We start from the raw sequence: 113,537 nt of genomic DNA on the forward strand, positions 1-113,537 counted from the left end.
ATCACTTCCCCTTCCGCCCAACAGCATGTGCTGAAATGATTACCCAAAATGTCGAGGAGTAGTTGAAGTTGGTACAGTTTTTAGTACGAAATCTCGTGGAATGTCACAGTCTTCGTTATTTCCTACTTATTCAATTTTCAGATGTTGCAAATAAAAAAACAGAATAGACAATCAAATTTTTATCCTTGGCTAATATTATTCTGCAACCACAACAAAACTGATTAACTTGTAAGAAATAGGTCACTGTAGCAAGAATCCCCTTTACAATCCGATTCCAAAAGCTACACAACGAATAAAGCAGCATTCCAAAAAAAAGCACACATTTATTGGCATGAAAATCGAACTAGAACACTGCTCGGTTGTAAACAAGTGGGCATCAGATTGCCTGCTATCCTTGGCCCAACAAATACGACATGGAACATTACAGACACATGTAGGAATATGCATTAAAAAAATGAAAACAAAATGAATACACACACAACTAACACAGTTATGAGAATCTAGTTAAATGCCCCACAAAAATGAAGTTACAATGTGGCCACACAGACTTGCACATCAGTTTTGAAAATGCAGTATTAAAATTCATTTTGTAAAACATGACAATGAATAAAAAGCATTATAAAAATAAAATCACTCACTTGTGCAAAAATACTGTTAGCATGTTCTACTACCTTATGAACCAGTTCATATATCACAGCTTGATACACCCAAGCCATGAGATATTGAACCCAGATATAACAAAATATGGGTTATAACAAAGTAAATGAAAAGCAGTCTTGCAATAGACTAGTGCTAAGAATAAAACTTTTAAAAATTTACGTTATAGTGAACTTATTTTTACAGAAGATGCAAGTTTGTTAAAAGGAGGTTTGACTGTATTTATTGTGTGTACTCTTTTGGCACAACAAAAGTGACATGTGAATTACAGCAGCATGCAATAAGTGAACTTGAACAAGAAATGAATATGAAATGAACTCATTTATAATAGATATAGCGATGACAATGAAGCTATAAAAAACAAATACAAAATGAGGCTGCATTGTCACTTCTACGATGTTCATATCCAGTAACTCGATCACGGAGTGGTTCCCGAGCGCTGATGGAATAGCAGGGAGGAGATGGCTTTTCGCAAATCGCATTTGTTGGCGTCAAATTGCGATAATGTGTAGTCTGCAAAGAATAAAAACCCATCAAATCACCAAGAAAATTAGTAAGCCACAATGGCGTTATACCAGAACGTCACCTTTAACTCTTCACAAGCTGTAATATCATACAGCTGCACAACAAAGTGATTGCTCAACCACTCTACACATTTTGAGTTGAAACAATATAAAGTTGTTCTAGACTCGCAACGTGCATATCTTCACGAATAGAACAACATATTCAGCGTTAGCAAACAAGGATGTAACGGAGATACCACAATGCGCTAACATGTGTGTGAAAACAGTAATAGAGAAACGTGTGCGAGTGCATCATCAATGGACCTCTCAGACAGGGAGACGGCCTTTCTGGTCAGCTAGTGAGTAGACCGACGGCAACACTATGAATGAATAAATAGTTTGTTGTTTCCCAAAAATGAAATTGCCGAAGTTAGTTCATTGTGGTGTCGTCTCCCTTACGACTTTGTTTGGTAGCGCTGAATATGCTTGCGAGTTTCGTTTACTAACATGCCCAAAAATGGAAATGCTTTTGAAATCATTATAATAAATAATTCAGGGGGCTTACACACCAAAACTGCAATATTATCATGAAACTATAGAACATTGTTCAATGGGAAAGGTTGCAGGAGCCAATTAACGTCTCCGTTAAGGGTACGACAATAAAAATGTCGACCTTTGAAATGCCATTCAAGAAATGTTACAGTGCCTGTTTTGTGACATGCAAATTTTTTTTAAATCTTGTTCTAGTAGTCCATATACTGTTAGCACAATTGAACCAGGCTGCTTTTGAACGACTTGTGACGTAGTCGCACACTAAAGCCGTCTTTAGCAGGTACTAGGCCAGCACCTTCCATTACCTGGGAGCACTGTCTCTCCACCGGAAACACATACAATAATACTTTCTATTATGCTAGTTTTGGTGTACCTTTCTGGCCACTGCAGCTTGCATTGTAACATAAAGTTTTGCACTGATGGATTACTTAAAATGAAGTGCTTGAAACTCTGAAAGTGCTGTGCTGTCTCGTGATGCTGCATGCCATCCGGAAGCCTGTGCGGGAGTATAGCAGGCGCGTGTGCGTGTGTATACTCAAACCTCGCTATGTATAACGAAACCAGATATAATTAAGTAAATTAAATGTAGTCCTGCAACAAATATAGCATTAGAAAAAAATGGGTAAATCTCACGTACAGTGGGAACGATGATATGCGAAGCACGAATGAGGAAGGCTCAATTGTCAAATTCAAATGTGCTCAACGTTACGAGGCAGACGTAAATTATGCCGTACATGACTTCCATGTCATGATTATCATGTTTACGCCAGTAATTTGTGCTCGTCGTCCATTCACGTCACGTAATACCAAATTTGTTATATGTAAAGCTAGTGAAACGGCCGCGAGCACATCATGAATGTGGTATGTAGTCATGTTCTTACATGACATGCATATCATGATTATCACGTTTGTACCAGTCATATACCTTCGTCATCCACTCACGTCATGCTACGCCAAATTTGGTATATGTGACGCTACAAAATGGGCGCGAGAGCACTATTGGCGTTGCATGTACTCATGATTTACATGACACGTATGTCATGATTATCATGTTTGGACGTGTCATTTACCTTGGTCGTTCGTTCGAGTCACATAAGACCAATTTGGTATAGATGAAGCTAGCAAAATGACCACGAGCACATCATGAGCATGGCAGGTAGTCATGTTCTTACATGACATGCATGTCATGATTTCAACTTGAGGGCCTGTCACTTATGTTTGCCATGCAGTCCATGTCATACGACACCAGTTTTGCTACATGTCATGTAAACGAATCCACCGCAGGAGCACCAAGACCATGACATTTAAATCGTGAAATTCATGACATGCATGCAATGAATTTTATGTTATGATTAGTCACTTATGCTCGTCATACAGTCATGTTGTGCCATACAAATTCTGGTATAGATCCTATAATGCAAATGGCCAGGATAACTAGAAGTCGTAAGCGGATAGATAGATAGATATGGTCAAATTTGCTGAAGTTTGCTAAAAATGCTTTGCATTTAATAAACCTTTATAACAAGTTTTTGGATATAACAAACTTATTTTCGCGTAAGGTACAACTTTGCTACAATGAGGTATGAGTTTACATGTGCAGGCAGCTTATGATGAGCATGTTTATGCAGCAATTGTGACGTGCCACCAAAGTGTGTCATTAGGAACCCATGTATACCATGAAAATCTGTGTGCCCAGCCCTCACTTGTATGCTCCAAAGAGCACCAATGATCATCCTTTCCATGGAATCATGCAGCAGTTTCCTAACGACTCATTTGGCTTCAAGGCACAGGGAAAGTCCACGAAAAACAGTATTGATAGTAATATGTAGCCATTCGTACTTATAGTCTCTTTATTTGAATAATTGAAACTATTTTTTAATTCTCCCATTTCCTTTACATGGCATGCAGCATCCTGACAAGATTAACAAAACAACACTGCTGAGAAGCATACTTTGAAGAGTATCATTGTGACTAGCTTACATTGTGGTTGGTTTTGTCATACTCCACAGAAAATGAAACAAGTCTACAAGTACACAAAAAGTCCAGCATAGCAGCACCAAAGGAGAGTGGAGCTCCGCAGTTCTGCACTGCAGAACTACAAGCTCTCACGTTAAGTGTGGGGTGTCCAAAGAGTGCATAAAATGGCATTGAGGCTTGGCCTTTCGGTGCTAATGTCAAGGCGGCCCACAGTTTCATCACCTTCCTGAAACGGGGGCACGGGAGCCCCTCAGGACTACCAAACTTGCCTGTTTGTCACAGACTAGCAAGGAACTTGTCCCACTATTGCAGAAGAGCCTTATTTCAAGTGTAGGAGGCATCACCTTCTTGTAGAAAATGCACACACAACTACCCCACTGTAATACAAGTTCCTTAAGGACAGAGACGGCACCAGAATTTGTTTACTGGGTCAGCACCCATGACAAGCGAGTTCTTCCAGGGGTGCAGCAAGCAGCATTGCTAACTGTGGGGTAATTGCCCTACTCGTAGGGTATTTTTTGAATTTTTTGGCCAGTATAGGGTAATATTAGGGCAGTAACATTGGGTTATTTTGGCATTTCGCTCATCATTGATCAGGGAATATTGCAGGTCTACACGACATATCAAAAGGTAACATTCCTGGAGAAATTTGAATCGGAACTGTCTTAATTCCAATGTCCCCAGCACAAAGGATAATACATCAGACATTGCTGTGCTAGGTTTATTGTTTCTTTTCTAGGAATTTTTTTTTTCCTTTTTGTCATTTTCCACCTGTTTGTTGTGTGGTGAGGCTTTTAAATTTTGCTACCCTGGTCAGCTTCAGTGACTAAAGGGGCAGTGCCATAATATTTATGGCTTGCACGTACTTTGCTGCAAGCATTTCTTATAGTAGCTGCAACCAGCATGATGCACGCACCAAGATTCATTTATTCTCACAGCTAAATAATTTGATGTCGCCTCGTTTATGAGAGCAAATTTCAATTTGGGTTTCCGGGCACTGGGTTGGTCACTGACGTGATAGTGTAAGTGGCTTGGTCACGCGAAAACACAAGGCTGCGATGCACGTCTCACTGATTACCGTCTGCTCTCGCACACACGTGGCCCCGCCGCGGTGGTCTAGTGGCTAAGGTACTCGGCTGCTGACCCGCAGGTCGCGGGTTCGATTCCCGGCTGCGGCGGCTGCATTTCCGATGGAGGCGGAAATGTTGTAGGCCCGTGTGCTCAGATTTGGGTGCACGTTAAAGAACCCCAGGTGGTCGAAATTTCCGGAGCCCTCCACTACGGCGTCTCTCATAATCATATGGTGGTTTTGGGACGTTAAACCCCACAAATCAAATCAAATCAATCGCACACACGTGTGGCACAAGCACTTACTTACCCCTGTAAGTGAGTGCCAAGCAATGTGCAGTTATACTAAGTGTTTATAGGTCGTAAAAGGTGTCTTGCGTTGATTCGTGAATTTTGTTTTGCATTCATTATTACTGCTTTTTGGTATCGGATCCAACCCGAAGTCGGCAAAGACGAGGTCTGTGCACGTTCCCTTGTTGGTGGTTGGTCGTTTCGAGTCGTGCGAAATGAATCATAGAACATTTCGAGACATCATACACTGCACAAGCCAGTGGTTGTGCGCAATCATCATCAGCGTCATCGTCATGGCTTATAGTGGGTACCTTGCATGTGCTGTGTCGTGAAGGCAGAAAGAGAATCTGTGGTCTGGAATGTGCTTGTTCTTGGTCATCAGAGTCACTGTTAGCGGCGGCTACGGTGCACAACGTTGATGCCGATACCAACAGACAAGCCTCTACCAAAAGGAGCTTTGCCCCTCCTATAGAGTTGTGTAGGGTAAGGTAGGGTAACTTTTATCTTGGCGTAGGGTACTTTCCAAAAATTGGTTGGCAACACTGGCAGGAAGGTGGGTAACTCATGCATTCTGTACCCTCTGGACGGGATCTAGCCTCCTGTGCCAACCATTTTTATGTAGGCTCTCTACCACCTATCACTATGCATGCACAGCTGCTTTCTTTTTTTTGTGCCTCAGATGAGCATTTCAAAAAGATAAGCTGAAGCAGCGGACGTCAGGCAGTGAAGGAGGCTAGTGGAGAGAACCTTCCCTTTGATGGTGCTGTTTACATGTGCAACGCAGTTTCGCCAACCCATTTTTGGAAAATTTCCTACGACACAGTAAAGATTACCCATGCAAAGATCAGACAATTTTTTATATTGCCCTACATTTAACTTCAAGTCTAAAAACAGAGCAGTCTAATAATAAGGTACAGACTATACTTGTGCAAATGTGTGGTAGCCCTGAAGTCAGTATTGACTTCATCAATTGGAAAATTACTTTCTAGAGGATACTACCATAGAACGTCAAGCAAGCGCCCCCCTACAGTGAAGGATAATCCAAACAGGTTTGGGAGAGGTCACTTTCTCAATCGCGGACCAGTCATTGGCGCTTATTTGGCGCTCATTTCAGATCTGGGGGTGCTTGCACGGCGCTTTAAGTGGTTTTCACATGAGGGAGAAATTCCCGGCGGAAAGGCGAGGATGGTGCATCACGTGATGACAGCGTTACAGGTTAGTGTGCCGACGCGACCTCTTCGCGGGAGGCGGGAATTATTTCTCCGACCAGTGAAACAATCCCCGTGCTGTGGGGAATAGATTGGAATTTCGGGTGGGTGTCTTGCCACGTTGTAGCCCTCTCTCCAGCAGAACGCAGCGGCGGCAGCCTTTCCAAATTGCGTTCCGGACTTGCGGGCACAGTGATGGCGAAAATGAACAATGAAGCAACATTTTTTTTCTTTTCACTCATGGAAGAATATCCTTGCTTGTGGGACATCCCTTCGATTGACTAGAGTAAAACTAACTGAAAGAATGGTGTGTGGGAGATAACCAAGCAGATTATGGAGCACTACCCTCTTTATGGAGTGATATTTAGTTTTGTTTTAAAGTGGTTATTCTGATATGAATTGTGACATCACCTGCTCTTGTTGTTATTGTTTTTGCTACTGCTGCTACAATTCTGCTTAATCAGCCTGATGGAGATGTCTTACTTTTTAAAGAGTTTGTTTTAATGGGCCTCTTTATTTAAGATTAGACGCTTAAAATATAGACAGTCATGGAATCCAAGGGGTTGTTTTTTATATTTAGAAACATGACGTACCTCACATTTTACTTTATCGGCTGCATAGGCTGAATTCGCGAAGTGAAGACAAAAGTGGCCTTCTATTACCTTGTGTTTCGAGATTATAATGAAATGCATGAACAGATATGTGTCAAATATCAATTGGCTAGATCACTTCAACCCTCGGTTGTTCTCATGAGAGAAACTTTATGATAGAATAATTGCTTAATTCACAGAAAGCCAACCTACATTGAAAGATACTTTATTGAAATTTCTATCTTTCTTTCTTTGTCTTTGACAAGTCAGAGAGGCTGCGAGCAATTTCACAGCTGAAAAAAAAAAAAAGACCGTTGTCAACGACGCTGCCAGGAAAGTCACTTTGGGCGGTCTTTACAAAAAATGAAACTTGTGGTGGCGAGTCAAGCCAAGGCCAATGCCGCGTCTGCATTGCATAAAAAAAAACGTGTAAACAAGAAAGTTCAAAAGAAGGAAATGGCAGGGGGGGGGGTGAAAAGGGGGCACAAACCACACCAGCACTTTCCTTACTTAAGGTACACCAGCGCTTTTCTCCTCCTCCAGTCGAAACACAACGCGACTTTGACCCCCCCCCCCCCCTCCAAGACGAAAGCTTTCGGACATCTATGGCTGGGGGTAAACCGATTCTTCAGTGTTCCCGCTCCATTGCATGGCGGACGCTCTGGCCACACTGATCTCCCCCACCATTCGTTTCGTCCATGTGAGTGAGGGACATTAGGAGGTACTTCTCCTCGCCTGTTGACGTCACTAGGCTCCGCCTTCATCCCTGGTAGATTTCTCCCTCGTGTGAATACCTTTTTACAGTAGTGGACATAGCAGACTGCAAGAGAAAGTGTTCTGGCAGAGTACGTTTTAACTGAATGGGAAAATATCTACTCAGGTATATCTTGCGACCCTAGCCTAAGTGGAAGCCTTGGGTTTTAGGCACAACATTGGAACAGTAGAAGGTCAACGAGAGAAATAAGTAAAAGACAACCGGAGGATTAGTCTCAGAAAAGTAAGCAGAAAGATTAGTTGTGGAAAGTTGGGCTGCGAATTAACAAGTATTTTTATACAGGAAGAAAAGCTTAACCGAGCTTGACAATGTAATGATGGTAATAATAATATTATTAACAATGACAATAATAATAATGACAGTAATAATAACAATAATAACAATAATAAAAATTTTAGCTTGGTGCAAGACAGGTCCCAATCTCGCTGTAAAGGGGTCACACTTACCATCCATTAATCCACTATTATAAAAAAAACTAGCATTTAAACGAGCACTGACACGAAATTTCGAAAGCAAGATAGATTTATGTGGAGACATACACAAAACTTACAAGATATCAAAGATAAATATAGTCTAGAACATAAATAAAAACAATTTTGAAGAGCGCACCACGTGACTGAGCGAGATGCGGAGTCCCTCATGACATTGACGTCGACACAGCGCCACCATACACAAACCGAGCGATTTCCTCCTCTGTGCCTGCAGCTTCGTGTGTGCTGGTTGGAAGTCGCGGTTTCGCACGGTCACTTGGCCAGCTGTGTTTAACTGCCTAGCTCCGTGCTCTTTGAAACCGAAACTGAGACTGAGGGCTCTAAAAACATCTCTGAATAAATACCCATCGCGCACTCGCGCAGACGAGGTTTCCAGCCGTGATAAGTGGGTCATAAGCAACATTGCAACGAAAAAGAGACAAGGCGCCGAATCTTTGAGCCACTGCTCTTTTAACTATTCACCTCAGGTGACTTTAATGCAAAAGCCATCCTAATAATTACTTGTCCTAGGGCAAGTTGGTGATTACATAACATTGTGATCTAAGCACTACACGAGAAGTACACATGTCAGAGACAAAGGACAGGCTCTCAAATGAGTCTCTCCCATATGTACGTCTCTTGTAGTGCTAAAATTACCATGTTATAAAAGCCAACTTCTTTTTCCTTCTAAGTTGAATGTATCGATCATCCGCCATTCAAGGATTTTTTTTTGCTCCTAGTGTCATTTTGCACTGGCTCCTCGATCCGAGGCATTTCAAACAATCTCCACCTCATGTGCCTGCTATATCGGCCCCTAGCGACGCCATCGTTTAACGCAACGTTAAGCGCTGTCATAGAGGCAACATTCCGACGGCACACATTCTAGCAATCTGTGACGTCATGACGTGATGTCGTTATGTGACGATTATTTTACCCACACTCGGTCGGTCTTGCAGAGTTCTTGTCTTGAATAAATAACCAGAGTTCTTATCTTGAATAAATAAACCCGTGTTTCTTGACGACCTGCCTCGAGTGCCATCTCTGCACCGTGCCGGAGAGTCGATGAACCCGGCCGCAGCATCCTTGTGCGTGACAGCACCGAAGTACGTCGCGTCCCTTTGCAGTTGCTTCATAAGATAAACCTCCTCAGTGGGAAAAAACAACAATCTTTACCCAACATCTTCTAAAAGAACTATATTATGGCTCGCGCGTTGAGTTACACCTCAACGCCACCTCCTCCAGTGCATTAGTATAATGCACCTTCCAAACGGGTTACCTTGTTTACATGGATACATTGTGCTAGAAATTGATGCAATGTGCGAGATGTCGCATTCTTTGTTAATTGCATGTTTTGACACGAAATGATTCAACAATCTTTGGTACTTGTAATTCATAATTCTGGCAACCCCTCATGAAATAGTGATAGCCTACAGTGCCCTAAAATTTCAAAATTTTTTCAAGTTTGTGCCAGAGCGAATTTGACTACGATAACATTCATTTGACTATTCAAACTGTTTGAAAATTCACACAGGCTCCATAAAATGCTACATTTTCTCCGATGAGGTGTGTTTTTCGTGTTTCCATGTGTGGTCCCCAAAAAACTCAATGAACTCTAGTCGACGTAAACTCACCAATAATGGTTTTCAGCCGAACCGGATCCAAGATTTCTTTGTTTCTGTTCCCACCCTTTCTTTTTAGGCATTTTCCCTCAAGGCCCGCAGGTGTGAACACAGTCAGGCACAGGCTGCGAACAAACTTGGTTGCATTGAGGTTAGGCGTCTGCCAGAGTTTTTCCAGCTCCTCCTTCGTCAATGTCACACCTTCACCAATTGACACCTGAAGGGGACAAAGAAATGAAAAAAAATCAATCCACAACGTGAACACCGACAAACACTCGGCAAGAACGAGAAGTTCAGATTGGCTAATCAAATGCGGAGTTTTGCCACGTTTGAGTGTATAACTTTTGTTGCATTAGAGGAGTGTTGCCCAATACTTATGCCACGAAAGTGGTGCGGCATATGTGTTGGGCAACACTCCTCTAATGCAACAAAAGTTATACACTCAAACGTCCCTATAAAAGTCGTACCTGCGTGAAAATATTGCGTTCTATCCTGAAATTCGTAATAAACGATCATTATTGCGTTATATACTGAAATTTGTGATAAATGATCATTTGTAACACTATTGCTGATAAAGCTAAAAATCAATTCGTTGTAACCAGTAATTCAATAAAACTGAACTAATTATATCCGGGTTTTAGTGTACTACATCAGTCAAACTGGTAAGTGCACAAAGATTACCAGAGCACAAAATGAGATGTGAAAACGATGATCGATTATCGAACGTGGTAACTGATTGCATACAGCATCAACGCAAGCCACTGTTTAACAAGATGAAAGTGTTAGATACGCCCAGTAACGCGAACTAGAAACTTATCCCGAAGAAGTGGCATATTAACAAATTTTGAGAGACGTCTTTAAGATTAGGTGATAAAGAAGTTGAATTCCTGTAAGTCATGCATACACGGTAAACAGATTGAGGTACTTCTTGTCTTTGCTTCGTTTGCTCACGATTAGTTTTTTTGTGCATATGCTGTATGCACTAAACCTCAGTTGAGAGTCAGCGCTGTCCCTGTCTGCTTCTTCAAGTTTTTCGTCCTGTATTCTGTGCTGTGCGATTCTATATGTTAGGAACCACTATATATTTAGGCACTATTGTGGGGTCTTTGGATTAATTTTGATCATGCGGTGTTTTGTAACAAAAACCTGAATTTAAGTGCATAGGCCTGTTTAGATTCCAGTGTCATCAAAATGCAGTCACTGTGGCTGAGAATGAATCAAAGCGTCTTGACTTTTTTCTACCTGCTAGTGAATCAACCAGAGTGTTTTGACTTTTTTCTAGCAGCTAGTGTATGAGGAGGTGGGCGGAAAGGTAAGACACGTGGATGCAATAAAGTGCAAATTCAAGTGACACGTACAAATAGTGTAAATAGAAATGGAAACGACGACCTGCCACAGACAATTGAACGAATGCCGCCTGCATTACAAATCCCAGCCATAACTGTTGGCGTCATCTGACTCTTTTCAACTGCCTCTGAGTATGAACACATGCACTATTTTTTTTATGAATGTTTACCGAATACCTATGCTTTACGCCATTGAAAGCTCCAAAAGGCGACAAAAAATTCGTGGCCTGTTTTGGTGAAACTTGGCGACTTCACAAATGACACCCACACAATACAATCGTGGCTGTTACAAATGTAAATGCAATACAACTTTGTAATATATCCCAACTGAAATGCATTTGCCTGCTAGAGATGAGGGAATATCCAGAATATTGAATATAAAGTGGATATTTTCCTTATTCAAAGGGTATTCGATTAGAAAAATGCATATTTGACTTTTCTACTCGGTCATAGCCAAATGTGATTAAAAAGGCAAATATTTAATCAGACAAATTCAAATATTTGAGCAAGTAATGTATGACAAGTTTGGGCGAGTATTCGAGCACTTCAAATATTCTAATGAATACTGCAGTATTTGTATATGCCTTGACGAGAACTTGAAAGATCGCTAGTGGTGCAAGGCTAGAACCATTAGCTGAGCTAAAGTTCGCCGAAGCCAAGTTTAGTTAGTAATTCCAAGCTTTTGGTAAAGATGCTAAGTTTTTGCTAATAGCACCATATATAGCTAGACTTGGCTATTCTTCTGTTTCCGTCAGTTCCCCACATTATGCACTAGACACGTCACTAATTATGGGATGTTATGTCGTTTCAGTCGAATGACTAGGTTTATGTGATGTTACATGACTTGAGTCACCTGGCTATCTGTTCGATGATTCGTAGTCATGTGAGTATTGTACCGTGATGATAGATGACACGACTGGCAGAATAACTGAAATATTGGCTGAATTAAAAAAGAATTCGCAGTAAGACGGCCACCCCCGTCTTATACACCAGTTATCAGCTGAAAAACTTCAGAAGTTTGGCCGCTATGGACAACTGAAGTAACCCACCTTCATTTCCAACGTAGTTATCTGTGTCACTTTGTTTACCCACGGCTTTGTGCTATGGACGGCCTCATTTTGCATTTTGTACTTGTCTAGAGAACCTATCTGGGCTCTGAACTACATTTTGTCTCACTCTCGACCAGTCACGGACAACAGTTCACTGTAGCGTTCAAGAAAAGAGCAATCGAGTCCATGAAGGCACGTGAAAATCTGGTAGTTAGCACACTGCAATGCTGAAGTGTGTGAGGATACGTTATGATGCTTACGCAGGCAAATGCCAGAGCTGCGAGTAGCAAACTATGACCGAAATTTTGTCTCTGCGAGGGTCGTTCTTGCTGCTCTATCTCGCTGTACTCTTTCTTCTGTTGGTTCCAACAATGCTGGCAGCTCTGGTTTCAGTGACACACACGGCTATAATCACCTCGCTGGGCAGGTGAAGTGCACCACAGAAGCAGTCACTAGTGGCGGGCACTAAAGGATAACATCATGGCTTGCAGAAACCAGAAGGAAATGTTTTTGTGCCAGACCACAGAGTATCTAGAGCTGAAGATGAAGCTTGCAAAGACTGCGTTCGTGTCATGATTGCTACTACTTAACTTGAGTGATTCTAAATTAGAACTGTCCAAGTGATTGTGGCATTTTGCAAAGATGATGCTGAAGCCCATATTTTGGCTTTCTGCAACATTAAACTTGATGTATCCGTGACGTTACACCAACCGAAGTCACCGTTATCACCACTGCTTCTTCTCCTTCCCTTCCCATAACCCCTCTCGCACAATGCTACATTAACCCGCGCCATGGCAATAAACGTTTATCTTGGCCCAGCCACGGTCCCGGCGTGTTTGTTTCAGTGGCCACGAAGATGGAATGAAAGAGGTGCATCAATTTTGTCCGTCATGACCGCCACACCCACGGGAGAATATGCCAGCCTGCCGCAGTTCGACGAGACGAGCGACAAGTAGCCCGCGTACCAGGTTCGGCTAGAAGCCTTCTTTGAGGCAAATGGCATCACGGATGATTGATTGATTTGTGGGGTTTAACGTCCCAAAACCACCATTTGATTATGAGAGACGCCGTAGTGGAGGGCTCCGGAAATTTTGACCACCTGGGGCTCTTTAACGTGCACCCAAATCTGAGTACACGGGCCTACAACATTTCCGCCTCCATCGGAAATGCAGCCGCCGCAGCCGGAAATTGACCCCGCGACCTGCGGGTCAGCAGCTGAGTACCTTAGCCACAAGACAAATGGCATCACGGAAGACAACAAGAAGCGGGCCCTGCTGGTTACGGCACTGTTTACCCACACCGTCGAGGTACTGAGCAGACGTTGTGCTCTAGATAAGGTGAATGAGCTTTTGTACCCACTAATGATAGTCTTGCTTAAGCAGCACTTCTTGCCGCAACGGAACGAGATAGCACAGTCCCATAAGTTCTTCACCCGCAATCAGCTGCCCGGCAAACCGGTCACAGATTTTATCGTGGCGATTCGACAGATAGTGGACAGCTTCAATTTTGGTGCTTCGTTAGACAGAATGCTACGAGATCGCATCGCGTGTGTTCTTCACAACGTCGGAGTGCGTCCGCAGCTACTCGCGAAATCACAGCTGACGAGGAGCAAAGCAAAGAAATTGCGATACCTACTGAAATGGCCGAGGCTAACGTGCAAGAGATAGTAAGCCCCACCGCTGAGGCAAGTGTGCATGCGCTGGGAGGCCAGTTCTATCGCCCACGAGGCCAGCCACAGATTGTTGTGTGTTACGGCTGCGGATAAAAAGGGCACAGACCCGAGGATTGCTGCTTCCGCTTGGTGTCATGCTTCAAGTGTAAACAACAAAGTCATATTGCTCGAGCCTGTTGCCGCCGTGAGAGTGGGTTCGGGGCGGTACCACCAGAATGCCAAGTACACGCCTTGTCGCGGGAGGAAGACACTGGCACGGACGGTATCAGGCAGTGGACAGTCACATCGGCCACGTCGGCATTATGCAAATGTCGTGCGCACCTCGGACTGCGGCGGGGTTCCAGTGAACATGTAGGTCGACACAGGCTCGCCGGTTTCGGTCGTCACGTGGTCCACATATGAGTGGAGCAAAACAGTGTGGCCGAAGCTGCGTGGTTCTCCATTGAAACTAACCTGCTTCCTGGGACGGCTTGCAGTGCGGGGACAACTTCAGCTCAAGGTTTCGTGCGGAAACAGGTCGACGGCTGAATCTTTGGAAGTCCTTGGTTGTTCCGGCCCAAACCTCTGCGGACGCAACCTGCTTCAAGCGTTCCACATGCTCGAGGCACCGGTAATAAACGTGAACACGTCAGGTGAGCAACTGCGGTTACTCGGTGCTGACGACATTAACGTGGACCGGTTGCAAGCGGAATTCGCTGATGTGTTCGCGTCAGGTTTAGGGCTCATAAAAGGGCCACCGATACATTTCGAGACGCGAGAAAACTGGGTGCCGAAATTTTGGAAAGTACGCGAAGTTCCGTATGCTTTTCGGCGAAACGTCGACGTGGAACTAGACCGTCTTTCAGACGCGGGTATTATTGTACCAGTGCCTCATGCGGAGCGGGCAGCGCCAGTGGTACCAGTAGTGAAACGAAATGGCTGCATCCGCCTTTGCGGCAATTTTAAGCTAACGGTCAACAAAGCCTCTAGCACTGAGCAATATCCGTTGCCACGGGTGGAGGATATCCTGGCTACATTAAATGGCGGTGAAGTTTTTACCACGATAGACTTGCGGGAGGCACACAACCAGCTTCCGTTGGATGAGGAAGCCATACAACTCACGACCATAAACACGCATAAGGGACTGTTCAGCTTTACTCGCCAGCCTCTTGGAGTGGCGTCCGTGCCGGCCAAGTTCCAACGGCGAATGAAGACCACTTTGCAGGGACTTCCGGGTCTACTGGTAGAACTCAAAGAATCGAGGACAGACTGATGGCAATAGAAACTATACTGGGATGGGTACTGCAAGGGCCATCGGAGCAAAGCGAGACAAAACATGAACTCAAAGAATCGAGGACAGACTGATGGCAATAGAAACTATACTGGGATGGGTACTGCAAGGGCCATCGGAGCAAAGCAAGACAAAAGATTATTAAGACACTCGAGACCAGGGACTGCTTCGAAGGAATACGGTTTATTAGAAGAAGCGAAGTAGCACGCGCTCGCTCCAAGCAGCAGTCTTCTTTCTTCTTCTTCCGGCGTTTGATGATGATATTTCATAGGCTCCCGCCCGGCCAAGTTGAAATGTGATAAGCTCTCGCGGGCTATTTGAAACAACCTTCCACAGGGTATATGTGATTCACTGATCTTCTTAGAAGCTCTTTTTTGCCTGTGGGAAGGAGACAAGCTATTCCGTCTCGCCCAGGGTAGAGTTTTTCAATCTGCCACATTTTCCAAAATGTTCTTGGAGCCTTGTCCTCAACCAACACGATGTCACCCAGTGAGAGTGGTTTTGCTTGCCGCATTTTGGCTTTGACCGTAGCTCCTATTTCCTTGATGTATTCTTGATGCCATCTTTTCCACCAAGCGCGCACGAGTTTGCATCTGCTTCGCCATGCATCTTCAATGTCACCGTTGTACAGTCTTGTTTGTCCGTCTTGAAGCTGTCGCCGTCCACCTATGTATGATATCTGCCGGCGTTAGTGGCATTGGCTCGTCAGGTTCTCCATATACGTAAATGAATGGTCGATTGTTGAGTGTTCCTTCAACTTCTGCTACAATAGTTCGTAGCTCCTCTACCGAAGCTGTGCTTTTCGATATTATTTTTCGCATTGACGTCTTCAAGCTTCTTATGAGGCGCTCGTAAAATCCTCCTCACCATGGCGCGCACTCTGCTATCGTTTTCCAGTGAATTTGTTGGCCACTGCAGTAATTCTTTAAGACCTCGTTTTTAATTGTTTCGAGCATTTTGTTGATTTCCTTTCCAGCTTTTATAAATGTTTTGGCATTGTCCGAGTAGATTACTGCTGGCATTCCCCGTCGAGCTGTAAATCGTCGGAATGCTTGCAGAAAACTTGACGATGACAAATCGTTGGTAACTTCCAAGTGTACTCCTCTCGTTACCGCACAGGTGAATATCAGTACATATTGCTTCACAATCTGGTACTTGTCCTTTGCGTAAAGAGGTCCTGTGAAGTCAACTCCCGTAACTTTGAATGGCTCTGTTTCAGTGGCTCTGTCTGCCGGAAGTGGAGGTATGCCTTGAGTCGCCGGTCTGAAGCTATGCCTCTTGCAGACGACACATTTGTTCAGAACTCTTTTCACTGCTTGTCTACCCTGCAAAAGTTGCGCTAGCGTAACTTGAACTCCTCTGTGTAATACCATTTTATGCACGTGACGAATTAGCAGTTCCGTGAAATGCTCATCCTCTGGAATTACTATATCGTGCTTGTTGAATTCTTGGCTGCACTGCAATCATCCCTTATGTCTGATGATTCCATCGTCATCAAGGTAGACTTCGTGTCCATTAATTTCAAATGATTGAGTGTTTGAAAAGGCCTCACCCTTTTTTTGTCTCAGTGATATTTGGGTCTGTCTTATCCAGTATTTCTCAGCATTTGTTACCTCTTTTCCTGTCAACGGCGCTTTGTGATTTTCCTTTCTTGTGTTGTCGAATCTCAACACCCATGCTGTCACTCTTGTAAGCCATCTGTATGATGAATACCTTTTGTTTTTTAAGATTGGCTCAATTTCAGCTCTTCCCATGCATTGGTGACGTTGTGTTTTATGCTGGTCTTCCACGTCTGTAATCGTGCCAATTATGCTTGCCGAGTTATTTTCCAGTGATGCTATCCATTCGGGACCGTTCCACCATAACTTTGGCGTTATCAATGCCTTTGCGCTTATTTCTCATGTAAGTAGGTCAGCAGCGTTGTCGTCACTTTGAACGAATGACCAGTTAAGTGTTTTTTCTCTGACTTCTGCGATCTTGTTGGCAACAAACGAATCCCTTTTCCTTGTTTCCTTGTTCCCTTGATCCAGTGAAGCACAATCATCGAGTCCGTCCAGCAGTGTATTACCTGAAACCTATCGTTGAAGTGACCTTTGATGTAGTCGCATAATATTGATGCTACCACTGCTGCCATCAGTTCAAGTAGTGCCAATGTCAGCTCTTTATTTGGAGCTACGCAGCTTTTTGCTGTTACCAGCCTTGATTCTTTGCTTCCATCGCGATATACTGCTATCAAGTATGCTGCCACTCCGTATGCTAATGGGCTCGCGTCGGCAAATACACGCAGCTTGTATGCTTGTACTGGTTGATTCTTGCTTGCGTAGCATCGGGGGATTTCTAGAACTCGAAAGTCCTCTGGTTCAGACATAAGGTTCTTCCATTTGTCACATTCATCTTTAGGGAGCTGGTCGTCCCACGTGACGTTCGTTTTCCACAGTTTCTGCAGTCCTATTTTCGCGCATACTGTGAATGGCGACAACAAACCGAGCGGGTCAAATATCTTCGCTGTGGCTTGTAACATGGCCCTTTTTGTCAAGTACGTTGTATCTGTTCATAAATTCCACTTTTCCATAGGGAAGCAAATTATGTCCTTTGAGTGTTTCCATATCAAGCCCAGAAGCATTGTAAATCCTCTAGATAGAATATCTATGTGAGAATCGTCCCTTTCGTTTTCATCTATTATTTTGTTATATCGCTCTTCATTGGATGTCCATTTTCTCAAATTCATCACTGCTTCTCTGAACACTTGCTTAACCTCTTTGTGCAACTTGACTGCTTCATCAAGCGTTGCTCCTCCCAGAATGACATCATCCACGTAGACCGCTTTCTGCAGTTTCCTTGTCAGATCAGAAAACCGGTCTTCCACTTGTTTCAAATGGTGTTTAATTGTAGCTGCCAGTATAAACGTGCTCGGTGTTGTTCCGAAGTTACTCTTGTTATGCGCCATGTTTGCACTTCATTCATTACCTTCCTTCAGCATCATGCTTCCACCACAGAAATCTCATTGCATCTCTATCCTCTTCGTATATAGAGATTTGTAGAAATGCCTTTTCAACATCTCCTACTAATGCCACCTTTTCTTTTTGGAAATTAATGAGCAGCGATAGCATGTCCTCATTCAAATTGGGTCCTGCCTCTAGGTTCTCGTTTAAAGACATGCCTTTTTGAGAATGTGATGAGGCGTCAAACACTACTCGAACCTTTGTTGTGGCTCGGTGCTTTCTAATGATCGCATCATGTGGCATGTAGTAGCAAAGTGCATTTGGCTATTCTGATGGCTCTTGGACCTCCTCTGGGACTCCTAATGCTATATACTTTGATATAGCTTTGTTGTAGCGATACAGTACGTCTGATTTCTCTGCAGCCTTTTAGCCAGTTGCTGTAGTCTTTTTATTGCATTTTCCTTGTTGCTTTCCAAGTTTACGTCCTGTTTCCATGGCAAGCTGACTTGATAGCGACCGTTTTGTTGTGCAATCTTGCGCTCGAATTCTTCGACCACTTCATTTCCGGTGCTATCCAAACTATTTCTTGTAATCCCCATTGACTCCAGGCTCCAGAACTTCTGCAGCTCTTGCTGGCGTTCTGTCTCCGCAGCTTCGACCTTCAGAACCATGACTGCTTGATTATGTGTTAGTTTTGTCTTGCTTTGCTCCGGCGGCCCTTGCAGTACCCATCCCAGTATAGTTTCTACTGCCATCAGTCTGTCCTCGATTCTTTGAGTTCTACCAGTAAAAAATTCCCAATAATAGTCTAAGCCGATCAGTAGTTCTACAGAATCTGTTGCAGTCGTCTCGGTCCTGTGATCAGCCACTTGCATCTTTAGCTGTTTCATTTTCTCGCTGAGTTTCTTAGTTGGTTTGGGTATACAACTGTGCGAGATAACGTCGACTTGTAACGCTTCAATCACTGTTGTCGTGCTTGTTTCTCGTGATCCTATAGTCACTTGCACCACGTTCATTAGTTTGACCTTTTTGTCTTCTCCAAATGAACCAATCATCAGCCTTTCCTGTCGCAACACCTTCGCACCTATTTCTTTCGCTAATCCCGCTTCAATAAATGAATGTTGACTTCCGCTGTCTAACAACAAACGGCAATGTCGGCCACATGTTTCTCCTTCTACGCATGCTACAGCCATCTGCAAAAGCACAAACTTATGCTTGATATTTTCGGTTGCGTGTAGAGTAGACGTCCTCGCTTCGGCTTGCGCTGTTGAGACCAGTTCTGCTCTTGTTTTCTGCATCACCGTTCTACTCACTGATGTGGCATGTCATCCCTTACATTGCTTGCATTTTACTTGTGCCTTGCAAATGCGTGCAGTGTGGTTTGGTCGCGTGCATCTGAAGCATGCTCTATTTTCGGTAAGCATAGCTTTCTTTTCATCCATTGGAATGCTCCTACGACAGTTTTCGGTTGCGTGGGTTTTTTGCTTGCAGATTAAGCATATTCTGTCCGCTGAACTATAGACGCTTAAAGTTGTGCTTATCTGTCCGCGGTTCTCCCTTGGTTTTGCAGTTATCCTCTCTTGTTCACGTTGTGTTTCTTCACGAAAAGCCGCTTGCTCTTTTAAGAATAACATAAGCCTGTCAAGCTTTTCCTCGCACGCTTTTCCCGTTGCGTTGTTTTGCTCGCCGTTTTCTGAAGCTGAGCTGTTTCTCATAGTCTCTTTTGACTTGAACTGCACTGATAATTCTGGTGGAATCGCTCTTTTCAATACCGGTAACAACATCAGTGCATAGCTCTCGGTTTCCACTTTTAGTGACTTGAGTGCCAATATGTTAACTTGCACTCTCTGTACTAGCCTATTTAAGTCATCGGTATTTTGAACAGACCTCACTTTCTCCAAACTCAATAGCTCATTCATGTGCATTTCAATGAAATGTTCTCGATTGCCGAACGTTTTTTGCAGTATTTTGATTGCGTCATCATAATTTTCCTCTGCCGAGTACTGAAGTCCTTCAATAGCAGCCGCCGCTTTTCCGGTTAGTGATACTAACAAGTAATTGAACTTTCGGCCTTTGCTCATGTTCGGTCTCAGGTGAACTGATGACTCGTACTGAGACCAAAAGCGGTTCCACTCCAAAGCTTTTTCCCCAAACTTCGTCATTTCAAGTGGTATCTTAACTAGTTCCGTTGCTTCTTGTCCTGTACTTGACGGTGTCACCTGCCTTGTCCTATCGTTTGAATCCGATTGTGCAGGCTTTCGAAGTCTGAATTCCATTGCAGACAAGGTCGTCGTTAATTTCATGTCGTGCTCTATAAACCTTTCGAATTCAGCTTCGGCATTGTCTTCTGTCAGAAACTTTTCCATTTGCTCGTTCGCGCTCTTGAGACTGTCGCTTATTCCTTCAATCTGCGCCTGCGTTGTAAGCAGCTGCTCCCGGTTAGCTCCATCATTAATTTCCTGCTCGGCTGCGTTAATCAGTCGTGTGATCTGGGAGCGAAGCGCTTTCCTTTTCTTCGTTATCACTTCCTTGCTCATATTGAGGCGGTTAACAATGACTCCTTACTTGTCAATCGTTTGTTCTGATGCTCGTACTGTCCACCGTGGTCTCGTCGCTCGATCCAGGTCGATCCTCTGCTCCTCCGCCGTTTTCTTCTCTGCTGCTCTGTGGCAGGTTGACCTTTCTTGCCGGCGAGGAGGTAGTATCCTGGTTCACGGCACCATTACTAAGACGATCGAGACCAGGGACTACTTCGAACGAATACGGTTTATTACAAGAAGCGAAGTAGCACGCGCTCGCTCCAGGCAGCAGTCTTCTTTCTTCTTCTTCCGGCGTTTGATGATGATATTTTATATCCGGGTGTTCAGGTCAACCTAGACGACGTCATCGTGGCAGAGAAACCCAACGCCTGTACCACCCTGCACGAAGTATTCAAGCGTTTCCGGGAATACGGCGTGCGCCTGAACGCAGACAAGCACAAGTTCCGCTAACCAAAGGTGGATTTTTTGGGGCATCGAATCAACGCTCGAGGTGTTCAACCAAAGACAGAAAACATAGACGCCATCCTTAAGGTTCAGGCACCACAGGACCCTGCAGAATCAAGGTCCTACCTCGGCATGGTAACATACTACCACAAGTTTCTTCCCAATGCATCGACCGCCATGGCAACCCTATATCAACTACTCCGGAAGGAAACTAAGTGGGAGTGGGGTACCGCTCAACAACAGTCATTCAGCAGTGCGAAAGACTTCTGAAATCCACGAACTTTCTGGCGCATTTTGACCCACACAAGCCCCGAGTCCTGGAATGCGATGCCTCCCCGGACGGAATCGGTGCAGTGCTTGCAAACGATGTCGGGGGCGGGGTACTTCGGGCCATAGGGTTCCGCTCACGGTTATTGACTGAAGCTGAGAAAAATTACTCGCAGCTTGAGCATGAACTCTTGGCACTTACGTTTGGTGCGTCGAAGCTTGGACAATACTTGCTCGGCAATACTTTCACATTGATGACGGACGATACGCCGCTTGTTGAACTTTTTCACCCGATGGACCCTCCTGCTCAGCGCATACGATTACGTCATCAAACACCAGCCCGGGAAAGACAACATTCCAGCCGATGCCCTCAGACGACTCCCACGTCAGCAACTTCCCAGCCAGAGACGCAAGAAGAAACTGTGGACAGTGAGTATGCCCTGCTCACGGAGAACCTCAATGATGGTGTCATGTCTGCAAAGCAACTGGGCACTCTCACAGAGCTTGACGACGATTTAGCAAAGGTGCAAAAATGGGTGCAGGAGGGATGGCCAAAAAATTTGGGGCCTAAGGACCAGCACTTGATGTCATACTTCAACCAAAAAGCTGAGATAACGGGGAGTTATGGGCTTCTCTACTGGGGCCATCGAGTGATCGTCCCTAAGAGTGCCCGAGCAGTAATGTTACATCTGCTGCATGATACTCATCAAGGAATTTGCTCAGTGAAGCGGCTAGGGCGCTTCTTGATGTGGTACCCCGGATCGATAATGACATTGAGCACATGGTTAAGTACTGTACCAGCTGCATCCAAGCTGCCCCTATGCCCCCGAAGAAACCCCCTGTTGCATGGCCGGAAATGGATAAGCGGTGGTCAAGGCTGCATATCGATTTTGCGGGGCGGATCGATCGTCATATGCTACTGATTGTGGTGGATTCACATAGTAAGTAGATAGAAGCGATACCCATAAAGAGTTCCACCACACACGCCACCATAGAGGCTCTGCGCACCTTGTTCTGAACATTCAGGTTGCCCCGGACGCTGGTATTCGATAATGGCCCACAGTTTACGAGTTGGAATTTAAAACCTTCATGAAGCTGAATAACATAGTACACCTCCGAACAGCACTGTATCGCACCCAGTCCAATGGGCTCGCGGAGCGGGCTGTTCGTACTGTCAAGTATTCATTGAAAAAGAATGTACAAGGGTCACTGAAAACCCGCCTGGCTAGGATTTTTCACAGGTACCGCAGGACGCCGCAGGCCGGGGGCCGGACACCAGCGCAACTCCTAAAGGGCTACGATCTTAGCTCCAGGCTGGACAACGCAGTGTCCATTCCGCCCTCACCAGTTGACCATCCCCCCCTCGATGATTGGCAGCCCGGGGAGCGAGTCTGGGTGAGGAACTTTGGGCGAGGCGAGCCGTGGACTCCAGCCAGCATTACATGGACAGAAGGAGCCCGCGTGGTGAATGCCGATGGTCCGGAGGGGGAAACCATTCGGCGCCACAGCGACCAGGTGAAGCCACGGGAGTTGGAGCATGACCAGGGGGAAGGCGGTGACTCTCGGTGCCTCGAAACTGCAGACGGGGCCCTAGCAGAAGGAACACCGAGGCGAGCGCCAACAAGGAGCGAGATTGCCGGGAGCCCCTCAACTCCCACGTTGCGTCGCTCGGACCGGCAACGCAAACCCCCAGACCGTTACTCACCGTAGGGGGGGGCGGAATTATGTATCCGTGACGTCACGCCAGCCGAAGCCGCCGTTATCACCACTCCTTCTTCTTCCCTTCCCCATAACCCCCCTCGCACAACGCTACATTAACCCGCGCCATGTCAATAAACGTTGGTCTTGGCCCAGCCACGATCCCGGCGTGTTCGTTTCAAAACTTGAGGGCAAACACATGTGTAGAAAAGTACCGTTGTCATTACATGCAGCATTTGAAATCACATTTGTTTCACGGTAAAGGCGCCTTTTGATACTTTGACTGTTCCATATACTTTTGCCCAGATTTTTTCGTGGATTGAAGTTGGGGGGTTGACCTATATACCATTTTTTATGGTAGTTGCATGATAAAGTATCTTACAATGGTACAGCTAGTTATGTGGTTTTTAGTGCAATACCTGTTCATGTGACTTTTTATTCATTTGTGACTTTTTTTATCAATTTAGTGCCATAACTACTAGTTATTACATGATGTTTTATGCAATATTTAGTCTCGTAACCAGAGATGCAATATTTCTGAAAATTTTTTGGACATTTTTTTTTTCGAAATTTAGGAAAAATGAAAAAGAACAAATTTTCTTCAGCATGAGGAATTTTTCATTGCCAAGTGTCAAAAGCAATAACTTTCATCATGTAAACAACAGAAATTAAATGCTTTTTCCCTTTTAACGAACAAATACAGCATTTAACAGATCAAAGGCAGGCCAGAATGTTCACCGCAACCTCATTCAGCTCTCTGTGAATGGTTGCCGCTTCCTAGAATTGTTATGGCAGTTAGAGCAAGCAATACAAAAATGTATATTTTGATGTGGCTTCGACAATGAAAATATTAATCAAGATCATAACAAACTGAAGTTCGAACTCATATTCAGAATCAGTATTACTAGCATCATCTCTAGCTTTTTTTCATCATGTTAAAGATGTTAGATTGGGAAAAGCATAGCTGCTGTTGCAGTGCTTACAGACAGCAATCCCCGTTTCCCGCTAACGCTCTCCTTGACCGTAAAGTGCATCCACATGCCAAAGAAACTTCACTCGGAGAACTCTAACGCCATATGCTCCACAATCGTAAGTTCATTATTAGTGGAGGAATTCAAGGTTGAAGTTTCAGTTTTTATATTTCAGCCGAAATCTTCATGAGTGGCATTGAAAATTTCAAAATGTATTACCTGTATTTTCGTAACATTTGCTCGAAATTTTCTGCAGCTTCATATGGTAAGCCTATGGCACCCCCAGATGACAATGTATTTTGCTTAATACTAATCAGAAGCCACGGAAGACCTAGTAAGCGCTTTCAAAATGTATGCCATCGCTGTGTTTGCTGTGGGAATTTCAGCGTGGCGTCTCCAACTGTATATATATTTTTTTCGACCGTTTTCTCTTTTACAATGCGCTGGGTCGCAATAAGAGTGGTGTTTTCGGGATTGTAAAATTGTGCTTAATTAATATGCAAAAAATTGTTTTGCTCTTTAGTGTCCCTTTTAGTTCGAATGCATGTTATTTGGGCCTTTGTGTCCTATTCGCAACTCGCAGACTCTGTTGAGATGATTGAAGTTTTGGACCTGCTTCAAACAGCAGTTGTTGCTGCTTGTTTTTCCGGTGTTTGTGATCATTTTGCAACGTTGTGAACGACCTCAATATTGCCAGAACCATTTGAGTTGCTCAAGTTAAAGGGAAAGTAGAAAGCAAAAGAAAAAGTCCGAGTAATTTCTGTCGACAAAAGTTGACTGATTTTGAAAAGCCTTGATGCTCACAGCCTGTACACACCATGGAGAAAAGCAAGCCTTCCATTCAAATTAGCGCCCCAAAAAGCCATGAGTGATTAAGAGGGCTTAAGATTCACAGGCAAATAACCAAAGCCCGTAAATATGTACAGCACCCATTTTGTGTACGAGTACAGCAACGAAGGTGGTACAGGTTTACGTGCCTACATCCAGCCATGATGACGCTTCAGATGAAAGCTTCTATGAAGACGTGGAATCGGAAATGAGTAAGGTAAAAACCCAGTATACAATATTGATGGGAGACTTTAATGCAAAGGTAGAGAAGAAGCAGGCTGGAGACCAGGCGGTAGGAGATTATGGCATCGGTACTAGAAACGCCAGAGAAGAGCTATTAGTAGAATTCCCAGAACGCAATAATTTACGGATTTTGAATACCTTCTACGGAAGAAGAGGAACCGCAAGTGAACATGAAGGAACCCTAATGGCGAAAATAAGAACGAAATAGACTTTATATCATCTTTAGCATCTATCATCTTTAACAGCTATCATAGCCGAGCTTCTCCATCGCTTCTCATGGAAAACAACAATATAATGACCCTGGAACACAGGAGGCAGGTTGCGCGTCTAAGATTTCTGTTTTTGCTTAATTCCCAACAATTCAATATTAATCCAAGACTTTATATTCAGCCCCGCTTATCTCGTTCAACTCGAAGCACCCATGAGCACAATCTAACTCCAATTTTTGCACGTACTAATCTTTTTAAGCACTCCTTCTTTCCCCGCACAATCGAGCAGTGGAATAGATTGCCTGTTGATGTGTTTTCAGCGCGTGATGTGTCGGGTTTTGAAATTCGTGTACTTTCTGCAATATTTTAAACATTCACTGTGCCGCTATGTTTCTTTGTGTATTGCTATCTTTTTTTTCACACTTGTTGGACTGTTTTCAGAATTGTGTACCAATTTACCATGCGGATTGATGCTTTCTATGTAATTAATCCCTGCCCACCTGCTTGGTCTTCGGACTGCAGTATGTCTTAAATAATAAATAAATGAGTGCACACCCAGGCATCGTGCAAAATGTGGAAGTGGTTGCAAGGTACGATGCAGTGACCGTAGAATGGTACGGTCTCCAATTCGCCTAGACTTGAGAAAGGAACGACAGAAACTGATACACAAGAAGCCAATCAGTGAGCTAGCACTGAGAGGGAAAGTACAGGAAGTCAGAGTCTCGCTTTAGAACAGGTACTCGGCTCTTAGTGAGGAAACCAACCTTAGCATAGATACAATGAATGATAATCTGACGAGTACCATTACGGAGTGTGCAGTGGAAGTTGGAGGCAGGGTAGTTAGACAGGACATTGGCAAGCTTACCCAGGAAATGAAGAATCTCATTAAGAAGCGTCAAATCATGAAAGTCTCAAGTACAACAGACATAATAGAACTAGCAGAGCTTTCGAAGTTGATTAATATACGTAAGGTATCCGATGTAAGAAGGTATAACATGGAGAGAATTGAACACGCTCTGAAAAACGGAGGAAGCGTCAAAGCAGTGAAGAGGAAACTTGGGATAGGCGAAAATCCGATGTATGCACTAAGGTACAAAGAAGGCAAAATAACTACCAATATGGATAGGATAGTTAAAATAGAGGAGGAGTTTTACAGAGATCTGTACAGTAGCTGGGACAACCACGACTTTAATACTATAAGAACTAGCAATAATCCATATGACACCCCACCAGTAATGATAGAAGAAGTCAGAAAAGCTTTGGAGAGCATGCAAAGAGGCAACGCTACTGGTGAGGATCAGGTAACATTAGATCTGCTGAAAGATGGAGGACAGATTGTATTAGAAAAACTAGCCACCTTGTTTACGAGGTGTCTCCTGATGGGAAGAGTACCAGAGTCTTGGAAGAACGCTAACATCATCTTAATACATAAAAAAGGAGATGACAAGGACTTGAAGAACTACAGGCCGATTAGCTTGCTCTTTGTAGTATACAAGCTATTTACAAAGGTAATTGCTAACAGAGTAAAGAAAACATTAGAATTCAATCAACCAAAGAAACAAGCAGGATTTCGAACAGGCTACTCAACAATCGACCACATTCATACTATCAATCAGCTAACAGAGAAATGCTCAGAATATAACCAACCACTATACATAGCCTTCATAGACTACGAGAAGGCGTTTGATTCAGTAGAAATATCAGCCGTCATGCAGACACTGCGGAATCAGGGCGTCGATGAACTATAATATAAACACCCTGGAAGAAATCTACAGGGGATCAACTGCTACCATAGTGCTTCATAAAGAAAGCAACACAATCCAATCAATAAGGGTGTAAGGCAGGGGGACACAATCTCCCCAATGCTATTTACCGCGTGCTTACAGGAGGTTTTCAGAAGCCTATAATGGGAACAGTTAGGGGTAAGAGTTAATGGAGAGTACCTTAGTAACCTGCGCTTCGCCGATGACATTGTATTGCTGAGTAACTCAGGGGACGAATTGCAACTCATGATTACGGAGTTAGACAAGGAGAGCAGAAAGGTGGGTCTTCAAATGAGTCTGCAGAAAACGAAAGTAATGTACAACAACCTCGGAAAAGAGCAGCGCTTCGAGATAGGTAATAGTGCACTTCCAGTTGTAAAAGACTATGTCTACTTAGGGCAGGTAATAACCGCGCAGCCGAACCACGAGATTGAAGTAACTAGAAGAATAAGAATGGGGTGGAGCACATTTGGCAAGCACTCTCAAATTATGACAGGTAGATTGCCACTACCCCTCAAGAGAAAGGTATATAACAGCTGTATCTTGCCGGTACTTAGCTACGGTGCAGAAACCTGGAGGCTCACAAAGAGGGTTCAGCTTAAGTTGAGGACGATGCAGAGAGCAATGGAAAGAAAAATGGTAGGTGTAACCTTAAGAGACAAGAAGAGAGCAGAGTGGATTAGGGAACAAACGGGGGTTAAGGATATCATAGCTGAAATCAAGAAGAAGAAATGGACATGGGCCGGGCGTGTAGCGCATAGACAGGATAACCGCTGGTCGTTAAGGGTAACTAACTGGATTCCCAAAAAAGGCAAGCGGGTTAGGGGGAGACAGAAGGTTAGGTGGGCAGATGAGATTAAGAAGTTTGCGGGTATAAATTGACAGCAGCAAGCACAGAACCGGGTTAACTGGCGGAACATGGGAGAAGCCTTTGTCTTGCAGTGGACGTAGTCAGGCTGATGATGATGATGATGATGATGATGATGATGATGATGACAGCAACTTCCAGGCTTTCAGTTTTCGCGCTTAGATTGTCTGTTCGACACACGATCACCGTGTAAACAGTAGCGGAAATAAATTGGGGATGCGTTTCGCCTCTAGAATAGAATGAAAGGACCGGTGTCAAAATGTTCATTGCATCATTACACATCTGAGGCGTCTGCAAAATGCCTCCATGACCTTTAGATCTCCAGCAATTTGTGTTCGCTCTTACTTGCTGATGGCGCTTTTTCTTTCGTCGTTTCTGCCCCGTACCATGCTATATTTTGTACTTCTCAAACACCGAAACATAGAATAGTAATGGGAACGTCCCCTCTTAAACGTGAAAATTGTATATTACCACTGGTCCCGTTCGTGCAGCTTGCCGAATTCATTCTCTTGATATTCTGTTGTTATTTTAGTCAGGGTGCTTGTGCTTTGGCATTAAAGAATTTTTTTTTTGTCAGCTTACTCTGCTTCGTGCTTTTATGTGAGCTGAACAAGCATTGTGCAGAATACAATGCAAGCGAAACTGTAAGACAAAGCGCGTCTCCGAAAATGTTTCTGACATTGCCGACAAACTTGTACCGAGACTCCCATTATAATTGATTTGTGGGGTTTAACGTCCCAAAACCACCATTTGATTATGAAAGACGCCGTAGTGGAGGGCTCCGGAAATTTTGACCACCTGGGGTTCTTTAACGTGCACCCAAATCTGAGTACACGGGCCTACAACATTTCTGCCTCCATCAGAAATGCAGCCGCCGCAGCCGGGAATCGAACCCGCGACCTGCGGGTCAGCAGCCGAGTACCTTAGCCACTAGACCACCGCGGCGGGGCTAGACTCCCATTATAATACATTACAATATGACATCAGGCATTGCGTGCGATTACGCACAACGACTGGTGAAGAGCGTACGTGTACACCTTATTTAGAATTTCGCACATAATTATCTATACCCAGTGTGCTACCCAGCATTTATTTACTTAATATATTATGCTAGCACTCCCCTACTTTCTCAAAAACATAAATCGAAGGGCCACCAAAGCACGAAAAATTGCACTCTTCACCAAAAGTGTACTTTCCAGTACCGTCTATTTCGAGGCCATAGAAGACCTACACGTCTGGGGCGATCATCTCAACGACAAACATGTTGGATGTACAGTTCCGCCACCTATAGCAACGTTGCTAGATACTTTTCCAGTTGTCAAACTCCGCCGCGGCATGTGACGCTTTTCCATTGAGCGCCGCGTGGGGGCGCGCGCGACACGATTGGCCCGGTTCGGTGAGAGGTGCAACCGCGAAGGAACCGGCCTGCGAGCGCAGAAGGCGACCGCATCGTTCTGCTCGAGTTGTTGTGCGCGTTTTCTTTTGTTTCCCGTGTATAGACGTAAAATGTCGATGACTGCTGTGACTGTGTAGTGAGAAGCAATGCCCCGTTGCTTTGTGACCGGCTGCAAAAGCGGCTACGACTCTGCGAAGAGCGCAGCTGAGAAGAGACACTTTTTCAAACCGCCCAACGAAACTTCGAGGCTTCAATAATGGCAACACGCGATCCCAAGGAGCGACAGGGAGCTCACGAGCTCTTGTGTTGTGTGCGACCTTCACTTTCAGGAAGCAGACCTTGTGAAAAACTTCGTGCACAACATCCGCGGTGACGTCGTCGTCATACCGCGAGACAAGTGGAGCCTCAAAGATGATGCCGTACCCCGCTTGTTTCCCAACTGTCTGAAATATCTTTCGAAGCCTTTGCGGAAACGCAAAGCTCCTGCCGTGAGGTCACCCCTCCAACCGAAGCGTCGGAATGTTCAGGACGACGCCGAACAAGAAAACACAGCGCCGAACACCTTCGACTATGGGGAGAGAGACGGCTCTGTGTCAGGCAGCGTCACACTCGATAGTACCCAGTCCTTGTTCGAGGAGCTATCGACAATGGCGCATGAGGGACGGCGGCTGCAAGGCTGGTCGACTGAACTCGTTGATTCTGTTGTCGTCCAAGGACGCCCACCAAAAAGAGAAAGTCCGCCTGCATGACATAGTGGAAGCCAAAATGATGGAAATTACAACTGCTTCTGCTGACACATCTGAGCAAGGGCCAAGCGACCACGCCTATTTCAAGGATGAGGTGGAGGACAGTGTTGTGTACTACCTGTGTGGCTATGTCATACACAAGTTCACCAAGCATGCAACATGCCATCTCTGCATAGAGGACATCAGCTCTGCATAGAGGACATCAGAGGACATGTTGACGTTTTTTAAAATAGTCAGCAAAGTAGTTTCAGCTTGTCTGGACAAGGAGGATCTCTGCGGGGACATATTTTGGAAAGTGTTGGAAGAGTTGAAGAAGCACCACCTTTTTCGACTCGGCTGTGACCAGCACAATTCAGCATTCACGTGCCAACTGCTGAACTTTTTTTATCATCACCCGCATGCATTTCTTCTCGCGGGATGTGAACCGCCGCCTCGGAAGCAGCCAAAAAGTGGCAATAGCGAACAAAAAGGCCCGCCTGCTGTGAGCAATCACGCAGCAGCCGAATAAGGTTCTTTGAATGTGTGTACGTTTGTGTTTTAAGTGCGTGCTGGCGCGTTACTTTGGCTCTTTGGATATGTGAAGCACTCCTGCTTGTGCGTAAAATAAATGTTTGTCAGGGCGTGCATACATTTCGTCGGCGTCCGCTGCTGAGCTAGGAGCCGGGCTGCTGCAAAGGTGAGTACGAGCGCTTTGAGTTGACGTTTTTCTCTTGTCCTCGCCGGTAGTTCGCGCTTTCAAGAAGCAACTTGTTATACCAACTGCCACAAGTAACCACGCGTGCGAGTGGGCGTGATAGTGTGCGAAAATAATCTAGCTGTTACGAACCAACGTGCTGACGCACGTTCGCGATACGTGGTGCTTTCTTTATCGAAAGTTCGCGAGCAATACAAGCCGCCCAGTCTGCGTTTTCCGGTTTTCTGTATAATAGCAGGCAACTTGCCTCAAATAGAAGGAAAATGTTAGCCGAAAAAGCATGCAGAACCTATGAACAGCACCCGCTACTGCGCTGAACTGCAGGGGAAAGTTGCCCGTTCAGCTGCGCGCCGACGCGCTCGATCGGGCCGACCGTGGCGCGAGCGCCCCTGGCGGCAGTAAACAGAGAGGGGTCAAGTTTGTGCGGCGGTCCAGGCGGAGTTTGACAACTGGAAAAGTATCTAGTAACATTGACCTATAGGTCGTGAAAGTTGCAAATAGCAAATTTATAATGTAAACTATTTTGTCATATCTAACTTCCTCTCGGTGGGTATTGAAATCCTGCTACGCTATTCAATGTTGCTTCCACTTTCATTTCAAACCCCAAAAAAGTGGTATTTACACCAGCCCACTTGTAATTCTTAAAAACATCATGCAAGTTAGTTGGGTCAAGACAAAAATTTTCATTTCTTTTGATGTGGTGTAAATGTCCACAAAAGCAGGGCACCTTTAAGTGTTTATTGAGGTCACCATCTTCCCATTTTCCTCCATTTGTGTTCTTACAGTCCTCTTCATATTTGTCATCATTTGGTCACGGCGGGGTCAAGTGTGGCGAACACTTTATTACGTCACAAATACTATTTGAACTATTCGACTTGAAATGATTCTGCCAAACCAGTATTCACTTTAAAATTCAAGTTTGCCAGCTGCCCATCCCTACGTTCAGTGCACATGCTGTATTCCTGTCAAATCACAACATTTCACTCTAATCGCCGAGAAATACCTGTGATGCCTGCATGGCCTTCAGCTTTGATCTCTTCACAAAAAAAAAGCGCGGAGGGGAGAGTGGCTTTATCCACAGATATATAATCTTTGTTTGCAATTCCGTTGGCATCAAGTGTTCTAGGCACTAAACAACTGAGCACTGTTTTGACCGGCCCCTGCAGGTTCCAGCGACTCTGGAGGAAGATGGAGAGGCTAGAAGACGGCAAATTTAAATGATTTATTACATTCTTTACATGGTGAGAAAATGTTGGGAGAATGAGATTGGTGGCTCATCATAAAGAGTATCTTCTCCCCTGATTCCTAGGCGGGGGGAATGGCTCTAGATAACAATGTCCAATCACAGTGCAAACACCCATTCCGAGGGGGTACCCACATCTGCCCAGGTCAGCGTCCTCGACTGTGGCTCCAATAGTGTGGCGTGTCAAGGCCGCAGGATGAGGAGTCCCACACTCGGACACCTCGGCGCATCAAAAGGTCTACTACTCGTTGCACAATTAGTGGGATGGTTCGTCATCCGCAGCGATGCCGCTGTCTCTTCGACAGAGGATGTCGCAACAGAAAACTACTGTGGTCATCTCGTTGGACACCCTGCGGCATCGGACTGCATGATGTCCGACTTCCTCGCTCGGAAGGACAATAGCTGTTCGCAGGCCAGCAGCCCTTCGGCGATTTGTTCCATGATCAGACGATGCCGCTCCCCTAATGGCCGAGGCGCCGATCATTACAACACGCGCAGCGCGCTTGCACAACCACCACAAGGAAAATCGAAAGACGGCGCAAGAAGACTGTGAGAAGCAGGAAATACGGATCCACACTACCGTAACAGCATCAAGGCAAAGAAGATTTCAGGGACTCTATTATTGCTGACAGCATGGCATCCCAGCCGTTAAATGCAGCTAACACAGATCTCGGAGGTCTGTGCTCTGGCTCGCAGGATTTAAAAACACATAACAGGTGTCGTGCATCAGTACTATAGCAAACCTAGGCCAAGCAGCTTGGAAAGTCAATGTGGCTGCTCTTCATGGCCACCCCAGCCAGCTCTGGGTGCTAATTGCAGCGGCGACCTCACAGTCCCAAGCAGCAGGCTGACACCCTTCCCCATCTTTTCGGCGAAATTCTAAGTGCCAACTACTGGCACGCGTCTACGCCTCAGAAGCGTCAAATGCGCCTCTCGGCGTCGGAGGGGCATATGCGAGGAGGTGCAAGGGGTCAAGCCAGGCTTGATATTGTTATGAGACAATGTCACGCAAAGGCGGTTAGATAGGCGCAGAAAAAGACGACGTGATTTTGGTGTAGGGCACAGCACTCGTCCTCCATCTTGGCTTGCGCATTGGCGCTGTGTAAATACATCTTCAAACGCTTAGTTTCGCATTTAACTTCACGTAACATTTGGGGGGAAGGTGCTGGGTTACAACGCATGACAGAGTTACGCAGTGGATGCCTAGTCGCTGCTTCCGACATGTGCACCGGCAGCAACGCTTTGTTAACTGCCGCGCCCAATGCATCAACGGTGCCGACCTCACCTGTTTTCCTCTTGACCGTTCCACCCCGCGATCCCGGCAACTTTTCGGAAACGGAAGGCGAGGCCGTGGATGAGTGGCTTAAACTCTATGAGCTCGTCAGCAAAAACCACAGGTGGGACCCAACCTTGATGCTGGCAGACATCTTCTTTTATTTGCAAGGAACGGCCAAGGCATGGTTTAATAACAATGTGGACGCGATCACGAGCTGGGACGTATGCAAGACCAAGTTACGCGAGTTGTTTGGTCAATCGGCCGGCTGCAAGCAGGCCGCTCGAAAAGAACTTGGCACACGTGTTCAGACATCCACGGAGTACTACCTGGCGTATATACAAAATGTGCTAACCCTTTGCTGTAAAATTGATCGAACCATGGCTGAAGCAGACAAGGTAGCCCACGTGCTCAAGGGCATCGCAGACGATGCATTTAACCTCCTTGTGTGCAGAGGCTGTTCTACCGTGCAAGATGTTATCTCGGAGTGCATCTCTGAGTGCCAACGCTTTCAAGAGGCTAAAAGCCGTCGCATTGCCCACCACTTTACGCACTTTCCCAACACTGCTGCGACATCAACTTGCAAGCATCTTGGTGTAGCGAGCCAGCCCAATTCACACTCCGGTGACATCACGAGAATCGTACGCCACGAAATGGAGGCCATATCACCTGCACCCTTGAGAGCACTAGCACCGAGTGATCCTCATCCGACAATTTCCCTAATACAGACCGTTGTTCGCCAAGAACTAGCAAACGCAGGTATTCACACGATCTGCTGTGTGCACCGTCCCGACGCTGTCAGTTCATCTACCTCCAGCCACCCACAGCATTATTGCCGCCCTGCTCCGCGTAATCGTGACCCAAATGCGTGAAGAACGCCTGACGACAGGCCGATTTGCTTTCGATGTGAACAAGTGGGACACATTTCTCGCCATTGCCGAAGCACGTGGACCTCACCGTATCGGGCAAACTCAAGCTTCTCCAACCTCCACTCACCAGCCCATCTCTATGGCCAGGAACTACTACGGCGTGATGGCTCAGCTAATTACGACCCGGCCTCTACGACCACTGCCCAGTACAGTCGCTCACCTTCACCTCGACGTAGATTTCCCCGGTCTCCGCCGCCACCCTATTCTCCGTCCCCGTCCTCTGCCCAGCGGTTTTCTTCTGAAAACTAACGGCTCCAACTCCTGGAGATGATGCTGCTAACACGACTTGCTCTCCGATTCCTCTGTTGAGGCTGCCGACCCATTGGAACCTGATCGACGTTGAAGTGGACGGTTTATCTGTTAAAGCCTTGGTGGACACTGGCGCCCATATTTCTGTGATGAGCTTGCACATTCGTGACCACTTAAAGAAAGTCCTTACTCCAGCTCCTTCACGCAGTGTTCGTGTTGCTGATGGTGGTACGGCTTCTGTTATTGGCGTCTGCACTGCATGCGTCACTATTACTGGCCGTCAAACTTCAGTTCTGTTCACTGCTCTCTCTCACTGCACCAATGATGTGATCCTCGGTCTTGACTTTTCGTCCACTCATTCCGCCCTCATCGACTGCTCAGCTGGTACTGTGCAACTTGACCTACCGTATCCGATTGATCCGCCCAGTCCACCCCAAGCTCGTATGTGCTCTGCTGAGCATGTCCGTTTGTCACCGCAAACTGTGACCCGCATCACCGTAATGCCCTCACCACCAGTATCCGATGGCAACTATGTGCTCGCACCCATTAAATCCATTCTTTTGACTCACAGTGTTACCTTACCATACACTGTTATTCAGTTACGGGCAAACCGCGCCTTGATTCCTGTGCTCAACTTTGCTCTGTGTCCACAAGTGCTCCTGCATTGAATTGCCCTCGCCATGCTGACTCCTTCTGACGAATGCGTCACCTCAGCTCTGTCTTCGAACGATGCCGGACACTGTAGCTACACGCATGCTCGATTTTTGCAAGCAAGCCTGTCTGCTGACGTTAAATAAATGATCGCGTCAGACCTTTTGCCGCATCAAGCTGACAGACTTCTTCACGTCCTTGAGTCATATTGGGACGTATCTGACTTTTGTGATCGTCCGCTAGGTCAAACCACTGCTGTAAAGCACCTCATTGACACCGGCGATGCCTCCCCTGTCCATCGACGGCCGTACCGCGTATCTCCGACCGAGCGTCACATAGTTCAAGCAGAAGTCGACAAAATGCTCGCCAGAGACATGATTAAGCCATCATGTAGTCCATGGGCTTCACCTATAGTTCTTGTCAAAAAAAAGGACATCACTTGACGATTCTGTGTTGACTACGGACATCTGAACAAGATTACTAAAAAGGACGTCTACCCCCTACCGCGCATAGATGACGCCCTGAATTGTCTTTACGGCGCTAAGTATTTTTCGTTCATTGATCTAAGATCAGGGTACTGGCAAATTGCTGTCGACGACATGGACCGCGAAAAGACCGCTTTTGTCACGCCCTATGGTCTTTACCAGTTTAAGGTCATGCCCTTCGGGTTATGCAACGCTCCGGCCACCTTCAAGCGGATGATAGACTCTCTTTTGCGTGGGTTCAAATGGTCAATTTGTCTATGTTACCTTGACGGCGTTATCGTCTTTTTTCCGACCTTTGAAAACCACCTCGAACGCCTATCCTCAATACTGGCTGTTTTTCGTAATGCCGGTCTCCTACTGAACTGGTCAAAAAGCCACTTCGGACGCCAGCCACTAACCCTGTTGGGCCACCTTGTCGACTCCTCTGGTGTACGCCCGGATTCCGGTAAAGTGAGAGCCGTGCGGAACTTCCCCATTCCGACCTGCACCAAGGAAGTCCGCAGCTTTCTCGGTCTGTGCTTGTACTTTCAACGTTTTGTGAACAACTATGCACAAGTAGCCCGTCCTCTCACAAACTTACTGAGAAAAGATGTCTCATTCACATGGGCTACTGCGCAGGCTACGGCATTCTCAACACTTATTGCATTGCTAACAGAACCACCTGTTCTGGCCCATTTTGACAATGCCGCTTTACAGAAGTTCGCACCGATGCTAGTGGCCACGGAATCGGTGCTGTTTTGGTCCAGCATCAAAGCGGCTGCGCCCGCGTTATCACCTTTGCCAGCCGTCTCCTCTCGCAGGCGAAAAGGAATTACTCAATCACTGAAAGGGAATGCCTTGCTCTCATTTGGGCAGTAGCAAAATTTCGGCCCTATTTACACGGTCAACATTTCACCATCACAACCGGCCACCATGCAGCACCATGCAGCACCTCGCATCCTTGAAGGACCCAGCTGGGCACCTTGGTCGATGGGCATAACGACTCCAAGAATATATCTGCGTGGTGTCCTACAAATCTGGCCGCTTACACCATGACGCTGACTGCTTATCTCGGAATCTAGTGGACTCACCTCAGGTGTTCGATGAAGCGCCATGTGTCCTGTCTCTCTCCAGTTCAAGCAACATCCGTGAGAAACAGCGCCGAGACCCTGTCTTACGTAACGTCGAGAAGCTTCATTCTGCGGCACCCGATGCATCTTCTCAACTGTTTGTGCTCAAGGATGGCACATTATACTGTTACAACGTCCGCCCTGATATAAACGAACTGCTCCTTGTGGTACCTTCCCATTTACATGCGAGCGTGATCGGCCAGCCCCACGACGCTCCAACTGCCGCTCACCTCGGACTGTCTCGAATGTATTGTCACGGGGTCGTGACGTGGCCGAAGACAGGAGACTTCTTGTTGGAATTTAACTGTTTATTTGGGCGAACCTGTGCCCGGTAAACAGAAAGTCCAATTACAGCAGCAGTCTCGCACAGATGGCAGTCTCAGACTGATAGCGGCGAATGGAGCGTCGGCCTTCGATCAACTACTGACAAGCGGCGAAGCGCGTCGGCATTTATACTCCCGCCGTCGAATGTTCTAGCGCTATCGCTGGCGGCGGCGTGCATTCCAGAACAATCTGTACCATTCGCAATGTGGGCGTGATCTTATCGAAATGATCTACTACAGTCCGGAACCCTCTCGAAAACTGCAGGCGCGGTTTGCGCTGAGAATCGTGTGGTGTTTTGGGACGATAACAAAAACTTGTGAAATGGAACGTGGCATTGCCCCCCTCTGAAAAAGGCATCGTCTCGATGCTTTAACTAAAGATGAAGGTACAATAATAATGCAAGAAAGTACAATGAATAAATTACGATACAACAATAATACAAAAAAACACTGTTTCAGTTTGTTAACGCGCATGAAACGGCTTGAGGCGTGCGACATGGACGACGTCAGGTCGCAATCAGCGTCGTTGAGAGTTCGTGATGCCGTCGGGGACAACCTCGTAATCAAGTGGGCCTAGACGTCGAACCACCCTGTACGGTCCGAAGTACCGTCGCAGAAGCTTTTCACTTAGTCCACGTCGGCGTATCGGCGTCCACACCCAAACACGTTCACCGGGCTGGTATTCCACGAAGCGTCGTCGAAGGTTGTAACGGTGGCTGTCCGTCGTCTGTTGATTCTTGATACGGAGCCGCGCAAGTTGTCGGGCTTCTTCGGCGCGATGAAGGTACTCGCTCACATCGAGGTTTTCTTCGTCGGTGACGTTGGGTAACATGGCATCGAGCGTCGTTGCCGGGCTCCTTCCGTAAACCAATTTGTATGGAGATATCTGCGTCGTCTCCTGCACCGCCGTGTTGTATGCGAAGGTCACATACGGAAGAATGGCATCCCACGTCTTGTGTTCGACATCGACGTACATTGACAGCATGTCGGCGATCGTCTTGTTAAGCCGCTCGGTGAGGCCGTTGGTCTGTGGGTGGTACGCTGTCGTCCGGCGGTGGTTTGTTTGGCTGTATGCCAAGATCGCTTGAGTTAAGTCGGCAGTGAATGCCGTTCCTCTGTCGGTGATAAGGACCTCCGGGGCACCGTGACGTAGGACGATATTTTCGACGAAGAACTTAGCTACCTCGGACGCACTGCCTTTTGGCAGGGCTTTTGTCTCGGCGTAGCGGGTGAGGTAGTCGGTAGCTACCACGATCCACTTGTTTCCGAAAGCCGACGTCGGGAACGGCCCCAATAGGTCCATACCAATCTGCTGGAAAGGTCGGCAAGGTGGATCAATTGGCTGCAGAAGTCTCGCTGGCCTTGTCGGCGGTGTCTTGCGTCACTGACAGTCGCGGCATGTCCTCACATAACGAGTGACGTCGGTTGTAAGACGCGGCCAGTAGTACCTTTCTTGTATCCTCGCAAGCGTGCGAGAAACACCGAGGTGCCCTGCCGTCGGATCGTCGTGCAGGGCCTGCAGGAGTTCTGGTCGCAGAGCTGAAGGCACCACAAGGAGATACTTAGCCCGAAGCGGTGAAAAGTTTTTCTTTTGTAGAAGACCGTTTCGTAGAAAAAACGACGCAAGTGCGCGCTTGAATACCTTCGGGACTTCGGCGGTCCTGCCTTCGAGGTAGTCTATTAGGGCCTTCAGTTCCGGGTCGGCCCGCTGTCGTTCAGCGAAGTCGTCGGTAGTTATCGTTCCCAAGAAGTAGTCGTCATCCGGGTCGTCGGGTAGCGGTTGGTCGACAGGCGCACGAGAGAGACAGTCGGCGTCGGAGTGTTTTTTGCCGGACTTGTAAATGACAGTAATGTCATATTCTTGAAGTCTCAGGCTCCATCGTGCGAGGCGACCTGAAGGGTCCTTCAAAGTGGCTAGCCAACACAAGGCGTGGTGGTCGCTCACAACTTTGAAGGGCCTGCCGTAGAGGTATGGGCGAAATTTCGACGTAGCCCAGATGATGGCGAGGCGCTCCTTTTCTGTTGTGGAATAATTTGCTTCTGCTTTGGATAGCAATCGGCTGGCGTAACTAATAACCCTTTCAAGTCCGTCAGCCCTCTGCACAAGAACGGCGCCAAGACCTACGCTGCTTGCGTCAGTATGTATTTCTGTCTCGGCGAATTCGTCGAAATGGGCAAGTAACGGAGGCGTCTGGAGGCGATGTTTAAGCTCCTGGAAAGCGTGTTCCTGTGGCGTTTCCCACTTGAACTCCACGTCGGCCTTGGTAAGGTTAGTGAGAGGATCGGCGATGCGGGCGAAGTTTTTCACGAACCACCTATAATAGGCGCACAGGCCCAGAAATCGGCGCACGGCTTTCTTGTCAGTGGGCGGCGGGAATTCGGCGATGGCGGCTGTTTTCCGTGAATCAGGACGAACTCCAGACTTGCTGATAACGTGCCCCAGAAACAAGAGCTCTTCATACGCAAATCTGCACTTTTCTGGCTGCAGTGTGAGTCCGGAAGTCTTGATGGCTTGAAGTACAGCTTTAAGGCGCCAAAGATGCTCGTCGAAACTCGAGGAAAACACGACGACGTCGTCCAAGTACACAAGGCAAGTCTGCCACTTCAATCCTGCCAGTACTGTATCCATAACGCGTTGAAAAGTGGCAGGCGCTGAGCAAAGGCCGAAGGGCATCACCTTAAACTCGAAGAGGCCGTCCGGTGTTATAAACGCCGTCTTCTCTCGGTCTCTTTCGTCGACTTCGATTTGCCAATAGCCAGTCTTGAGGTCCATTGACGAAAAGTACTTGGCGTTATGGAGCCGATCAAGTGCGTCGTCAATTCGTGGGAGAGGATACACGTCCTTTCTTGTGATTTTGTTCAGGCGGCGATAATCGACGCAGAAACGTAGGGTCCCATCCTTTTTCTTCACTAACACCACGGGGGATGCCCATGGGCTCTTGGACGGCTGGATATTATCATCCCGCAGCATTTCATCAACTTGTCTCTTGATGGCCTCACGTTCTCGCGTCGAAACCCTGTACGGACTCTGACGGAGTGGTCTGGCATTTTCTTCGGTTATGATGCGATGTTTCGTGATTGGTGTCTGCCGAATTTTCGATGACGACGAAAAGCAATCTTCGTATTGCAGGAGCAGGGCCTTGAGCTGTTCTTGCTTATCGTTCGGAAGTCTGGGATTGACGTCGAAAGCTATGGGAGGGGCTTGGTTCCTCTGAGCAGGTTCCGCAGAATCGGCGAGGGCGAAAGCACTGGTGGCTTCGACAATTTCTTCGATGTATGCGACCGTTGTTCCTTTGTTCACATGTTTGTACTCATTGCTGAAATTTGTGAGCATAACCGTTGCTTTGCCTCCCCGCAACTCTGCAATTCCTCTTGCGACGCAAATATTTCGGGTGACCAACAGATGCTGACTGCCTTCAACGACGCCTTCGAAGTCAGGTGATTCAGGAGCGCCGACTGAAATAATGACGCTTGAGCGAGGCGGAATGGTGACTTGTTCTTCCAGCACATTCAAGGCATGGTGTGCAGACGGCGTGCGCGGCGGTAGTGTTATGCCAGCGAGTCCTCGTCAAACGTCCGTGCCTCGGAAAAAGGCAATCTGGGTCAAGGCCAGCCCGCAGTCTGCCTGGCGCGATCACCTCGACGGCGTGAACACGCGCGGCGCCCCTCTCGCCCACGTGCATTGAGTCAGCGGCACACGTGACAGCGAGCCGGCGTTCTCGTGTCCGGTGGTCTGACGCATGGCGCGGCAGCCCCATTGGAAGAATCTGCGCTGACGACCAGCGGCGCTTCTGATTGGACATTTTTGGCTGGACCCGGTGTAAATAAAAGAAGCCCTGCGGCGCGTCGCGATCGGCAGTCCTAGAGAGAGGCGCCCCCGTGTCGGAGTGCCGACATGTGTGTGAGTCAGCGGTCTTAGGCGAAAGGCTGACCTATGTGTTAGAGAGGAGAGCTCGGCTCTTCGAGTCTCTGTCGGCCCCAGTGCCGAAATTGTAACGCCTCTGTATATATGCTGTACATAAACCTTGTTTAACTCACCGTCGTCTCGTCCGCTCGTCTTATCGGCTCTGCGCAGAAGCAGTCGCGAGCTGAGATACATACGCTACCAAACGGCTGGTGACCTTCCCGGCGGAGTTGAAAGCAGTGGCGCCTTCGAGGCCGTGTTGGCGTCCCCGTCTTTCGCAACAGTGGTGGCTTCGGTGGGATCGGTCCGCCGTTTCTCAACAGTGGTTGGCAGCTGCGGGATCGGCCGGCGTCAGCGACATCGATGCGGTGAGTGCCTGATGTTTTCCCCTCAGTTCACCAGACTACTCTAGCTCAGGTTGTAGTAGTTTAGAGAAGGGCTGTGTGAAGCATTGAAGTGAGCTTTGATCGTTTCAAGCCAAGTCGAAGCGCTTTGAAACCAAAGTTATTGCGGAGGGGGTAAACACGGAAGTGTGAAAAATTGCTTGCGCGTCTTGCTAGTAGGCTTATAGTGGGTACGGCAAGTAGATTTTTAACAGGGGCAAACAGCAAGAGGCTAGTGTGAACGATGGAGAACCTTAAAGTGAAGGAACTCATCGAAATTTGTGAGGAACTCGGCATTACTTTGGGCCGTGCGAAACGAAAGCAAGCGATCCTTGAGATCATGAAGGATGAGGGAGTGTCGGCTGAGGAAGTCGATGAGGCCTGGGTGGATATCAAAGCACGCCGCGAGGAGGCTGAAAGGCGAGAAGCTCGCGAACGTGAGGAGGCTGAAAGGCGCGAAGCTCGCGAAGAAGCTGAAAGGCGCGAAGCTCGCGAAGAAGCTGAAAGGCGCGAACGTCGCGAGGAGGCCGAGAGACAAGAGCGCCTAGAGTTGAAACGACTAGAATTGGCAATCCTACAGTGTTCGCAGGCGCCTAGCGTAGCTTCTCCGACGATTCAGGTCAGCGGTTTTAGAATTCGGGACCAACTGCCACCGTTCGTAGTAGGCGAGGACATGGCGAAGTTTCTCGTCAAGTTTGAACACGTCTGTGAGCGAAACGCTTTGGAGCGGTCTCTTTGGGCGCAGAACCTGTTAGCTCTTCTTCCCGGCGAAGTGTCCGACGCATTAACTTGCTTGTCTAGGGAAGCGTTTGAGAGCTATGACGAGGTTAAGAAAGTGCTCTTGAGACGTTATAAGTTGTCACCCGAGGCTTTCAGGCAAAGGTTCCGGTATGCTGAAAAGGGGAATGAGTCACACGTTGATTTCGCGTTTCGTCTTAAAGCCGATTTAATTGAATGGCTCAAGGGCGAAGGTGTTTATGACGACCGCGATAAAGTGGTGGAATGCGTTGCATTGGAGCAATTCTACCGCTGCATCGAGGATAATGTCAGGCTTTGGCTGCAGGACAGACTTGGTGAAGTACAGCTAAACAAAGCAGCAGAGTTAGCTGAGGAGTATTATACTCGTCGAAAGTTGCACAGCAGGGCAGTGCATGTTGAAAAGAATGAGAGGAAAGAGGGCTTTTCAAAGAAACCTGATCAACGGAGACCCGCTCCGCACCGTAATTTCAAGAAGGACCCGTCTCTTACGAAGGACAGTGTAGGGGAAGGGCAAACAGAAGCGGAGAAATCGAGTGAGGTTTCTACCACACAGGCATTAGAACCGGAAAACAAACGGAAGCCGCTAATCTGCTACAACTGTAAAAAGGAAGGGCACATCGCGAGAAACTGTCAGGAAAAGTTTGCCTTCGCAACGATCCGAGAATCAGAAAAAAACATGCGGTTGTTGGAGCCGTATCTCCAAGAAATTAGGGTCAATGAGAAAACGTGCCGAGCACTTAGAGACTCAGCGGCAACCATGGACGTTGTCCATCCTTCATTGGTGTCTCCGGATGACTTCACAGGAGAATGCGCGTGGATCAGGCAAGTCGCCGAGGAGCAGAGTGTTCGCTTACCAATCGCCACCGTTGTCATTGAAGGCCCGTTCGGTAAGCTTTGCACCGAAGCGGCTGTGTCTGCCGCGCTGAATGGTCGTTTTTCTTATCTTTTCTCCAACAACTCGGAGCAGCTTCTCAAAGAGCAGGGCAAATCGTTCTTCCCCAACTTAGCGTGCATGGCTCCCACGTGATCGCAAGCGCGAAAGCTTTCGCGGAAGCTTGACTTGGTTCCATGCGGTGAACTCTCAAGTGACCTTGTCGGCGGGTCGACGGAACCCCAGAAAGGAAATTTTCCGCATGAGTCATGTGAGCAGTCACGCGAGCGGCCCGTCGCGGGAGCGGCCGGCGCGGTATGCGCTGGGGGAGACGACGTGGCGCCATTGAGTCAGAGCGAGAGGGTTGCAACGCTCTCGCCTGTAGCGGAAAGTTGGAGCGAGCTGCCGAGAGTTGATCGAGAGACGCTCATTCGAGGGCAGAGTGAGGATCTCTCGATTGAAGCGCTAGTGGAAAGCCAAATTGAAGCGCTCGTGGAAAGCCAGAAAAACGCGGCAAAAGTGCAGTCGAAGGAGCACTACAAGAAGAAGCGCGCTTTTGAAGTTGATAATCAGGTAATGCGGCTGCAGCCACCCAAAAGGAACAAGCTTGAGGTTGATTGGGAAGGGCCCGCCACAGTATTATCGAAGCCTTGCGATACAACTTATGAGGTGCAAGTAGGAAGGCGGCAGAACAAAATTTACAACTTGATGAAACCCAATGTTCAACATCAAGCGGTCGTAAATCAGCTGTTGAAGGCTCCAGAGGAAGAGGGAGCAGAAAATTTGAGTTCTAGTGAGGTGATCGAAGGGGGATCGAAAGTAATTTGGGAGCAGATAAACCTAGAGCCTAGCTTAAGTGAAGGAGGACCTGAGAAAGAGGACCTGAGAAAGATTGGTCCCGAGTTTGAAGACGTGTTTTCGGACTGCCCCGGAAACATGAGGGTGATCGAACACGATATCGAGCTAAGCGGTGAGGAGTCAATCCGTAGCAAGCCGTATCGATGTTCCCATGTGCAACGTCGAAAGTGTGAGCCGCTCTTGGTGCCGCATAGGTATCGTCGCCTAAAAGTGGCCGGTTACTGAAGTGGAGCATGTTGCTCCACAGCGCAACTTTGACGTTCGCTATAAAATAAAAAAAAAATGAAGGAAAGGTAAACGCTAATGCAGGTGCATTGAGCAGTGCGTTCCAGCTGGTAACTTCTCAACCTTTCGGTTTCTGGCTGGCGATTCGGGGCGAAATTTTGACCTCATCACGACCTGGGCTGAGCGCTCTCGTTCAGAGTGATCTCAAGGGACCAACTTTATGTGGTATTCTAATCCGTTACGTTGTTGTACATAAGGAAAAACAATTGAGTTGTCATTTTAAGGGTCTTTTGTCCCACATGTGCCTCTTGATGTAGAGGGAACGAAATTCCGATAGACACGTACATAGGTATATGTTGTTCTATACTTTGTCTGGTGTTCTGTTGGGTGACCGAGGGCACTTGCTTGTGTCGTGTGTTGTCTGTTGTCGAACCGTTCTTAGCAAGTTGCAGAACCATCGACAAGTGCTGAAACCGAAGATGGTCGGAAGAGACGAGCGAAGTTGGCCAGCAAGTTGTGGCGACAAGCCCGTGGAGCTGGGATCCGTCGTCAAAATGGGATGTGTTCCCGGAACAGTCTGGAGCTGTATTCTCCCCATGGCCATGGAGGCGAACCTGGAGGGACCGGGCGAACGAGCGCACCTGACATCCGAGCCCCGTGGAAGCAGCTCGTCTTTCCGGTGCATTGTCTGGCGGCGGGGGTGCTGTTATGCCAGCGAGTCCTCGTCAAACGTCCGTGCCTCGGAAAAAGGCAATCTGGGTCAAGGCCAGCCCGCAGTCTGCCTGGCGCGATCACCTCGACGGCGTGAACACGCGCGGCGCCCCTCTCGCCCACGTGCATTGAGTCAGCGGCGCACGTGACAGCGAGCCGGCGTTCTCGTGTCCGGTGGTCTGACGCATGGCGCGGCAGCCCCATTGGAAGAATCTGCGCTGACGACCAGCGGCGCTTCTGATTGGACATTTTTGGCTGGACCCGGTGTAAATAAAAGAAGCCCTGCGGCGCGTCGCGATCGGCAGTCCTAGAGAGAGGCGTCCCCGTGTCGGAGTGCCGACATGTGTGTGAGTCAGCGGTCTTAGGCGAAAGGCTGACCTATGTGTTAGAGAGGAGAGCTCGGCTCTTCGAGTCTCTGTCGGCCCCAGTGCCGAAATTGTAACGCCTCTGTATATATGCTGTACATAAACCTTGTTTAACTCACCGTCGTCTCGTCCGCTCGTCTTATCGGCTCTGCGCAGAAGCAGTCGCGAGCTGAGATACATACGCTACCAAACGGCTGGTGACCTTCTCGGCGGAGTTGAAAGCAGTGGCGCCTTCGAGGCCGTGTTGGCGTCCCCGTCTTTCGCAACAGTGGTGGCTTCGGCGGGATCGGTCCGCCTTCGCAACAGTAGTGCTTCTTCTGTGGATAACGTTATCGACTTTGTTTTTAGGTTGATGACAGCACCATGGAGGCATAAGAAGTCCATGCCAAGGATGACATCTCTCGAGCAACGCTGTAGGACTACGAATTCTGTAGGATAAATACGGCCGTTAATGGCGACTCTCGCTGTGCAGATTCCTGCAGGCGTTACGAGATGACCTCCGGCTGTGCGGATTTCAGGGCCTTTCCAAGCTGTCCTAACTTTCTTTAACTTCGCGGCGAACGACCCACTGATGACAGAATAGTCGGCTCCAGTATCGACGAGAGCAGTCACACTGTGGCCGTCGATAAGAACGTCGAGGTCGCTAATTCGCCGCCTCGCATTACAGTTAGGGCGTGGCGTCAGGTCACGGCTGCGTCGGCTTGTTCCGCTGCTTCCATGTTGCGTCGTCAGGCCACCTTCGGTAAGTGAGCTTTCGCCGTCAGGGCTTTGCCTGGTTGGCGTTGTGTTCGGAAAGCTCCGTCGCGGCGGCGTCGTCGTCGGAGGATCTTCGGTAGTTCGTCGCACAGCAACCGCACCTCCACCGGTTGCTGCCCTTAGTTTCCCGGATACGGGCTAGGAGACCGGCCCCGCGTTGGGCCAGAGTATATTCGGTGGTGCGGTGACTTGCGGCGGCTGGGCGACGGCGAACGCGAAGGGCTTCGTGGTGTCCACCGAGTTCCTGTCAGGTAGTCGGCGATGTCACGTGGTCGTTCTCCAGGCTGCGGACGTGGTGCATCGACGGCGAAGCCACGCAGTCCCATCTGTCGGTACTGGCAACGGCGGTAAGTGTGCCCGGCCTCGCCGCAGTGGTAGCACAGTGGGCGGTGGTCAGGGGTGCGCCAAACGTCGGTTTTCCTCGGCGCACTGCGCTGGCCCGCTGGTGAACGGTAGGTCGTCGGTGGTGGTGGTGGCGGCGGTGGTGTCTGGCGACGGAAGTGCGACGGGGCGGCGTTTTGGCGTGGACGGGGAGGAGCGTTGTGGCGCACTGCAGCGGCGTAGCTCATAGTTTCTGGCTCGGGCAGCGGTGTATGGGGAATTCGAAGTGATTGCCGAACTTCTTCTCGCACAATGTCGGCGATTGAATCCACTTGAGGTTGCGCCGAAGGCAACAGTTTGCGCAGCTCTTCCCGCACGATCGCTCGGATCGTTTCACGCAGGTTTTCGGAGTCACTGGTTTGAGCAGCAGCGCATTCTGGAGTCAGGCGACGATTATACTGTCTGGTGCGCATGTCAAGGGTTTTTTCGATGGTGGTCGCCTCGGATACAAATTCTTGGACGGTGTTCGGTGGATTCCTCATTAGTCCCGCGAAGAGCTCCTGTTTGACCCCTCGCATGAGGAAACGAACTTTCTTCTCCTCAGGCATGTCTGGGTCAGCGTGACGAAATAGGCGGGTCATCTCCTCTGTGAAAATTCCAACCTTCTCATTCAGTAGCTGAACCCGGGTCTCTAGTTGAGCAGCGGCCCTTTCTTTGCGAGCGACGCTCGCGAACGTTTGCAGAAATGTGCCGCAGAAGACATCCCACGTTTGGAGCGTGGACTCACGATTCTCTAGCCAAGTCCTTGCGGTGTCTTCCAGGTAGAAGTACACACGCCGGAGCTTTTCTTCGTTGTCCCAATAATTGAGGGCGGCCACACGGTCGTATGTTTCTAACCAGGACTCCGGGTCTTCGAACGATGACCCATGGAAAATTGGTGGTTCCCTGGGTTGATGCATGACCATCGTGGGCAGGGAGGCGGCGGTTATCATTGTCGCTGCAGTCGCGGTCATGGCCTTGGTCTTCCGCGCCTTGTCTTCCAGAATCCCGTACTCCGGTGGTAGCCCTTGCTGTCGGCGGCTTGTTCGCTGCTCCTGGTTGGCGTCGGTGTCTTCTCCGCGACGTGGGCTGGGTTCACGGCTTGACGGGGGCGTCCGGTACATGAACGAAGCAGCACCTCCACCAAATGTCACGGGGTCGTGACGTGGCCGAAGACAGGAGACTTCTTGTTGGAATTTAACTGTTTATTTGGGTGAACCTGTGCCCGGCAAACAGAAAGTCCAATTACAGCAGCAGTCTCGCACAGATGGCAGTCTCAGACTGATAGCAGCGAATGGAGCGTCGGCCTTCGATCAACTACTGACAAGCGGCGAAGCGCGTCGGCATTTATACTCCCGCCGTCGAATGTTCTAGCGCTATCGCTGGCGGCGGCGTGCGTTCCAGAACAATCTGTACCATTCGCACAGTGGGCGTGATCTTATCGAAATGATCTACTACAGTCCGGAACCCTCTCGAAAACTGCAGGCGCGGTTTGCGCTGAGAATCGTGTGGTGTTTTGGGACGATAACAAAAACTTGTGAAATGGAACGTGGCAGTATGAACGTGTACAGCATCGATTTTACTGGCCCAGTCTTTATCGCTCGGTCCGCAGCTACGTCCCCTCATGCGACCAGTGTCAACGCCGAAGAAAACCTTCCGTGAGCCCGGCTAGGTTCCTCCAACCACTTGACGTTCCCTTTGATCCGTTCTTTCGACTTGGTCTTGACCTCCTAGGCCCTTTCCCTGCATCCACTTCTGGGAATAAGTGGATAGCTGTTGCGACGGATCACACAACCCGGTACGCCATCGCACGGGCTCTACCAACCAGCTGTGCCACGGACGTTGCCGATTTTTTCCTGCACGGCGTCATACTTCGTCATTGCGCACCACGCCAACTCCTTACAGATCGTGGGCGCTATTTCCTTTCCCGAGTTATCAACGACCTGCTTCGCTCCTGCGAGACAAAACATAAATTTACGACAGCCTGCCACCTGCAAACTAACAGACTGACTGAGCGATTCAACCGGACTTTAATCAATATGCTTGCCATGTACGTGTCGTCCGACCACCAGGACTGGGACGTTGCATTGCCTTTCATTATGTTTGCCTATAATTCCTCACGCCATGATGCAGCTGGTTTTTCACCTTTCTATCTCGTCTTTGGTCGTGATCCAACTTTACTGTTTGACACCATCTTTCCGACAGCCGTCGACTCGATGACCGAATACGCCCGGGATGCTATCACTAGAGCTTGAAAAGCACGAGAAGTTGCCTGTCAGTGCCTCTTAGCATCGCAAGATCAGCAGCGGCAGCGTTACAACTACCATCATCACCAAGTTTCCTTTACTCCGGGTTCTCTTCTGCTATTGTGGACTCTGACCAGGCGCGTCGGACTTTCTGAAAAACTGCTTTCCCGCTACTCGTGACCCTACCGCGTATTGCGCCAGGTGACAGATGTGACCTACGAGATAGCCCCGCTCGAGTCTTCCTCCTCCTCCCCTTCACTGTCTACAGACACTGTTCATGTATCTCGCCTTAAGCTTTACCACTCGGCAACATCAAGGAAAGCACCGAGACGGTGCTTCAGCATCCGGGGGTTATGTTATGAGACAATGTCCCACAAAAGCGGTTAGATAGACGCGGAGAAAGACGACGTGATTTTAGTGTAGGGCACAGCACTCGTCTTCCATCTTGGCTTGCGCGTTGGCGCTGTGTAAATACATCTTCAAACACTTAGTTTCGCGTGTACCTTCACGTAACAATATTTTTGCCACGCGTACACTACGTCACCATGCGTACAGCGGCGCCAACCAACCAGGGGCCGCCCGCCAACCAACCAGGGGCCGCGATGCCTCGGAACGTTATGCCTAATGGCCGCCACTTCGAAGGCACAGCCGAGTGCTGGAAGCAAGCACAGAAACTACTTCAAACATTCCTGAATGACTGCTTCGTAATCTAGAACGACAACGACACTACAAACGATTGCGAGTGCTACCAGCGTGACGCGGTTTCGCGCCAAGCTCAAGCAACGCCGACAAACCCAGCGGATGCCGGCCGGCTATGCTTGCGCCGATCCCGAGTGCGATCGTCGGCTGAGCGAAAACATCGCATAGACTACTGGAGCATGTCGGTGTTCTTGTGCTTTGAGCTGGGATTTTCTGTGCTAAAAACGAGTGTAAACAGACTTCGGAGGTTCGAAGCTTTGAGCATGAGCCCTTGCCTACCGCGGAGGCAATTCAGAGCGGTGTCATTTGCATCCAACGTAGGCCTCTACCCTCTAGTTCGTATGAACCAGCACATGCGAGGAACATCAGCTGAAAAAAATCTACGGTACTTTCCGTCGCAACATAGACACCACATATGACGCCCGAAACATTGCGTAGTGCATACGAAGGAGCTTTTATCTGCACTGTGTTTGTTTTCAACATCGGTAGTCATCATCACTAAAAGCAAACCTTTAGAGAATACTTTGACTAAAGACAGCGTCCAAAGTCTTCTGTACAGGGTTCAGTTCCAATATTATGACCGACATCTGTGACTTCATGAGCAGTTGGGTGCGTTTTTGGTGCTTTAGAGAATACTTTGAATAAAGACAACGTCCAGAAGTGTTTTATACGGGGTTCAGTTGCAATATTATGACCGATATCTGTCACATCATGACGTGTCAGGTACAGCTAGTTGCATTACAGCACATTTCGACTATGGAAAATGCCCAAAGGCATTCTACGCAGTATTTGGTTCTTATCTTATGACCAATATCTGTTGTATCAAAAAGAACCACGTGTGCTTTGTTGCATTAGAGGATATTTCTAAGGCACACATCAGCCGAAAGCCTGCTACTCTGGCCTCAATTGTAGTCTTATGACTTAAATCTGACAGATCATGAAGTTTTAGTCGTGATTATTAAGTTGAGTGCTATAAAGTATGAAGTGTAAATGTACTGAAGGTACCAGCATATTTACGATATTGTTAATAAATTTGGTAGTGGAGGTATAAAACCCGGTGGTTTGTAAACCTGATCAGGAGGGCAGCCATTACCTCATTCACCGAAGAGAGGAGGGGGGCTCAATATCAACTCCATATATTAACATAATCGGTAGGGGGTGCTAAGTCAGCCCCTACATGGACATAATAGGAAGGGGGCACTGCGACGAACTTTTGTTCCCCCCCCCCAAGGAGAACCTTGATAGACGTACACTATCCCCCCCCCCTTAAGGAGACTATGATAGACTTACAGTATCCTAGACGCAAATGTTCATTCGCGGGAGCGGCGCACGCACCGACATTGATTTCTGGTGCATACCGCTGTAGTTACTTCGGGCACTGGAATGACAATTACTTCTAAAATAGTCTAAACTGTGGTGGGTGAGCACTATCAATTTTTTAACGTGTTCTTATATTCTCTAAAACATACAAACCCGCTCCAGTTAAGAACGTGCCATTCTGTGCTTAACTTGGACAGTTCTAAGCCAAAAGATCAAGCAACACTGTGCATCGGCCTTGGACGCGTGGGCGTCAACGCGGTTGACGCGTGCCAGTGGTCAACGTTACTAGAATAGCTCCAGTTGTAAAACTCTCCGCCGGCGCCCCTGCTGCCGGTGTCTCCACTCCTCTGCCCGCCACCAGATGGCAGCACCGCTCCATCTTGCTCCGCAGCAGACGCTTCGCCGCAGCCGGCTGCGGCCTAAATCTCTCGCGGACGGAGTGTTTGTGGCTGTTTGACGCGTATTTTTCACATCTTCTGGCGTTCTGCGTTAAAGAATTTGTGATACCAGGCGAAACCGGTATTTACCCACAGCGGCTTGGTATATTTCCTCGCGTATTTCACTTCAAAACTGGGTCTCCGCCACTGTTTCAGGAATGTAGCAGTTAGATACACGGGTACTTTTAAAGGCGATTTGATGATGCCCGCATAAAGTTTGTGAAAGTGCCAGAGGCGCCCGAAAAGTGTTTACACTCTGGCCAATTCACACTTCATTCTTTACAGGCTGGTATCGCGTGCCTGTGAAAGATGTGCGGCCGTTCGCCTGTTTCCGCCACTATCAAATGGTGGCTAATTCACTCCTGAGAAGTAATGGGAAAATATCTCCGTCCCGATTTTTAAAGCGGAGATTATATGGCTACGGTTCCATGTACTTTACGTCTTTGAAAAAAGCCTGAATCGACTCCAGAGCAATTTCATTAAAACCATACTCGCAAGGCACCCCAGACAGAATTTGATTTAGGCGGCTGGTCGTTGGAAGGGGAAGCAGCTTTGTATTTCGCAGAAGGTTGTACGCTCTCGGGCTTGCAATGCGAAGTAAAAGGCAGTTCATTACCCACACTTTAGTGTAGCGGACACCTCGTGGGCTCTTTGCCTTCACCTGTTGTAGTGACGTCTGAAATGCAAGCCTTTAAATGGGTGGCACTGAGCTCAGTGCCTCCTCGATGGCCACAGATTTTTGGTTTTGCAGCTGTTTCCTTAGGTCAGCCACTTCAGCCATGAATGAAACTCTTGCAGATGCTGCTATTATTGCTTTCTTGTGAAGGTTTTTTACCTTTTTCTGTCTTTGTGACGCTCTTTTTTGCTTCTGGAGCATTTGAACTTGCTGCTCTTTCATTCTCTTGTGGCACGGCTTGCACCTCGCTTCAGAAGAAAGCACCTTGCACTTGCGTGTATAGCTCACAGCTTTCACTCTTTCCACCCCGTGACAGACATTGAGCTTGTCAACTCGGTGTACGAGATTGGCTAGGTTTCCTAATGTGCAGATGCTAACGTTCTTCAACGCCGTCACCACGCGGCCAAGAGCACTTGCGGTGGCTATGTTGTCAGTCCCCACCACAACACATTTTTCAATTTGTTGGAGCCTTCGATGGGCTGTAAGCGTGAAACACACCATATACTTTCCATCCCTGTCCTCGAGAGTAAGCATTCGCCACAAAGACGGCAGCTGAACGCTTTCCAGGTCACTCAAAGTAACTTCCTCAAAATCTGCGCTCCAAGCGGTCTGAGTTTCTTGCGCATCTTCACCCTGAACTACATCAGAAGGCGAAACCAAAGGGCTAACTGTTTGGCCTGTACTACGTTCCCTTCTTTTCCATTTTTTGTCCGGCGGCTTCGACAGGTACGAGGGAAGATTAGGGAAAACTTTCGGCACCGCACCCTCTACTAGCGTCCACTTGCCCCGTGGCACCTTGACTGTTTCTCCATTGATAGTGTGCACATAACACTTTTGTATGTCCTGGTCATAAAAATGCAGATCACACACCTTTGATTTTTCCGCAAGTGCCCGGTCGGCACGCGGAATCGCTTTGTTCCACGCCGAGAGAAGCGTCGCGTCGCTGGGAGCAGAAAAGAAGTGGCGTTCTGACTTATTCGCATCGTTCCGGTAGCTGCTCGTGCAGCCAGGAACGTAGCACGTCGGCATGAATGTCGGGAACACAGCACGTCGGCTGGTGTGCGACGAAGGCTGCAGTAACGGAAAACCACGTGAGAGCAAGCGAACGCTGCGCTGGTGCCGCCCGTCGACGCGGCCGGCGGCAGGGGAGAGGTGAAGCTCGATGCGACTGCAGCGCCACGAGGCGCACGGACAAGCGGCGGTTCCACGCAGCTCCGCAGAGTTTTACAACTGAAGCTATTCTAGTAACGTTGCCAGTGGTTGCGCGCCCTTTTTTTCCACAAGCGCAAATAGACGCTTTTAACGTTTAGGCGCGTGCATACGCGTGCCAGTGGTTGGCACTTCATTGCGTTGCCAGCAAGAAAGGGAAGTCACGTGTGAGATGCCACCAAGCCGTATGGGCTGCACAATCACAGAAATAAAGTGAGGTGTTCATTGTCCTTCGGGGATGCACTACTCGCTCCTCTGTGGTGATTTCCAACTGCGCTTGCCTCCCACGCAACAATGCTGTAACCATAACAATTGCGATAAACAGCGGAGGTTTCAGTGCATTGAATCCAACCGGAGCTATGGCAGAGCAAGTCAAAAACAAGAGGCAAAAAAAAAAAGAAAAATGTTGCACTCAGAAACACATTGTGTGCTATGCAGCGGAGTTCCACTGTATTGTTCGATGTAAACTGCTAATAAACAGAAAGCCTGCTAGTTCGAACTGATTTTCTATTCCTTTAAAACTCGTATTAAAGAGGCTTAAAAATATCTTTAAGTACAGACCATATCACTAAAATACCTGCATATTTGAATGACAGCACAAATATACAGTCGATCTCGGATATATCGAATTCGAATACAGTTAAACCTTGTTAAAACGAAATTAAAGGTTGGCCGCGATTTGCTCATTATAACCAATATTTCTTTATAGCCGCAGGGAGTATTTACTGCAAATATTATGCACTGTACTTACCCGAAATAAATAACGGGCAAAATAGCATCTCACCTCACGGTGGTACGCAACAAGATAACCACATTCCGCAAAGAAAAACGAAATGAAACGCACTTATTTTATTGCACTTCAAACAGACTTGGCTCTAAATAAGTCTATAATCGGATGCTGGTGCATCTTTTTAATGCAAATGATGGCTAGCTCAGCTGCGGCCGCAATGTTCAAGCCATCTTCTCCGCCCTCGAAAGCGCTGAAGTAGCGGCGCAGTGCGTCCACCGCGTCTAATGCCTCCGACATTACCAGAACGTTGGTCTCCCGCATGGTGGTCAACAGAGTCATCGTTGCTGGTCTCATACAAACCATTGACAGTGCGCACAATGTCATCATCGGAGAGCTGTTCCGTAACCATCACTTCCGAGTCCGCACTCACATAGTCGCGGAACGACTCGCTGTTGGGCATGACACCGGCCTCACGACCTGTGGTCCATGATGCTGTCCAATGTGACGAAACCGTCCGGCGCAGCGGGCTTGTCTAATGATGGCTCATCACTGGCGTCTGGTGCGGCGGAAAATGAAGCGTGTCGAAAGCAATTTGCAATCGTGGTCCCCATCACACTCATCCACGCCGCTCGAAGCATTTCAAGAGCAGCTGTACGTACAAGTCAACATTGGTGTCCTGCTTCAACCTCATGTTGAGCAGATGCCTGTCAATCACGTGCTTGCAATAACCTATCTTCAGCGACATAATCACGTCTTGGTCAAGCGGCTGCGATTTCGCTGTGCAGTTGACAGGGAGGAACAGCAGCTCGATGTTATATGGAGAGCGGCAGCGGTGTGGTGGGCGGTGCAGTTATCTTAAACAAGGCACACCTTGCGGTTCGCCTTCTTGTGCCATTTCAAAAGCCATTTTGCAAAAATCTCCCTTAACATCCAGGCTTTGCGATTGGCCGTGTAATTGACCAGAAGCTGCTGCTTCCTCTTAAAGATGCAAGGGATGTACTTTTGCCAATTACGAAAATTGGCAGCTTCTCAGAACCAGTCATGTTGACACAATGTAGTGCAGTGATCCGCAGCTTACTTTGCTTGCTGCCATGGCACAGCTGACCTCTAAGGGCTAAAGTCTTGTGCGGCAACATCTTGAAAAAGAGAGCGGTTTCGTCCGCGTTAAAGATGTCCTCCACGTTGTATTTTTCCAGCAGTCGCACGATGTTATCTTTTGCCCACTTCCTAGCCTCTGCTTTGTCGACAGATTTCGAGTCGCCGTAGACCACTTTCTCGACGATGTCATGGCACTCCTTGAAACGTTGGAGCCAACCCGAACTTCCAACAAAGTTGTCATAGCCCATGATCCAGGCAAAGTAACTTGCTTTTGTTTGTAGCATGGCATCACTCATCAGCAGATTCACGGCCCATGTGTCCGAAAACCACTTAAAAACAGCCCTTTCGACCACTCCAAAGGCAGCAGTCCTCATCCTTTTAACCTTTCCTTTCACGCCACGTGCAGCAGCGTCGATGATGAGCCACAGCTTGCTCAAAAGCGTGGACAGTGTACTGGTCGACACGTCAAAGCCTCTTGCCACTTTGCTTTCCTTTGTTCCCGCTTCAACGGCTTTTGTCATTGCCACCTTCTGATCCAGCGTTATACGCTTTCGCTTCCCGCCTGGCACATTCATGTTGCTGGTATCACGAGCACAGCGCGATAAAGATAGGGTAGAAGCACTAAAAAAATTGGCCCCGTAACTGCATGTTAATCTGCAAATGTCGTCGAAAGAGTTTAGTCTTGCCTCTGGAGAGGCAAGACTATAGGCAAGACAAATCGTTTATTTGATGTTCTATGCAAGAAAATCGGTGAATGGTAATCTGGAGGCGCTGCGTTAGAGTGCCTCGAGCGTGCAGCGGAGGTTAACGAGCACATCAAGTCACGTCACACGTGAGAATGAGCGCTATCTGGCAGTTATCTTGGAAAACGTAAGTGTGCGGCTCTGAGACAGTTGTGCGTGCCCGTTCCAAAGGTGATAAGGAGTAGAAAGTAAGGCAACGGGTAAGTGCCACCACCATGCTGTCTTAGCAAAACGTTGGAAACACTTGCCTTTTCGTGCAAGCCAGCGCAGCGTGATAAACGCTACGGTCCTTAGAATTACTTACGTATGCCTTTTCTAGTAAAAGGCACACATACAGAATATATACATGTTGTTACGGTGCCGCAGATATGTGCAATAATTGCTTTTCAATTGACAATCGCAAAAGTATGAACGCTGAATCTTGAGCAACATTGGTGGGCACTGCGGATGGGGTCGGCCGTTTGGAATATCAGCTGGTGCCGTTTGAGATACCTGGTATCGTTAAAGGTAGACAAACAGACAAACGGGCAGACAGACCAAAATTTTTGCATCGAAGGTCTTCAAGAAAGACTGTCGTCTTTAAAAAACCACGCACGCAAAGACAACACGGCTAATGTCGGCGAGTGACAACACATGAAGTGGTTGCAGACTGGCATGCCGCGGCCATGGTTACTGAGGAGAAGTGGGGAAGTTGCGAGTGGGCTCACGGATGCAGAGAGAGAGAAAGATTAGAGGGGAAAGGGTGCTTTTCTTTGCAGCTTGTTAGAAAGCACGACTCAGCACCGTGAAGAAGGGGACAGGAAGAATATGAAGAAGACACAAAAGAAAGAAAAGGGCGAGACGTTCATAGAGTTGTGGAGTCCTTGGCTGTCGGCGGTAGCCAAGCGGCGCATGTGCAATGCCCGTGCAACACCCTCACTTTCAGAAATGACATGCGCTTGGCGCACCTCAGCTTTCACGTGTTGCTGGAAGATGGGTGGCGGGAGTTTTGAACTGTTGCAGTTGCCGCGTAACACCATCTGAAATTCGCATTGTGCACTGTCGTGACATCAGCTCAGAATTTTATTTCCTAGCGAAATTGATTCATTATATCCCATGACAGGCAAATTTTACCTCGTTAAAACGAGGTTTTGAATGCATTGGTTTCTACGAGGACTTTCAAGGGGAATCACAATTTTCTCGCTATATATGTTATTTTGTTATAACTCATCTTTTTATAACGAGGTTTAACTGTATACAGAATTATTGGCTATATCGAATAGTTGAAAAATACCCATGTATTTCCTATGCAAAATTATGGGACTGGCGCTCCTGTATATCGAACTCCCGCACAGCGAAACATTGCTGTATCGAACACTGCGCCCCGCCGGAGCCCAGAAAATGCATTTTCCCAAGCAGATATTGATCAATTTTTGGCCGTGCAAAAACACGTCGCGATTCCTTTGCGCGCGCAGGTTACGAAAAGGCAGTGTTATTCTACCGCGCTGATCTGGTTCGTTGGGTGGCGGTTACGAGTGCACCAGTATGGTTGATGCGCAATCTGCAGGTTTTAACGTGCGGGCATAGTGTTTTTCAAAAATACTGATAGCCGAGGACACCAAAAGAAGAATGCAAAGTGACTCGGCGACCTTGTTGTTATATTCGCATTCCCTACCCTGTTTGTCAATGCACAATGACATGGCGAGCCTCAAAGGCATGACCTTCGAGATGCACAACCTCATAACGTATTTTTGGTGTTTTTGGTTTCAAAACACACATATCGGTGGCTGCGCTTTTTCTACCTTTTTTGCATTGAAGCAGTGGCAGCCAGCTACAAAGCCACAAGTGACAACAATATAGCCAACATGTCAGTGGTGGGAACTCGGCATTGTCTTTTGCGCCTTCTAGACTTGTGTACTTCTCGCCTCATTCCTGATAAATCCTCATTCCACAGTTGAACTGAACGATGACCTGCTTGTAGCGATAAAAATTATGACTGGCACTTGGAGCTACGTCATGTAAAGCATCGCTAAGCTTCTTGCAAGCCAGGTGGCGACTTCCGATACGTCATGACCGCTGACAATGGCGTACGGTGCCTCAGTGAATTCTGTGACTTATCAGCATGTCCGGGCATCATTTCGGACAGTGCGCAACTTTATTGGTACAGGTGACGACCTAGCTACTTCTGAGTGCATCCACGCTGAGATCATGGCTGCCGTCGCTGGTACCGTGAAAGTGTAGTCGTGCGCCTATGAATATGCCAACGCCTTGGCTGTCACCGCTAACTAGCCTTTTGCCGCGCTACAAAGCATGCTTCGGCGCAGTCAAGGGAGCTGGATTCACTTATTTGAAAAGCTTCAAGTGATATTGAGGATGACTAGAACTTGACAGTGCGCAAAAAGCAAGACAAGTTTACGGACTATTTTCGTGCAAAATGAAGTGCGGTAACTTGCCGTTCACACCTTGTTCTTCATTATACTGTGAGCGAATCATTATGTTAGCGCTTGTAGCGACTTTTGAGGTCCGAAGTGCTGTAATTTAGGCCTTAAAAACACATATTTTGTATTTGGAATAATTATTACATCGAACTATTTCTTGATTCCCTTCGGGTTAGATATATCGGGGATCGACTATACATAACTCAGCAAGTTTCATCTGTATTTGTCACGGAGTGCAAAGAAGGTTTGAAGCAGTGTGCCGCCTTCACCACAGACATCATAAAGAGCGCGAGCAGCGAGCTCTGTTTACGTACGTTACATCAACATTACCAGATCTGACTCCCATAATGTGTGATGAACAAGATCAACTAAATGAGAGTTTCGTCGCGAAAGAATCGTAAATGGCACAACAGATAAAGCAAATGACACAAAAGACGAGTACTTGGTCATACGCTTGCTTACCGAGCCGTCTGTAGTGGCATCGCATTGTTGGTCGCATTGTTGGTTCTTTCTGCCATTCCTGCCACTTCTCCTTACGCTTTCCTGCGGACTTTTCTGAGAAGACGAGTTGTCCTCATGTCCGCTCTTTGGCTCAGACAGCCGCCGCTCAAGCTTTTTCACCACTTCAACCAACGTGGCAACTGTTGCTAAAAAGAAAAAAGAGAGCACTGCTGCAGTCGACTTAAACGTCACAGTCGTCGTCTAAAAGAGCGCTGAGTCGCAAATAAAGGCCATGAAAGAAACCAGTGTCAAGATGCAGTAACGTTAAGTTGCAAATTAATCTACTTCACAAATTATACTGCAAGATCGAGCACAAGCAACCAGTACAAGAAAAATAACTTTAGTGCTTACAACCGAGATCTTTACAGAATGAAAACATAGAAAGAACACTGTTTCAAAACAACCACGCCATTACCATGACATTACAATGCTGAGGTCCTGCGAACATGCAAAAGCGAAAAGAAATAAGATTGTGGCAACACAATCTGCACAGCTCTGACCGCAGCCTCCACCTCGCTATCTTTTCGCTTGGCGTGACACGGCTGCACGATGCACACCACATTCCGATAAGCCACAGGGCCGATAATCATCCGAGGCATACGTCACCGACCGCGCCTACAGAACTGGGCTCCAAGCTCGCAGGAAGATACATTCTTATTTATCTAACCGTTCGAGCTCAGTATCGGCATGCTTGCCCTGCTGCTGCTACTTTCACGTTAATAAACGATCGTTATGTTTCATGTCGGGATGCTACGTTTCTTCTAGGCCACATCCCACATCTGGTGACCCGAACGTGATCCCAACACGCAACCTTCTGATGGTTGCATCTCCACGTCTCATGCGCACCGGTTCACGCTTTTCACGCAGGATGGCTCTCCACCTTCGGTGCCACTCGCAGCCTCAACACCCCCCCCCCCCCCCCCCCCCGAAAAAAGATCGGCACCCCCTGGCCCCTCTTTCAACTGATGTTCTTCCACGGCTGCTACAACGCAGCCCGTTCTTTTCACGACACGCTCTGGGCGTCTGGTACCCCTCCCAGACTTCTTCAAGCCCCGAGGGCTTTCCACTCCGCAGGGGAGTGATGTGGCAACACAATCTGCACAGCTCTCAACACAGCCTCCACTTCGCTATCTTTTCGCTCGGCGTGACACGGCGGCACAGTGCACACCACATCCCGATAAGCCACCGTGCCAGTAATAATCCGAGGCATCAATCACCGACGGCGCCTACAAAACTGGGCTCGCAGGAAGACTCATTCTTCTTTATCTAACCATTCGAGCTCAGCATAGGTATGCTTGCCCTGCTGCTGCTACTTCCATATTAATTAACGATCATTATTTTTCATGTCGGATGCTACGTTCCTTCTAGGCCACATCCCACAAGATCAACAATGCATCATAAGAAAAAATGTACAGAGAACTACCGTATTCACCCACGTAATCCTAGCACTCGCATAATTCTCGCACAATGCTCAACAAAAAAGTGAATTTTTTTACACGAGCGTTTATCGCACCCATACAAATTCCAGACGGAATGCCGCCTGCTCCTTCCAACCACTGATGATGATAGTGAACAACAGCCTGGCACTATCTCTTAAATATTATGCATACTATCAATGCACAAAGCTCCGATCCAGTGCAAGCAAAGCCAAAGTGGCAAGTGTACATTGTGGCGTGTTAGTGTATGACGCTGTATGTTGTGTCCATTCAGTGGTTAGTCTACGGGGAGATAAGAAAGCTATATGGCTGCTTTCAAGTTGAAAGCAATTGATCATGCACTAAACAACAGCAACAGGGCCGCCAGTAGGCACTTGAGAGATGACGAGTTTTGTGTTTGCTAGTGACGACAGCAGCACGGGGCAGCTCAAAGCTACTGAAGAGCGCAGGGACTTCCGTGAGCCTTAAACTGGGATAGATGGTAAAAATTTTTTTTCATCAGAAGGTAACTGCGAATGATTCTGTGTTAGATGACCATTAGCCCAAGGTTGACGTCATACGCTAACCTCATGCGGGCTCCTGTTGAGTGACGAACATGAGCACTACACCCGCAAGCTCTGCATACGGTATTCTAAAGAACTATCTGCTTGCAGCTTTTGTGTCTCAAATAAATCTTGCCTTGTGTTTAACCAGTGGGTTTGTTGTTAAGGTAAGTACTTCTCAAGTCTTGTAGTTAGTCGTTAGCATGAGAATCCAGATTTCCGACCACTTCGTTTTGTTTCTTTCCCCCCTCCTGCTCCACACGTCTTCGCAAAAAATTTTCCTTGCGTGATTCTTGCATCCCCCAAATTTCATCGGTTTTCCACGAAAAAAAGTGCGAGGATTATGCGAGTGAATATGGTACATAGACTAAGAATATTCCACCTTCAAGAAACTGCAGCGTGCTCTCGATAATTGAAACTGTGAAAATTCAAATGTTTGAGTACTTAAAATAGATCTTAAATATCTGATTGGTCTGCTATGCTTTCAATGTATTGAAAGTCGCTTAGTTCACAAATTTTGGTTTTCAATCACTGAAAATATACACAGAAAAAGGTTCGTCCGACACCCCAGACAAACTGGATGCGTGAAATTCTCAGTTTGTTTACAGGCAGTACACCTTAACGATCTCGACTTGAGTGTAACAGCAGAGCCACGACCCGCAGTTGACGATGAATTAACAGGTACATAGCTGCTTTGACCACGGCATGAAGTAATTGCTTGAAGGTGAACTTCAAAGTGCGAAGCTTATTTTAATCTTATTTAAGCCGCATGGAGGTGGTGGTGAAACTTTATCACCCAAAAAGGTGTCCTGAAGGACACTCGGCTAGACGCCTGGGGTACAGGGCATCTCCCACATCGGGACAGAAAACCCGAAGCTCTCTGCCGCCTCACGGGCCTCCTGGACAGCCTGAAGTTGGTCTGCCAGTGAAACACTTCTTAGCACCTTGGCCCACCGTTGTTCCTTGTTCTTGGCAAAAGTGTCCCTTGATGCACAACCACAGAGCATATTGTTCAAATCTACACGTTCACAACATTGTTCAAACACATGTTGTCCATCGTAGTTTGGGTCAATACGCTTCCTGCGCCAGGGGCTGGTGTACGAGTTAGTCTAGAGCAAGCGTAACGTGACCGACTGGCTACGCGTTAATTTCTTATACGCGAGGGGGAACTCTCGCCGGTCTAGATAAAAGTGCTTCGTAATTTTATTGAAAGTGTATAACTGATCCCCGTACTCTATGTGCAGTGTATATGGGGAAACCGGAGTGACGCGGTCGATGAGTCCTCGCGCCACCTCGTGTGCCGTCTCGTTGAGATTCCGCAGGTTGCCCCCTAAGCTGCCTATGTGTGCCGGGATCCGGCATGTGTGCCTATGTGTGCCTATGTGTGCCGTCTTGTCTATCTGCCTTTTGCGAAAGCTCTAGTTGCTGCTCTAGAATCACTTTATATTGTTGTGAAGCTCAAGTCTGTTACTAGAGCTATCGCTGCATGTTCGGCTACATCCGGCCTCTTGGTGTAAAGAGTGAGTGAGCTGCGTGTTTGTCCATATCTGTTAATTACTACGACCAAGTAGGCGTGCTTTCCCAGTATGCATCCACAAAACTGCCTGGTCGGGAAATCTTGCCGCGAAGGTTCTGGCGTGGGCGAGTCTTCTTCCATGATTGTGGACCGGGTGTACGTTTCTTGGGAAGGGGAGCACTGTAATTGATTTTACCATAAACTTCTGAACATAGTCCCTTTCCGCTAAGGTGTGCAAACCGAGCATGACAAGGATATCTCTGCCCACTTTGGTGCTGGATAGGCGTGCGATGTGTGTCGTGTGCTGGGCCTTCGGCAAAGGGATTATGAAGTCCCAGCAGTAAAAAAAGAGCAGTGGAGGTATTACCCGGGAACCCCAACGCTGTCTTAAAAGCCCATCGTATGTGTACTTCGAGCTTCTGTCATTCTACTTTTTTTCCAGTTCAGCGTCGCAGCCACGTATGTAATGTGACAGAGAACAAAAGCGTGTACCATTCTGATAGTGTTATCCTTGCCCAGTTCTCTGAGCCGATTCATAATGCCCCGAAACATTCGAAGCGCGTTCCCAATCTTGAATGCGATGTTGTCCAGCATGACCAAGTTAGTACCATTACTTTTGATGGTGAGTTCAAGGACGCTAATTTTGTCGACTGTAGGTTTGCGGGTGCCGTCCGAATTACTTAACTCTATGCTTAGAGGGACGGGTCTGCGCCAGTCTTTTGATGGGCGCCCTCGCCTGGGAGGATGGTAGATAAGCAGCTCAGATTTTCTGGAAGAGCAGCGAAGTCCCATTGAGGTGAGATGTGCTTCGGTGATTGAGATTGCGTCTTGCATGCGGGCTTCTAACTCCGTATCGCTGCCACCGGTGCTCCAAATGGTGATATCGTCTGTGTAGATGGTATGCTCCACATCTGCTATTTCTCCCAGTGCACAAGAGATCTTTGCCGTAGCCAGATTGAATAAGAATGGCAAAAGTAACGAGCCTTGCGGTGTTCCCTTATCGCCCAGCTCAAAGCTTTCAGAGACGTGCTCGCTATCCTTAGAGAGGCCGTTCGATCCTTCAGAAAAGCACTGACGTATTGATAGAAACGTGTGCCAGAATTGTGTTCAGATATAATGGTCAGAATGGTTGATGTCGAATGTTATCAAAAGCTTGCTCCACGTCGAGACCCAGCAACACCTTGGTATCTTGTGTAGGGCGATCCAGTAGACTTTTCTTCATTCTCAGCATGGCGTCTTGCGTTGATAAGCCCAGCCTATATCCAATTGTTGTGTAGGGGAAGTATTCCTTTTCTTTGACGTACTCTATCAGTCAGTTCAGAATTACATGTTCGGCTAGCTTTCCTATGCAGGACGTTAGTGAGATCGGCCTCAGGTTTGATAACCCCAGACGTTTTCCAGGTTTTGGGATGAAGACCGTATTAGCATGCTTCCATTTCACAGGCAAATGGGCGGTTTAACAGGCTTCGTTGACTTGTTCAGTTAAAAAGGTGACCGAATTGCTATCTAAATTTCGGAGAGCCCGATTCGTGACGCCATCGAGGCTGGCTGCAGAGTTGCTGTCGAGTTCGTGAATTGCATAGCAAACTTCACTCTCAGTGCAGTCCACGTCGAGCTCAGATTTTGGGGCTCCGTGATAGATCTTCCACGGTGAGATACTGGGTTGTCACAATTGAAGCGGTAGGTAACGTTTAACTAGGCCGTCAACAAGTTCTTCGGCAAGACTATGTTGCATTGCGCAGTGTACTAATTTGCTGAGCCTAATGCATTGTACAGATTTGGACTTCGTGCCTTTTTCGTCTAGGAGGTGTTTTGTGAGCCTCCATCCACTCCCTTATCAAGTTTGACCGTTGAGGGAGTTGCAAACTTCGTCCCACTGCTGTTGGGAAGGAACCATGCAGTATTCTTCAATAGTTTTGTTGAGTTCGGCAAGCTTCTTTTGCAGTCTTCAATTGAGTCGTTGACCCTTCCAACTGGCTAGTATGGAGTGCTCTGCTTTGAGAAGGTTCGCTAGCCGGCTGTCCATTCTATACCCTAACGTCCGTGGTAATTGTTCGTCCCGAGGCTGCAATGTCGGCTTTGAGCTGTTCAGTCCAGCTTGCTATCGTGTGGTCTGTGGTTTCTCCGGATGCGTTTGATGAATGCGTCCGTATTTTGCGAAATTTGTCCCGATCAATTAGTTTGTACTCCCTTTGCCTCTTTCCTGGGAGTTCTGTGTCAATTCGGAAAAGGTAGTAATCGCTGCCTAGGTCTATGCCCGAGTTACACCAGCCGCATTTCTCAATGCCCCAGACGAAAGTCGGGTCCGTTGTAGTGTCGCGGCATGTGGAAGTACCACACCTAGTTGGAGTATCCGGGTGTGATGAGAGTGAGATCAAAATCGGACACGGTCATATGAAGACGCTCACCTTAGCTAGAGGAATAGGCGTAGCTTCTTGCCTGGTGTGGGGCGTTAAAATCGCTACCTACAATTGAGAGACTATCTTTTGGGATGCTCGCGATCTTGCCGAGCATGCTTCTGAACTCTTGCCTTGTGTCCTTAGGGCTGCTGTACAAATTAGTGAGAAAGATGCTTTGCTTGTTCCCTACGTGGTCGTTAGTTATAATCTTGATCGCGAGGTGTTCTAGATAGCAGGCTGTGTGGTGGATCTCATGGCGAATGTATTGGATCTTCTTGCAAATCAGAACAGCGACGCCTCTGCCTTGCTCATTTCTGTTGGTTTCGGCCTTATAACCCGTAAGGGTAAGTTCCATTGTGAGCATTTTTTGCAGTAAAATTACGTGTGGTTTCTCTGTTTCTGATTTTACCAATTGCAGGAGGACTGCCTTTTTTGAGGCAATACCCCTGCAGTTCCATTGACAGATGCGGAAGTTTCGTGTCTTATTTGTTACTGCCATGTTGACCTTCATAGCCCCCTTCGCTTGCAGTAAAAGCAACTTGTAGAGGGCCATGCACGCCCGTGACAGGTTCGGTAAATAAAGCCAGTAGGGCTAGCAGCGAAACGTTGTTCTATGACAAAAGAAGGAGGTGAACGATTGATTTGCATAAAGAAGAATATTTGCACAAACACAACACAAAAAATGAAAAGAGAATGATTGAATCAACTAAAGGTAAACTGACAAGTACGGTCAAACAAAATATCAATACCAACGCAGTTCTCGTTAACGAGTTTGAACGGTCTTTTCAGTACAGCCGTTAAAGTTCTTGTATTGGAGTCCGGACGTGCAAAAAGACAGGTACGGCTCAGCAGCGGTTAACGCCTATCAACAGTCCAGGGAGGAAGCTGCCGTTGTGGGAGTGCACAAGCTTGGGCCCGTAGACCGACGGCGCGCTGCCGCTCTCAGCAGACGACGTCATCTGCAGCGCTGTCTTCTGTTCGAACACCGGAACCAGGCCTCGCCAGGAACTCGTCAATAGACACGGTGGTGGTTGAATGGTCACCAGGACCCCGTGATTGTCGTTGCTGGCTAGGTGGATGCCTTGACGCCTCGGTACCTGCACCCGATGAGCTCGCATGCCGCACCCTAGCCGCGTTCTTCCAAGCACCAGCACGATTCTTCCTCTTCCTTCTTCGATGCCATGGTTTTGGATGTTTCTTTGCGATTTTCTTGAGGCTTTTCTTCTTTTCAATCACCATTGTTTTCCGTACTGGTACAGGTAACACACATACAGTAGCCCATCTTGCCACCCAAAATTAAGAAATTACTTGACTCGCGCACTTCACTGACAACAACACGGATGTGCTGTGACTTTGTCTGCATGGCTGGTACTACCGTGTTGTTCATATACATTTCTATTTTTCGAAGTCTCGTGTTAAACTTCTCCATTTTCTCATTCATTCACATCATGCTCTCTTTCATTAATCCCATATTTTTGCTCATGGCGTCGATGGCGTCCTTGACGTCTGACCGCACAACCATTCGTGGTTGCGTTACAGCTCGCTTTTTTGGAGCAGGGGATTCTTCACGGCGTTCTCCCTGTCTCACAATCTCAAGTGCTTGGAGAGTTTTGATATCGGTTGCTGGTTCAGGAGTGCTCATTGGTGTACAGCTGTTTGCTTTACAGTCTTCGGATAACTCGTGGATTATCTTGGTATAGGCCACTTTAAGCTCTCTTCAACTCCTGTTCTAACATAGCTATCCGTTCTTTATCAGTGTTATAGAACTCATGGCTTTTCTTTGGCTTAGTCCTCGTGGTGCCTCTGACTTTATCCGCCTACATGCTGTTTTCATTGTTCTTTCCCGCGAAACGCACCTGTGATCCTGAGCGACTCCTGCTTGTGGTCGATTTCCTCACAGGTGTGCGGCTTCGCGATCGAGAGCGGGAATGGCTGCGTGTCAACGTCTTCGACGTAGATCGACCTCGCTCTGTCTGTTGATTGTCTTCCTCCAGCTCTACCGGACCTTGTTGCTCCAACCGTGCTCATTGTCGTCGTGCACGCACTACATACAAGACGAGATGGGATTTCGAGCACACCTTGTCCCGCATCACGTGCAAGCCACCGCACAGCTTGTATTGCAGATTGCACACATGAGATGATGTTGGGTTAGAAATTCCGCAGCCTCTGCATTTGGTGGAGCCCAGGTCAGGGCAAACGTCCACACGATGGCCAAGTTTCCCCCATATGTAGCATATGTGCACGTGTCTGCGATATAAGTAGCAGGGTACCAAAGTGGGTCCATATCTGACGAAGTTCAGGATGCGAAGTCCATCAAACACAACGATCACTGATCCTGAATTCTTGATTCTTTTCACCGCCAGTGCCAAGGTGTTGCGGGCATTCACGATGTTTCTTTCAATCGTATTATGTTCGTCAGCAGTGTCGATGTGTTGAATTACCCCTTTGCAGGTGTCGCTTGGGGCAGCTTCGTAAGTGCTTACTTCGTACTTTTTTCCGGCTATCTGAATAGCCCCTATGCTTGTATACTTATCTGCATTTTCTCTAAACGGCGTGCTCACCATCATGATATTCTGTACAATGTTGGGAAAAATAATTTCCTCCGTGGTCTGAACTGAAAGATTTGCTGCTGTTAGAAGAGCTTTGCTCACCAAGATAAGTCCGACCTTTTATATGTTCAAGCCACTCTTCGGGCGAAACACTATCTTGATGTTGTCTTCCGGTAAGGATGGCATGGGTGAGGCTCTGAGCACACGATTCATAATGTTAGGAGGCGTTCGAGAGGAGCTCACCTGTCCACTGCTTGGACGGTTTCCTTGTGACATAAGTCGGGCAGTTGTTTCGGCGCGTTCCTTCTTCTTTGTTTTCCGGCTGCTCACCACTTTCGAACTCGTGCTGTCCGCGGCGAAACCATGTCTTCGTATGCTGCGATCTTTTGTTCGCCAGATGAGGATGAAACACCCAACGTTGCTTGTGGATCTTTTGTCGAGCTGTCCCTTCCATCGGTAGTAGAAGCCATTTGCATTTCACGCCTGGCGCAAACGGTGGGTATATACTTCGCCGAGCTAGACCCACAAGGGGCGAGGCCTAGCTTGCCGCCAATGTGACGCAAACACAAAAGCCCAAATCAAATGCGTAAATGAAAACCCACCGGGGTGAATCTGGTGTCCGGGTAATCCTGGCAACTTCAGACACTCCCTCGCACTCTTTTTAGATTGATCATAGAGACATAATCGACCAAAAACATTTGAAATGCGGCAGACAGGGAAGCGGTTTGTCGTGTCGACGGCCGTCGGCGTTTCTTTAAAGGGCCACTCACCAGGTTTGATAATTTTGAGCTGACAAACGCGATGCGTATAGGAGGCGTTCATGATCCCGTCTGCCAAAATTTGCAACGCTACGCGCCGTGCAAATGGGTCAAATTTTAAGATGAACGCTGCTCCCCCTCCCTTCTGCTGGCGCATGCCCAGAGAATGATGACGTGCTAATATGAATGGCCCTACGTACACGGCAATGCAGTGACGTTGGTCCTCTACGTAGCTAACTCTGCTCTGATATTGTAAACAGTGGCACGTGACATGGCGAAAATTATTTAACACGGCATGCGTAGTTTATGTGATTTGTTGCTTGGGGAGATTAATAAAGGTCTAGATAAATAATGAGATGCAATAAGGGAATGTGAGCGTCTTTTTTCTATTTTTCTCCCGTGAATCGCAATGGATGCAAGGCTAATGTGTCGGCGTTTCCCATGCATTCGTGTACCCGCTGTCAGCGCATCGAGCAGACGACCGCCATGGAACGCTCCTACGCGTTCGAGCACTCGTTGTGCTCATCTATTCTACCACGTTTAAGCCAGAATTTCCAAACCATCCCGCAGAAACAGGCAGAAGACCACAAAATAACGCTGGTCAACAAAGCAACGCCGCTCGCGTGCTCAGGGGTTGGACTTGTTTGGGCACGTCATGCGCACGTGACATCTTGGTTGGATGCCTGAGAGGGTGGAGAAGAGATTTGGCTTGCGAAGGCTACGTGGAGGAGCGGCAAGGGTTTCTAGCTCGCCTCCTCTCATCTTCGTTTTGCGCCGCGTCAAAAAAAAAACATTTTCTCTGCTTGTGATGAACAGATTCAAACAATTTTTGTGGCAAAATGTTCCTCAACGGACACCCTGCCACTTTCACTGTCTAACTAAAATTTGGCACGGGGCCTGGTGAGTGGCCCTTTAAGGCGCATGTACTTGTGGAATTCTTTATACAACTGGTCATCTCTGCCACATCGCCGATCAAAGTGTCATTGAGGCCACCCTTCACATCTGCATGAATAACTAATCTGGCACATTTGTTTATGGTTTTGCTTGTAGTTTTACTCCAGGCATTTTTATATCGTAACTAGGTGTGCCTTGCTGTGCTAGGGGGTCATTTATTGCAGTAGTTGGCACTTCAAGATGTACACATATGACTGGCACCGCAGCAATGTTGACCACATTTCGAAAATAAGTAGCGTTCGTGGAGTTAGGATGCCTGATGTTTTGACGAGGTTCTCAGAGTTGCAAATCAACAAAATTTTTACACGTTCATTTCAGAGTCCTTCTCGGTGCCACTAAAACTTCTTCTATCATGGCCGCCCAGCTGTCCCTTCCAAACGCGCAGGAAGTGGCCCGCCGCCCGGTGCTCGGAGGCAGCTCTACAGCTGCTGCACCAGTAGTCAGGTGATCACAAAGGAAAGTGGTGAGCCTTGGGCTGGGCGTAGCCTATGCATTGTGATGTCCTTACAAGTGCCTAATTAATGATGGTGGCACCTTCCACTATTTACAAACACTGAGTACATCAATAGAGCGCAGATGCTACCCATTTGCAATTTACAAAAAGAAAGTCTGCGTCATATCACGCCCCTTCCGAATCCCAAACACCGTAATTGCACAGAACTCTCATTATAATAAGCACCAATGATCTCGTCACATACCGATAACACTGCTTTCTTGATGTCTGCGTACACTGTTCCTGCCAGTTGCTTTAAAAAAAAATCTAAAGTAATAGCTTTGTGAAGAAGAAGATGTGCCTGCAGCAAGCAGCATCGCCAACGCCCGGCTCTCTCGGCTCGAGCTTCATTCATTGCTGTGTCGATCGCTGGACGGTTCTTCACGCTGTCTCATCGCTGTCTTTAACGGCTAATAAACCTCTTCACATTTGGTGGAAGGTGCTGTTGATCCCCGTTACTACACCCTGGAGCTACGAAGCCGCACGCTACCACCTGTCATGACTGACAACGCCACTACATCGGCGCCTTCGCCCCAGTTCAACTGCCCTGGCCATCCTAGGCTACAGGACTCAAAGGTCTTCAGCGGTGCGGATGGGACCGACATCGAAGACTGGCTCGAGCACTACGAACTGGTGAGCGCCAACAATAAGTGGGATGAAGCCGACAAGCTGGGCCACGTCATATTTTATCTCACTGGCGTCGCCGAATTGTGGTTTAACAACCACAAACACAACATCCCCACATGGAGCGTCTTCAAGACGTCATGTGCTGAAGTGTTCGGTCGGCCGGCTGTACGCAAGCAGCGGGCAGAACAGCGCTTGCTCGTCTGCTTAGCAGACTGGCGAGACCATTACCAGCTATATTGAGGACGTCGTCGATCTTTGTCGACGTGCGTGTGACACCATGCCCGAATCTGACAAGGTCAAACACATTTTGAAGGGCATCGACGACGGCGCATTTCAAATGCTCTTGGCAAGAAATCCGAGCACAGTTTCCGAAGTCGTCAGCTTGTGTCAGAGCTACGACGAGTTGAAGAAACAACGCACTCTGACTTGGCATCCTCAGCATGGTGGTGAGTCACTGTCCAGTTTCGACACCCTGCCTGAAAATTCACCGTTGCTTCAGCAAGTTCGAGCCTTCGTACGTGAGGAAGTCGCCCGCCAACTTTCCCTAGTGCCCTTCACTCACGAGACCACCACCCGTCTACTTGCCCCGCTTCGCATTGCTATTTCGGAAGATGTTGCCCAAGCTGTTCCTCTTGCGCACCACCAGCCGCCTCTATCCAGCCGTGTTCACTGCCAGCGTGTCGCGCAGCCGGTAGGCCCTCTTGTCGCCTATCCGCCAGTCGTGCAGCCTGTGGCCGCACCCCTAACGTATGCAGCGCAGCCTGTGGCTCCTCCTGTCGCCTGTTCGCAAGAGATGTAGCCTATAGCAGCGCCGTTCAGATATGCAGACGCTGTGTGTAGGCTTCCGCAACCTCCCTACACCTCGCGCTCACAGCCCGCACACCCGGCTGCTTATATTGCACCTTGGGCGGCACCACCAGTCGCCAATCCTTGGAGGACGCCAGATAACCGACCGATATGCTACGCCTGCTTCACTCCCGGACACGTTGCCCACTACTGCTGCCGCCGACCTCAGACGTTCGGCGACTATGTCCGATCGTCGCAACCCGGCAGCCAACCCTTTGCGCAATACGGGCCGGTCTCGTCACCTCGCTACGCCCCTCCCAACGACCTCGACTTCGTGACGCCGCGCGCACCCTCTCCTCGTTGGCGATCTCCCTCTCCCATTCGTCGCCGGCAGAGACCTTCTGACCAAGAAAACTAAGCACCACAGTTCAAGAGGCAAGAACTGCGCGATTTTCGAACTGTCTAAGCCCTCGCCCCTCTCCTGCTAACGTGGTTGCAGTAACTGTTAAGAAAGTTATTGTACTTTCGCCCTTGTGGACACCGGCGCCACTGTTTCTGTTATTGCCACTAATGTCTGCCGTGTATTACGTAAAGTCACGACGTCGCTTACGGGACTGTCACTCCACACCGCAAGTGCACAGTAAGTAACGCCTCTCGCAGCCTGCACAGCAAGAGTGTCCATCGAAGGCATTGTTTACATTGTGAAGTTTATTGTCCTTGCTGTCTGTTCGCATGACATCATCCTCGTATGGGACTTCCTATCCTGCCATAATGCCGTCATCGACTGCGCACGCGCTGAAGTTGAGTTTTCACCCTTTCTGATGTCCCATTACTTGACGCTCTTCATCAGCCACCGAAGTTGTTCGTGCATGAAGATATTGTTACGGTGCATCATCGACAGGAGCAAGCTTGACACTTTGCGAAGATGGAGAAGACGCCTGTGCGTTAGGCGCTTGCGCGAGAGACAACTAAGCCATCTTGTTCGGCTGCCGATTCTCTGTGGACGCTATCTTATAAGCCTAGATCTCGCCCCGTCGCATTTGGTGGAGCTGCTGGGTAACCGCCTGGCAACGGAACTTCGCAGCGGCTGTCGTTTGAAGGGTCATTCCACAACGACGACGAAAAGTACGGCGTCTGCATCTGCTCCTGGTGTTCCTGCAGCCGGAGATGATACGGTAACTACATCTCCTTCTGCGACCACAACCTTCGTGCTCGAACCCCCACGAGATCCTGGCACGTTCAGCGGTTCTGGCGATCCAGATGAAGTTGACGTTGAAGATTGGCTGGCAGAGTACGAACGTGTGAGTACTCGATACCGAAGGGGCCCGACTCTTATGCTGGTGAACCTGTTATTCTATCTTAGGAGAACCGCCAAATCGTGGTATGAGAACCATGAAACAGAACTTGGTAGTTGGGCAGTGTACAGGGAGAAAATGTTGGACCTGCTCGGAAAGCCGATTGGAAGAAAAATGGCCGCGAACAAAATGTTCGCGTCTCGGGCGCAGACCTCGACCGAGTCTTGCGTCTCCTATATAGATGTGTTATCGTTATGTCGCAAAGCCAATGCCGAGATGCTGGAGGCTGACAAGGTCGGACATATTCTTAAGGGGATTGCGGATGACGCATTCAACCTCCTCATCTGCAAAAATTTTTCTACAGTGGACGCCATCATAAAATAATGTCGGCGCTTTGAGCAAGCGAAGAGCCGGCGGATTAAAAGCGTGTTTACGCGCCTCCCGAATACGGCTGCAACGTCGTCTTGCGAAGACCGTGCAAGAACAAAGCCGCCACCTCTAGATTCATCGGATCAGGTTACCCAAATTGTACGGCGCGAACTTGAAGCCATTGCCTCTGCTCCGGCTCACACCGCTGCAAGTGACACGACCCCACTCACTGCTAACGTGGTTCAAGCCATCGTCCGCCAAGACCTCGCCAGCATAGGTATTCCCTCGGTGTGCGCTTTGCCCAGCCCGCAGCGAGCTCCATAGCGTCCACCTTCATCCTATCACGAGCAGCAGTTTACGGCCCGATCTCGCGACCCTGCTGCGTGGAGCACCATCGACAATTGACCAATTTGTTTTCATTGCCACCGTATCGGTCATGTCATCCGTTACTGCAATTACCGCTGGTCCTCGCCACCTCAGACTTCATCTCAACCTCACTACCAACAGGACAGCACCCCCTTCGCATCTGCCGTGCAGCCTTCTCCGCCAAACAACTACAGAAGGTTCAACAGCCGATCTCCGTCACCACATGGTCGTCAGTCGCGTTCGCCTCCAGGACGTCGCCAGTCTCGCTCACCGCAGACTCGCAGGCTGTTGTCCCCATTCAACGCCGCTCCTGCCTACCCGGAAAACTAAACGGTGCAGCACCCGGAGGTTACGCTGCATTTTCGACTCCCTCCACAAATCCTCTCTTGACGCTTCAGACGAGACAAAGTTTGTTAGACGTTGACGGTGTGGCTATTTCTGCCCTTATAGATACTGGAGCGCACATTTCTGTAATGAGCGCGAACCTTCGCCGACGCCTACATAAAGTGCTCACGCCTGCCGCTTCCCGCACACTTCGTGTCGCTGAAGGGAGGACCCCTGACGTTCAAGGGATGTGCACGGCCCGTGTGTCCATTGCCGGTCATCCTACATTAGTTCAGTTTGCCATCATTGAAATGTGTCTTCATGACCTAATACTTGGTTTGGACTTCCTGTCACGTCATTCTGCGCTCATTGATTGTGCCACTGGTGCTCTTCATCTTGAGCTGTCGCAGCTTGCCGATTTTCCAGCTGACTATTCTCCCCGTTTACGCTCTCGTCACCACGTTCACTTGCTTCCGCAAGCTGCTACAAATGTCAGTTTGTCGTGCTCACGTCATGTGCACGAAGGTGACTACCTTGTCACTCCTATAGTCGACGTACTGATGGCACGAGACGTCGCCCTTGCTCACACTGTTGTCACCGTTGCTAATAGTACAGTGGTTATACCACTACTCAACGTGAGTCTCTTGACTCAAGTTATTCCGCAAGACATGTCCTTGGCCACCCTATCTTCACTTGACAGCTGCAACGTTACTGGTTTGGGCACCGATACTACATCCCCCTGTCTTGGCCGCAATTACACTCTGCCTGCCGATGACATTAACAAGATGATTGCTCCCGACTTCACTGCAGCGCAAGCTGCCAGCCTCCATAGTCTGCTAACATCATATAGAGACATTTTCGACTTTGACCACCACCCTCTCAGCCAAACAACTGCAGTGACTCACCGAATCAACACTGGTGATGCCAGTCCTATACGGCGGCGTCCATTTCGCGTAACTCACAAGGAACGCCAACTAATTTAGAATGAAGTGGACAAAATGATTACTAAAGACGTAACAGAACCATCATCCAGCCCCTAGGCCTCCCCAGTCGTGCTCGTTGAGAAGAAGGATGGCAGCTGGCGCTTTTGCGTGGACTATCGCCATTTAAATAAAGTGACCCAAAAAGATGTCTACCCTTTGCCTCGGATTGATGACGCCTTCGATTGTTTCCATGGTGCCCAATACTTTTCGTCTATCGACCTTCGGTCCGGCTATTGGCAAATTTCTGTCGACCCCATGAATCGTGAAAAAACCGCTTTCGTTACGCCTGACGGCCTCTATCAGTTCAAAGTCATGCCGTTTGGACTGTGTAATGCGCCGGCGACTTTCGAGCGCATGACGGACTCCCTTCTCCGAGGATATAAGTGGTGCATCTGCTTATGTTACTTGGACGATGTCATCATCTTTTTACCTACCTTTGACAGCCATATAACACGTCTGTCAGCCGTTCTGGATGTTTTTCGAAGAGCTGCTCTCCAGCTCAATTCTGCAAAATGCCATTTCGGACGTCGCCAAATTGCCATACTCGGCCACCTTGTCAGTGCCGCTGGTGTTCAACCAGATCCCGACAAGGTGCGAGCAGTACAACAATTTCCTGAACCACACAAAACAAAGGACGTCCAAAGTTTTGTAGGGCTATGTTCCTATTTTCGTCGATTTGTCCACAACTTCGCCAACATCGCTCGACCGCTTACTGATCTCTTAAAAAAGGATGTTCCCTTCGCATGAGGCACAGAGCAAGCGGACACCTTTTCGGCTCTTATCCATCTGCTTACTACGCCACCAATACTGGCCCATTTCGACCCTGCATCACCTACAGAGCTTCGGTCCAATGCCAGTGGCCATGGAATCGGAGCGGTCCTTGGCCAACGACAGCAGGGGAAGGATTGCGTGATTGCTTATGCCAGTCGTCTTCTTTCACATGCTGAATGGAAGTTCTCCATCACTGAGCGTGAATGCCTAGCTTTAGTGTGGGCCGCGGCAAAATTCAGGCCTTACCTGTATGGCCGAACTTTTTCCGTTGTTACGGACCATCACGCTCTTTGCTGGCTGTCATCGCTGAAGGACCCATCTAGACGTCTCGGTCGCTGGGCACTCCGTCTGCAAGAATACTCATTCGTGGTCCACTACAAGTCGGGACGCCTGCACACAGACGCAGACTGTTTGTCACGTTATCCGGTTGAAACGCCCGACTTGACAGACCTTGATTCAGACCCCTGCGTTCTCTCCATCCACGCTTTGGGTGATATCTCCACCGAACAACGACGTGACCCGTCGTTACTCTCCATCATCGAGCGTCTGACCTCTGCTCCAACAGACCCTTCCGTTCGCCTGTTCAAACTGCACGACAACATTCTGTACCGTCGCAGCTTCAATGCTGATGGCCCGGAATTACTACTCGTGCTTCCCCATCACCTGCGTACCAGCGTTCTCGACTAACCACATGACGTACCTACAGCCGGTCACCTAGGCGTCTTTCGTTCCGACAATCGTGTGCAACGTCGCTTTTTCTGGCCCGGATTGTATCGTTCTGTGGTTCGCTACGTCACTGCTTGCGACCGCTGCCAACTGGCCTCCTACAGCCCATTGACATACCAACGGAACCATTCTTCCGTGTTGGCCTTGAACTGTTGGGCCCGTTGCCTACGTCCACCTCCGGAAATAAATGGGTTGCAGTCGCCACAGACTACGCCACATGCTTTGCTATCACTAAAGCACGGCCGACAAGCTGTTCCACTGACGTCGCTGACTTTCTCTTGTATGAAGTCATTCTTCATCACGGCGCTCCGCGGCAGCTGCTTACTGATCGAGGAAGGTACTTCCTTTCACGTGTTGTGGATGACATTCTCTACGCCTGCTCATAAGCTTACCACCACTTATCATCCACAGACAAATGGATTGACCGAGCGTCTGAACCGAACGCTGACGCAAATGCTGCCAATGTACGTTTCGCCAGATCACCGTGACTGGGACAAAGCACTCCCCTTTGTCACGTTCGCGTACAGTTCTTCACGGCACGACACAGCTAGTTATTCGCCGTTTTATTTGCTATTTGGCCGACATCCAGCATTACCATTTGACACGGTCATTCCTTCGGCTGCCCCCTTGTCTACTGAGTACGCCAGAGATGTCGTTTCTCTAGCCCATGCAGCCCGTCAGCTTGCCCGTGATCGGCTGCACTTGTCGCAAGCGCACCAAAAAGACCGCTATGACAGTTGCCACCAAAGCGTGCACTTCTCGCCGGGGTCTCTGGTACTTCTCTGGATACCAAACCGCCAAGTCGGCTTATCAGAGAAGCTACTATCGCACTACCATGGCCCCTACAAAGTGTTACGACAACTTAGTGACGAGAGCTACGAGATCGCACCCCTAAACAATGCCTCTTCGACCCCCTCACTCCAGACAGACGTTGTACACGTTTCCAGACTCAAACTGTATCACCCTGCTCGTTCGTCGCCGCCGTACTGAGCGCCGTGATGGCGCTTCCGCTGCAGAGGAGTGATGTTACGGAGCATCATCAACAGGAGCAAGCGTGACACTTTGTGAAAATGAAGAAGACGCTTGTGCGTTAGGCGCTTGCGTGAGAGGCAACTCAGCCGTCTTGTTCGGCTGCCGATACTCTGTGGACGCTATCCTGTAAGCCTAGATCTCGCCCTGTCACAATATCTATATTCCACCTGAAAATTTCGCACTTGTTCCAGTTTCATGCCACCCCTATACTGATGCTACAGTCTTTTTTATGCCTTCTGATATCTTCACGAGTCGTCGAGCTCTGCCGCTGCCTTTCGCAACGATTGACCTTGCCGCCGGAAGAAGCAATATGTTCATACTCAACCCGCTTTCCACACCTGTCACTTTGCTTGCAGGGGAATGTCTCGGCCGCGTGCAGGATCTCGACCCTTCGTCTTTGGTTGATGTCCCGGATGACTACCGCGACCACCCAAAATCACTGTCGGCCCTCGAGGAGTCGTCCGAGGATACGTTTTCCAGCGCCATCGCCGACACCCTCACTCCCACCGAACATGCCGACCTGCTTGATCCTCTGCATGAGTTCCGGAATTCTTTCGATGTGTCGACTCCTCAACTAGGCCACACGTCGCAAGTCAAGCATCATGTTGACACCGGCCTACACCAGCCACTGCGTCAAAGACCATACCGTGTCTCCACTGAAGAGCGCCGCGTCATCAACGATCAAGTCGAAGATATGCTTCGTAGAGACGTCATTCGACCATCTCAGAGTCCCTGGGCGTATGCTGTCGTCCTGGTGCGTAAGAAAGACGAATCTATCCGATTTTGGATGGACTATCCTCGTTTGAATAAGATAACCCGCAAGGACGTATATCCTTTGCCACGCATTGATGACGCCATTGACACCCTTCACGGAGCAGACTTGTTCTCGTCGCTAGATTTGCGGTCTGGCTACTGGCAAGTTCCAATGGCTGAAGCCGATCGCCCAAAAACTGCATTTATTACACCTGACGGACTATAGAAGTTTAACGTCATGCCCTTTGGGCTTTGTAACGCACCCGCCACGTTTGAACGACTTAAGGATAATACGCTACATGGCCTCAAGTCGAATCTGTGCCTCTACTACCTCGACGATGTCGTGGTATTCTCGCACCACTTTCCTACGCACCTCCTTCGCCTCAGGCACGTTTTGACTTGTCTGACCAACGCTGGCCTGCAGCTTAACCTGAAAAAATGCCGCTTCGCTGCACGCGAGCTCGTCATCCTAGGCCACATCGTGTCGAAGCACGGCGTATTACCTGACCCAGCAAAACTTCGAGCAGTCGCAGAATTTCCTAAGCCGACGACCATAAAAGAACTTCAGAGTTCTGTAGGCCTATGCTCTAATTTCCGGCGCTTTGTTCGCAATGTTGCATCCATCATGTCACCATTAACCCAGCTTCTTTGCGGTGACGTGAACCTTTCCTCCTGGTCTCCTGCATGTGACGTTGCCTTCACTACTCTGCGTCGTCTGCTCACTTCCCCACCTATTCTTCGCCACTTCGACGCGACGGCTCCTACAGAAGTGCACACCGACGCCAGCGGCGTCGGGCTAGGCGCTGTCCTTGCTCAACGAAAACCCGGCTATTCAGAATACTTTGTAGTCTATGCTAGTCGCACTCGGACGAAAGTCGAAACTAATTACGGCCTGACAGAAAAAGAGTGTTTGGCTCTGGTGTGGGCCGGTCGTACTTACACGGCCGCCCGTTCGATCTAGTGACTGATCACCACGCGCTTTGCTGGCTCTCCACGCTGAAAGACCCTTCTGGCCGCCTTGTGCGATGGGCACTCCGCATCCAGGAGTACGACATTCGCGTCGTATACTGCTGCGGACGCAAACACTCCGACGCTGATGCCCTGTCCCGCTCACCTTTGCCACCAGATCCGACGTGGGGAAACACGTGCCTCCAGACCTTGTCATCGTTAAATCTTGACTCAATTGCCACGGAACAACGTCGTGACCCGTGGATCGCATCTCTTCTCGAATATCTATCCGGTACCCCCAACCTTCCGGTATCTCGGTCCCTCCGACGTCAAGCTTTCCATTTTGTCATCCGCGATCAACTTCTTCATCGACGCAACTATGCTCCTGATGGCCGCCAGTGGCTACTGGTCATTCCACGCACTTTACGATCACAGGTATGCGCCTCTCTTCACGACGATCCACAATGTGGCCACGCAGAGGTGTTCAAAACATATGAACGCCTTCACCATCGCTATTACTGGCGCGGCATGTACAATTTTGTACGCAAATTTGTGCAGTGCTGTCCTGACTGCCAGCAACGCAAATCAACACCGCTACGTGCAAATGGCGAATTGCAGCCATTTCCGTGCCTTGCCAAGCTATTTGATCACGTTGGCGTTGACCTCTACGGCCCCCTTCCATTGACACCAGATGGCAATCCGTGGATTATAGTGACTGTCGACCATCGAACACGCTACGCCAAAACAGCCGCTTTACCGAGCGCTACCGCTCAGGATGTCGCCTCTTTCATTTTACGTCGCTTTATCCTTCGACATGGCGCACCTCGAGAGCTCTTTAGTGACAGAGGCCGCGCTTTCCTCTCCGAGGTCGTCGAAGCTCTGCTTTTGGAGTGCCACGTCATTCATCGGAAAACGACAGCATACCACCCGCAGACTAATGGGCTAACGGAACGGTTTAACCGCACGCTGGGTGATATGCTCTCAATGTACGTGGCATCTAATCATAGCAACTGGGACCGTGTTCTCCCATACGTCACATTCGCCTATACTACTGCAGTACAAAAAACCACAGGATTTTCACCTTTCTTTCTTCTTTATGGACGTGACCCTTCCCATACAATTGATACTCTACTTCTCTACCGTCCTGATGCTTCTGAATGTCCACCTATCTCCTATCACATATCTCGACAAGCCGAAGAGTGCCGCCAGCTCGCCCGTGCGTTCACCTCGGACGAGCAGCAACGCCAGAAAGAAAACCGTTGCACTTCTCTTCCGGATCCCAGCTATGCCCTAGGGTCTCTCCTGTGGCTTGCCATCCCATACCGAACTCCGGGACTCTCATCAAAACTTGTCTCCAGGTACAAGAGGCCTTACATAGTTTTAGAGAAAACTTCTCCGGTTAATTACCTAATTGAGCCAGTTTCCCGATCGGATGACATGCGCCAGCGTGCACGTAACATCGTCCATGTTTCCCGCCTAAAACCGTATCATGAGCCTCTCCCTGAAACTTCTTAGGTAGCCAGGATGGCTCCTTTTTCAGCGGGGGCGATTGTGAAGATGTGCCTGCAGCAAGCAGCATCGCCAACGCCCGGCTCGTGCTTCGTTCGTTGCTGTGCCGATCGATGGACGGTCCTTCACGCTGTCTCATCGCTGTCTTTAACGGCTAATAAACCTCTTCACAGCTTATTAGGCCAGCAGTGCAATAAAACTGTTCAGAGTACAGCGAAATGATCACCTACCTTTTGAGGCAGCCCCACATTTCAAAGGGGTCCTGAAACAGTTTTGATGACTTTTTGCATGCCCATTCAGGTGGTAGTCTACGTGCAGAGCCTTGGGATAATTAAAAGCAAAATCGGAACTACAGCATACGAGTCTCGGAATATTCGCTCCAGTAAAAACCTCTGAGGTATCGCACTTTACAAGCGGGTTACAAGCGGCGAAACACTCACTGGTAAGCTTGTTTTGCTCAAGCAGTAACTTTTTCAGCTCGCTGTTCTCGTGCTCTAGAGTCTCGACTTTCTGCAAGAGATCCTTGCTTTGCGAACTGGATCCATTTGAAGTGGAAGTATCCTGCACAAAACCAAAGAAACACTTGGATCAAGGATGTAACTTCTTACTCATTCTATAAGAATGTGTGTGTGTGTGAGTGTGTGAAGTTTTTGCGATGAACCAAACGTACTTGGGAAGAAAAGAGACACAATTTAGCGGTTGTCTTAATTTTATTTCCAGCGTTTTCGAGTGGTGGTCCAGTCTTCGTCAGAGTTTACCCTGAGGTTTACTCCGACAAAGACCGGCCCACCGGTCGAAACCATTGGAAATAAAATTAAGACAACCGCTTAGTTGTGTCTCTTCTCTTCCTTTCTCCCTCTCTCTCTCTCTCTATATATATATATAGAGAGAGAGAGAGAGACTGGTACACTTACGAGAAAAAGAGGTTGGTACACTTACGAGAAAGCAAGCAATTCCTTCATGGGCGTACGTTTCGGCCGTGGCACGGCCTTCGTCAGAGGCTAATCATATGTACCGAATTTATACGCACAGACATATGTTGAAAAGGCACATATGTTTTATATGACCAGTTACCACTTGTGTAACGATGGCAGGAGCAATATGGGCATTACGAAATGCCAGCAACAGTAAGCTGAAATGCAGTGCTCATGCTTGCGAGAGTGGTAGCCGTGGATATTGGATTGGATAAACTTTTATTTATTGGATAAACTTTTATTTAGCCATCGATAGTGCTGCATAGAACAACTTTAGTGAATGGCTCTTAACTACAATCGACGTTAACTCAATACTGCCTCTACCATTTTCGTAATGTAATGTTTATAGAGTTGGATTGGCAGCGCTGCAACTGCAATTCGCATTTTAGCAACATTATGCCTGCACTGGGTCTTTCCCGAAGCAGTTCTAAGACCTGGCCTAGCTCTGTGGTAGAAAACTTAATTGTTACACGGAATGCCTGGTTTCGATTCCTGCTGGGGCCATGACATTCATTCCTTGCATTCATCAGGTCAATGCTGCCGATGTCAGTTTTTCTTAAGGCTCTCGCATTTAAACTACCAGTGTCTGCTCTCGCCGTTCCTTGGTATATATATACTGTCAAACACCTGTGGCACATAACCACACACACCACAGCCCGTGATATACGGGTATGTGTCACACGTGCCTGGAGGAAAGGGTTTGATGTCGTATGCAGTGGTATTTTCACATTATTCATGTTTCGGCCAGACAGTTATAATGGACAAAGCCTTTTACACTCCCATATTAATTTTGTTGACCCTAACTTAAACAGGCAGTCACGTGAGCCCCCAGATGCAGGGCAGGGCACCAGTACATCTTTTAATTTCTGCTATATTTTTAAATGCGAACCCTTTCTTTTCATATAGGAGGCACTTTTGTCATCTATCTGTCTGTCTGTCTATATATCTGTCTATCTATCTGTTTATCTGTCTGTCTGTCTGTCTGCCTGTCTATCTATCTAGCCGCTTGACCTTGACGTCAACGAAAATTAGAATTGGCGGGTATGATGATTTGATGAATATGACATGCTACTCAAGACTTGAATTTTCTCAAAATCCTGTCACGTATGTCGTCAAACACTTCCCTTTGAACTGTGGCATGTACCCGCCGGCAGGTATGTGCCACTGGTATGCGAGTACGTGCCTCAAGTGATTGAAACTTAGTGTCTACCCAGGAACGGCGAGAACATACATGGATAATTTTAACATGTCAGCATTAAGAAAAAGCTGACATCAGCAGTGTTGACCCTAGGAACGCAGACAATAAATATCATGGTCCCGCAGGAATCGCACCCAAGCATTTTGCGTGGCAATGAAGTATTCTGCCAGAGAGCCACGCCAGATCTCGGAACTACTTTTCAAAGAGACCGAAATGTTTGTGAAACGTCAACTGTGGTTACAGTGGTCGCTTTTCAATTTCATAAATATTACATATATACTCCTATCATACAGCTGTCTCGTCAAGCTAACGTCAATTGTAGAATTGTAGTCAGGTGACATTCGCTAAAGTTGATTTATGTAGCAGTGTCTAGGAGCTACCATCTTCTCGAGCATCTGCGCTAGACATCAGCTCATTCTTTCTGGTGTTGCTAATACTCATGTTCCTGTTGGCACCAATGCGCAAACAATTGGTAACGTAAGCATCTACAACTGTTCAACGTATGTCTATGTGTGCAACATCTGCACATGTATTTAGCGCCATTTCATGACAAGTCGCTCAATTGCAAAATTATGACAAGGTCACCTTCCTCCTACATGCTTTGCATAATGTGGGATCAAGCTACGTGAGATCTGCCGAATTTTCCTTGGTAGACAGACGCACATCCTTACCTACTATGTTCAGTTTGTACTGCAATCTTGACACTGACAATTTAAATTGTTTGCACAACATATATCTTGTCATTGCAATTTGTACGCATTAAATGTTCATCTATATAGCTATACATTCATGTATTACATAAAATATTACGTGCAGTTGTTACTTCAGAGAAAAGGGACCCAGAGGAACCTATGAAAAACACTTAGTTTTTTTTACACACAATGGAAAGAATTCAGAGACTACTGAACAAGCCTGGCACTCTTGAGTCATCATCACTGGCCCTTGCGCCATGCAGCCCCATATGTCATCACGAACAAGCTCTTTACTGTTGAGATTTTCTTTCAAACTGAAAGATTAGGTAGTGAAATTCATAGAGACAACCTTCAATTTAAGCAGGAACTTGGGGAAAGTAATAAATTTAATGCCTTTTTCACATACTGTCGCATTTAGCAACCACTCCGTGAACTAGAAGACGTGACGATTTTGATACCTTCACTCCTGAATCGTTTTGGAGGAGCCGAGCTTGTCCTTGCGAAAATGTGTCCAAACAGCTTAGTACAAGGATGGCTTATCAACTTGAGATAACATCTCATCGTGAGTGTTCTCAACGAGACTCACTTGTTTCTAAGCCTTGCGTTGCTTCCCAAATGACAGCACTTGCTGAGCAAGATCTTCTATTTGAACAGCAATTTCACATTCTTTTGCGGCTAATGCGTAGAAAATGTTGTCCAGTGAAGACAACACATCGCTGGTTCATCGTCACGCAAAAGACGTCTTTCCTCATTGCACGACTCTCCAGGCGATAATTATTGAGAGACCGAAGTTCACTTTGATTACTTGACACATCAGATCAGCCTGTTCGTTGAAAATGAGAATATTTTGCAAACTGTGACAGACATTAGTAAACAATGAGACAATAAACTTCGTTAAATTTGACTTAACATATACTTCTGCTTTTTTTGACAATCAGAACGTGCTTCTTCAAAGCAAAATATTTGATATAAACATGAAAAAAATAAACTTTAGAGATAAAAACACCATAAAAATGTAAAATGGTTAAGGGGGGAGGCTACCATTGGATACAAACTTTTTTGTTTATTGAGATATCTTAATGAAATTTTCAGGATAGACTTATAGCAAAAGCATTAGAAGAACTACAAAATTTCATCAAGTTATGTTCACTGGTTTTCAAGTTACAGCAGAATATCAGGGTAGTGCACATGGTTCTCTTATTCCAGGCCTGGAGAACTTTCAAAAGGTGCTGGAACTGTGAAATTAACTATGATGATTCCCAGATTGATACTCCAGGGGGTAACAGAGCCCTTTTTTTGAATTTCCTTGCTGAAAAGTTTCAGCAGACCATCAAACTTTGTGTTCGTGATTAGGATATTATCAATCAAATTTTGATTAAATATAATAAATAACACACACAATATATTGAAAAAATGGGCTTGTCACCCCCTCAGAAATTTATTCATGTACATAATAAAAAAAGACTTATGGAAATCCAATGAGTGGTTCCAGAGATATGGCTGGAATAAGCAGCCTCACTAGCCAAAAAAGTCATTTTGAGAAAACGACGTTTGAAAGTTTTGAGCTCATAGGCAGTTCTAAAATGAACCTGCAGCGTAACTGGAGGTGTCCTTTGGCACTCTCTTTCTTTGCCCCCTTTCCATCTTCTCTAGGGATCGCTTCTTAGCCTTTTTCAAGCGCAGAGAATCTTTCTCGGCTGCCCATTGAATGGCCAGGTGGCCAGGTGTTAGCCCCACTGATGAAGCTAGCTCTTGGGTGGCCCTGTAGCAGCCAGCATTGTATCTTAGCACTGCATCATGCAGTGCTGTCTCCACAGCAATCAGTGACGCATGCTGCTCTTTGGGCATGAGGGACCACAGCACAGAGTGAAAGGACTCTGATGCATTCTGCGTCTTTGCTCCCAGGCAGCGTTGCAGAAGAGAAGCCTGTGAGAGCCTCTCATAAATGGGTAGAAGTGCATCTGCAACATAGCGCGGCAGCTTGTACGAATGCTTCGGAGGTGGAACACCGGTAATCTTGCTGGCATTGTGACGACACCAGGAGTCTGCACCCTCTGGGCACAAGTCATGGTACGGCTCCTCATCCGTCGACGTCACATGGTGATACGATGCCATCACTGCCCGCCGCATTGCAGCCATATCATCGGAATTGTTCCGTAGGGCCCAGCCATAATAATCTGTCAACTTGTCGATGAGGGCCTTTGTCAGCCTGCCCTTCTCTCCCAAAGCCTTGTCACTTTTCTGCACAAGGTTGCGAAAAGCAGTCCCCATCCTCTTGTGAACGTGGTTCAGGCATTCCTCTTTTGAAATGGGGACCAGTCCATAAAAATTTTCTTGTACAAGGGCAGAGAAGGTGGCACTATCTCCATCAGACACGAGTGTTGTGTAACGGAGGTTGTGCTTCGACAGTGAGCGTGAAAAGAGGATGATAGCTGCCTCAACCTCCATTCTCCCTGATTTAGAGTGGGTGTTTTTCTGGCACACATGATTCTCCAGCCAGCATGCATAGTCTGCGTCTCCAGGCTTTGGCCCTACTTGGCAACCAAGGCACTGATTAGACAGAACAACGGAGTCCAAGATAAGGCCCGTATGGTATTCGATAATTGCCCCGACTCCAATATGGGATGTGTGCCCACGCTTGTGCCATGTTCCATCATAACAAACTGTTATATCCCTGGTGAAATATTGATCCATTCCTTTGTAAGTGGCTTTTACAGCAGAAGCAGATTCTTCATAGAAATTTTCTATGCATTGTGTCTGCGGTTCCCTGAATTTCTTCAGGTGCTTCTGAAAGGTCTTGTGATGGAGGCCACGATGGGACACGTTCATCGCTGCCCAAAAGTCGTTGAGAGCTGTTTGTCCCTTGCCTATTTGTTTTGTTGCCATAATGGCTCTTACATTCACATCAAAGGCCTTTGTGTCATCCTGACGAGATGAACTCCATGAGCTTGAAACTACTCCACAATGCAAGCATACTAGCTCAAGCTTTGCAGCAAGTCCAAGTTGGGTGCCTCCTCGTACCTTCATCCCAATCGCGGTGCGCCGGTGGCATGGGATCCGAGATAGCAGGTCGTCTAGGCCTTCCATTTGCACAAGGAAAAATTTTTCGCCTTCACTTGTAGCGGTGGCAGCTTCATGATCGCGCTCCATTTCCTGAAATTTCCGCTCCGTCCCTGGCATAGCGCCAAGTTCTCTTTGCACAGCAGCGCGTTGTTGATCCGCCGCCTCTTTCTCCTCGCACGTCAGGAAACTTGTTCGCAAATGCACAGTTGACGACGCGATCGCACTCGAGGCCGATGAAAGAGAAGATGCGGAAGCCACTGTCGATGAGCACGAGACACCAGGCGCACTTGTAACGACAAATTCTTGCACCGGCGGAGCAGGAGTCCCGTTGCTAGGCGGGTCGATGCGACCACTCTCTTGCGTAGATGAAGCAGAAGCTGCCCCACAGGTACCGTCGGCACGATCACTGTCGGTGCACACGCGAGCGGAGAGCCTCGCCACGCGGACAAGCTTCATAGCTCGCTTCCTTGCACCGAACGATTGTAGCGTCTTCTTTTTCGTTGGGCGCATCGTGAGCGAACACAACAACGGTCTCGTATAGACGGTTGAAAATCGTCTTGTAAAGACGGTTGAAAATCGTTTCGAATACAGTTGAAACGTGAAGAGTATGCGAACGGCTGCAACGATACACGGAAGCGAGCGGAACAAAAGACGTCGGACGGAGGAGCAGCAGACGAGTGGCCGCATCGGCCGCATTACGCGCAAGAGCGCTACGTCATCGCGCGCAGCAGCCAATGGCAGTCGCGGGCTCCCCCACGTCCTTGGGGAGCGCGCGCTTCGCCCAATCCCAGCTGCGCACTTCAGCCGCGGGAAACTTGAAAGCTCTCGCGAGCCCTCCAATCATGAGCGGCTTGCTCCTCTCCTGCGCTGCTGCTGGCGACGCAGGTGGCGGGAAAAGAAAGAGCAAGAATTCACAAACAAAACAACACCAAAATGGCGGCGCTCCGTCGAGCGGTCGAGAAACTGCGATCACGCCAAGTTGGGGTATTTTGAGCGCTCGTGCGCCGCTCGAGGGACGCCGCGGCATGTTCTAAACTTTCTTTCAAATGGTTTCGCGACGAATTAATTTACAGAAAAGGTAATTTATGACACATACTGCCTGAATATGTGGTTTGCCAAAAATCGACTTTTTCGCGATTTTTTGGTTTTCAAAGGCCGCGTCCCTCCTTAATAGATTAATGCCCATGGAAATAGGCTAGCCTTTTCAGGTGTCGCACGCATCTCTCAACTTGCTCCGCACCCATCACAGTTCACAGAACCAGTACAAACCACTTGAGCAGCAACCAATGCTCCTGGGTGGCATAAAGCATCTGAAGAGTGCGGCACGTCTCAGTGCCTCTGAGAAAAAGGAAGAGTGGGATGCAAAGCAGATGTGAGAAAGGGAAAGAGCAGGACAGGCAAGGATGCACCCTGTATATGCCATGGGGACAATCAACGTCACAGCCATCAACGCCCAACCCCACGCACTGACAACACTCCAAAAGTACAGCGGCCTGTTAAAAAACCACGTTAACTAAATTTTTCTTATTGATCCACCACAGTGGATCAGTGGCTACAATGCTCTGCTGCTGAGCTGAAGATAGTGGGTTCGATCCCAGCAGCGGTGGTCGCATTTTAGTGGAGACGAAATGGTTGAGGCCCGTGTCCTGTGCGATGTCAGTGCACGCTAAAGAACACTAGATGGTCCGAATTTCCGGAGTCCCCCACCACAGCATTTCTCATAATCATATCATAATCATAATCATAATCATTTCTCATAATCATAGAGGTTTTGGAATGTAAATCCCCACATACTATATATAAAGTTATGCTTACTTATTTATTTTCAATACTGTCAACCTCACTATAGGAGTCAATACAGGGGGCATAATGAACATAATATTCAAGAAAAAGTAATAACATTCAAAATACCATGTCAATTCACTCAGACTATTCATAGACGACAACTAAATACAAGAAGCAGTGACTTCGTTATACAGCGCAAATGAACAAGAAAATATTCGTGTCAGAATTTTCGCACAGTGTACAAGAATGTCTGTATTTAGCGCATCTTCAAATCTAGCCGAACAATCATGCATCAGGCAATTTGCACCACAGTTTGTGTAAAAATTTGTAGTGAAATTTTAAAGTTTTCGTCATTTTTTCTTCATATTTTAGTTCAGTAGTCACTCGAAGAACACCAGATGGTCGAAATTACCCAAGGTCCCCCACTAAGGCATCAACCATAGCCTCAGTTGCCCCGGGAAATTGAACCCCATAAGCCATCTATGAAGTTATTCACACTGCCTACCTCGTCACTGCGCTTTCTCTTCAGACCAGAGTGCTGATCTGATGGTTCCTTTTCTGCAGGCTGTATCGCCACCTCGGTCTTTTCATTATCAGGCGCACTAGTCTCGCACATAACCTCCTCAGGTTCAACCACAATGACATCGTCCGCCGTGGAGTGTGCTCCTTCCGTCAAACTGTTCCAAGCTGAAAAACACGAAAAGAAAGCGATGGCCAAGTGCCTTATAACCGGTAGTGTCCCGACTTGATGGCGTGGCACAGGTCGCATGGGGCGTTTCAGGGCCCATTAGGTCAATGGTCAATCCAAAATTCGACAGCCTTTGAGCAACAGAATCAGACGCAGCATGAACATGCCCTTCTCGTTCAAAGTGGGCTATACTCGTGATTAGAAATGCATATCAAAACAGTATGCTTTCATAGCAGCATGTTTTAGTGCTACATATTATTCAACTAAGTATTATGGCCACTTGAAAGGTGCAAACTTCACAAGCTCTAGACAACAACAATGTGCTCATGGTCCTCATGCTGTCTTGCCATGTCTAGCTCGCCACTGTTTTACTGCACAGCAACTTACAAGGCACAAAATAGTACTTCTAACCACATGCAAACAATTCATTCAAACTTTTAAACAAGAATTAATTACATGTCTATACTTTCAAGTGGATCTATGAATTTTCGGTGACACGACAATAACAATTTAGATCTGCAATCGTACAGTTTTAACAAGAAGCACCTGGACCGCTCGGCAGTCAATCAGAACTGCCGTGTAGCAGAACAACAACTCCATGCAACAAGAGCTCAATTCAGGCGAGTTGATTCATTGTAGTTGTATTGTAGTAACAGTGTGACAATGGTAGGAGAAAACAATATAAACAGAAAAGAGTGCTGACTGTAATTTAATTTATTGAAGGTGCTAGGACCACATTTCTACAGAGTGCAAGAACAGGGCTGATGCGCGACAGCACATGTGCGACCATAAATCACATTCTTAACTCAGAAAAGAATACTCTCTCAGAAAAGAGAAGTGATGGCGTATTAAGTCATCGTTTCGGAGAGAACGTCGTGGCATACGCATGTAGGAAGATTTCTTCACGGCAATCTGAAAAAGTTGACATTTGAAGATCTGTTCTTTCATAAGAAGCTTCTCCGAGCTGGTCCAGAAACTACAGGAACGGTTTCATTGCACTGTGATGGGATTTCTAATAAACGGTGAGGAACATTATTACTCTATTCCATGTGATAGCCTTATTTCTGCTGCGAGAAAATGTTTTGATAATAAGAATTACATTTTCAAGACAATTTGGGCATGAACTCTGACAATTTGTGCTTGTTGCAAAAACTGGGCAAATGTGTTTTAATTGACAAGGTTGAGGATGGGCTTAACACCTTCAAAGAGCACTCCTGGGGATTCAAATTCACATTTGAATAGCTTACAGACAACTGCATACAGTACTTAGATGTTTGCCTTTCGTTTTCTGATAACGCACATACTTTCTGGAGCTATCAGCCTAGGAGCGCTAAGAATGCCCTTCCTTACGACAGTGGGCATTCGAAGTTGATAAAAAATTGGAACATCTCCCTGAAGCAGCAGTGATGCACACGCCAATGACCCGGCTGAAACTGGCGTTGACGTAGGTGCTTAAAGAATGGTTAGAAGCAAAACTCTGGGGAGTGTCCGTAGATAAACGAGCAAAAAAGTCTTTCCACTCGGCGTGCGGTCGAGCAATGCGGTCGAGCAATGCGGGCAGTGGAGAGGGTGAAGTGAGAGAGAAGTTTGTTGCAAGCGTGTAGAGGAGCTCGCAGCTGCAGGCGCTGCCAGGGGGTGAGAGAAAGAGTGGCTCCAGCGTGCACCTGCGAGAGAATCGTGCTGGGGGAGCATGGCATCAACACGCAGCAGCGGCGTGGCCTACTTGGCACCACTCTAACACCTGCAGCACGTTCGTATGGACGTACGTATGTATGACACTACATGCATGAGTCAGAGCGCTACTTCACATCTGAAAAGAGGAATCGCCACCATATGTATTCAGGCCCCCTTACACAATGCCCAAGAGGCCTGTAACGAATTTCAAATGAATAAATGAATAAGTCGTGTGAGCACAAGGGTGAGGTCAGTCTGACAAACAAGATTAAAAGATGCTGGATATCCCAACAGCGTCAGCATACCTGTTTGCAAAACCCTCATGCAGAAATTTAAGTTCAAGAAAACAGGACCTAAACAAAAACAGACTGATCAAACACCTTTGCATGTTATTATATACATACATAAGGTACCTCACAATTTAAAGAAAATAGCGACCAGATATGATATCAGTTTATTGTTTTCCGCCCCTTGCAAGCTTTTGAAAGTGTGTGTGCTAAACAGCAACAGGACTAGCTGATCATGCAACATTCGTCACGAGAATAGGTTCACTGAATGCCATTCTGATGTTGTGTATGAGATATCGACACGTGGAAAGATGTCAACGACACATAAGACAAACAGGACAATGCTTCAATGACTGAGCAAGACAGCAAGCATACGACCTGAACTCTTTCATTACTGCGCAAAAATAGCTATTTTTTATATGTCTCGGGAATATTGTCCTTGCCAGTTTGAAAATTACTCCAGGACGCACTGCAGCATACCAAATTTTGCTAAATGTAATGCTATTTTCAGAAAAATATAACTTGTAGAGCACCGACATATTGCCATGTTCCACTTCTCAAGTTTTGTTATCACCCCAAAACACTACACAATTCTCAGCGCAAAACGCGCGTGCAGTTTTCGAGAAGCTTCCGGACTTTAGTAGATCATTTCGATAAGATCAGGCCCACTCTGCGAACTGTACAGATTTTTCTGGAACCTACGCCACCGCCAGCGATAACGCTAGAACATTCGATGGAAAGAGTATAAATGCCGACACACTTCGCTGCTTGTCAGAGTTGATCGACGGCCGACGCTCCGTTCGCCGCTATCAGTCCAAGACTGCTACTGTAATCGGACTTTCCGTTTACCGGGCACAGGTTCGCCCAAATAAACAGTTAAATTCTAACACAAAGTCTCCTGCCTTCGGCCACGTCACGACCCCGTGACATCTGGTGGAGGTGCTGCATCTTTGATGTTCCGGATGCCCCTTTCAAGCCGCGACCCCAGCCCAAGTGGCAAAGAAGACACAGATGCTAACCCTGAACAGCGAACAAGCCGCCGACAGCAAGGTCTCCCACCGGAGTACGGGCTTCTACAAGACAAGGCGCGGAAGACCAAAGCCATGACCTCGACTGCAACGACAATGACAACCAGAGTGTCCCAGCCCGCGATCGTCATTCATCAACCCAGGGAACCATGAGTCATCGTTTGAAGACCCGGAAACCTGGCTAGAAACATACGACCGTGTAGCCACCCTCAACCACTGGGACAACGAAGAAAAGCTCTGTCGTGTGTACTTGAACCTGGAAGACACCACAAGGACCTGGCTCGAGAATCGGGAGTTCACGCTCCAAACGTGGGATGTATTCTGCGGCGCATTCCTGCACACGTTCGCGAGCGTCGCTCGCAAAGAGAGGGCCGCTGCTCTACTAGAGACCCGGGTTCAGCTACCAAATGAAAAGGTTGCAATTTTTATAGAGGAGATGACCTGCCTATTCTGTCACGCTGAACCAGACATGCCTGAGAAGAAGAAAGTTCATTTTCTCATGCGAGGGGTCGAACAGGAGCTCTTCGCGGGACTAATGAGGAATCTACCGAACACCGTGTAAGAATTTGTATCCGAGGCGACCACTATCGAAAAAACTCTGGACATGCGCACCAGACAGCGTAATCGTCGCCTGACTACAGAATGTGCTGCTGCTCAAGCCAGTGACTCCGAAGACCTGCGTAAAACGATCCGAACGATCGTGCGCGAAGAGCTGCGCAAGCTGTTGCCTTCGGCGCAGCCTCAAGGGGATTTGATCGCCGACATTGTGCAAGAAGAAGTTCGGCAATCGCTTCGAATTCCCAAAACACCGCTGCCCGAGCCAGAAACTATGAGCTACGCCGCTACAGTGCGCCACAACGCTCCTCCCCGTCCATGCCAAAACGCCGCCCCGTCACACTTCTGTCGCCAGACGCCACCACCCCCACCGACGTCCAACCGTTCACCAGCGGGCCAGCGCACAGCGCCGAGGAAAACGGATGATTGGCGGGCACCTGACAATCGCCCGCTCTGCTACCACTGCGGCAAGGCCGGGCACACATACCACCGTTGCCAGTACCGACAGATGGAACTGCGTGGCTTCGCCGTCAATGCATCGCGTCCGCAGCCAAGAGAACAGCCACGTGACATCGCCGACTACCTGACAGGAACACAATGGACACCACGAAGTCCTTCTCGTTCGCCGTCGTCCAGCCGCCGCATGTCACCGCACCCCCGGCAGTACTCTGGCCCAACGCGGGGCCGGTCTCCTAGCCCATATCCGGGAAACTAAGGGCAGCAACCGATAGAGGTGCAGTTGCTGTGCGGCGAACTACCGAAGATCCTCGGATGACGACTACGCCGCGACGGAGCTTTCCGAACACGCCAACCAGGCAAAGCCCTGGCGGCGAAAGTTCACTTACCGAAGGTGGCCTGACGACGCAACATGGAAGCAGCGGAACAAGCCGAGGCAGCCGTAACTCGACGCCACGCCCTAACTGTAATGCGAGATGGGGACTAGCGACCTCGACGTTCTTATCGACGGCCACAGTGTGATACTGTGGTATCGCTCTCGTCGATACTGGAGCCGACTATTTTGTCATCAGTGGGTCGTTCGCCGCGAAGTTAAAGAAAGTTAGGACAGGTCGGGAAGGCCCTGAAATCCGCACAGCCGGAGGTCATCTCGTAACGCCTGTAGGAATCTGCACAGCGAGAGTCACCATTAACGGCCGTATTTATCCTACAGACTTCGTAGTCCTGCAGCGTTGCTCGAAAGATGTCATCCTTGGTATGGACTTCTTATGCCTCCATGGTACTGTCATTAACATAAGAACAAAGTCGATAACGTTATCCACAGAAGAAGCACTACTGTCGCGCACGCCGTCAGGAAACCGTGCCTTGAATGTGCTGGAGGAACAAGTCACCATTCCGCCTCGCTCCAGCGTCATTATTTCAGTCGGCGCTCCTAAATCACCTGACTTGGAAGACGTCGTTAAAGGCAGTCAGCATCTGTTGGTCACCTGAAATATTTGCGTCGCAAGAGGAATTGCAGAACTGCGGGGAGGCAAGGCAACGGTTATGTTCGTTCACGAATTTCAGCAATGAATACAAACATGTGAACAAAGGTACAACGGTCGCATACATCGAATAAATTGTAGACGCCACCAGTGCTTTCTCCCTCGCCGATTCTGCGAAACCTGCTCATAGGAACCAAGCCCCTCCCACAGCTTTCGACGTCAATCCCAGGCTCCTGAACCATAAGCAAGAACAGCTGAAGGCCCTGCTCCTGCGATACGAAGATCGCTTTTCATCGTCATCGAACATTCGGCAGACCCCAATCACGAAACATCGCATCATAACCAAAGAAAATGCGAGACCACTCCGTCAGAGTCCGTACAGTGTTTCGACGCGAGAACGTGAGGCCATGAAGAGACAAGTTGATGAAATGCTGCGGGATGACATCATCCAGCCGTCCAAGAGTCCATGGGCGTCCCCCGTGGTGTTAGTGAACAAAAAGGATGGGACCCTACGTTTCTGCGCCGATTATCGCCGCCTGAACAAAATCACAAGAAAGGACGTGTATCCTCTCCCACGAATAGACGACGCACTTGATCGGCTCCATAACGCCAAGTACTTTTCGTCAATGGACCTCAAGACTGGCTATTGGCAAATCGAAGTCGACGAAAGAGACCGAGAGAAGACAGAGTTTATAACACCGGACGGCATCTTCGAGTTTAAGGTGATGCCCTTCGGCCTTTGCTCAGCGCCTGCAACTTTTCAACGCGTTATGGATACAGTACTGGCAGGATTGAAGTGGCAGACTGGCCTTGTGGACTTGGACGACGTCGTCGTGTTTTCCTCGAGTTTCGACGAGCATCTTCGGCGCCTTGAAGCTGTACTTCAAGCCATCAAGACGTCTGGACTCACACTGAAGCCAGAAAAGTGCAGATTTGCGTACGAACAGCTTTTTTTTCTGGGGCACGTGATTACCATTTCTGGAGTTCGTCCCGATCCTCGAAAAGCAGCCACCATCGCCGACTTCCCACCGCCCACTGACAAGAATGCGGTGCGCCGATTTCTGGGCCTGTGCGCCTATTATAGGCGGTTCGTGAAAAACTTCGCCCGCATCGCCGATCCTCTCACTAACCTTATCAAGGCCGACGTGGAGTTCAAGTGGGAAACACCGCAGGAACACTCTTTCTAGGAGCTTAAACACTGCCTCCAGGCGCCTCCATTACTTGCTCGTTTCGACGAATTCGCCGAGACAGAAATACACACTGACGCAAGCAGCGTAGGTTTTGGCGCCGTTCTTGTGCAGAGGGCTGACGGACTTGAAAGAGTTATTAGTTACGCCAGCCGATCGCTAGCCAAAGCAAAAGCCAATTATTCCACAACAGAAAAGGAGTGCCTTGTCATCATCTGGGCCACGTCGAAATTTCGCTCCTACCTCTACGGCAGGCCCTTCAAAGTTGTGAGCGACCACCACGCCTTGTGTTGGCTAGCCACCTTGAAGGACCCTTCAGGTCGCCTTGCACGATGGAGCCTGAGACTTGAAGAACATGACATTACCGTCGTTTACAAGTCCCGCAAGAAACACTCCGACGCCGACTGTCTCTCTCGTGCACCTGTCGACCAACCACCACCCGACGACCCGGATGACGACTACTTCTTGGGAACGATAACTACCGACGACTTCGCTGAACGACAGTGGGCCGACCCGGAACTTAAGGCCCTAATAGAATACCTCGAAGGCAGGACTGCCGAAGTCCAGAAGGTATTCAAGTGCGCATTTGCGTCGTTTTTCCTGCGAAATGGTCTTCTCCAAAAGAAAAACTTTTCACCGCTTCGAGCCAGGTACCTCCTTGTGGTGCCTTCAGCTCAGCGACCAGAACTCCTGCAGGCCCTGCACGACGATCCGACAGCAGGGCACCTAGGAGTTTCTCGCACGCTCGTGAGGATACAAGAAAGGTACTATTGGCCACGTCTTACCACCGACGTCACTCGTTATGTGAGGACATACCGGGACTGTCAACGACGCAAGACACCACCGACTTCTGCAGCCAATTGAACCACCTCGCCGACCTTTCCAACAGATTGGCATGGACCTACTGGGGCCGTTTCCGACGTCGGTTTTCCGAAACAAATGGATCGTGGTAGCTACCAACTACCTCACCCGCTACACCGAGACAAAAGCCCTGCCAAAAGGCAGTGCATCCGAAATAGCTAATTTCTTCGTCGAAAATATCGTCTTACGTCACGGCACCCCGGAGGTTCTTATCACCGACAGAGGAACAGCATTTACTGCTGACCTAATACCCCTGTCACACGGGCACTTAAAAGTCTTTTAAGCAAGCGGTCTTTTTCCGAAAAGGAGTTCCTGACAGCAGACACACGGCACAGAGCGAACTCCTTTTCAGAAGCGGTCTTTTTTGTAAACGGAGTTCGTCGATCTCTTTTACGGCTTCAAATGAGTAGCCTTGAAACCAGCGGGCGCAAGCAATTTTCGAGTGGTGGGAAAAAAAGAGCGAATGCTTATTTTTCTGTCACCAAAACTCTTTGTAAAAGCAAATTTCATATCCTACAGAAGGTGTAATGAACTCTTTTAATGGTTATTTCCTTTTCTACTCTCGTAAGCAGCTACAACGCGTCGGCAATATCACGTGGTGACGCTCGGTCTCGCGCCGCGCCATTTTGCACAAGCGAGGAAAGCGTGGCAGTCGTGTGTTTGCCCGTCATTCAAGTGGTCAAGCTTGTATAGGGCAATGCCGACTCGCTTCTCAGGAGTGATGGTTTCACGCATGCTGGTGCACTGTCTTTCGAGCTCACTGCGCAAGCTCTCCACAATGAAACGAAAGGTGGACGGGTACACTCGAAAAGACTGCTTGACGTTCTGCTCACCGAGGTGAGGTACAGTTCCCTCGAACCACCTCTCGTTTCGTCTGAAGGCCCAGATCGATCACAGGCCTTCTCCGACAGCTCCAGTGCGCACAGCAAAGAATTGCTGAACAGCAGTTGCTGCTTGATCCTCTCCTTGGCGGCTTTTGCAGCGTCTCCCTCGCTTTCCAGAGCGAGAAAGCAGGCCATGAGGCTTGCGATCCTCGCTTTTTCTTCCGTACGGTCGTTCATAACGTGTCGAGAGCAGCGAAAAACAAATACGTTAAATAAAAGCCCAGTGGTGCCAGACGGACTTGTGCACGTCGCTAGTTATGGCAATACTTCCTTAACTAGTGCAACAAACTTTCACATTGGTGTTTCTTCATCTCTTATTCTTAAATTTATTTGAAGAAACCAGCAGTGCAACAGGTCTTTAATTTGTACATCGTGATACATCGTTTAATTTTCATTGCTTCTCTTTTAACTGCTAGTGCCACGCTTTCACTTGCGTCTTCGAACGAAAACACTAAAAGGAGATCGTTGCTGTTGTGTGTCTGCGCCGCAACACCTCTTTATTAAAAGTCTTTCAACTTCGTAAAAGACCGCTTACTTAAGACTTTTCACACGGGCGCGCAAAAAGTCTTTCAAGTAAGCGGTCTTTTACGAAGTTGAAAGACTTTTAACAAAGATGTGTTGCGGCGCAGACACACGGCAGCAACTATCTCTTTTTAGTGTTTTCGTTCGAAGACGCTAGCGAAAGCGTGGCGCTAGCAGTTAAAAGAGAAGCAATGAAAATTAAACGATGTATCACAATGTACAAATTAAAGACTTGTTGCACTGCTCGTTTCTTCAAATAAATTTAAGAATAAGAGATGAAGAAACACCAATGTGAAAGTTTGTCGCACTAGTTAAGGAAGTATTGCCATAACTAGCGACGTGCACAAGTCCGTCTGGCAGCACTGGGCTTTTATTTACCGTATTTGTTTTTCGCTGCTCTCGACTGCTCTAGACACGTTATGGGCGACCGTACGGAAGAAAAAGCGAGGATCGCAAGCCTCACGGCCTGCCTTCTCGCTCTGGAAAGCGAGGCAGACGCTGCAAAAGCCGCCAAGGAGAGGATCAAGCAGCAACTGCTGTTCAGCAATTCTTTGCTGTGCGCACTGGAGCTGTCGGAGAAGGCCTGTGATCGATCTGGGCCTTCAGACGAAACGAGAGGTGGTTCGAGGGAACTGTACCTCACCTCGGTGAGCAGAACGTCAAGCAGTCTTTTCGAGTGTACCCGTCCACCTTTCGTTTCATTGTGGAGAGCTTGCGCAGTGAGCTCGAAAGACAGTGCACCAGCATGCGTGAAACCATCACTCCTGAGAAGCGAGTCGGCATTGCCCTATACAAGCTTGACCACTTGAATGACGGGCAAACACACGACTGCCACGCTTTCCTCGCTTGTGCAAAATGGCGCGGCGCGAGACCGAGCGTCACCACGTGATATTGCCGACGCGTTGTAGCTGCTTACGAGAGTAGAAAAGGAAATAACTATTAAAGGAGTTCATTACACCTTCTGCAGAATATGAAATTTGTTTTTACAAAGAGTTTTGGTGACAGAAAAATAAGCATTTGCTCTTTTTTTCCCACCGATCGAAAATTGCTGACGCCCACTGGTTTCGAGGCTTCTCATTCGGAGCCGTAAAAAAGATCGACGAACTCCGTTTACAAAAAAGACCGCTTCTGAAAAGGAGTTCGCTCTGTGCCGTGTGTCTGCTGTCAGGAACTCTTTTTCGGAAAAAGACCGCTTGCTTAAAAGACTTTTAAGTGCCCGTGTGACAGGGGTATGATACAGCCAGACAAACCACTGCCGGACGACAGCGTACCACCCACAGACCAACAGCCTCACCGAGCGGCTAAACAAGACGATCGCCGACATGCTGGCAATGTACGTCGATGTCGAACACAAGACGTGGGACGCCATTCTTCCGTACGTGACCTTCGCATGCAACACGGCGGTGCAGGAGACGACGCAGATATCTCCATACAAATTGGTCTTTGGAAGGAGCCTGGCAACGACGCTCGATGCCATGTTACCCAACGTCACCGACGAAGAAAACCTCTATTTGAGTGACTACCTTCAACGCACTGAAGAAGCCCGACAACTCGCGCGTCTCCGTATCAAGAATCAACAGACGACCGACAGCCGCCGTTACAATCTTCGACGACGCTTCGTGGAATACCAGCCCGGTGAACGTGTTTGGGTGTGGACGCCAATACGCCGACGTGGACTAAGTGAAAAGCTTCTGCGACGGTACTTCGGACCGTACAGGGTGGTTCGACGTCTCGGTCCACTTGATTACGAGGTTTTCCCCGACGGCATCACGAACTCTCAGCGACGCCAATCGCGACCTCAAGTCGTTCGTGTCGCGCGCTTCAAGCCGTTTCATGCGCGTTAACAAAGTGAAACAGTGTTTTTAGGGGCGAAGCTCCTTAAGGCGTGGGCTGTGCGTCCCCTGTATGTGGCCACCTCTAGTTTAGTTCTTGCAGTGTTCACTAGATGGCGGTACTGTCTCCTGTATGTAGCCACCTCTCGTTTAGTTCTTGTAGTGTTTACTAGATGGTGGTACTAGTAGCTGACGATGAAAAGATGCAAGATGTTATAAACTAGATAGCGGTACTTGTAGTTGATGAAAGATGCGAGATGTTATAAAGTAGGAATGATGTCACATATGGCGCGTGTCATTGGTTGAAGGCAATCGTTCGATTTAGTGCGGCGATGTACGCTAGGGGGAGCGATGTAATAAAATGGAGTGGGCAAAATGTACAGAGGATTCATGGTTTACCAGGTTTACCTCCGGAGCTTCGCCCACTCATCATCATTCACTTCATGGATATGGAGGCACTTTTTTGTATTATTATTGTATCGTAATTTATTCATTGTACTTTCTTGCATTATTGTTGTACCTTCATCTTTAGTTAAAGCATCGGGACGATGCCTTTTTCAGAGGGGGGCAATGCCACGTTCCATTTCTCAAGTTTTGTTATCGCCCCAAAACACTACACCATTCTCAGCGCAAAACGCGCGTGCAGTTTTCAAGCATTCCGGACTTTAGTAGATCATTTCGATAAGATCAGGCCCACTCTGCGAACTGTACAGATTTTTCTAGAACCTACGCCACCGCCAGCGATAACGCTAGAACATTCGATGGCAAGAGTATAAATGCCGACGCACTTCGCTGCTTGTCAGTAGTTGATCGACGACCGACGCTCCGTTCGCCGCTATCAGTCCAAGACTGCTACTGTAATCGGACTTTCCGTTTACCGGGCACAGGTTCGCCCAAATAAACAGTTAAACTCTAACACAAAGTTTCCTGTCTTCGGCCACGTCACGAACCCGTGACAATATTTTAGAATGAATAAAAATGTAAAAAGTGTATAATTTTTGGTTGCCAGCTGGTAAACAGTCCAATAAGAAACAGTATAAATGCAAAAATATTGATAAGAAAGAAAATCTGGAATATACATTTTGAAAACAAATTATCCAGGTGCAGCATAAACCATAATAAATATTGTAGGAAATGTTTCTATTCATATAGACAAAGAAAATCAGAACAGAGGTGCTGCTTCGTTGCTCCTGCCATGCTGTGAAGCATTGCTTCGTTTTTCTTCAGACACAAGCAAACTAGTCTACTTTTCCCAGTAAATTTTTGTTTTTTGCAACAAAAGTGTCCAGGTGTTCAAATATAGATGGATACTAGTGATACTACCTCTACAAACCAGATTTCCAATGAACTTCGCTATTTCGTCTAGCGTAACTTCTTTCTATGAGACATCTCACTCAGTATATGTAGGCGTTTCTATGTATGCATGCAAGCATATTTCTTAGCATTTTGTACATTGTATTAAAAAAAAAAAGAACGGTATAGCGTGAAGTTCTAAAGTGTTTCGCGCTGCTCTGTAGCCATGCCAAGATGTGCCCCGATGGCCCCCTTGTCATTAGGAGAAGAGGTCCACACCGCGACCCAGCGAAGTGTGTGCCTCGCACGTAACCATAGTAGCTATAAAATTGTGCACAAAGGTCAGTGGCTACGCACTTGCGGCGTAAAAGACAACTTGAGGCCGTAAAGAAAACAACCCCATGAACGGCTGCAGATGTCTCAGGCTGACACAAAGCACAGTGGGCATGTCGGCTGGCCTCGCGTCGACATCATGTCAAATCCGCTTATTTTCTTCATGCAGCTTCTCGTCTTGGGATCGACGGCGACGGTCCGAGAGACGCATTGCACATTCGTCCTCGCTGAACACATGGAAAATTTTGAAGACTGCGCAAGACAACCAGTGCACTACAAGCGGTGCTGGGAAGGATGGAAGGTGCCACGTGTGGCTACATCGACGTCACCGGACGGAGATATAAATTCACGGCATCCATCGAGCTTCTTCAGTGGGCATGTCGGCTGGCCTCGCGTCGACATCATGTCAAATCCGCTTATTTTCTTCATGCAGGTTAGTGATGATGTTTCATCTGTCATATGTGATGACCCTTTCTTTGTCCAGCTGACATGCCCATGTAGCTTAAGCAGAATGTTTTCTAGTGTACACGAAATGCTTCTCTCTTTGCTTTTATTGTGTGGCGACGTCGAGCCGAATCCCGGCCTTGACGTTCAAAAGTTGCTTGCTGAGCTTTTGGATGGTCAGAAAAGCATTCGGAAAAGGCTGGATGGCATTGAGCTGAAGTTAAAGAAAGTAGAAGAAGTTGCTACGGCTGTAAATGAGGTGAAAACAATGGCGTATAAGTTGGAAAAAAGGGTCGTAAGCTTGGAAAGCAAGCTAGCTGACCTTGAAGATAGAAATAGGTGGAACAACTTGATTGTCTTCGGTATACAGGAAACAACTAATGAAAGTTTCGATGAACTCAGCGAAAGTGTGTTGAAGGGTGCGTTTACCGATATCCTGGCAATACAAGTGTCGTCTGCGGAAAGAATTCACAGAATTGGGCGCAAACAACTACGTAAGCCTCGCCCTATAATTCTAAAGTTTATTGATTACCGTGACAAGATTGCTGTGCTTAAAAATTGCTTCAAACTAAAGGGTACAGGTTTCTCGATTTCTGAAGACTTCTCGGAAGCTACACGACATAAAAGAAGAAAACTTTGGGAAAGCACGGCGGAAAATCGAAGGGCAGGCGAAAAGGTGTAATTAATCTACAACAAAATCTGAGTTAACGGTGTTCTGTTCGTTTGGGATGCAGACCGTAACGAACGAGCACCACTTCCAGGTAATGTCGCTAAGAAATCTCAGCAGTGAACCGAAGCACAATCAGGCAATTCACTTCGCTGCATTCAGTTTAACGCCCGCAGCATCATCAATAAACTTGATGACCTGGAAAGTATCACGATAGCGCATGCACCCCATCTGATTGTAATAACAGAAACCTGGCTACATTCAGATATTAAGGACGACGAAATAGCGCCACCAGGATATGGCATTTATAGGAAAGACAGACCATCTCGTGGTGGTGGTGTGGCCATCCTGTTTAAAAACTACCTCAATGTGACTAGGCTTTCCGATAGAGACGGCATTGAAGGTGTCATTATTAAAATACACCTTGAGGAAATCAACCTGGTTGTGGGTGCATTTTACCGCCCTCCGTATGCCGAGAAGGCATTTTTTGATGGTATTAATGATTTTCTTTGTTCTTGCAACACAAGCACTTCTAATATATTGTTAGCCGGGGATTTTAATATTCCCCAAGTTAATTGAGACGCGGACTTCCCGGAACCGCTTTCTAGTGCTGCTGAGCCCTTGGTCGACATTGTTCTTTTTCATGACTAAACACAGTTAGTAAAACAACCCACCCGTGTTCAAAGTAACACACAATCTATTTTGGATCTGTTTCTTGTGAGTGACAGAATCCTTCGTCGAAATCCTGCTTTGTGCGTCTATGACGGTGTATCCGATCATCGGTTGTTATCTTTGAGCATTCCACTCCACGTAAGGAAAGAAGTGAAGGAAAAACGCGTAGTGCCAAATTTCACTCGTGCTGATGACGTTGCCGTTCTTGACCTGTTAGATATATCGTTTTCAGATTTCGGTGATATGTATGAATCAAGTAGTTGCTCTGTCAAAGATTTGTGGGGTTTCTTCAAGAATCTTGTTATGAAATGCGCCTCGAATCATGTCCCCTCAAAGATTATCAGAACGCAATCTGCTCGCCCTTGGACGACGAGGGAGGTAGTGCGAGCGGGACGCAAACTAAAGAAGATGCGCGCAAAAGACTGCGCCAGAACCCGTCATCTTCTCATGTATCAAAATTTTCTAATATGCGTTTGCAGTTAAATGAAACCATAAAGAAGGCAAAAGACTACTTTTTCAACATATCTTTGAAAAACTTCTTGCTTTCTGCTCCTGCGAAGTTCTGGCGACACTTGTCACCTAGGAAGCAACAGGCATATAAAATCTTCATTAATAGAGAATTGGTAACTGATGAATCACTCCTTGCGTCATCGTTTAACAAGTTCTTCTGTTGAGTCTACACAAATGACGATGGGAAACAACCAAATTTTGCGATTTCTCAGAACGTACCCAAAATTTTTGACTTAATAATAACTGAAGAGGGTGTCTTATCACTGCTGCTTAAAATCAATATAAAGAAATCACCAGGAATTGATTGCATACTGAACGCATTTCTAGTAAGGTATGCAGAATGGTGTTCAAAGTATTTATCTATTATATTCAAAAAAACATTGTCCACTGCAGAACTCCCGAGAGATTGGAAGCGCGCGAAGGTTGTTCCGATCCCTAAGGCGGAAGATCCTTCACTAATTACGTCATACAGACCAATATCTTTACTGTGCACCTGCTCAAAATTGCTAGAACATATCATTTTTACGCACTTGCCAAACTTTCTGCAACAAAATAAATTGATTGATTGCCGCCAACATGGTTTCCGTAAGGGAATGTCGACGGTTACCCAACTCCTTGAGACAATACACGAGTTTGCCTCAGCCTTAGATAAACAGAGTCAAATCGATATAATTTTTTTGGACTTCCAGAAGGCGTTTGATCGCGTCTCACACCATAAGCTTTTGTTAAAATTAAAACCCATATTACAAAATAACTCGCTTCTCTCATGGATAGAGTCATACTTATCGTCTAGGAGTCAATGCGTATCAGTTGGCGGCTCGTGTTCACGCCCGGCGCCCGTGCAATCAGGCATTCCCCAAGGGTCGGTTCTCGGGCCACTATTCTTTTTAGTTTATATAAATGATATCGTAAATGATATACCTGTCAAAATCAAAATGTTCGCGGACGATTGCATCCTTTATCAGGAAGTAAACACACCTGCCGACCAGGCATTATTAAGTAGTGCCCTGGACAAACTGCATATTTGGTGTGAAAAATGGCAGATGTGCATCAATACTACAAAAACCGTCTCAATGACAATTTCAAGAAAGAAGGCACCATTTAATTTCCAATATTCGATAAATGGTCGCTGTCTTAGTGCTGTAAATCGTTATAAATACTTAGGTTTAATAATCACTTCAGACCTCCGGCGGAATGAACACATCATTTTTCTAGAAACGAAAGCCATGAGAAAGCTTGGATATCATAGAAGATTGTTACGACAGTCAACGCAAGAAATAAAACTATTAGCATATAAAACCTACATTCGTCCCCTTTTGGAATATGCCTGCGTGGTCTGGGACCCATACACAAAGAAAAATATTGATAAACTAAAAAAGCTACAAAGAAAATCTGCTCGATTTATCTTTCGCTCATACAATCGCCTTACGTCAGTCACAGCTCTGCTTCAGACAGCGAACTTGGAAGCATTACATTTGCGGCGATATCGCGAAAGCGAAAGACTAAAATATATGTATCTGCTCTACCGCGATAAGCTTGGCATTGATTCAAGTGCATATATAGAAAAAGTTGTGCGACGACCCACGCGGGCAGATCACTCAAAAAAATTACAGGAATTTTTTTGCAGAACGAACTTGTACATGGGCTCTTTTTTCCCACGAACTGTACGCGAGTGGAATCGCCTCCCTGGTGGGATTGTGGAGGCGGCGACAGTGGCGTCATTCTTATCGGAGCTAAAAAATTCATAGCATGTCTTCCTGCCATATTTGTAATCTTTGTTTTGTGACGTTGCGTTGTTAGTACACAAGTGACGTTAGTACACACTTATATAGGTATTATGCTATGCGCAATTGCATGTCATGCACTGTATATTTTTCTTTTTACCGCGTTAAAACCTGTGTGTCCGCGACATTCTCTGTGCGTAATATATTGTGAAAATGTTCAGCGTGCTATATTTATATGTTACCCACTCCTGCTTATGGCTTCACTTTAAAGCCAGCAGAAATCCTGTAAATAAATAAATAAGTCACCCCAAGACTTGAAGGTGGGGTTCTGTCGTCCACGGACTTTATGCTCATCCTCACTCAGTTCAGGTGGGGTTGCAAGACAGTTTAGAGCGGTGCGTGTGTTTTGCAGCGGAGATGTGTGCCCATGCACGTGTGACGATGACGCCATAGAAGCGACTAGTGACGCTAGATGCCATCCTGTGTCTGATATAACGATGAAAGAAAAACCAAAGTTGCTGGAAACTGGCTGAGAAGGCCAACTCGATACTTTAAAAATGCGACAGACCTTCAAAAATGTTTTTTTATAGAGTAAATTTTGCCCGACTCCTAGCAAGAGGTCTTTATTGAATAGCTGGCATAAATTTCTGGATATTATTACTGCTCAACACTGTCAAATTTCAAAGCTGACTCTTTATTCGACATTTGGCTTGCAGAAATTCTTTTGATTACAGACCTACGATGCCACTGTAGCATAATCATGAGGGGCACAAATTTTTGTCAAGTTTACCAGTACAGTGAATTTTCCAACAACACATGCACACTGGTTCGCGCAAACGTCTTTCGAAAATCACTATGTTGCCAAAACGGGCAAATTCAAATTCATTCTGAAAGTTGAGTGGCTGGACTAACTACTAGAAAAGGCTGGGTCCACGAGAAACAAACTTAACATGCCAAAATCCACAAACCAATGCGTCGATCACCGGTGATTGATTTGAATAGACGCGGTAACGAAAGAGTTAGGACATTAAAGGGCTTTTTGAAGGTTTGACAGCATTTAGGCTAGAGCATCATCAAACAGTTCGCACCACAAACTTACTGACACACTGTGTACCAAGGCCGCAACAGACAATTATATCATACCCTCCTTCTCACCTCTGCTTGGCCTCCTCAACTCGTGAGGCATGGTGGCAATGGCAGAGCTCCCATGAGTGCGCTCGACGATTTAAGCTTTTACCAGTCTAGACCTCTGAGATGGCACGACGACAGGTCGCGCACATTCTCGGAGACCATCACATAGTGCGCCCAGCAACATGCATGCTGTCTGGCAACATAAAAGAAGATTGTGGAGTGGTTCATATCTGCTCTGACAAGTGCCGACACCCTACCAGCTGATCTTACTTCCGCCCATTCTACAGCTAATGACAGCCAATCAGATTAGTAGCCACAGTGACATGGCTGCTGACATGCTCTAGCCTTGTCAAGTGACCAGAACACGTCGCTCTGTGAAAGGGCGATTGAAAACGCGTTCAGCCGAGTTGCAACGAGCTGCACCAATCTGCAGCCATTTGCAGCTTTAAAGCATTGTAAAAAATTACACAGTTTACGCAGACAGCTCAAATCAGTCTCTAAATAACCCTTGGGATTTGGTCTACTGGGCCAATCTGTTGGTACAAAATCGCGAAGACCATTTCAGGGTCTTTTATGGCTATGGTAGCCACATGGCTGTACAATGCAAGGAACAAAAGAGCAGTCCTCCATTTCATATAATGCGGTTTTTGAACAAAGCACTAATGAAGAATGAAGGAGAGATCATAGAAGCACATTTTATCAGGAAGGCCACGGATCGATGCATCACTACACCATCACTTCTCCTTTCCGAGAGAGAGAGCATTCTTTTCAGAGTTAAGAATGTTATTCATAGTCAAACACATGTTGTCGCGCATGAGCACTGTTCTTGCACCCTGTATAAAAGCGGTCGTAGCACCTTCAATAAATTCATTTGACAGTCAGTGCTCTTTCCTGTCCATATTGTATTTTCCTACCGTTGTCGCGCTGTTACAATACAATGACAACTCCATGAGGTGTATAGAATTTTGGCTATCCGATGGTCATAGACTGGATAGCCTTTCAAATGTGCCCTTGTGAAACAGGTACAAGTCTCACTTGCTTCACTGAAATCAGGATAAGGTTGATACTTACGGCGTGCGGGTAGACTAAGCGGTGGTGGCCGGGCACCTTGCCAGCTGAGCGAGAGGATTTCTTGGCGGCCACAAATGTTTCTCTCTGGTTTATTAACGAAAGAAAGCGACGACCACACACGGATTAGACTCTAAGGAAATTATCGGAGTGAACTTTTTAAAGGGACTGACGACCAATTTTTGTGGTACATGCGTGCTTCCCGAAATCAGGTCTGTCTAATGTGAAGCGCAAACTAATAATACCAGTCGAGCAGGACTTGGGTTGGAGTTCTGGTTCAGGTTTCCATGAATCGAAAATGAATTCAGAATCCAGACAAGGAAAAGCTATACCGCTTTATAGCCAATAGTCTACTGGCTCAATCGTGAAGCACGAGCCACATGGGACGCATAGTCGACGGCGCATGCGCACACGAACAGGCGGCCAATCGGAGTGTCTAATTGGATAATTTACTGTGCCGTTCTTTGTTAGGGTGAATGCGGCTCAGCGTGGCCGTGCATGCGCTCACAAACACACGGCAAATACATTGCGCCGTCTGCTACTTCATTCGAGCACGCCGCTCCGCAGTCGCCAAGCGCCGGTGTCGCTCGGCCGTTATACAGCATGAGCGGCGAGCTCGTGTGAGCCTGCGCTTCTTCGATTCGATGCGCGGCCGTGCCGGCTGCACTGGCGCTCCGCAGAGCGCTGCCGCGCTGGGTCGTGTTCCCCACAAGAGTGGACGCCACTGTACAATCTAATGAAAACAACAGACAAAATAGGCGCATGCCGGAGCTCCGCAGTCAAGAGTACATCGCGGTAGGCTGTAGGTTCAGTCCCGTTCTTTCTATTGCTCCGCAGTCGAGCATACGCACGCGATCTCATAACAGATTTCGCCGCAAAAGCAGGTAATCGGAGAAGCTTACCGAAGCGAGAGTGATTGACCGGCGGATGCCCGCAGTAGGAGCACCAGCCACTGTGTATCATGCCACTCGCACTGACGTGTGTTTCAACGTACATGCGCGAGAAGCCATCGCACTCGCACTGTTCCCGACCACATCGACCTCTCGGGACTCCACACACGTCTACGTTAGTGAACATATTCCGTTAATGAAGCTGACGACGGAAAACACTACGACAGACGGAACTAGAGTCGACAGTTGAGAAAGTTGTCAGTCACGCACTCTGAAACGGCGCCAAAGATTGCCGATTACGTGGAAAACGTGCGCAAAACGCCCGCCGAACTTTTCGCGACTAAAATTATGAAAGCGCGACTATTGCGAACGTGGCGTCACTTGTGGTGCAGTCATAAACTATTTTTTTGTTAAGCCTCTGAGATTAACAACAAAAAGTGCATTTGAAAGAACACAACAAAAAGGTCTCATATTTTAGGATTGAGCTTTTAGGTACAAAATTACTGAACTGACACAAAAGAAACTTGGATGTATTTTATTAGCAAAAATTTTAATTAGACGGCGACTCTATAATGACCACGTCGGTGTGTGGTGAGAGCTGGTTGCGATTTTGGTTAGGCCATGGCACCTGCATTTAGATGGGTGCGAAATGCAAAAACTGGTGCAAAATTTTGAGGGCGAGATAACTTCTGGGATATATTAGTTGGAACACATGCCCGCCACCTACCAAGCACCAACAAAACGCCGCGCCACAGCACGAAAAAAAACGTGCCTTTGTTGTTGTTTTTTTTATGTAAACAACCAACCTATCGTGCATTTTTCAGGCAATCTATAGTAGCAAATTAACAGTCAGAAATTTGTTGTTATGACCGGGACTAGGTTACGGCCCGCCGTTAGTGCTTTTGTGAGCGAATTGCACGATGCTATTGACACCGCTGTAGTGCATATAAGTGATTCTTAAAAGAGAGAAAAGATGAAAGTGAGCCCCGTAACTGTCTGCATCATAGTGCGACACCTAAACAGTAGCTTAGGAGAGATGGGGGTAAGTGGGGGCTAAAAGGGATAGGGAGGATTAAAGGACTAGAGATAGATCTAGAGCAGGGACAGAGAGACCAACATACAAAAATAAGGAGAAGATAGGAAAGATGGACACGGTCGCAATACTCCGAGGACGGGGCACCACTCGGCGAGAGCTCTTGTCGGCATCTGGTGATGGCGTAGGGCGAGCCAGTCTGCCAGAGCTGCGTTGTCGTCGGAAATCGCGGGGGCACAACCACGGTCGGCACGAAATCCAGCGAGCGAGTCGGTGCCCACCGCTGTAGTGCGCCACTGTTCCTATTGGGTAATTTCAGCATTCCTGACATGTTTCATGGTGCTCTGAACCCAACTTACCCTCTCAACACGTACATTACCACAAGAACGTTTAGACATGTACATGATCCTTATTTCCAGTCTCCCAACAATCGGGCAACCTAGAAGAATAACTTCATCCATGTCGTCGAGCATTCTTCACCCGCTGCTAACATCTGGACTGAATGTTGCCTGTAACACACTCACACACACAGATCTAACAGACAATAAAAGTTAGGCCTGTTGTAATGTAAATGTGAAGAAAGAAAAGTGGGGGTGAAAAGATAACTTGCCGTGGGCAGGGTCCCTTATATATATATATATATATATATAAGGGAAAGAGGTGTATACATGCCTAAGGGCTCGTTTTTCCGTGTTTTGACACAATAATAATGAGATCTAACAGACAATAATGCCAAGGAATGTATAGGGGAAGTTATTAGAACAAATGTAATGTATATAATTGAGAGGAAAGAAAAGTGGGTGAAAAATAACCAGCCGTGAGCAGAAATCGAACGCCTTATTCGAAGGTCGTAGGTTCGATTCCTGCTCTCGGCTGGTTATTTTTTCACCCACTTTTCTTTCTTATTTACATTACATTCGTTCTACTAATGTTCCCCTATACATTCCTCGGCATTATTGTCTGTTAGATCTCATGTATATATATATTATATATGTGTGTGTGTGTGTGTGTGTGTGTGTGTGTGTGTGTGTGTGTGCGTGCGTGCGTGCGTGCGTGCGTGTGTGTGTGTGTGTGTGTGTGTGTGTGTGTGTGTGTGTGTGTGTGTGTGTGTGTGTGTGTGTGTGTGTGTGTGTGTGACGAACCACACGAGAACTGTTTGGTGGAATATGGTAGAGAAGGAGAAAGACGAAGAAAAATAAATGGTTCATCGTACAGCCATCACGTCTCCTGCATCACACTAGTCGACACAGGATCTACCGTGCCCTTCATCATGGCGACATCCAAGAAAGTCATCAAAATCCTGAAGTACTCAAGCACATCTACGGACGTCCCCTTTGACAAGTGGCTCCGGCTCTTTGAGGTGAGGACTGCGGTTGCAGCATGGACGGAGCAAGACAACCTGTGCTACTTCTCCGAATACCTTGAAGATAAGGCTTTCCGATGGTTTCTTACCGAGGTTTTCGACACAGACGCGTCTTGGGAGAGCTTATGTGAACGCATGAAGAAACGCTTTATGAGCGGCGTCACGGGTCCTTTTTGCCAATTCATTCATTGCCGGTTGCGAACAGGCCAGAGCTTGAAGGAATACTATAATGAAAAAATGTCTCTCGGACGCCTCGCCGACCTAAAGGACATGCACCTTATATCAGGGCTCATCGACAGCCTTCCTGCGCATATGGAGATGGCGCTTGCTGGACTTACCTCGTCTATACCAGGCTTACAGCTGCACTTCGTGTAGAGTCAACCATGCAGAGAGTGAAGTTACATCGCTTTCCACCAGCTCAAAATACACAGATTAACGTAACAAATGACAGAACCAGTCAGCGTCCATGTAATACCCCTGTACGAACACCCGTGCGTGAGTGCAAACACTGCGCGCTGGATGGCTTATCGCGACAGATGCACTGGCATAATGAATGCCCATGACGAGCAAGCATTTCCGCCCTCTCCACCAACCAGGGAAACGAGGAGGGCAACCCAAAGTTCATGTAATTCACTTTGATATTCTCATTAACGGGTACCCTGTCAGCGCTACTCTTGATACTGTAGCTGCGATTACCTGTATCAGCGAAGCAGTGCTGAAGGCACTTCACCTGCAAATAATGAGGAATTCATGCATCTCAGTTCAACAAGTCACATCATCTACCAAAACTTTGGGTGGTATTGATCTAAAGGTACAGATAGGAAAAGTGACAAGAAAACTTCAGGCTCATGTTCTACAAGGCATGAAGAGCAACTTACTTCTTGGCTTGGATAGTGCTTGCCCCTTTAACTTGTCGCTGGACCTTGACACCATGACTGCGCCAAGAGAAAGACATCTTCCGTTCTCGTACACAAAACCACACCACGGCTAACATGGGAACGTCTTTTCAAGGTGTTGAAGTTTGCGATGTACTACATCTAAATAAAACTCAACAGTTGGCATTGAAGCAGCTTATCCACAAGTACGATGGCATTTTTTCCAAGTCACAGACAGACATTGGGTGCATCAATGGCGAAATGCATCGCATTCATCTCATCAATATTGTTTCCATTCGTAGAGCTCCCTATTGATGCTCAGAAACTGACAGCGTTGAACTGGACAGACAGATCAATGAGCTTCTCAAGCAAGGTGTCATACGACTATCTACCTCCCCATACGGTGCGCCAGCACTTCTGGCAGAGCACTTCTGCATTGACTACCACAAGCTAAACGAATTGACGGTGCCTGATGATCAGTCCATCTCTCGCATCGATGACATTCTCGATTCTCTGGGGAAATCTACGTACTTCTCGACTTTAGACATAACGTCAGGTTACTGGCACATGAAGATTCACCCTGATGACACTCCGAAAAAGGCGTATGTCACACGTATCGGTCACTACGAGTGGCTTGTCATGCCTTTTGGTCTTCGGAATGCTCCGGCCACCTTCGAACGGGCTGTCAAATTTATATTGGCAAAACACCGTTTGCAGAACGTCACGAATTACTTCGATGACATTGTTGTCTACTCTGACACATTTCCAGACCATCTGAGGCATGTGGAATGCGTTTTGAAAGCTTTCAAAAGCGAAGGCATGAAGCTGACATTAAAGAGATGTCAATTCGCTCGAAGCTCCATTGAGTACCTGGGACACAAGATTTCGCATGGCACCGTTACTCCAAAGCAAAGCAACGTGGATGCAATCCTACGGTTTCAGACACCATCACGCCCTTAAGAGTTGAAGCGTTTTCTCGGCACTGTTAATGTTTACCATCGATACATCGACCACTTCAGTCAAATTGCTCACCCACTGACGCGCCTGCTCAGCAAAGACGCCACCTGTAACTGGGATTTGGAGTGTGAACTGGCTTTCACTCAGCTCAAGAAATGCGCGACAGAAGAGCCAATCCTTAACATCTACGATTCCACTAAGCCTTGTGTGCTATACTGCGATGCATCCAACAGAGGTATCGGCGCCGTCTTGAAGCAGGATGCTGATGAAGGTAGAGAACACCCAATTGCGTACAATTCACGGAAGTTACGAAAACATGAAATTAATTACGCCATCACAGAACTCGAATGTTTGGCAATTATTGACGCCATTGATAAATGGCACTGCTATTTACACGGTAAACCTTTCAGTGTGATCACAGATCACACAGCGTTGCAATGGCTTAAAAGCATCAAGAATCCCCGAGGCCGACTTTTCCGGTGGTCCTTGAAATTATCCATGTATGACGTGAACATCAAACACCAAAAGGGCATCGACAACATTGAAGCTGATGCACTATCTCGAAGCCCGGTAGTTCAACTCCTATCTGCTGAGCAACTGCGAGAGCATCACAACGACAAACCACCCGGAAAGCAAACCATTGAGAACGGACTGAGTATAGTGACACGCAGAGGAATACGAAAAGTCTATGTGCCTTTTGTCCTTCGGTCTTCTCTTCTCCAAAAAGCTCATGACGCTTTCGGTCATGTCGGGGTAAAGAAGACGTTGCGGCTTCTCTCTCCAGAGTACTATTGGCCCGACATCATCACCGACGTGAGCGAGTACATACGCCACTGCGATACTTGCCAGCGCTGCAAGAAACCGAAGACCAAACGCTTTGGTTCCTTGGAATTTTTGCCACCAGCGGAACAACCATTTGATCTGGCCATAGGCACTATCGGAGGTTTTGACAACTACAGCTCATCTAAAAGATTCATTCACTTAGCCATTGATCATGCCACCCGTTATGGCTGGGCTTTCGCACACAATAATGAGACTTGCGACGCATACATCTCTTGCCTGAAGAGTATCTTCGCTGTTGGAAAGCCTCGGAAGTTCCTTTCCGACCGCAGCACAGGATTCACTGCCGGCAGATTTAAGCAGTTCCTCAAGCACAACAATATTCATCAGCTTTTAACGAGATTACAACGCCCGCAGTGTAATGGCCTAAATGAGCACACTAAGCAGATGATCGTTACTCGCCTCCGATGCAAGATCAACGACGAACCCCGAAAACCGTGGCCGCGTCTCCTCTCTGACGTTGTCGACGAGTACAATAGAACACCTCACGAAGTCACAGGCTACGCACTCTGCTTTCTTATGTATGGCACACCATCGTATCCCTATCTTCTTTCAGGCATTACTGAAAATCTGCAGGAAGCTCGGAAAAACGCAGTCCGCACTTCAGTGGCATATCACGAGAAAAACAAGATCCTATATGACAAGAAGTTCCTTCCATTAGAGCTTCAAGTGGAAGACTTTGTTCTATATGAAACATCCTGGCACCCGAAACGCGACAAACTCAGCGCAATCATGGAAGGACCCTATACGATCATACGCAAGATTTCGGCAGTTAATTACGAGATCGACCGCAGCGTGGCTCCACTTGGTCGCCAGACTAACATCGTTCATGTCAGGAGACTTAAACGATATTATCCGCCCCTGCATCTAGGTCTGTCTCGGGGGAGAGGGAAAGCGTGTGACGAGCCACACGAGAACGGTGTGGTGGAATGGTAGAGAAGGAGAAAGACGAAGAAAAATAAATGGTTCATCGTACAGCCATCAAGCCTCCTGCATCATACACACACACACACACACACACACATATATATATATATATATTCCAATGCTACATTGAAACGTTACTGTAAAGCGTTTAGGTTAAAAAAATACCGCTCGACATATAAGCTCTGTGGCGTCGCAGTGACATATGCACTGGGAATCATATAAGGAGGCTTCAGATAAATAGCTTTCCTTAAACACCCAAAGGATAGTTATCTACAACATGCCCTACCAAGCATGCTAATAATTAATCCACGAAACTTCTAGCGCTCAAATTTCAAGGCAGTTAACAGTTTTGGCGGAGCCATTTCAGTGCCAGACTTTCCATTCCAACTTCACCATTATATTTCCTGTAATAATTAATCTTGCAGGTATTGATAACATAATTAAGAAACTGAAACTTTTCACTAGGCTGTGATAAAATTACCATAGTTTTTTAAAAGCCACAAAAGCTTATTCATCAATTATTTTATTCAAGCTTATTCAGCAATTATTTGACATGGCATATTGCTCCCAGCCAAATGGGTGACTAGCAGTCTCTATTGAATTACATGCCTATTTCACTCGAGCATTCCTTGTAAATATTTGAAAATATTTTGTCTTTATGCCTTGCTGACTTTTTAGAATCAAATTCTGTTTAAATGCGAAGCATTTCTTAGCGAACTTTGGCGACCTTGAGTGTATGTATGTATGTATGTATGTATGTATGTATGTATGTATGTATGTATGTATGTATGTATGTATGTATGTATGTATGTATGTATG

The 113,537-nt window shown here is 47.7% G+C and overlaps 1 protein-coding gene across 2 annotated transcripts; it reads right to left on the bottom strand.

Moving 5' to 3' along the window:
• Nucleotides 1-303: 303 nt before the first annotated feature.
• LOC119163860 (uncharacterized) lies at nucleotides 304-107,076 on the bottom strand. Of its 2 annotated transcripts, none has more exons than XM_037415932.2 (7): nucleotides 106,736-107,076; nucleotides 105,837-105,920; nucleotides 87,540-87,721; nucleotides 79,763-79,883; nucleotides 58,148-58,332; nucleotides 9,723-9,927; nucleotides 304-1,170 (listed from the first exon to the last, which is right to left on the bottom strand). In XM_037415932.2, exons 1-7 carry the CDS (start codon nucleotides 106,908-106,910, stop codon nucleotides 1,076-1,078), a joined length of 1,047 nt encoding a protein of 348 aa, XP_037271829.2. In that variant the 5' UTR covers nucleotides 106,911-107,076; the 3' UTR covers nucleotides 304-1,075. The 2 variants fall into 2 exon arrangements, with proteins under 2 accessions (XP_037271829.2, XP_037271830.2); XM_037415933.2 differs by lacking the exon at nucleotides 304-1,170 and adding an exon at nucleotides 7,057-7,252.
• Between the last annotated feature and the right edge of the window lie 6,461 nt (nucleotides 107,077-113,537).

The sequence above is a fragment of the Rhipicephalus microplus genome, chromosome 8 (genome assembly GCF_043290135.1).
Source record: "Rhipicephalus microplus isolate Deutch F79 chromosome 8, USDA_Rmic, whole genome shotgun sequence".
Lineage (NCBI taxonomy): Eukaryota > Metazoa > Arthropoda > Arachnida > Ixodida > Ixodidae > Rhipicephalus > Rhipicephalus microplus.

Coding starts and splice junctions, on each gene's coding strand:
- LOC119163860 (XM_037415932.2), bottom strand. CDS start 106,910: ATGTTCACTAACGTAGACGTGTGTGGAGTCCCGAGAGGTCGATGTGGT. Junction 105,921..106,735: donor GGTCAATCACTCTCGCTTCG/GTAAGCTTCTCC, acceptor TTAATAAACCAG/AGAGAAACATTTGTGGCCGC. Junction 87,722..105,836: donor GCTTAGTCTACCCGCACGCC/GTAAGTATCAAC, acceptor CGTGTTTTTCAG/CTTGGAACAGTTTGACGGAA.